We start from the raw sequence: 144,179 nt of genomic DNA on the forward strand, positions 1-144,179 counted from the left end.
CTCCAATTATTTCCACACATCTCAATTTTTACTGTGACCTTGTTAAGGTAAGTCTCTATCATTTCTCACTTTGAGAGCCTCCTGCATCGTCTTTGTGTTTCTACTCTTGTTTTACTCTCTTATCCATTTGCCACAGGCTGTGTGTGTGTGTGTGTGTGTGTGTTTTGTGGTTCTGAGAATAGAACCCAGGACCTCAACTGAGCCTGGCAAGTGCTCTACCACTGAGCTACATCCCCAGCCCACCAGTGTGATTTTTAAATATCAAATTGATTATATACCTTTCCTCCTTATGATTCTTACATGCAATATTATTGCATTTAGAATAAAATGCAAATTCCATACCATGGTCTTGGATCCTATGTGGTTATATATTTTTGTTTTTGCCACTTCAATTTCTCTCTCATTAATGCTTTATAGTATTGACTTGGGGGCATTTAGGAGAGGCTCAGTTGTTTTCACCACAAAGGAACTTTTTAACTTACAATTCTTGAACTTTCTTTCCTCCCTTGCTCTTTGCATACCTGGTTCCTTTGTATTTTTCAGGTATTTGATTAAAAGCCTCATAATCCACCATTACTCACTTTTTACTATTTTTATCTTATTTATGTACTTGTTCATTTGTTTATTGTCTGACTACTAGAATGTAGGCTTCATGATGAGGGTACTGGTCTGTCTTCCTTCCCTGGAAGCTGATAGCCACTCAGCACACTTTTAATGAATATATCAATAAATCATTTTAGTAAATAATTGGCAGCATATGTAGGAGGGTTCAGGATAATAGACAAGCATACACACCTGCCCTGCACTTCTTGCCTTCATAGAGGAGGAGGTGACTAAGTAGGCAGATATTAGAGTTGGTGTCTAGTATTTGAGGATTAATGTAGAAAATAGTGTGAGACATAGGTTTGTTATCTATAAAACAGAGGGAGAGTTTGGGTGGAAATTAAATTTGGAACAAAATTTTGGAATTGTAGCTGCTTGAGAGATGGTGAGCTGCCTCACTGAGGATGTTCCACTAGAGTCTGGATGACAACCTATCCAGAAAATGGCAGTGGGATTTTCTGATTTATATTGGCTCTTGGTCCAGAGACATCTAAGGACCCTTTCCCTCTTTGAGATGTTGAAATTTCAAGGTTGAAAAAGAGTTCTGATCTGTATCTCCCAGCATTAATCTGTTATTGTCATTCTATGGATTGTTCTTGAAGTAACACCTTATTGGATATCCTTTAAAACCACCATTTGTCAGTAATAACAGAAACTAAAGATGCCATTTTGGGAGGTAAAAATGTTAATAAAGAAGAATTGCCCAGGAAATATCTTCTTGATAGCTCCATCTTTCAACGTGTGTGTGTGTGTGTGTGTGTGTGTTTGTGTATGTGTGTGTGTATATGTGTGTAAACAAATAACAAACTTATTTAAAATGGAATGGATAGGAACACATCTTCATTTATTCCATGTCCTTAAAGTTACCTTCATGACTGGTGCTGGAGAGGTCAGTTCTAAAACTTCACATATTACATTTTGAACTTTATTTTTTAACAGCACCATAAACCTGCCATCATAGCCTTAATATTTCCTCTGGAATTTCTTGTTGTTTTTTCCCAGCTATCAACTAATGCATTTGATGTGAGAAATAAAGAGAAATAATGCCCCAAACTCTCCAAACATTAATTGACTAACTTTTGGAGATCATAAAACATCCAGGCAAGGTCTTTTCATTGGTCACTGCATTAAAAAAAGTTCAGAGTCCATATTCAGCTGATGAAAAGTCACCTTCCCAAAGATTGTTTTAATTTTCTCATCAAAAATTACTCACACAGTATACTATGTATACAGCCAGAGATATGGAAAATTGAGCTCTATATATGTATAAGAATTGTGATGCATTCCACTTTTATAAATAAAAATAAACAAAAAAAAAGAAAAAAAAGAATACCATTGTGATACAACACCCTTAAAAAATGACTCACACGAATTTTTCATTATGTCTTATGTGACTCTTCAAAGTACAAGAAAACATATATTTAATCATCTGACCTTTGAAAACTGTGTTTTTTTTGTTGAGGACATTTTCAGAAGGTATGTAATGTATAATATCTCTTCTTTTAAATAACATAGAATTTCATGCTAATTTAACCATCACTGGGTAACTTACCCATACTTTTCAGTCCTTTTTTGATTCTGGCCATTTTTTTTAACCTACTGTCCCAGACAATCTCCTTTTATTTTGCTTTCCATTTTAAAAAATGTTACTCATTTCTAGTTCTCACTTTTTACCTACTCTTAGCTTTACTGTTGTTCAAGAGTAGTGTATCAAGAAACATTTGCCAAAGTTTGCCATTGGAGGATATTACATTCTATTTCCTCCTTCACTTCCTTATACTGTAGAATTGACTTTATGCTCATATTAGTCAGATTTCTGTTAAGGTAACAAAATATTTGAGGCAATTAACTTATAAAGACCAAATACTTATTTTGACTCACTGTATTAAGGTGTCAGTCTAAGTCTGAGTGGCCATGTCTTGGGCCTCTGGTGAAGGTGGCACATTGTGGCAAGAGCCTGTGACAGAGTGCACCACACTCACTTCATGAACCATGAGAAGAGAGGACAGGCAGGGGTTTCACAGTCTGTTTTGGAGCTCCATGCTCCAATGACCCAAGGGCCTTTCACAAGGTTCCACCTTCTAAAGGTCTTACTACCTTCCAACACTGCCATCTTGGGGGCCAAACTTTTAACTCATGGACCTTTGGGGGGTGTTCATCCAAACCATAGCAGAACTGTAGCCTGAACTCCCTTTAAGTGTTATTATTTCTATTGCAGATGAAAATTCATTTGTTGTTCATGAATTCCTTTACTTTTGCCTTCTTCACATCATTTTCTAAACTTCTTATTTCTATTCTTATTTTCTATCATGACATTTTGAATTTTTCCCTCGTCTTTTGGGGACCCTCCTCATCCAGTTCCTGCTGTGAAGTACTGAAGTACTCATTTTCTTACCTTTTCTAGCTTCTTTAGATCTTCATGTTCTTTGGCTCCTAGACCCCTTTTGTTGTCTTTGAAACTAGCAAATGTGGGCTAAATTGTTTTCATATCACTCAAAATGGAAAAGTTTTCTTCCTCCCTCTTGCACATTTAAGAATTTTTAAGATAACATTGAGCTCACTTAGATAATCCAGGATAATCTCCTTATTGGGGGGGGGTGTACTGGGGAATTAAAACAAAAGCACTCAACCACTGAGCCAAATCTTTAGCTCTTTTTATATTTTATTTAGAGACAGTGTCTCATTAAGTGGCTGAGGTTCTCACTAAATTGCTGAGGCTGGCTTTAACTCTTGATCTCCCTGCCTCAACCTCCTAAACAACTGGGATTACAGGCAAGCGCCAACACACCGGAGCTGATCTCCCTATTTTGAAGTCATCTGATTAGTAACCTTAATTTCACCTACAATTTTAATTATCCTTGGCCAAACAACAGGCAGTATATTCACAGGCCCTGGGGGATAGGATGTAGATGTCTTTGGGGGACCATTATTCTGCTTACCAGAAATACCTACCTCTCAGTCTTGGATGTCTGAAATCTCTCCTGCAATCAAGCCTCTCCTCACTCAAAAGCAGGTGACCCTCCCATTCCACGTGGCCACTCTTGCAGCCTCCATGCTCTTCTCTATCTGCCTAGTCTCTGCTGACTCTGAATGATTATACATAAAATGATTTTGCCTTTTGCATTTAAAGCATATTTAAAACCATTAAATTGATTTGATGTCTACGTAATTTAGGAAAAATAGGTAAATGTTACTAGACACTTTTCTTTTTTATTTAAATTATTTATATTGGATCTGTTTTCTTCCTTTTTTTCAGTATATAACTATTTTATGCTGTTTAATAATAAAAAGCAATAGAAAAACCAAAACCACTATTAAAAAATGCTAGTTACTAATGGGCTTTTTTTTTAAAATCACAACTTTAGACCATTCTTTTATTTGCTCTGAGTTGTACAAATGATTCAGGCCTGTTCCCTTCTCATTTTAGGTTCGGTATGAATCTATATAGTTCTGCTAAAGCCTTTCTGTGTTTTAATATATGTTGCCCTCCCACTTTTTTTCTTTCTGTTACTTAATAACTAGGCATTTAATCCTAGCACCATCTTTTTGAGAGAGAAACTTTTTGTCTGAAAGCAAACAGGTGGTCTTTAGTAATTAAAACTGTGTAGCTGCCAAGGTCTTGATCTCATTTCCAGTATTTACAGCATATCTATAGGTAGAAAGCTTGTTACTTAAGTTTTGTTATTAATAATTACCTGACTTCTTTTGACACATTGTCGTGGGCCTAATCATACACATTTTTTTGATATTTGGGAGGATCATTATTAAGTAAGAAGAAGAGAATATTTCCTTGGTCCTCTGAAATAAATCAAGGCCAAACCTACCTACATGGAATTTTGAACCATGATAAGGAGCAAAAATCTCGGGAATTTGAGGGAAGAAAGTAATTTTCTTACAATTTAAATTTACTTTTTCCTAGAGGAAAGATATTCCTGTATTTCTGGACTATTTCAATTCATTGAGCTCCACCTGCTCAGGATAAAAAAGTCCTTCCTATAATCAATGAAGCCAAGCAGAACATTACAGTTTCTAAGTTCAGTGCAAATTAAGTATTTCCCTATTATAAGGGATTCTATCATTGAGAAATAGCTTTTATATTCACAGCAATGATAGAAAAATGACATTCCTCTTTTTTTCAGTTATATGAATACATTCTCTTTAAGATCTATCATATTAGCATTGCTGACTCTTTGGGCTGGCCTCTCAAATGAGGGTCATATCAGGGAAATGGAATGCATATATGTATCCTCTGAGGAAAAAAAATTGAGATTCATTGAGAAATGAGTCAGGACATTTCTTTGTTCTCTGTGCATAACACAAGCTTGGAATTTTACATAAATCAAATAGAAATATTTACATGTTTTCATGGATTTTTAACTTGTTTTGAAATGATTTCATAAAATTAATGAAAAGTTTGAAAATAACCTGACCAACATAACTTCTAAGTGATAATATTGTACAAAGATCACTATAGAGAAAGGAAAGAGTTTGATATAATAGATTTTGGAGGCTTTGCCTGGAAATGCCAAAAAGATACCATTAGTTGGTAATTTGTAACTGGTTCATTGTTCAAACATTTTAGGGTTGAGGGACTAGATGGAATGTGAACATCAGAATCTTCATTTTTAGTTTTTGATACTTCTATCACATGCAGGCAAGAGCTGGTAGGCTGAGGTTTTATCTTGAAATAATGAGAGAAGTTTTCCCATTCTGAATCAGTTAGAAAGTCAGTACTAAGACTGCCCCACGGCATGGACTGTGAATCCAAGTGTATCCAACATCAAGCCGTCTTTCATTTAAGTCTGTTTAATAAATCATCTTCTTAACTGGAACTGGGGTTATGAAAGTTCACGCCTCTGGCACAACTGGAAAGGAGAAGATCAGGAGCATAGAGGTCTTAAGAAATGTAATATTATTTTCAACTGGGGTTTCATGACACACAAGGAAAATGCTATTTACAAAATATTCTTGCTTGGATCAGAGCAGATGCTCCTGGATGGTTAAAAATAATAACATTTGGAAAGTTGGAGATGGCTCAGATTTTGTCCAGGATTCAAGGCACTTCATGAGAGCAGGCTTAGGAGACTGTTAATTGTTGAATGAATAATAAAAGAATGAAAATTTCAGTTTCTTTTGACTGTTTCAGATCTCAGGTAAGTTATTTTGATATGCGTAAAGCTATTTACTTTGATATTATTGTTAGAGAAATTGGGCATGGCATTTTTTCCACATCAAGCTAGTGGGCTAACTTTGGCCAACAGTTTCATAGGAACTTGGTAAAAACATTATATTTTGTCCCTAAGTAGGTTTATAAGACTTAACAATGATATCTTTTGGAAGCAAAGTTTTGGTAGTTTTATGTATTCACGCAGTAAATATATGTTTATTAAATGATATGTTTTTTCCCTACTGTATAATGACTAGTGCCATGGGTACTGATGACACAATAAAGAATTGATTCACACATGTGTCCTCTGATCTTGGGGCTGTGGACAAAAGCCAGGAAAAAATTAACATAGATTAAGTGCGATACTTGACTGACTTGGAACAACACATCACAGAAATAAATACAATTCAACCCAGATTTTAGGGGTTAGCAAAACCTTTCTAGAGGAAGTAACACTTCAGCTGAGACCTTGATGTTAAATAGGAGGGAGCTGGAACACATAGGCAGAGAGAGTATTCAAGGCTGTTGAGCTTTGTGAGTCTTGGGAACCTGAAAGGACTTCAGAAACAGAGTAAGGAGGCGGAGGCTAAAGCTGATAGGATGAGCAGGGATGAAGTTTGGAAGGGTCTTGAAAGCCATGCCAAGGAGTTTAGGATTTATCCTTAGTGTATAATTAAAATAGTAATTGTATAAATGAGCAATAAGGCTCAGGGTGATGGGAAGTCATTGAAAACTTTTAAGAAATGGAGCTACATAATCAGATTTGTTATTTGGAACACTTTATCTGGTTTTACTATGAAAAACAGATGGAGAAGATTCCAATTGGAGACAGACTGATTGTGGTAGCCTAGTGAGAGGTAAGACTCTCTGAAGCAGAGAGGTGGCTATGGGGATTGAGAGACATGGATTGAGAAATAATGTGCAGAACATGGCAATTAGGTATATGAGAAGGGCATGAAGACCAAGGAATTCAGGGTGACTCCCAGGTTTCAGTCTCAATGGATTGTATGGTACCACTTACAGAGGAAGGAGGACTAGAGTAAGATAGAAGTATAATTTCAGCTTTAGGTATGCTAAGTTTTAGGTACCCATGGGATAATCAAAAAGACTGTTTGAGACAGTTAAATATGTAAGATTAACAGGGAGGAGTGGGGGTAAGGGGGGACAGGAATGAGAAAGACAGTAGAATGGATCAGACATAACTTCCTAGGTTCATGTGTGAATACACAACCAGTATAACTCCACATTGTGTATAATCACAAAAATGAGAAATTATACCCCATATATGTATGATATGTCAAAATACATTCCACTATTGTGTATAACTAAAAAGAACAAATAAAAAATAAAAGAATATGTAAGATTAAAGCTTGCATAAAGATCTGAATGAAAGGTGCATGTTTGAGAGTTGTCAGCCTATGGGTGGAAATATAAATAATGGAGACTGATTGATCCAGTTGCCCAGGTGAACATGGTCTTTAGAGACACTGTTTTTTTTTTTTTTTTTTTTTTAACAGAGAAAAAGGAACTGGTCAGGGAGACAGAAGAGGGTGATCAGATAGCCAAGAAGTATGTGACATACGTATGAGATAATAATGTGCTTTTGGGAAACTGGGAGACAGAAACGGGCAGGGAGGAGAAAGAGAGAGAGAGAGAGAGAGAGAGAGAGAGAGAGAGAGAGAGAGAGAGAAAGAGAGAAGGCAGGACAGGGCAAGGAAGCTGAGGAAGAAAATGTTCTGAGAAGGGAATGTTTATCAGAAGTCACATTGTATTGAGTTGAATAAAAGGCTTAGCAGTAAGGTGGTGTGGTTAGTAACCTTGGTGAGAGCAGCTTCTTTGGGATGGTCAGAGAAGCAACCACATTGCAAAGAGTGAGGAGACCCTAGAAGGCATGAGTATTTACACCACTATAAGAAAGTTGGAGTGTGAGGAGGGTGGAGCAGACTGATATCTGCAGACCTATAAGGTGTCTGCAGAAAGGTGGATGTGTTTTCTATCTTTGTTTCCTGTTTTTTTGTTTTGTTTTGTTTTCATGAATGAGACCAGAGTGTGTTCAACTGCAGACAGAAAGAAGAGTTTAAAGATGGAAACGTGAAAGGAAAAAGATCCCTGAGGAGGAAGGAGAGGTTAGGTTCCCAAGAACATCTGTATTGCTGCAGGGTAGGACTCAATTGAGGCAAGAAAAAGCATGTTGGCAGGCTGAAACCCATGGGTGGAGGAGGTGGGAAGTGGAGGTTTGAGAGGCTTGAAAAATGTTTGAGGTGGCAGCCGTGGGAAATAGAAGAAGGCTAAAAAACAGATGAATAGCAAACAGCACTAAAGACCCCCGTACAAGTTGATATCATGAAATTGTCATGGCACCAGTAAGAGCATGTGATTTGGTTTTTCATCTGGCAGAGCTCAAGACCTGAGCGAGGCAGACCAGGTGGGTATTTTCTAGCTGGGTATGGGTGAAATGCAATGGGACAAGATAGACTGGACATTTACAAAGAAATAGCTGAAGTGATGAACTCAGTGCTTGTCCCACCTTTATTGTTCTCACATTCTCAAGAGAATTTTGAAAAATTATCTTCTTCTCATATCTTTTAAAGTTGAAATTAAAAAATCTTAACACATAAAGTGGTTGCAAAAGATGTATTTTATTGCTAATTTTATATACCAGTAATACTAAGTCAAATAAACTTTTATCCAAATCTTGCAGCTGTAGATTTGGCTCATTCAATTTATAGATCATGCCCTTCAGATAATCAGGCCTCTTGTGAAACTAATCAGCCAAATCAGGATTACTTTTCATCAAAAAGGTGTGATTTAATTTAAAAATTCATAGTCACATATTTTCCTAATAAATCCATATTCTAAGATGGTTTAGTTGATGGATAGCTGGGTGATTGGTAAATAGCTAGGTAGCGGGATAGAGAAATAACACAGGAGATGGATGGACAGACAGATTCTTGCCTTGAATTTTCCTCTGGTTGAAACAAGGCTCCCTTGAATATTTATTTGTGAAGGTATTTTGGCTTTCAAGAAACCTTCGCTCAGGAAAGTGGCATTCTTGATTTTTTTCCCTCTTTTTGATGCCCCAAAGGTTTTTACATCCTGGAACAATTCACCAAAATACGATTTATGTCAGAAGAGAGTAGCCTTTTCTTTTGTAAAGATAAAGGCAATGTGAAAGGCGAGAAGAAAAGATTGTCAGACATCAGAGTTTGTAGGCAGGTCAGCTGTAGGAATGAGCATGTACAAGTTGAGATCTGGAAATTTTTACCCTGTAGCCATTTAGCCCTTTTATACTTTGGAAAGGCTTTGTGCACATACCTAAGTTTGAAGATCACTCGACTATTGGGTTAAAGCTAGATTAGGATAAAGAAAGAGGGTAGGGGAAGATGAGAAACAAGAGCTGACCAGGAGCCTGAGATCTCCTAGTCTCAAGACCTATAATTGCAATGCTATATATTGAAGTAACATATATAAATTTTTGGTTTGTTTTGACATCCAGAGATTGCATTATTATTATTATTATTATTATTTTTAGAAATATTTATTTTAGTTTTTGGCGGACACAACATCTTTGTATGTGGTGCTGAGGATCGAACCCGGGCCACACGCATGCCAGGCGAGCGCACTACCTCTTGAGCCACATCCCCAGCCCCTGCATTATTATTTATTGAAAACATAGTGTTAGGGTTTATTTGGGTTTTGTATATAAGCATGGTATAGTGCAAAAAGAGTGGGCTTTGGAGCTGGCACACTTGGATTTGAATCCTTGCTCTATCATTTACTGTGGATACAAGCAAGCCAGTTATCTCTTCTATCCCCCAGTTTTCTCATTTGCAAAATTAAACTAATTGTATTGACCTTGCAGATTGTTATAAGACTTTGAGGTAACTGGTTCTTTTGTATGACAAGTGTTTGTCAAATACCTACTCTGTGCCAGGCACAAAGGGTTAATAAATGCAAATACCTGGTACAGGATCATAACATAAGGATAAATGAATGAAGCCTACAAATAAACACTAACAGGAGTGTGCTTAGGAGTGGGATGACTTGTATTCTCTGACACAAGGATGGTAATTATTGGGTTCAAGCAGGACACTTGTAAAAATGTTCAGCATTCATTTTTCCTGAAGCTCAAAAAGCTCTTAGGTGTAAACTTACTTTCTTTCTCTTTTAGTTTTACCAAAATACAATTTCCAACAGGTTAAGTATATGACCCTGATGCAAATATGAATGATTCTTATCAAGGATTTTATCCCGCTCATTATTTTAAGATCTAATATGAGGGTAGAACTAGTTCCAAGAGCATGTGAGGAACAAGGATATAAATACATATTCCACCGGGAAAGACATTTAAATAATGTTACAATAAACAAACTTGGTTAGATGTTACATTGGTGAGTGGCCCGCAGAACAACAAAAGAACAACCTTTAGGGTTATCTTTTCTACTTGACAGAAATCTATGCCTTAACATAAATTTCACAGTGTCTATTCTCCAACCAAATAGGAAACAGAAAAGTCAAATACAGGTAATTGGATAAGTAGTCCTGAGTGGGTTTCTAAAATAATATGCTAGTAAAGTATTGAAAGGGATTGCTGCACCCTTTTTGCCCTTTCTTTCAAGTTTTTTGGACGTTTTAAAGAAACTCTGACCTTACCCACTTATTGTGCTTAATGTAGTAGAAATTATTTTTTTTTATGTTTTTTAAACAAAATTCTAAGATTTTCTAAAATGTATACATGTACATATGCATTACCATACACTCAATTAACTCTCCTAAATTTAGACAGGTTTTAGGTAATGCCAATACTCTAAAAATAATATGTAGGTTAAGAGAGACAAAGGAACATTTTTCGTTGAGAAAAAAAATCAGGAAAGGAAGTAAAAAGAAGCTGATTGTAATAGTTTGGGGGAAATCCTATTAGTCTTAGGAAATACATCCTGATAACCAATTACATGAATATTATGAATTCCATAATATATAATATGGTATAATAGTAAACATACAAGTACTGTCAATTTTGTAAGATATTTGCTCAGAAATACCTATGCTTATTATCTCAACAACCTTGTAGTTGGAGCAGACATATTATGCCTCTCATTTTAAGGATAAAGAATGTGAATTAGGAAATGGTTCAGCAACAGGGCCAAGGCTGTAAATCAATGCTGCTGTCTTGGCTCTAATCTATTGGATCTGACAAGTTGGAGATGGTTGTAAAAGCAGCCCCCGGTTTCCAGACGAGTTATGCTCCCAAGGATCATTTGTAGGTCAGTTGTTTTGAACTCAACACATTTTTTTTCCCATAGAAATTGCATGATGAATAAAGGTTATGTCTCCAGCTCAGCCTGTCAAAGCCTTTAACCCACTGCGTATCCATACTTCAGCAATGCAGAGCCTTACCACCACTGGTTTCTACTGGAGCATTACTGCAGGGCTCTCATTTGGAATACAGGGAAAGTGATTCCCTGTGTCCCATGCTATTCCTTTTGAGCATCAGCTTCGAGATGAGAGCTGTGCCAGCTTTGTACAGTGAGTGGAGGTGCAAGAGGTGGTTGGGTGAAAAGAGGCTCTCACCACAGTGGTGGAAGGCACTCAGTGCAGAAGCACTGGAGGGAGCCCTGAGCAGGTGTCTGCACAGGACAGAGGCTGTACTTGAAGGGGATGAGATTGAGGAGGGGATGCCATAGGATTGGGTCACAGCCTTCTTGTGGATTGATAGCAGCAGACAGTTCTATAAAAGTGGTAGAACTTGGTCCTGGGAGGAGAGTCCTTATCTTACTTTGTGTAACAACTTATTTAATGAAACCCACAGAAAAGGTTTGCAGGCACAGTGAGACAGAATACAGATGCCTTTTGCTTCTTTCCCTCTGCAGTTCAGCTGATTCAATAAACCAGTTGCATTTGTTTAAATCTCCTTGTTGATTTTATAAAATGCATTGTCACTGAAATGGAAAATTAAACAATATTGAAAAGTACAAAGAAAAATGTAAAAAACCACACAAATCCTTCCATCCACAGATAAGCATTATTAGCTTAAAGATTTCAATCAGATTTGGGAAACTATTATAGAAATGATTCCAGAAACTTTGTAATAAAGGAGATTGGGGTCCAAGTCTCATTGGTTGATAATTTCAATATTCCTACTTTTTCTCCGTAGAAGGTAATGTTGTAGACTTTCTCTAGTCTTCACTTTTTTATGCAATTACATATTGGATTTTGTATTTTTTCTCTTTGCCTCTGTCATTTCCCCCAAATTAATATGTAAGAACTATGGAAAAGTAGAGGAGGATTCAATGTCAAAAACTCTGAGCTAAAAGTCAAAAAAATGTTGAAACAAATCTTAGAATTTGTTTTAAAAACATAAAAAATTAATTTCTACTACATTAAGCACAATAAGTGGGTAAGTGTGTTCACTTCATTTATGTACATGCCAAATGCTAGGATTTGCCAACTTTTTCAATATTGGTTCATCTGATACAGGGAAGTTCTTTCTCATTGTTATTTCTATTGCAATTGTTTACTGAAGTTCTATATGTTTTTCACATGTGAGTGACAAGTTAAACAAGAGTTGGGATTTCAAACCACGAGGAGGGAGTGTTTTTGAATTCATGCAAGTACTAAAGGTGCTTATCCTGTGGCTCTTAGGTATGTTTACTGATGTAAAATGGGGATAATGACATTACTCATTTCATTGGGTTATCAGGAAAATTAATTGAGATTATACTGGTGAAATCCTTAGCCCAGTGCCTAGAACATGGTAAACTGTCAATGAATGTTAACTGTCATTCTTTTTTTGTGTGTATGTAAAACAGGGGGTGAACTAGGTCATCTCCAAGGCCCCTTAAAGAGATTAAAATCTGGATCCATGATACTGAAAATGTATAGCTGTCCTTAATTGATCCATAATCTAGAGAAAGATTGAGGACACAGCAGGTTTAAAATGAGAAAAATGAGCTGGGTAATTGCTCTCAATTTAAGCAATATCTTCAGTAAAATGAATCAGGAGACTAATATAAATAGCATAACCTGTAAGCAGTGGCTTTTACATAGAGAAAGACACAATCAAGCCATAAAATACAGCTGACAACATTTAAGGCCACCTGTTTAATAAGCTTATACTTGTACTCAGAAAGGTGGAAAAATAGCTCAAAACCTTGTAAGCACATTCTATAGAACATGAAGAACAGTTATTAACTTCCATTCATCTCAGCCTCTACTGAAAATCAACAACTCTTATGTAGAAGTCAAATGTAAATATTTGAAGCAATGTTTGAAAAATAAAATGGAACATAGCAAGCTTATCGAACAGAGTTAGAGCTGTAGACCTGTCAATATTTTGCTCTTCCAAGCCAATTCTTTGTAAGCTCAGCTCAGTACATTCAAATATTGAATGTAGTGATTTTTCTATGGGGGATTTTAGAACTCCAGAGTCAGTTACTGGACTCTGGGAAGGAAAATTCCTGATCTTAAAGAAACGATTTGACATAAATTTGGAATTCTAGAATCTTAGATTTAAAAGGCTTAGAGATTTAACCATTCTACAGTATTCCTAGTGATAATTTGTTCTCTGCTTAAATCTTAGGGGAGTTACGATAGATATTATAAGTGCTCATTGAAATTTCTCACATTCTTTTCCTTCTAGGCATCTGGAGGTATTATGTGTCCCTTTCTCATTAAAATGAGGCATGGCCATGACTGCTTTGATCAATGAGATTTAGGGGGAAATGATGTTCTAAGTGTGAATTTTTGATTCAAGTTCCAGTTCCTTGCCAGGATGGCCCCTGGGAACCTGTGTTTGAATGACAGTGTCATAGGATTGAGGACCCTCTGTTATCTTGGGTCTCTGAGTACTATAATGAACATGGCCTTTTGTGATTTCTGTTGAACAAATACTGTAAATAAAAAGCAAACGTGTGAAAAACCATTGAGATTTGGATGTTCTTTGTTGCTATTACATAAACTAGACTAACTTGATCGATACTTTACAAAACTTTACTTTTATGTAAACCTCTTTTATAGCTGGATAAAAACATTATTTTAATGTTACATCTCAGATTGAGCTAAGATGTAACTCCATATAAAAGTAAAATTGAATCTTTTTAAGCCATCTGGAGCAGAAGAGAATTGTCACGAATGTTCTTCCAACTGAAAATCCTTCAAATATCAAAACATAAATATTATGTTTCCCACAAGTCCTCTCTTTGTAAAGAAACCCTTGGTTTTTCATCATCCTGACCATTCTTTGGGGCAACTTTAATTTTGTCAGTGTCCTATCAAAATATGATGTCGACCTGAATACAATTCCCATAAAATTATGTACTTCGGGGGAGGGGATCATTACTTGGCATTTTTTGAGATTTGTAATGATGGATTATAGTTATTTATTTGAGGTACATTATTTTACCACATGTTTGGGGCTGACATTTTTTATGGTGCTAGGAATTGAACTCAGGGCCTTGTGCATGCTAAGTAGCTCTTATCACTGAGCTACATCTCCAGCCCAAGGACTGACATGGGAAGATGGGTTCCAACATTGGTTTAGGTTCAGGAAGGGCTTTCCCCTGTTATTTGATTCTGAAATGTCCCCCAAAGGCTCATGTGTTAATTGCTTGGTCTCCCAGTACAGTAATGTGCAGAAAGGGCCTTGGGAGGTGATTGTATCATGAGGGCTCTGACCTCAGCAGAGGATTAATCTGTCAAGGGATTCTTGCTCTGATGGCACAATTGAGTGTTGGTAGAAACTGTAGGCAGTGAGGCTTACTTGGAGGAAGTGGGTCACTAGGAGTGTGCCCTAGGGTATATCTTGTTTCTGGTTCCATGTCTTTCTCTCTCTGGTTCCTGACTGTTCTGAGGGAATGAGTTTTCCTCAATGACTTTCTGCCCTGCTGTTCTGCATCTCCTCAGGCTCTAAGCAATGGAGTTAACCAATCATGGAAGTCTCTGAAACCATAAACCAAAATAAGTCTTTTTTATTTATCCAGAAGTAGACAAATACCTGATTTTCTCAGGTATTTGTCATGGTGACGAAAAGCTAAGACAGCTACCCTTTCAATACCCACTGCAAGATGATAACCTTTCGGGAGCAATGACGTCAGGACACAGTGTGGACCATACTGAGGTCCATATAAGGGTAAAATAGGAGTTACTAAAGATTTTTAGTGGGAGCATGGTGAAGATACATTTATGTTATAGAAAAATAGCTCTGGAAAAATTAAAAAGAAAAATCTCTAAGTGAAACAAATTTGGAAGGTGTAAGACTAAAGACAGGGATATCAATCAACTAATCAATCAATATAATTTATTGATTGGCTACTAAGTGTAAGGCACTGAACTTGGTGAATAAACCATATATCTGAAGACATGAAGGAATAGATGATCAATGGATATGATGCCCTGATCAGGTATAATAAGTAGGCATGAAAGAACAAATTGCAATCATAGGAGGTTGACATCTAAGGAGAGGATTTCTAAGAGATTTGAGAAGGAGCGGTTTCCAATGATGACAAAGTCAATCAATATAACAGAAAACTCATCTCAAATAGTTTAAAGACAAAGTCCAGAAGTAGAGTTGCTTCAGGAACTATTCCAGTAGGGGTTGGTTTCACTTTGTTTTTCTCCCTCATTTCTTTATTTCTTCTTTTCTTTATATATTAGCTTTTTCTTTGATTGCCCTCAGGGTGACTAGAAAACTATCAGCAGTGAAGAAGATCCATACTTCCTAATTGACATCTATTTCACACCTCTTGGGAGAAAAAAATACCCATTTCCTATAACCACTGAACAAAAGTGCTGAGCTAAACTCTGATGGGATTGTTCCTGAGTCCATCATTGTAGCTAGAAAAGTACCTGCACTAATTCAGGAGGTAGTGTTGATGTCAGTTTATCAAAAAGCATATAGAATAAGTAGGGGATGGACTCCTGTTGAAAAAAAATGGAGTATAATTAGCAAGAGTGGAGGGCAGAATGAATGACGTGTGGGTAACTTACCAATGCTCATTATGGAATGTACATGGGACCAAATTCAGAAAGGCAGAGATTTTTAGAAGTGAATGTTTGTTACTAGTGATTGTGGTGGTAATAGTTGGATTTGGGAGACTGAAGACACTGACATTAGCTCCTTACCTTTAAATATATGAGATTGGAGAGAATGAGCAACCTTCCCTGGGGAGTACAGGAGAAATAGTTTAGGGGACAGAGAGCATTTTCTTTGGGAGTACTGGGGATTGAGCCCACAGGCACTTTATCACTGAGCTATATCCCTAATTCCTTTTTATTCTGAAACAGGGTCTTGCTAAGTAGCTTACAGCCTTGCTAAGTTGCTGAGGCTAGTCTTGAATTTGCAATCCTCCTGCCTCAACTTCCTGAGCTGCTGGGATTACAGGTGTGTGTCACTGTGCCCAGCCTGGAGTGTTTGGTTTGTGAGACCCTGGGAGAGCCCTGTGGTTTAGAAATGGCAGCAGAGAAGTGAGGATGCCATCAATTCATTGGAATGAAGTAGTGTGGGTCTTGCTAGATCTTTCAACAGTGCCACCTGCAAATAAAGGTTTCAAGACATCCTACCAGCAGCTCAAAAGAGAGTGGGTGTTTACGTTTTGAAAGAAAATGATAAAGGATCAGAGCAATGTAGTGGAAGGGAACAAATAGAAGTGTCCTCTATTGAGTCTTTTCTGTTTTTCTTCAGTTGGTGATGTTCTTTCTGTTACACAGGTAGTTATTTTCCAACTGATAAAACACTTAGTGAAATGGTAACTAAAAGCAGGTGTGTGTTATCATTTTGTAACTTTCGGGTGAAGAGCCAGTTTCTGGGACTCCAGATTCCAATGATCCACACTTTGTTAGCATTCATAATTGCCGCAATCTGGCTGGGCACAAAATAACCGAGCCGCCACACAGCCTTGTAGGTTCAAAACAGGAACTCCTTTATTTTCCACACTCCCTCCAACGCCACTCACGTGGCCTTCTCTCGGGACACACCACACACCAACCGGAAATCCCTCCTCTGGCACTTCCCCAACCAATGGGAACTCTCCAGGAATCCCCGCGAGAACTCCAAAATAGCAGGCTGAGGTGGACAGCAGGGGTCTAATATACACAGCTTAACATAACCATTATCATCTCAATGGCTTGCTGGCGTCACCTCTCAACCACTCTGTTCTGGCAAAAATGCCATGCGTCATTCCGACTTGGCTCTCAGCACATAATCATTTATCATTCACATACTTGCATATTGTGTAGTGCTCATTTTTCCTTAAATGAAACACTATAGGTACTGGATGCCTTTGGTCCTCTAGCCACAAGATCACTTGGTCTTGTTCATCTTCATGTTGGGGACCTGTAGATCTTTCATTTCAGCTAAGAAATACCATTAGGTTTGGATCTGGAAATCTATCTTACGAGCCAGACACCCATCTCCATGTGGTTCTTTTTCATGAAATATCAGTGAGAGTGAAAGTGGATGTATCCTTTGCTGCCTTCTTCTAGAAATTCTTTCTCCTTCCCCTTCTTTAAGATGCCCTGATTAGGCATCTCTCAGCTCTAGGAAGGGATGCTTCTCTCCCTCATTCTCCAGGTCATGATGTTTATTGGTCTCCTGGGCTAAGACTTGCCTCCATACTCCTGTGCACAACATGATTGACATGTTTCTTCTTTGGCTTTCTATAGTCCTCCACAATGTAACCTGTCTCACTCGAATTCTATGTTAGGTGAATTCATTTATTTTAATCATTATATCTGAATATTTTATTCAATGACCTTCTATATTTCTGTCTCTGAATTCTTACAGTAATTTATTTTTCTTTTAGCATTCATTGGTTTCTGCCTTACATGATTGTCTTTATGTACTTGATGCTCATCATTGATGCCATGTTTACACAACACAATAAATGTTCTGTCTATACTTGAATGCAAGGTTGTTTCCACTGCCTAATATTCTCTACCACACCAGTACAGTGCCTTGGGGATAATTTTCACTCAAGTGTTTGATGGAATAAATTTATTCATGGACAAATAAATACATATCTACTATATTGTCAGAAGACAAGGATAAAAGAATTTAATTTTTAATGAAACATTTTAAAATTAATGTCAACATTAATCCAAGTATCTTACATTCTGTTACTATTAGGAATGAGGTAACATTTTATACTTTGGTGTTGATTTCTGTAGCAAGAACAAATTTGTGGCAGGGACCCTCTTGGTTGTTTTCCTGCAATCATGCCAAAAATTATGAAGTATGAAACACACATCTGTTAAAGCTTGATTTTTTTTCTTAGAATCTGTCTCAACACCATACCATTGACAGCAACCACAAATGATGATCAGACACAATATTGAACATGTTAATTCTTGACAGGATCAAGTAAGCATATGATAGAGAAGGTATCTTGTGATTTTGAAAACTTCGTGATTCAAGTGGTAGAGTTCTTGGGGAAGGAATGAGTGTAGTGTTTTCTGTGATGTTCATGAGAAAATAGGGAAAGGTAAGATAATTTTTAAAAAGTTATAAGTTGGTTAAATCCTGAAATATTATAAATATTATATAAATATTCTTCAACTCCAGACATGGAATACTCCTAGGTTTAGAGAAATGCTGAAGTTATTTTATGCATAACTATTGCATAAAAGATGATTCTTCTGGTATGGTGGTTTCCCTAGTAGGTTCTTCCAGAAATATGCTATAAACAATAGTGTTGAAAGTTTTACTGTCTGATGCAGTTGAATTCTTTGCCTTTTTTTTTAAAAGACAGAGCCACTAACTTTCTTCTCAGCTATAATATAATATTCCTAAATCTATATTTTATTATCCTTCATATTAAAAGAAAGGATAATGGTACTATTAACACAATGGTTGTTGATCTAATGGAACATTTTTTAGTTTTACAAGGCTGTCTATGTAAACAACCATTAATCTTTGGAATATTGAGATAAAAGCCTTAGAAATACTCAGTTATTAATTTTTAAAGATATTGTAAAACTGAGTTCCAATGGCAGAAATCCCATAAACAAAGTTTTGAAATCTTTGTCATGTTAAGTATTTGAAGAAATGAGAACTTGGTTTAAATATGTGTGCATTCTTTAGTTGTTTGTTCAAATTCTCATTGCTGACCTAAATTTATAGATGTCTTCAGAATAATAAATCTCCTTAACTAGGAAACATTTCCTAGGTAAACAAAGAGTAAATATTTTATTGGAGGAAAATTTTATCCCAACTTTTACCACTCTAGAAATATAGTATTATTAAGGATGCATTTAAACAGATCTATTAGAAGTGCAGATTTTTAGAAAGGTCTTTCCAAAGATTTCCTAAAAGAATAATTTTAAGGTTAATGTAGTTATAATATAGATTTTTTTTCCTTTAGAGAAAATACAAGAATGTGCCCAAGATTAAGACTTTAAAGAAATTTAATCCCAGAAATAGTGAAGCATAAAATTGAAGATGTGAGAATAAGAACTGATTTGTTAAAATGGCCAAATCGATGAAGGTTAATGTCAAAGAACAAAACTACACATTCCGATGAATTCCCATGACCGAGCACATTGATTTGGTGTTTCATTTCTTTATCATTTCATTTATTTTCAAGGTTTTGAAATTGACCTGTGTGCTTCAATTGGTGAAAATTATATTAACTTTGTAAGGTATGAAATTTGCAGCCTTTTTACTTGGAGTGTTAAGAAAGAAATTTTATGGTTTAAAAACAAATCTACTTTATTTGGCCTTCTTGAAGTATTAAAATCAAATTAATAGCTAAACAAAGTAAAAATATCTTAAACTATATGACTTATTTTTTAATTTTTAAAAATATGCTATATTTTTAGTACAAAATTAAAACTATTGACATTTGTTTATTTAACAATTTACTTTTAAATATATTCTTAACCAAAATATTAACCCTTATTAGACCAATATGTTGAAACAGGATTGATATCATTTGGTTTAATACAATCAGAAGACATAGTAGAATATATGTCTCTGTTACCTTCTTACATCTTATTTTCCAAGGGAAGAAAGTTAATGAAGAAAAATTTGTGCTATTCAGAGATCAAAATCATTCAAGAACCATTTAATTTTCTATAGGATGATATTTACACATATTTTATACAAGAGGAAACCATGAACTATCCTTGGAAGGTTAAAATTGAGTATCACTATTGTGATATGCAGAACAATGGCTTCTCAAAGTTGTCCATGCCCTGATCCCCAGAATTTGTGAACATGTTTTATTATATGACAAAGGATAATCAACATTACAGAGGGAATTAGTTTTTGAACAGGGAGATTCTTCTAGATTATCCACACAAATCCAATGTAATCACAAGCATCCTTAAATGTGCAAAGATGAGAGTTGGGGTGAATTCACTGTGAGAAAGACTTGAGTGTCATTTTCTGCCGCAGTCTGGCTGGGCACAAATGCCGCAGTCTGGCTGGGCACACAATCACGAGCCACCACACAGCTTGTAGATTCAAACAGCAACTCTTTATTCCCGAACTCACACCAGCCGTCTACAATCACGTTCTGGGGAAATCCACGTTCTCTGCCCAAATCCACGTTCTCTGCCCAAATCCACCTCCACTGGGCTTCTATCTCCAAAATATACTGTCTGAATCCCGTGAGAACTCAAGGGGAACTCAGGCAGCAGGATACGCCCTATTCCCAGCAGGAATAATCTTAAACCTTAAACCTGGAACCTAAACTGGGAACGCCCTAAACAAGATTATCTTAAAACCGGGAACACCCTAATCTGCCTTGGTCCTTGAGCAAGGTTAAGTACATTCAATGTCACTGCAACATGGGGTACGCTGGCAAGGAAATTGTCATACCTACTTGGCTAATGGCTCCCAGCAATTTTCTGCTTTGAAGATGGAATGGGGCCAGGAGTCAAGAAATTTAAGCAATTTTTAAAAGCTGAAAAAGGAAAAGGAAATAATTTCTCTTCTGGACCTTCCACAAAGGAATGCAAACCTAGAGAAATCTTGACTTCAGGTCAGTGAGACCCATTTCAGACATCAGCTCCAGAATAGCAAGATTATAGAATTGTGTTGTTTAGGACTATTAAGTTCATAGTCATTTTTTTAGAACAATGATAGGAAACAAATGCACTTATAGTAATAGTTTTCTAGAGTTTTTAAGATTAAAATTTGAGACCAATGGAAGGAAAGCTACCTTGCCCTGATAATAGCCAGAGTCTCGCAGTTGCATCAGTTATATGTTACAGTTTATAAAATTCATCTATATTGACATTTACTGCAACTCAGCCAGACAGAAATGGCCATGTTGATGTACATTTACAGCTGAAAAGCTAAGTGGAAGGGAGGTGGTATGGCAAAGAAGAGATGGAGTCCTGGGCTCTTTGGCCTATGTGCTAGTTCCCAGCAGTGGTAAGCACAGAGAAGACTTACAAACATGAAGCTGTTTTCTATTTCCAAGGGTTCAATTGCAGTTTAGAAATTTGACAGCTATTTGAGCTTCAAACCAACCTTAAGATCCATGAATGTCTTTGAATCTGCTCTCAATAAATCTTCTAGGGTTTTGTTTGTGTTGTAGGTGAATACAAAGAAATTAGTTTTTTGTGACTTTGAGAAAAGTCTTTTATGACTTTGAGAAAATGATGAACAACTTCATTTGTTTTCTGAGCTAAGAAAATCCAGTACTTTTTCAGCTCCAGGAAAAATTGAGAGAATAAATGACTGTTCTTGCTGTGGTTTAATCTTTTCAAGTTTTCATTTCTTTGTACAATTCATTTTATTTTAAATTTAATATTACTGAACCAAGTCCATTGTAACTTATAATTTATATTGGCCACAGAGCCAAGAGTTCTAAGCCATTATTAAAGATTGATGATGGATAAGGATGGGTTCTGCCATGGGTCAGCTATGGGGCTAGTGTTTCATGGTGATGGCAAATGCAGGATGCTTGAGAGTCAATTTAGGTTCTTCCATCTTAGCTGTGTAACTTTGGGCAAGCTATTTATTGTTTTCTGGTACAGATTCTTCATATGTAAAACTGAAGTTATGATTTATCAGTTTTACATGACAATTAGTTGAGATCAAATATGGAAAGGAACTGTGCTATATAAGTGTTAGTCCTACTCTTCATGTTTGAATTAATTGCTATCAAAACAGAAGAAACAACTCTTCCAAAAATAGCACTTTGTAACCTTGATATACTTATCTATTATACCCCAGTTACTAGTAAATCCAAGGTAAATGTTTTACATCTACAAGAAAACTAATGCTTATCTGATATTTCTAAGAGTTTGTTTCTTAAGAAATCCAAGAAGATTCTGTCTTCAAATTGGTACTATTTAACCTTACAGTAAGGGAGGCAAAAGCCATGTGATAATTTAAAAATGTGATATGTAGAGAAATTTTTTTCTTTGACTTTTCCAGTAACATTTTTTCTATTTATCTATTTTATATAGCATGAGGAAGAATAAAAAATTTTCCAAAAGTTGCCAAAATCTTGGCATTTTTATTGACATTTTTCTCATCATTGTTAACTTGTATCTAAAGTTATTTTTAAAACTGGTGACGGTGTTCAGTACAAAGAATTACATTCTGTGGTGTCTGGAATTCCATAGAAACAACCATTCAGCAACAATGGAACAAATCTGCAATGCAAAAAGGCACATAAAATTATCTTATTAGAATCAAAATAAGTCGTGCTTTTAGGTAGATGTTCAAATAATAAGCAAAAAATAAAAATAAAAAGTTGTTATTTGGCTAAAAATGTGTTTAGCTCTCAGGAAGGTAATAGTGGTTCTAAGTCAATGGGATAAATGTCAATAACAAAAAAGGCAATGACTATAGAGCATTTCTTGGTTGCATAAAGGATTAATCACTGGAGGTACTAGAATTCTTAATCCTAGCATTATTAATTACTTTTTGGAAATTGGAAACATTTTATTTCAACACTTGGAGAGAGTCACATTTTAAAGACATTTTATTCCCTGAAATGAATATTCACATCACATAAACTGCAAAAAGCCAATGGAATCTCAATTGTAAACAATTTGTAGCATGATGATTGCTGGTTTGTTAAAATAAACAAGCATCAATAACAAAGAATGATCACTACCTCCATTTTACTATGACTACTTTTGAACGGTAATTTTTAACAGGGTATAAATTTCTTGATTGTCAGTTATTTGCCCTAAGCGAAATAGTGGTTAGTGTTCTTGTCTCAGGAGAAAAGGTGTCTCTGGAGAAGGGGCTCAAGAGTTCCTGGAGGGAAGGGAAACTTGTGTGGTCCTTGTCTTATGAGATGGAAAAGAATTTCTGCATGTGCCAGTCAGAAGCATAGAAAGATTTATTTAGGAAAGTAGATACCTATTAAAGGGAGAATGCCAGCAATTTCTGGAGAGATGCTTTTAGGGGTAAAGCATGAGATATACATTCACAAAGTAGCCAATCTCAAGAGTGAAAGGTACGTCTTTGGGGTTCCCAGATATGCTTTTAAAGGAAACTTGGTGAGTGGCGAGTATGGGAAAATATATAGGAATGACATTAGTGTGGGGATTTCAAGATGGTTTATGGTGTCTGGTCAATCTCAGGATCTCTAAATTGACATGATCTTCATCATCAGATTAGTAGATAACGCTAGAAAGTCCCTTAAATGAAAGTTTTCTCAAAATGTTGTCTCTCTTTACTTAACAATTTACTTAACAATAGTGAAATTTAACATTTCACTTCTCAATATTCCCACATTAGCATAGAAGTTTTGGAGGTCTATATTAAACTATAACATTTCACCCTTGGATCCCCAAATCTCATGTCTATCTCACAATGCAAAATGCATTTAATCCATCTCCATCTAGGGGGGATGTGTGACTAAGTAAGAGTCAGCACAGGTCGATTATAGATTTTACAGGACTTTGGGAGTGCAGGCCCGGGAGAGACTGGCTTAGGGAATGATAGGCCTTTGAAAGTTATGCCGAACTGTAAAATTTTATTTCCATCTCCATCCTTTATGTCTCCTCTGTACCCATGTTATTTCAGCTTTTTGTTGCTGTGATCCAAATACCTGACAAGAGCAAATTAGAGGAGGGAAAGTTTATTTTGGCTTATGGTTCCAGAGGATCAGTTCATTGTGGGCCAATTCCATTTCTCTAGGTCCAGTTTGAGGAAGCATATCATGGCAGAAAGGCATGGCAGAGGCAAGCTTCTTACTTTATGGAAGTTGGGAAATAGAAAGTAAAAGGGACTACACGGAAGATGAACCCTCCTGAAGCCATGACCTTTATGCAACTTAGTGGTTCTAAGTCAATGGGATAAATGTCAATAACAAAAAAGGCAATGACTATAGAGCATTTCTTGGTTGCATAAATTGTAAACAATTTGTAGCATGATGATTGCTGGTTTGTTAAAATAAACAAGCATCAATAACAAAGAATGATCACTACCTCCATTTTACTATGACTACTTTTGAACGGTAATTTTTAACAGGGTATAAATTTCTTGATTGTCAGTTATTTGCCCTAAGCGAAATAGTGGTTAGTGTTCTTGTCTCAGGAGAAAAGGTGTCTCTGGAGAAGGGGCTCAAGAGTCATGATCTTGTTATTTTTTAGTGCTGAGTATTATTCCATTGTGTTTAAATGCCACATTTTTTAAAATCCATTCATCTATTGAAGGGCATCTAGGTTGGTTCCACAGTCTGGCTATTGTGAATTGTGCTGCCATGAACATTGACGTAGCTGTTTCCCTGTAGTATGCTCTTTTTAGGTCTTTTCCTATCTTTATGCCTTTAATTTATTTCATCTGTCTAATTGCTCTGGCCAGTGTTTCGAGAACTATGTTGAATAGAAGTGGTGAGAGAGGGTAGCCCTGTCTTGTTCCAGATTTTAGAGGGAATGCCTTCAATTTTTCTCCATTTAGAATGATGCTGGCCTGAGGGTTAGCATAAATAGCTTTTACAATGTTGAGGTAAGTTCCTGTTATCCCTAGGTTTTCTTGTGTTTTGAACATAAAGGGATGCTGTATTTTGTCGAATGCTTTTTCTGTGTCTATTGAGATGATCATATGGTTCTTATCTTTAAGTCTATTGATGTGGTGAATTACATTTATTGATTTCCGTATATTGAACCAGCCTTGCATCCCAGGGATGAATCCTACTTGATCATGGGGCATGATCTTTTTGATATATTTTTGTATCTGATTTGCCAGAATTTTATTGAGGATTTTTGCATCTAGATTCATTAGAGATATTGGTCTGTAGTTTTCTTTCTTTGAAGTGTCTTTGTCTGGTTTAGGAATCAGGGTGATGTTGGTCTCATAGAATGAATTTGGAAGTTCTCCCTCTTTTTCTATTTCCTGGAATAGCTTGAAAAGTATTGGTATTAGTTCTTCTTTAAAGGTTTTGTAAAACTCTGCTGTATACCCATCCGGTCCTGGGCTTTTCTTAGTTGGTAGTCTTTTGATGGTTTCTTCTATTTCCTCAATTGATATTGGTCTGTTTAGGTTGTCTATATCCTCCTGACTCAATCTGGGTAGATCATATAACTTAAGAAATTTATCGATGCCTTCACTATCTTCTATTTTATTGGAGTATAAGGATTCAAAATAATTTCTAATTATCTTCTGTATTTCTGAAGTGTCTGTTGTGATATTGCCTTTTTCATCCCGTATGCTAGTAATTTGAGTTCTCGCTCTTCTTCTCTTCGTTAGCATGGCTAAGGGTCTGTCGATCTTATTTATTTTTTCAAAGAACCAACTGTTAGTTTTGTCAATTTTTTCAATTGTTTCTTTTGTTTCGATTTCATTAATTTCAGCTCTGATTTTAATTATTTCTTGCCTTCTACTTCTTTTGCTGTTGTTTTGCTCTTCTTTTTCTAGGATTTTGAGATGAAGTGTGAGATCATTTATTTGTTGGTTTTTCCTTTTTTTAAGGAATGAACTCCAGGCAATGAATTTTCCTCTTAGAACTGCTTTCATTGTGTCCCATAGATTCCGATAAGTTGTGTCTGTGTTTTCATTTATCTCTAAGAATTTTTTAATTTCCTCCTTGATGTCTTCTATAACCCATTGATCATTCAGTAACCTATTGTTCATTCTCCAAGTGATGCATGATTTTTCCTTCCTTCTTTTATCGTTGATTTCCAGTTTCATTCCATTATGATCAGATAAGATGCATGGTATTATCTCCATTATAATGTCTAAGAGTTGCCCTGTGACATAATATATGATCTATTTTTGAGAAGGATCCATGTGCTGCTGAGAAAAAAAGTGTAACTGCTTGCTGTTGGGTGGTATATTCTATGTATGTCAATTAAGTCTAGGTTATTAATTGTATTATTGAGTTCTATAGTTTCCTTATTCAACTTTTGTTTGGAAGATCTGTCCAGTGGTGAGAGAGGTGTGTTAATGTCACCCATAATTATTGTGTTGTGGTCTATTTGTTTCTTGAACTTGAGGAGAGTTTGTTTTATGAACATAGCAGTATCATTATTTGGGGCATATATATTAATGATTGTTATGTCTTGTTGGTGAATAGTTCCCTTTAACAGTATATAGTGTCCTTCTTTATCCGTTTTGATTAACTTTGGCTTGAAGTCAATTTTATTTGATATGAGTATGGCCACCCCTGCTTGCTTCCGAGGTCCATGTGAGTGGTATGAGTTTTCCCAACTTTTCACCTTCAGCCTTGTATGTCTATTCCTATTAGGTGAGTCTCCTGTAGGCAGCATATTGTTGGATCTGTTTTTAAAATCCAGGTTACTAGCCTATGTCGCTTAATTGGTGAGTTTAAGCCATTAACATTTAGGGTTACTATTGATATATGGTTTGAACTTCCAGTCATGTTTGTTTATTTTTGTTATTTAATTTGATTTGTTTTTCCTCTTTGATTAGTTTTTCCCTTTACTGAGCTACTTCCCACTGTTGATTTTCATTGTTGTTTTTCATTTCCTCTTTGTGTAGTGTTTTGCCCAAAATGCTTTGCAGTGCTGGTTTTCTGGCTGTGAATTCTTTTAGCTTTTTTTTTTATCATGAAGATTTTTATTTCGTTGTCAAACCTGAAGCTTAATTTTGCTGGATACAATATTCTTGGTTGGCACCCATTATCTTTCAGTGTTTGAAATATGTTGTTCCAGGAGCTTCTAGCTTTCAGTGTCTGTGATGAAAAAATCAGCCATTAACCTAATTGGTTTACCCCTAAATGTAGTCTATTTCCTTTCTCTTGTAGCTTTTAATATTCTCTCCTTGTTCTGTATGTTGGATATCTTCATTATAATGTGTCTTGGTGTGGGTCTCTTGTGGTTTTGTACATTTGGTGTCCTGTAGGCTTCTAGGATTTGGACTTCCATTTCATTCTTCATGTCTGGAAAGTTTTCTAAAATTATTTCATTTAACAGATTGCTCATTCCTTTGGTTTGGACCTCTATATCTTCCTCTATCCCGATGACTCTTAAGTTTGGTTTTTTATGATATCCCATATCTCTTGGATGTTTTGTTCATGGTTTCTTACCAGCCGTTCTGAGTTGACTAGACTCTTTTTGAGATGATATATTTTGTCTTCTTTGTCTGATGTACTGACTTCTACTTGGTCTACTCTACTGGTGATACTCTCATTTGAGTTTTTAATTTGGCTTATAATTTCCTTCATTTCTAGGATTTCTGTTTGATTTGTTTGTATAACCTCTATCTCCCTGTAGAGTTGTTCTTTTGCCTCTTGGATTTGTTTATGTAATTCATTGTTGAAGTGATCTTTCATTGTTTGCATTTGATGTCTAATGTCCTCCTTAAGACTCCATAAGAACTGAAGCAAATATGTCTTGAAATCTTTATCTGATCATCTCTCTGCTGCCTCTAGCATCTCCTGTAAACTTAAGCTGTCCTGAATTGTTTGTGTTCCTTTTCTTCCTTGTTTTTCATGATGCTTGTGTTTCTTTCCAGCTCTGTGTGACTGCTGTGTTATTATTTTCTCCTATAAATTTGTTTTGATTTTGTATAGCTCCGGGATCTCTCCTTTGTGATGGCAGACAATGTCTAGAGATGTTCGGTTTAATTGTAATTTAAAGTAAATTCATTAGTTTCATAAAAGGCATACAGATTCTGATGGTATATAGGGAACTGAGGTTTGGTCTTAGGGCTTTATGTTTAGGTTGAAAGATGTGATGGTATGGGGGTTACTATATCTTAGCTAATTTGGAGGATTGCTCTAATGTAGGGGGATATTAATAGGAGAATAGACAGGAGTATTTGGGGGTAGCTAAGTACTTAGGAGCACTATAGACAGCCTCGAAACATTCACCTATTTGCATTTAGTAAATTACATGTAATAGAAGTAATAATGCTTGAGAGGAAAGGTAGGGGAAAGGGAAGGAAGGAAACAAGAAATAGAAAGAAAGAGAAAAAAAGAAAAAGAAAAGAAAAAAAAAATTTAAAAAATGCACTCTTAGAGTTCTATTTTCTTCTCTTCCAGTAGGTGGAGCTGTGCTTTCCGGGCTAAGTCTCTGTCCTCAGGATGTAGGAAGCAATCCTTGTGAGGTGGCTCTCCCTCCCCAGCCGTGTGTCTCTCTAATCCCGGTTGCTTAGGGTTGCTCCTGGTTTCTAGCCCCCTCGCTTCTCCTGCCTGCCAGGCCCCACTTACTGGGGCACTTCTCCACAGTTCTAGCTACACTCTGGGCATGCAGTTTCCTGGATTCTCCTCTTGAGTGACTGGATGCTCTCTTTGTTATGCACCCAGCCCTCATGGCTGTGGAGCGTGGGAGTTGGAAACCGATAGCCATGCCCCCAGAGCTGGCGAAAAAGGTTTCGGTTTTCGTTGCTGTTGGGAGGGGGGGTGGAGTTGGAGGTCAGGTGCCTTTTCTGTTTCCCTTGGCTCTGATATTCACACCCACGGAGAGCTGGGGAGAGATTCTTTGAGTTATCCCAGCTGCATGGAGGGGGAGGCTGAGGGTCACACACCTGTTCTGTCGCCAAATTTGATTTGGTGCGATCCCATCTGCCCAATGCTGATGACGTCAGTTCTCCAGTATGGTGGCCTCCGGTTTCCTTGCTGGGGTGTCTGGCGAGGAGGATGGATCTGGGCTGTTTCTCTCCTAAGTCCCAACTTCAGATCTGGGTCTGGTGCCCTGTGGAGGTGCGGTTGGCAGATCTTCACAGGATCTGAAGTTCCGTTTCTCTGAGCTGCTGGAAGGTCTCCGCAGCGCTCAATCGCCTCCTGCTGCGGCGGGTTACTGTTCAGCTAGCCAGTACCTCCATGCAGGGGGTGGCTTGGGTTCACGTCTGAGCCATGTCGCTGCCCCTCAGATGTTCAAACTCTTCCCTTAAGTTTCATTGTAGACCAATTTCCCTGAATATTCCTGACAAGACAGCATCCGGCCGTTCTAAACTCACTGCTGGTGCAGTGGTGCAGGTCATGGGGGAGCTACCTTCCTACCCACCGCCATCTTCATTCTCTCAATTCTTGGGTTTTCCATTCTAACTTTGGTTTCACCTTCAGAGCTTCATGCATCATCCTCTCAGGGGCAGCATGCAGGGATTTTGACCTTACTATACTTTTCCTGGACTTCCAGGCCTGCGTTTGAAATGGTAGAAACCCCAGCATTGTGTGTTCCTGCAGAACCAGCACCACATATCTGCAATAGCTGGTTCCTCTGATATTGTCTGTAGCAGCGTCTGAGTACATGGGTGGCAGAGCCCTGTGAAACAAATTCTGGAGGTCCCCTGTGCAAGCAGGGCATCCCTATAATCTCTTCTCAAAGCAAGTTTTCCTTCTAGACCCTTTAACCTGCATTGGGTGTAGTCTTGCCAATTCCTGAGAGGCTCTCAAGCCATCTTTTCTATCATCTCTGTGCCAAGTTCATAGTTTCTTTGTAGTGGCTGTAATTGCCTTAACAGGTGCAAGTTCCTTGGTCTCAGTTTTACACACACTTTTCTGGCCAAGTTGCAAGTTTTAAAAATCCTGCTGCTCTGCTTTCTACTTCCTATTCTCACAGAAAACCTGGCTAACAGCTGCCAGCAATATCCATGCCACTGACAGAATTCTGTGCTGTTGTGAAGTTTTCTCTGCTAGATTAATTATTCCATCTCCTTTAAATTCAGTCTCACACAAAGTCTCAGGACATGGGCAAAAAGTAGACAAGTTCTTTGCCAGATTATAAGATGAGCTGCCATTTCCCTCTGAAACCTCATGAGCATAGTCTGCATTCTTATTGGCATTCTGATCTTCTGTGCTTCCACCAGAATTGCCCATTAAGCTCTTCTCATAACATTCTAAAGCTTTTCCAGCCCACATCTTGAAACTCTTCCAAACTCCTTCCACAAAACAGCTCCAAAGGCTTCTGAACCACATGGTCAGGCTATTCACAGCAATGACCCCACTTCTTGGTACTGATTTCTGTGTCAGTCAGCATTTGTTACTGTGACCAAAATCAAAGAACATCTCAGTGGAGGGAAAATTTATTTTGGCTCATGGTTACAGAGGTTCGGTTTTGTGGTGGGCCAATTCCATTGCTCTTTGCCCAAAATGAGGCAGCACATCATGATGGAAGGGTGTGACAGAGGGAAGCTGATCACCTTATGGCAACCAGGGAACAGAGAAGGAGAGGGGGAAGGGGCCACAGGAAAAATGAACCCTTCTGGGGCACACCCCCAGTGACTCACCCTTCTGGCCACACCCCACCTGTCTGTAATTATCACCCAGGAGCTTTTGGAAAACACCTCCTATCTAAACCATAACCTACCAATTTCTTATTTCTTCTGTCCTAAGTCAGTCTTATGTGGCTGCTACCTAAATTTTATGACCCATAGTACTGAAAAAGGTCTTAGTAGTTTGGAATTCATATGGAGGGATCGTATTGAGAATATGACAGGTTCAGTCATTAAGCTAGGATAGATTAGATTGTATTTGAGACAAATAGCTGTCAAGGATTAGTAAACAGGATAAATAAAGAACTACAAATCAATAAACAAAAGCAACAACATATAAAATGGGTCCAACATATACAGGGAGTTTACAGAGGAAAAACTGAACTTGAAATAAACATTTAAAAAGATACTAGTAGTTTATTGGTAAATCAGTAATATTGAAATAAGATACCATTTCATGCATATAAAATTGGCAAAAATTTTTAAATCTTATGATTTATCAATAATCATGTGAAATAGGAACTCTTTTTTTAAACATTACATTTACTTTTTTAATCTAAGGAAATAAAAAACCAGTAATTACCATTCTAACTGAGGTGAGATGAAATCTCAGTGTAGTTTTGATTTGCATCTCCTTGATTGTGGAGGAAATCAAACATTTTTTCATATATTTGTTGGCCACTTATAGTAAAATAGAAACTCCTGAATACTGCTAATGGTGACGAAAATGGATATTAACTAATTAGGTTATATTTGTCAAGGGAAAATTGCACCAGACAATTTCAACAGAAAATGAAAAATATATTTAGAATGATTGCAATTTGGGGGAGAGGGTGAATATAACTCCCATGAGACAAAAGGCTAGAGGAGTTTGAAGCTCTATGGTGAATTTATTGATGTAAAGTTGGTCAATGTTATTAGATCATCAGTGTTTGCTGATTGTCACTTATTGGATTTAGGCACTTAACCTCCCACAGAAACTGGAAGATAGGGGTTCTGTCTTTCTTGATGATTAAATTTTAAAAATAACGGATCTCAGTTCTTTGAAAAAGACATACTTGGTGTGTAAAACTGGCACTCTTGCATGGTAAAACAAAGATTTTAAGAAGACGTACTTCTCTAAAGAAAGAAAAAAAATTTTGCAAATCTAAATTTCTAAAGAGGATGCTTTAGGAAGGAGAAAATTAGGGGGCTACAGTCAGGAAGAAAGCTGTCTAAAGTTTAGTCGAGCTGAAGGGAATATGATAGCCATCATGCTTTGAAGACTAGTTTGGCAATACCTATGAGGTTGCAGAGGCACACGATCTAGGACCCAGGCATTCCACTTCCAGATATACACAATAGGAAAATCTTGCACAACAGGAGATGTGTGCCACAGTACTCACTATAACCATACTAACTAACTTTCTCTCTCCTTCAATTCCATTGCTATGGAGAATTCATGGGATGGGCATTTCAGTTCCTGAATTAATGAGCAACGTCTTTATTTTTCTACTATTATAGACACATGGCAATGATCGTTGAAGAGTGACTCGTACTGACTGATGACTTGTTATATCTCAATGGTGAGTATGAGGCTTGAGTATGAGGCTTGCAGTGGTGGTCAAAGGGAACTTAGTTCTATCTATATTGTTCCAATTTTTCTTTTTTAAAATGTGTTCTAATTAGTTGCACACGAGAGTACAATGCACTTTGACACATCATATATAAATGGAGTATAATTTCTCATTCTTCTGGTTGTGCATGATGTAGAATCACACTAGTAGTTATATATGTATTTAGGGTAATAATGTCTGATTCATTCTACTACCCTTCCTACTGCCATACCCCTCCCCTCCTTTCACTCCCTGCTGCCTAATCCAAAGTAACACAATTTATGCACTTAAAAATAGTGAAACAAATTATTAAATGTAGCTAGGTTTTGGGTGCTACTACCCATTTGAGATTTTAAATTCAATGTTTGTATTCTGTTACCCTTAAACTTGGAGTAGGTTTTTTTTTTTAAGGAAGATCAAAAAATAAAAACAAAAACAAAAAAGCAAATAATGACAATAAGAGCTTACCTAAATTTCTGAAATTGTTAAAAAGCACAGTTGTCCCAGTTCTAGCAAGGTGCTACCTACACTGAGCTCAATGAATTCCAGCTGTAATAATAGAGCATTATGGAATTCTTTTGTTAAGCTATTATGATCTCTATGCTGCTGGGACTAATATCTTAAATTAGACTATAGTACTTACAATAAAAATGTGAGGAATGACTGGCTGCTTTGAGAGGAACTAGTTAAATGAAATGTAAATTCAACCAGAGACTGGTTATCATTGCTGGAAGTGTTTAATTCATAATTACCCCTTTATACTTTATGTTACTGTCTACTTTTCATCAAACTAGATTATAAATAGCTCAAGTGCAAAATCTAAGATTAAGTCATGTTTGTTTACTTAAACTAAATGTATATTTTAACTGAATGAGTGAACAAACAGAAAATTAACATCTAAGGCTAAGACATGAACACCATCTGAAGCTGTGTTTATACTAATTGTTCATTAACCAGATGAGAGCTTTTGTAGCAAGAAACTCCCAGAGCATAAACTGTTTTTTTCCTCCTCTCAGTAATACTATTTAACAATAAGCAGGCATGACAAGTACAGAAGTTGAGAGCAGGCTTACAAGTAAGCCATACAAATACTTCGCAATCACATAAATGCATTGTATTTTCCAGGCTAATGAAGATGTTTGCCCCTTCCGGGTAAATGAACTTATCTCAAATCAATTTTAGAATTCAGATCCTATGTCTGGGATATTCTCTTTCTGCCCTTGTAAGGAAGCTCTCCTACTAATTTGTATTTGATTATGTTTTAGCATTTCAGTAGTAAATCAAGGCAGTTAGTTGCCTTTGATGTGCGTGGTGTCTAATCTCTCCCTTTTTACATCCTACTTGTATTTATATTAGTGTCCCTTAAGGATATAGTAGAATTAAATTAAAAAAGAACATAATGTTGAAACCTAATTAAAAATACAAAATATTTTAGAGTTGTAAATTGCATTTCAATTTTAAAATTATATATGAATAATATATAGATTTTATGAAGAGCTGGGAATGTAGCTGAGTGGTCGAGCACTTGCCTAATAAGTGTAAGGCCCTGAGTTTGATCCCCCGCACATAAATAAATAAATTAATTAATTGTTGAGTTTCTGTAGCATAAGAAAAAAAAACATTTGAAGAGACTATTATATTTTTCACTGTAACTACTTAATCTAGATTTCCTACCAAAAGTGGATCTTTTTTCTTTTCAGCTAGAAAACACACAAACCAGAGTTATTTTGAGTTTATTTTTATACTGTTGAGATTATTTACTCTGACTGTAAGATCAAGGATATGCCACTGAATCATTTTATTTCCTTCTTTTGAAGAGAGATGAAGCTTCAATTCCTTAGCAAGTTTCACTAATTAATAATGATTTGTTCCACTCAAGAGAATTTATTGTGCACTCACTTTATTTAAGAGGAAAGAATTGGGTGACAGAAGAGAGGACCAAGTGAAGACTGTATGCTACCCACAAGGGTTTATAGCCTAGTTATGAAGATGATATAGATGCCAATTGAGGAGAAGGCTGGCTATGGGGCAGAGCATGGGATTTGATGAAGCAAGAGCTTCGGATCCTCTGATGTTGAATGTGTGTAATGAATAAGTTGTTTAGTGTGTAGAGAAGACCAAGACTTCTTAGGGAGTGACCATCTCTTCATAAAGGGTGCTTCAAGGTTCTTGCTTCAAACTCTGATTCTGGAGTATACAAAAGACTAAATTGAAAAGAATTTCAGTTTATATTTTCCCTTAGGAGAAGAGGATTTGTACGGATCCAGATTATCACAAAACCAGGGAATTTTAACCCTTGCCCCCAGCACATGCATTATATAACTGGTCTGAGATTAGAAAATTTGCTTTCTCTGAAAGCTGATATCTTTAGGTGGAATTAAAAAAAATGCACAGTAACTTAATTTAGTGCTTACTTTACAGAGAAATCTGCATAATATTTTAGTAATATAATTTGTTCAATTCAAACCATCCTTGACATCAATCAAAAATCAGATTAGGAAACAATTCACAAATTCTTGACTCTTATTTTTTTACTCCTCTCATTTACTAATTTTAATTTAGGGTCTCCAGTTTCCAGAAAGTTCTCTTTTAAGTAGGATAGCTATCATGGTTACTGTGAAATGTAGTCAAAGTTTATGGTTGTTATATTAGTGTCTATCTTGTTCAGCATTTCCTGTAGATTTCCTATTTTTTAAAAAACAAAGTATTATCAATATTTGCATTAGAATATGCCTGTATGAATTTGGCAGACACCGTCTTCATATACCTACTTTCTGAGTTGATCTTTTCTAATTATGTAGGAGATCCACATGCTATGACCAGAGGTCACACTTAAATACATGTTTATATCTGAAAGCAGAGTCAGTGATAATTCTCTTTTCTCAACCTTTCTAGACTCAATGTAACTATTGCCTTTCTTTCAAAGACAGCATGCAGAGCTGATAAAATCAAATGTATGTGGACAGGAATGGAGAATTTTTTTTCTCTTTGGGATGGTGGTGGGAAAAATATTTGACACTGTTGATTACTTTTTGAATCAGCCAGTTCTCTCCTGGCCTGTACAGTTGCCTTTTTTCCCCCTCAATCAGGAAGACTCCAAAATTTATCTTACATGAGCAATGAACAAGCTGAACAAACTAAACAAGATATCAAATGGTGTACATAATTTAATTCTGAAATTTTATAATTGTGCTTTTGACAATCTTGACTGGTGGGAAGAATATTTTGACTGAATTATGATTTTTAAAAAATTGAATTAATTTATATTCTTTATTGAAATTAAGTAAATTTATGGGTGCTGTGATTTTACAGCACCAATAACGTATGAAATGTTCACAATAAACAGAGAAAAGCTTTTCTTGTAAAATATTTTTGAAGAAGGGATTCAAAATGGAGGTAAAGAATCATACTGTGTGTGAACAAACATGAAGATGTAACAACAAATCCCACCATTATGTACAACTATGATGCATCAAAAAAATAGTGTGAACAAAAGAGTAGAAATGATTGGGATGATATATTTAAACACTGAAATACAAAAGCCCAAATTATAATGTAGAATATTCTGTATCTAGAGAATTTTTTCTCCTGAGTTTTCTAGATCCCTCAGTGCCTATCTAAAGAGTATCTTCTCAGTCAAAATATTGCTAACAGTGCTTTTAGATCTCACCTGTTCCAAATTTACTAGTCATAAAATGCAATATTGAAATGAGTGCAGACAATTGCATATAAAAAACTTAAGAGGACCATTCTGAAAATATACATTCTTTAAAAAAACTATTGACATGATATTAGAAATACATAAAGAGCTGATTAAAAGATTTTGAATATATTCAAGGATAATTGTTTTGTTTACATTATTTTTTAATGTTATTCTTTTTTAGAAAAAAGTTTTTCTTTTGAGAGTGGCTTTTAAAAAGAACTACAAGAGCAGCATTATGTCAAAATGCACTTATTAATAAACTAAAGTTTAAAATTATATTATTTTGGTTGTTTTGAATAAACCCTTGCATTTTCAACTTGTCCCTATTCAGATGATAAATACCCTTCCTTTTCGAGCATATTTAGGAATTCCCTGGATGTGTCTTATGATGCTGCTATAAATTGACACACCTTGGCCCCTCCTGAAACTCTGTTTACTGTTAGCCTACCACTGCTAGCTGCTACGACTGCTTACTAGAGATCACCGTGTCTTGGGTTTGAGCAGTCTGTGTTGCACTGTAGTACAGACTAGGGTGTTGCTGGTGTATAATGATTTTGTCTGCCATGACCAGGCCAGTGGAGATTGCACTTCAGAAAAGTGGCGGGGAGACATGCTCTCTCCCGCTTGCCTTACACTCTCTCTTAGAGGGTCTTAGAGCACTGTAGCTGTTCTATGGTTTACAGTATTTTGGGTGAACATGCTTGCTCTCTGTCTGTTTACAGGGTGTTCTAAGGATTTTACTGGGAATGGAGTGAACGATAGTACACCCATAATCACCACTTCCTTCTGGAATTTCAAGTCAATCTTCCTTTTAATTAGTCCCCTTCAGGAGACACTTCTGATCCACTGCAAACAGATACTTGTCAGATCATCCCTCAGGTTTACCAGACTTTTCCAGATAAGCCTTAGACTAAGCACTGGCATAATTTGAGTAGATTCCTAGGAGGCTTCTGAATTTTCCCTTGTGCATAGGCTTTTTTCAAATCTATCCTACCAGCTAGGAGTCTGGATTCCCACAGTGAATACAGCCTAGACTCAAGTTGAGAGTGCCACTGGATTTAACAAGTAGCAAAACGTTTAGAGCTTTTCTCTCTTGAAGAAGGCGTTCAACAAATAACTATCAGGTATTTACAATGAACAGGTATGATGTTAACATCCAGGTGTACAAAGATATCTAAGTTTAGTTTTCATTTTCAAGGAAATCAGTCTACAGATAGATACTTATAATTTTAGTTATTGTACTTATATACAATTATAATACGTTGTGATAAATTGCATAATACTGGTATATGTAAAGCAAAGCAGTAATATTGTAATGCCGTGGAGGGAGGGATATGCATATGCATGGCAAAGAGATGGAGGTATGTAAAGGAAACAGACTTCAGATTCCTAGAGTGTAGAGGTATGCCTGTGATTGGGGAGGGTGGAACACTGGGAGGAGTTGAATGTCATGGGCATAGATATTGCTGGGATACAGTTTGTACTGAATTCCATGAAAATGAAAGTGGAAAATTTGGAAGAACTGGAAGATTTTAAACATGGCAGAAACTTGACTTATAAATGATTTAATAAATGGCTTCCTCAGAAAACTTGGAATGGAACCATCATTTGACCCAGCTATCCCACTCCTCAGTTTATACCTAAAGGACTTAAAATCAGCACACTACAGTGATGCAGCCACATCAATGTTTATAGCAGCTCAAATTCACAATAGCCAAACTATGGAACCAACCTAGATGCCCTTCAACAGATGAATGGATAAATAAATTGTGGTATATATACACAACAGAGTATTACTCAGCCTTAAAGAAAAATGAAATTATGGCATTTGCAGGTAAATAACATGCTAAGTGAAATAAGCCAATTCCCCAAACAAAAGACTAAAGTTTTCTCTGATATGTGGATGCTAATCCACAATAAGTGGGGGAACTAGGGAAAAATAGAGGTATTTGGATTAGGCAGAGGGGAATGAAGGGGGGGAGGGGTTATGGGGTATACAAAGGATAGTAGAATGAATCAGACATTATTACCCCATGTACATATATGATTACTGGTGTGATTCTACATCATGTACAACCAGAGAATGAGAAGTTATACTCCATGTATGTATGATGTGTAAAAACACATTCTACTGTCATGTATAACTAATTAGATCAAATAAAAAATAAAATAAAACAAAAAAGAAATGGCTTGTTGCAGAGGGGCAGGTCTGGATTAGATTTCATTTGTTATCTAATAGAAAGAAAGCAGAAATATGAATTAAGACTGCGTTGCAGTTGCCTAGGCAGGAAAGAGTTGGCAGTGCAAAGGGGGAAGTGGGGCTATTTCAGATTTAAACAGATTTAGGAGGCAGAAGGAACATGGCTGTGTGACTGTGTCTGAGCCCTGTGTGAGAAAGCAGCAGGAGCCTGGAGACGTGTGGATTTTTCATCTGGAAATTTTATGACCTACTTGAAACTAGTTGGAAAGGGAACACAGAATAAGAAAAAATATTAGGGAGAAGGAATAATGAGTTATAATAATATTATTGATGACTAGTTAAAGGAGAGGAGTGGGAAAAGGATATTAAAAGAGAAGAAAAATAGAAACAACAGGAAAAATAATTATGGAACTAAGACAGGAATGAACAGAATAAGTAAGAGAAAATCAGAGACACAGAGTGACGCCTGAGGTGATAGTTGAGGCAACTCCACTCATAGTTCTTGGTAGAAGAGTATCGAAAAGCAAAGTCTGTTTTAATATTGCAACTATGGACTCTCCTGTAGTTTCTTATTCATACAACTCCAATAAGATAAAGATTTGATCTCTAACTCGGAGAAAAGTGAAGCAGTGTACGGAAAAGGGAGGGAAAAGCAGAGGCCAATGGTTGTCCTGCATTAAACCTGTTTTGTGAAGTTCTTGCAAAGGAATTTTCATCTTTAAGATCAGTATTCCAGAAAAACCAACTTAACCTTTTCAGTGGATTCAGATTCAAAAAGGTATGGGAAACTGAGGACCTGGAAAAAAAAAACAACAAAGTGGCTGTGTTTCAGTTTCATTCCTGAAACAGGTGGGCAACCATATCTACTGGTAAAGTCATAATGAGGACAATGAATCCTGGGATTGGAAAAAAATTGGTATTGATTGATTTCTAATCACTCTTCATAAATGCTTCCACACACACACATACACACACAAATTCGTACAAGCTTGCCTGACATTTCTCACATTCACAGAACTGTTTAGGTGGGATGTAAGGTTGATTTTAGAGTGAATGTAATATACTTAAATAAAAAAACTTATAAGAATCAGCTCTTATTTTGTTCAGTGAATATAAGGGCTGTTGAAACTATGAATCTTACAACAATCAACATTTTTAAATTCTTGAAGAAGGATAAAAATTTGTTTGAATTTTCACCTCATAAGATCACTGGGTACCAAAATTATCCTCTATGAATTTTGTTCTCAAAGCATCAGATATATTTTGAAATATGATTTATATTAGAATGTCTAATCAATATCCAATTGATTTTTCAGTTCCTGAAAAAGTGTGGCTTCAAATTTGATCAATACAGAGTAGAGGATCAGTAATTAAGCAGTAATGATTTTTTTTTTCAAGTGGAGGTAGTTAATATTATTGTAAATTGCTTTGCTAAGAGTAGGTTAGGGCCATTAATGTTTTTGTAAATGATTTTTGGGATTAAAACTAAGCTTTCAATTATGTTATTATTTCAGGCCTCAGCATGTGGAATTTAAACAGAAGTACATAAATCTGTCAGCAAAGGTGTATGACAACCTGAGAATTACTTTACTAATTTGAAAGACAGAGCCTTCTGATAGGTAAGGACCCTCTGATTATTTTGATCACTTGACAGAAGATGAGTGCATGGAGTGCAAACAGTTGGCACTGGGCAGAAGAACAAAAACAGACCAGAAATGAGCAAGGCTTTAACTAAATCGTTCTTCAAAGAAGGCTGCAGTAATCTCTTTAACATCTCTGTGGCAGATGCAGGGATTAAAATTACTCTCAAACTCCATTAACATAGGAACCCATTGCTCATTTAGCCAATACTGTGCATTTCTTCTTCTAGTGGCTCTGAAATACTAGGTGACCACATGGAAATGCAGTCACTGAAGGATAGTGATTGCTTTCTTCATTCTGAGGCTATCTTTAGATGTTTGTCTAAATTTTCTTTAATTATATAGAGAGGCTGTGGTGCCCTGAGGGTGCTCTGGAGGGCAGATTGAATTAATCTGGTTGTGACACATTGGTCCTTATGCTCTCTGAACCCGGTGTGAGGAAATGTAAGCAAGTCTTAGCAATTCAGCATGATTGAATTCTGTTGACCACAAGGAGTAATGTGGTGCATAATGGGAAAAATCAGCCAGAGGGTTTGTTCCAAAATCCCCAAGAATATCCCTAGTGATCTGCATCATCTTTTCATTCTACCTGGAAAGGATGGGGTGCATTGGATATAATTCAGATAGTTTTGTGTACAAGTTCAGAAATACTAGTGCCTGACCGGACATGTATTATACGTGTCTAGTACAGAACAAGCTACTGCCAGCTGAAATTTGGTGTGAAACATGGAATGTTATGAGGTACTTATTTACCAAGATCAAAAAGTTCTTTCTTTTGGGTAGTGCTACAAAATCAATATGGAGTGTCAAATTTTATTTACTTTTTAATGTATTTTAATGCATAAATAATGCCTGAATACATCTAGAGGATTTTATAGCAAATCCGAGATATCAAATAATTTCATACATAAATACTTAAACGGTGGGGTCGGGCTCCAAATTCCTCAGTAGGACACCCATAGCACAAAAGTTAATAACTAGAATCTTACTCAAACTAAAAAGTTTTTTCTCAGCAAAAGAAACAATAAGAGAGGTAAATAGGGAGCCTACACCCTGGGAACAAATCTTTACTCCTCACACTTCAGATAGAGCCCTAATATCCAGAGTATACAAAGAACTCAAAAAATTAGACAATAAGAAAACAAACAACCCAATCAACAAATGGGCCAAGGACCTGAACAGACACTTCTCAGAGGAGGACATACAGTCAATCAACAAGTACATGAAAAAATGCTCACTATCTCTAGCTGTCAGAGAAATGCAAATCAAAACCACCCTAAGATACCATCTCACTCCAGTAAGATTGGCAGCCATTATGAAGTCAAACAACAACAAGTGCTGGCGAGGATGTGGGGAAAAGGGTACACTTGTACATTGCTGGTGGGACTGCAAATTGGTGCAGCCAATTTGGAAAGCAGTATGGAGATTTCTTGGAAAGCTGGGAATGGAGCCACCATTTGACCCAGCTATTCCCCTTCTTGGTCTATTCCCTAAAGACCTAAAAAGAGCATGCTACAGGGACACTGCTACATCGATGTTCATAGCAGCACAATTCACAATAGCAAGACTGTGGAACCAACCTAGATGCCCTTCAATAGACGAATGGATAAAAAAAATGTGGCATTTATACACAATGGAGTATTACTCTGCATTAAAAAATGACAAAATCATAGAATTTGCAGGGAAATGGATGGCATTAGAGCAGATTATGCTAAGTGAAGCTAGCCAATCCCTAAAAAACAAATGCCAAATGTCTTCTTTGATATAAGGAGAGTAACTAAGAACAGAGTAGGGATGAAGAGCATGAGAAGAAGATTAACATTAAACAAGGATGAGAGGTGGGAGGGAAAGGGAGGGAGAAGGGAAATTGCATGGAAATGGAAGGAGACCCTCAGGGTTATACAAAAGTACATACAAGAGGAAGTGAGGGGAAAGGGAAAAATAATACAAGGGGGAGAAATGAATGACAGTAGAGGGGGTAGAGAGAGAAGAGGGGAGGGGAGGGGAGGGGAGGGGAGGGGGGATAGTAGAGGATAGGAAAGGCAGCAGAACACAACAGACACTAGTATGGCAATATGTAAATCAATGGATGTGTAACTGATGTGATTCTGCAATCTGTATATGGGGTAAAAATGGGAGTTCATAACCCACTTGAATCAAAGTGTGAAATATGATATATCAAGAAATTTGTAATGTTTTGAACAACCAACAATAAAAAATTAAAAAAATACTTAAATATGTTTCTCTAATACATAAGAAAAATTTAAAAACAAAACCACGAGAACATTAACATGCCTAACATATTTAGCGTTTATTCTTCCATATCATTTAATACCCAGTCTATGTTCTGTTGTTGCCCATTGTTTAAAAAATATCTTTTTACTTTGTTGGAATTAGGATCTTAAAAAGACTCATGTGTTGCTTTTTTTTATTGTGTTTCCTAAGTTTCCTCTTCTTTTCATTTCTTTTCCCACTTTTCTTCCTTCTGTTTATTTGTTGAACACATTGGGTCATTTGTCATATATAATTCTCCTCAAGTTCTGGATTTGCCGATTGCTTCTCCTGGTATCATTTTACCTATTCCTACTCCTATATTCCATGGATTTTCTGTTGATGAAGTTTTATAGGGACTCTTGATTGAATTCTCCTCTTCAGCTGGTTGCTGTGGCGCTTTGTAATCGCACTGGCTCAGGAGGCTGAGGCAGGAGGATTGCAAATTCAAAGCCAGCCTCAGCAACTCAAGTTAGGAGACCCTTTCTTAAAATAAAAAATAATTAAAAAGGGCTGGGGATGTGGTTCAGTGGTTAAGTGCCCCCTGGTTTCAATCCCTGATACCAAAAACAAAACAAAATCTTATTTTTCCCTTTGAAATTAACATTTCATCAATAGTGCTTTATACTTATTGCACCACACAAGGAGGCACATGTATCTTGTTATCTCTAATGATAAGATTGATGAAGTTGTTTCAGATGGTTTTTATTTAATCCCTGCTTTGTAGTTCCAACAAATGTGTTGTACCTAGTGGTTTGTCAGCCATTGGTGACTGTTTCTCAAATTCAGTATCTCTTTGGGAATTGAATTCTAACATTGCTGTTTCTCTTGCAACTATTAACTGAATCTTCTATAAAGAAGATCTTTCCTTAGTTATCTATTTAATCAAACCTGCAACATGACCCCTCTGGGAAGATGGGAATAATGCCGGATTCTTTCCATTTCTTTATCAATTGTCAGTATAATTAGTTAATATATACATACTTCTGGTGTGCTTTGATTTATTGAAGTAATTTTTCATTTTTGGCTGATCAAATTTTTCCATTTTTGGCCCCTTCAAGTTGTTAACCTATGTTCTTTTAATACGTTACCAGTCATTTCTCATGGTCTCCTAATTTTCAGGCACAAGGAACACATTAAGCTTTTTTTTTGAACAGCAGTCTAGAACTGAAATCAGCTATTACTTCAGATTGTCTGATGTTTTAATTGGGCAGTGATATTTAGAGACTATAATCTGAAACACTGAGAATTTTTATTGCCTCTGAGTTATCTTTTCTTTTAGAAAGAGGTATGAAAAGAACTTCTTTCTTTTAGAAGAGCTAGATATATTTTGTAGGAAGAAAAACAAATTATATGCTTATGCCAGCCAATATTTTATATTCAAAATCATTTGACTGTTTTTGGTACTCCATTTTAATATACCTATTGTGATTTTGACTAATCTATGCTAATAGTATGGGTGTTGGTATCTATTGATTGCTTTTTTTTTTGGTGTGACTTTAATTTTCTATGTCTTTATGTGCTGAGTAATTTTGGATTGTAACTTAAACATTTTTAGCATTACATTACCTTTAAGAGTTGAGTGTCTTCTTTGAATTCCATGAGAATATTTATTTTTAAGCAAGCAAAGACCTGGTTAGGTTCAGGATGCAAATTTGAATTTGACTTTTGTGGGCTATAATTCCAATAAGTGCAATTCCAATCAGCTTGCATAATCTTTATAGTGCTTTTTGGATATGCTGGTGGGTATGTGCCATTCAGTGGTCAGTCTGTAGCCTGGATATTGTTTATCTGTTAGGTCAGTTTTTGAGGTCTTTGGTATGCTAGTTAGGAGTGGATCCATGTGTGTGTGGCTTGAGGGTGAGACCTGTCATTCATAAAAATGATTTTATGAGTTTGTTTTTTTTGAGTCCTTACTTTCTTTTTCTAGTACTTTTTGGTTTCTAGGACTTCTTTTTTTTTTTTTTTGGTTCTCTGGCTAGGGATGTGAGGCTCTAGTACCTTGCTTGGTTATATTCTGCCAGGACTTCTGTGATTTAGTCCGTGTTCTGCTGCAAGAAGAGGAGAAGAAAGACAAAAGCAACCTGCCTTTATTGGTGCTTTTAGAACTGCAGCTCCACCTATGGTGGAGGAAGGGTCCCTTTAACAACTGAGTTCACTTAGCTGCTGCAGACTTCCCACCACAGTGATTGGAACCAGAGAAGGAAGTGGAAGGGGGGGACACTTCAGATTTGCATTTTCCTTTGAGCTTCAAGCAGAACTCTTTTCAGACCCTCAAACCAGAGTTAGCAGACATCTCCTGGCTTCCTGTCTGTGTTACAGTGGCTGTGGTGAGTTCAAGTGGGGGATACTGCAGGGAAAGATGGCAAATTGTCTTCAACTCAGGGGTGCTTACAATTCTCATAATACTAGCTGTTAATTACAAGAGCTTTCAAATAAGTGCCCATTCACTCTGTCTAGGTTTTATAGTTGTATCCAGTGTGGGAAAAGGTTGAAGCATGCATATTTTACCTCGCCTGGGAAATCAATCTTTTTTAAATTTAATTTTGTTTTTTGATTATATAAAACATTATATAGTTCCAAAGTCAAAATTATGAACAAGACACATGTCTGAGAAATCAAGCCTCTACCCCTGCTTTCTCTTTCCTCCAGAGGTAATCATATTAAGTTTTTGGATAATTTCATTAATATTAAAAATAAGCATTAATATTTGTATTCTTCCCACCCCCAATTCTTACAGAAAAAGTAGCGTACTTTAAATAACTTACACTCCTTTGTATCTTGCTTTTCTTCTCTTAATAATATGCTTTGGAAATCATTCCACAGCAGTGTATATAAAGATTTTCCTTATTCCTTTTGAAGACTGCATAGTGTTCCATTGTATGAAATTACCAGGGCTTTTAAACTAATTTCTTAGCAGTAAAAACATGTATTATCTCTGAGATTTGAGTGTTACCGATCAACATGTATTTTTTCCCCCTCTCAGGAATGCAATAAAGCAGGGTAATATTTTATTTATTTATTTATTTTATTTTATTTCTTAAAACACTTTATTTTTTTTTATTGGTTATTCACAACATTACAAAACTCTTGACATATCATATTTCATACATATGATTCAAGTGGGTTATGAACTCCCATTTTTACCCTAAATACAGATTGCAGAATCACATCAATTACACATCCACATTTTTACATAATGCCATATTAGTAACTTTTGTATTCTGCTACCTTTCTATCCTCTACTATCCCCCCTCCCCTCCCCTCCCATCTTCTCTCTCTACCCCATCTGTTGTAATTTAATTCTTTCTCTTGTTTTTTTCCCTTCCCCCTCAAATTCTCTTATATGTAATTTTGTATATCAATGAGGGTCTCCTTCCATATCCATGCAATTTCCCTTTTCTCTCCCTTTCCCTCCCACCTCATGTCTCTGTTTAAAGTTGATCTTTTCCTCCTGCTCTTCCTCCCTGCTCTGTTCTTAGTTGTTCTCATTATATCAAAGAAGACATTTTGCATTTGTTTTTTAGGGATTGGCTAGCTTCACTTAGCATAATCTGCTCTAATGCCATCCATTTCCCTGCAAATTCCATGATTTTGTCATTTTTTAGTGCTGCGTAATACTGCATTGTGTATAAATGCCACATTTTTTTTATCCATTCATCTATTGAAGGGCATCTAGGTTGGTTCCATAGTCTAGCTATTGTGAATTGTGCTGCTATGAACATTGATGTTCAACATGTATTTTAAACCAAATTTTCTTATTTATTTGTGAAAAAGCAATAGTAAAAAAAAATCATAGTCTTTTTATAGTCAAAATCATTTAGCATCTAGATATAGTTTATAGCCAATTCTGTAAGTCTGTTAGTAATTAATTCTTAGATTTGTTACACATGCAATAAGATATTTGAAGGCTGGAATTTGCTCATTAAAGACTATCTTTAGTGCTTGCTTCGGCAGCACATATACTAAAATTGGAACGATACAGAGAAGATTAGCATGGCCCCTGCGCAAGGATGACACTCAAATTCATGAAGCGTTCCATATTTTTAGCAGAAAGAAACGTGATCAGTATGAAAAGACAAGGAAAGAAAGGACCACAAGCAATGCAGGTCAATTCAACTTTAGAAGAGATAATAGCTGCACCAGATGGAATGTCAGATAAAGAGTTCAGGATTTACATGCTTCAGATGATCTGGAGTCTCAAGGAAGACATTAGACAGCAAAATCAGACAATGAAAGATCACTTCAACAATGAATTACATAAACAAATCCAAGAAGCAAAGGATCAACTATACATGGAGGTAGAGTTATAAAAAACAAACAAACAGAAATCCTAGAAATGCAGGAAGCAATAAACCAATTTAAAAACTCAAATGAGAATACTACCAGCAGAGTAGAACACTTAGAAGATAGAACATCAGACAATGAAGACAAAGTATTTCAACTTGAAAAAAGCATAGACAGCTCAGCGAGACTCTTAAGAAACCATGAGCAGAACATCCAAGAAATATGGGATAACATAAAGAGACCAAACTTAAGAGTCATTGGGATACAGGAAGGTATAGAGGTCCAAACCAAAGGAATGAGCAATATGTTCAACGAAATAATATGAGAAAACTTCCCAGACTTGAAGAATGAGACAGAATCCCAAATCCTAGAAGCCTACAGGATGCCAACGTGCAAAATCATAAGAGATCCACACCTAGACACATTATAATGAAGATGCCCAACATACAGAATAAGGAGAGAATTTTAAAAGCTACAAGAGAAAGGAAGCAGATTACATTTAGGGGTAAACCAATCAGGATAACAGCTGATCTTTCAACACAGACTCTGAAAGCTAGAAGTTCCCGGAACAACATATTTCAAATGCTGAAAGAAAATGGGTTCCAACCATGAATTCTGTATCCAGTGAAATTAAGCTTCAGGATGGAAGATGAAATTAAAACCTTCCATGATAAACAAAAGCTAAAAGAATTTGCAGCTAGAAAACCATCTCTTCAAAACATCCTCGGCAAAACATTACAGGAAGAGGAAATGGAAAATAACAATGAAAACCAACAGTGGGAGGTAGGACAGTAAAGGGGGGAAAAATAATCAAAGAGGAAAACAAACCATGTTTAGTAACAGAAATAAACAAATATGGCTGGAAGAACAACCCATATCTCAACAATAACCCTAAATGTTAATGGCTTAAACTCACCAATTAAGAGACACAGGCTAGTAGAATGGATCACAAAACAAGACCCAACAATATGCTGCCTACAGGAGACGCATTTGATAGGAAAAGACATACATAGGCCGAAGGTGAAAGGTTGGGAAAAATCATATCACTCATATGGACTTCGGAAACAAGCAGGAGTGTCCATACTCATATCAAATAAAATAGATTTCAAGCCAAAGTTAATCAAAAGGGATAAAGAGGGACACTACATACTGCTCAAGGGAACCATACACCAACAAGACATAACAATCATAAATATATATGCTCCAAACAATGGTGCAGCTATGTTCATCAAACAAACTCTTCTCAAGTTCCAGAGTCTAATAGACAATCATACAATAATTATGGGAGACTTCTACACACCTGTCTCACCACTGGACAGATCTTCCAAACAAAAATTGAATAAAGAAACTATAGAACTCAATAATACAATTAATAACCTAGACTTAATTGACATATATAGAATATACCACCCAACAGCAAGCAGTTACACTTTTTTTCTCAGCAGCACATGGATCCTTCTCAAAAATAGATCATATATTATGTCACAGGGCAACTCTTAGACATTATAATGGAGATAATACCATGCATCTTATCTGATCATAATGGAATGAAACTGGAAATCAACGATAAAAGAAGGAAGGAAAAATCATGCATCACTTGGAGAATGAACAATAGGTTACTGAATGATCAATGGGTTATAGAAGACATCAAGGAGGAAATTAAAAAATTCTTAGAGATAAATGAAAACACAGACACAACATATCGGAATCTATGGGACACAATGAAAGCAGTTCTAAGAGGAAAATTCATTGCCTGGAGTTCATTCCTTAAAAAAAGGAAAAACCAACAAATAAATGATCTCACACTTCATCTCAAAATCCTAGAAAAAGAAGAGCAAAACAACAGCAAAAGAAGAAGAAGGCAAGAAATAATTAAAATCAGAGCTGAAATTAATGAAATCGAAACAAAAGAAACAATTGAAAAAATTGACAAAACTAAAAGTTGGTTCTTTGAAAAAATAAATAAGATCGACAGACCCTTAGCCATGCTAATGAAGAGAAGAAGAGAGAGAACTCAAATTACTAGCAAACGGGATGAAAAAGGCAATATCACAACAGACACTTCAGAAATACAGAATATAATTAGAAATTATTTTGAATCCTTATACTCCAATAAAATAGAAGATAGTGAAGGCATCGATAAATTTCTTAAGTCATATGATCTGCCCAGATTGAGTCAGGAGGATATAGACAACCTAAACAGACCAATATCAATTGAGGATATAGAAGAAGCCATCAAAAGACTACCAACTAAGAAAAGCCCAGGACCGGATGGGTATACAGCAGAGTTTTACAAAACCTTTAAAGAAGAACTAATACCAATACTTTTAAAGCTATTGCAGGAAATAGGAAAAGAGGGAGAACTTCAAAATTCATTCTACAAGGCCAACATCACCCTGATTCCTAAACCAGAAAAAGACACTTCAAAGAAAGAAAACTACAGACCAATATCTCTAATGAACCTAGATGCAAAAATCCTCAATAAAATTCTGGCAAATCAGATACAAAAACATATCAAAAAAATTGTGCACCATGATCAAGTAGGATTCATCCCTGCGATGCAAGGCTGGTTCAATATACGGAAATCAATAAATGTTATTCACCACATCAATAGACTTAAAAATAAGAACCATATGATCATCTCGATAGATGCAGAAAAAGCATTCGACAAAGTACAGCATCCCTTTATGTTCAAAACACTAGAAAAACTAGGGATAACAGGAACATACCTCAATATTGTAAAAGCTATCTATGCTAAGCCTCAGGCTAGCATCATTCTGAACGGAGAAAAATTGAAGGCATTCCCTCTAAAATCTGGAACAAGACAGGGATGCCCTCTCTCACCACTTCTGTTCAACATAGTTCTCGAAACACTGGCCAGAGCAATTAGACAGATGAAAGAAATTAAAGGCATAAAAATAGGAAAAGAAGAACTTAAATTATCACTATTTGCAGGTGACATGATTCTATACCTAGTAGACCCAAAAGGGTCTACAAAGAAACTATTAGAGCTAATAAATGTATTCAGTAAAGTGGCAGGATATAAAATCAACACGCATAAATCAAAGGCATTCCTGTATATCAGTGACAAATCCTCTGAAATGGAAATGAGGACAACCACTCCATTCACAATATCCTCAAAAAAAAAAATACTTGGGAATCAACCTAACAAAAGAGGTGAAAGACTTACACAATGAAAACTACAGAACCCTAAAGAGAGAAATAGAAGAAGATCTTAGAAGATGGAAAAATATACCCTGTTCATGGATAGGCAGAACTAACGTCATCAAAATGGCGATATTACCAAAAATTCTCTATAGGTTTAATGCAATGCCAATCAAAATCCCAACGGCATTTTTTGTAGAAATAGATAAAGCAATCATGAAATTCATATGGAAAAATAAAAGACCCAGAATAGCAAAAACAACTCTAAGCAGGAAGTGTGAATCAGGCGGTATAGCGATACCAGACTTCAAACTATACTACAGAGCAATAGTAACAAAAACAGCATGGTACTGGTACCAAAACAGGCAGGTGGACCAATGGTACAGAATAGAGGACACAGAAACCAATCCACAATATTACAACTATCTTATATTTGATAAAGTGGCTAAAAGTGTGCAATGGAGGAAGGATAGCATCTTCAACAAATGGTGCTGGGAAAACTGGAAATCCATATGCAACAAAATGAAACTGAATCCCTTTCTCTCACCCTGCACAAAAGTTAACTCAAAATGGATCAAGGAGCTTGATATCAAATCAGAGACACGGCATCTGATAGAAGAAAAAGTTGGCTACGATCTACATACTGTGGGGTCGGGCTCCAAATTCCTCAATAGGACACCCATAGCACAAGAGTTAATAACTAGAATCAACAAATGGGACTTACTCAAACTAAAAAGTTTTTTCTCAGCAAAAGAAACAATGAGAGAGGTAAATAGGGAGCCTACATCCTGGGAACAAATCTTTACTCCTCACACTTCAGATAGAGCCCTAATATCCAGAGTATACAAAGAACTCAAAAAATTAAGCAATAAGATAACAAATAACCCAATCAACAAATGGGCCAAGGACCTGAACAGACACTTCTCAGAGGAGGACATACAATCAATCAACAAGTACATGAAAAAATGCTCACCATCTCTAGCAGTCAGAGAAATGCAAATCAAAACCACCCTAAGATACCATCTCACTCCAGTAAGATTGGCGGCCATTATGAAGTCAAACAACAAGTGCTGGCGAGGATGTGGGGAAAAGGGTACACTTGTACATTGCTGGTGGGACTGCAAATTGGTGCAGCCAATTTGGAAAGCAGTATGGAGATTTCTTGGAAAGCTGGGAATGGAGCCACCATTTGACCCAGCTATTCCCCTTCTCGGTCTATTCCCTAAAGACCTAAAAAGAGCATGCTACAGGGACACTGCTACATCGATGTTCATAGCAGCACAATTCACAATAGCAAGACTGTGGAACCAACCTAGATGCCCTTCAATAGACTAATGGATAAAAAAATGTGGCATTTATACACAATGCAGTATTACTCTGCACTAAAAAATGACAAAATCATAGAATTTGCAGGGAAATGGATGGCATTAGAGCAGATTATGCTAAGTGAAGCTAGTCAATCCCTAAAAAACAAATGCCAAATGTCTTCTTTGATATAAGGAAAGTAACTAAGAACAGAGTAGGGAAGAAGAGCATGAGAAGAAGATTAACATTAAACAGGGATGAGAGGTGGGAGGGAAAGGGAGAGAGAAGGGAAATTGCATGGAAATGGAAGGAGACCCTCAGGGTTATACAAAATTACATACAAGAGGAAGTGAGGGGAAAGGGAAAAAAACAAGGGGGAGAAATGAATGACAGTAGATGGGGTAGAGAGAGAAGAGGGGAGGGGAGGGGAGTGGGGATAGTAGAGGATAGGAAAGGCAGCAGAATACAATAGACACTAGTATGGCAATATGTAAATCAGTGGATATGTAACCAATTTGATTTTGCAATCTGTATACGGGGTAAAAATGGGAGTTCAAAACCCACTTGAATCAAAATGTGAAATATGATATATCAAGAACTATGTAATGGGGGCTGGGGATGTGGCTCAAGAGGTAGCACCCTCGCCTGGCATGCGTGTGGCCTGGGTTCGGTCCTCAGCACCACATACAAACAAAGATGTTGTGTCCGCCGAAAACTAAAAAATAAATATTAAAATTCTCTCTCTCAAAAAAAAAGAACTATGTAATGTTTTGAACAACCAACAATAAAAAGTATATAAAAAAATAAAGACTATCTTTACTGGCAGGCCACTCCAATCACCATCCTGATGCTGATTTGCAAGTAGCTTGTGAGCGTGTTAAACAGTTTCCCTGGTATTTTTGGGGAGGCAAAAAAGCTGCCAGTACTTCATTGCATTGAATTGATAATTGAAAATAGGAGATAGGGCTCATTAGAGATAAAATAGCAAAGGTAATGATATTGACACGCAGCAGCGAGGTTGTTCCACAAATTGGAGTACAGTAATGTAATCAATAGGTTGGAAGTAAACTGATATCCAGTGAGCAAGTCCTTACACCCAACAGGAATGCCCAGCAGAGTATGGACACTAGAATACATGAGGTCTGGGGAAAGTTGACTGCAGCCCTCTGCTGTCCTGGTGTCTTTTCAAAAGTCTTTGATCTCTCCCTGTGGGCATATTTCAGAGGTCTTAAAAGGGAGAGCCCAATGTTTGGTGTTTGCTTTTCCATCTCTAGTTTAAATGCACCTTGATTTGAGACATGGTAAGCTTACGTTTTCCTCTCTCATATTCCTGAAGATGTGGATCCGAAACTTTCTCTTCCCACCTTTTCTTTCCTAACATCAATGCTTTTAGTATAGAAAATGACATGATCTTGGATTTTTCAAGGGTATGAAGTTCAAGGTTTTTTACATGTACTATTGCTCTATTAGGGATTTAGACAAACATGTAAGAACAATTTTTGAGCAAAATACTTCAGCATAGCATACATAATGACATAAGAATGTCATAGATGTCATAAGAAGGAAGGCCCCAAAGAGGCTATAAACAACAAAAATTTTAATCACTCAGCAACAGAGGTAGCTATTTCTTAGCATGAAATAAGTCAACCATATCTGTCTTTGAATAAAAGAAAATGGTAAAAATTTAGAAAGTCTAAGGAAAGCACGTAGTTTTTGCTTTGCTGGTAGAGTAGAAAATATCACAGCTGCCATGTGGGGTATCTTATTTGACTAAATACTGGTATACTAAGATGGCACTGAATTTTCAATTTGGTATTTTGGTTTTTACTGAATATTACTTTTTGAAATATCTGGAAGTCATTTTCAAGATCATCATGTATTGGTCCTATGTGCCACATTTGTACTCCTAGAAATCCAGGTTATTGTAGAATATTGAGAATTTCAGAGTTACATAGACGTTTCAAGCTGAAATTGGTTGCATAACTATTATGATGTGGATGACCCTTTGGTAACATCCTAATGCGTCTGAGATTGGTGGATGGACTGAAAAAAGGAAATGAATGTTGAACATTTGCTAATGTGACAGGTAATCTCTTAAGTGCTTCATGGATATAACTCATGTAAGCATCATAACAAAACTTCAGGGGTAAGTGTTGTTGTATATTAATTTTTAAATAAGTAAAGTAAGGTTCCAAAAATCTAAGTAATTTGCTTAGTAGCAATATATGGTGGGACAAATGTTTAAATTCAGATCTGTCTGCTTGGGCTCCTTCCACAGCGCCTCACTGAATCCTTCAAGACAAGGCTAGTTTTTAAAGGACTCCAGCTCCCTGTAGGAGTGGTAAGATGTTGGTTAACAGTGGCTGGATAAGGGTGTTGTGTAAGGACCTTATTAATATACTCACGGTGTACTTGTAAGCTCCATAAACTTCACCTCAACCAGCACATTTGGTATAATTTACTTAGAATACATGGCAGATCAAAAGACACTTTTTGTTAAAATACTAGGTCTTTCTTAAACTACATATACTTAATTTTTCCAGCAAATTGTTATAGTAGCTAAGTGTATACAGAACAACATGAATTTCATAAATTGAAATACTAAGACTTTTTTAATATAAGCAAAAATTGAGGTTTTGGCAATCATGGAATCCTTATGACTTTGATTATCCTATGACATGAGAATGTGTCCCAAGGGTCCCTGGCTAATCAGACATCAGGAGAATAGTGTGTGGGGTGTTGGGGGAAGAAGCCTTATGTTAGATGATGAAAGCTCTCAGATCCTTTACTATCATTGAAATAAAAAAGACTTGAATTCCTGGGTCATATGGTTTATGCATAAGTATGCTCTTCATCTTTGGCACTCTGCCATATTTGATAACCAGAGTAGAACTTCAGAGTTTAGAGTCCTGTAGGAAGTGAATTGGATAGGAGATCTTTTAATTGGCCTCAACTGAGTAAATTAACTAAGAACATCCACAAGTTCAGGATACCTAGGATGGTCAGGCATTAACCCTTGTGTTAAAATAACTCCTTCTATTAGACCCTTTGATTCTCAATAGAGGATGAAGCACCAAAAATTCATACGATAGAATGTCAGGAAAGGTAAGAAAAGAGGGTTTTATATTTTTCCCATTGCATTAAAGTAAATACTATCTATCTTCCTTTAAGCACTTGGATGTTGAAAGCTTAATGTAATTGACCTCATGCAGCTTGTACAGAAAATTACATACCCTGTTTCATGTTGAGAGCTATAAGTTTTCATCAACAACCTGGACTTAGCCTGGGGGCCAGCTCTTACTACCTGAAAACATAATGTCTGTTTATTTCCCAGAGTGTGTTACTTAGAACACTTGTTCTACAAGATAGTTAATGGAAAAAAATATTCCATAGTTAAATTTAAGTTTGGGTATCATCATATCTGTATTTTAGATAATTGTAACACTTTTTAGCATATTAAATAAAATTTATGATAATTAATAAATAAAAAAGAAAAAAACTAATTGATATCTTAATGGGGTCTCTTTCTCCCACATGTACACCTACACTCATCTTGCCTATTAAAATTTCATAAAAACTTGTAATAAAGGTAGTGTGTTTTCTGCATAAAGATAAGCAATTAGACTTATGGAGTAGGAGAGAGAGGTCACAGGAACATGACAAAGATAGCCCTATGTGCAGTGGATAAGGTACTGGGCCATCTGGAAATCAATAGGAAAAAATGATCCTTACTTAATGTATAAAGGGAAAGATAAAAGAACATGATTTTTAGAAGAAAATATAGAAGAATTTCTTTGTGACATGGAAAACAGAATATCTTCATGACATGAAGGATTAAGTTTTCTTTAACAGGATATAAGAAGGGGGAAGAATAGTAAATTGGCCCACTTATAAATTAAAAACTTGTCTTATCAAAGGATACCATTAAAAGAATAAAGAAACAAGCCACAGATTTGAACAAGACACATTCACTATATATATCTGACAAGAGACTTCTCAAAAATATATTTTAAAATGCAACAAATCAATGTCAAAATGGCAGAAAATCTAATAGAAAATGTGAATAAAAGATGTGAACAGTGATGTGACAGAAGAGGCTATTTAAACATCTAGTAGAGAGACAAAAAGGTACTCAAACTCATTAAGCATCAGGAAAATGCAAGTTAAAAACAGTGTGATTAAAATGTATAACTAATTAAAAAAAAACAAGAATATTTCAAGTATTGCCGGGTGTCATAGTGTAAACCTATAATCCCAGCTGATTGGGAGGCTGAGGCGGGGAGGATCACTTGAGCCTAGAGATTCCCAGCTAGCTGGGGCACATAGCCAGATCCTGTCTCAAAAAGAAAATTTCAAATACTGTGATGAATGTATTATAGGGGCAACTTTGATTCTCTGTTGGTGGGAGTGTCAGCATGGCCACTGGAGAAAACTGGCAGTAGTGACTAGAGATGGACATACATTTGTTCTGTGACTCAACATAAGTCACAGAATTCCTAGTTAATACACTCAATGAAAATGTGTTTACATATTCACCAAGAAGCAAGAACCCCCATCTGGAAACAATCCAAATGTTTGTCAACAGTAGAAAGCATGGAAAAAGTGTGATAAATCCACACAATGGAATTTCAGACACAGGTGAGAAAGAACAAAATACAACTGTATACAATAACATGGATAAATCTCACAAATATAATTTGGAGCTATGACATCCAAACACAGAGTCCATACTGGCTGATTGTAGTTATATAAAGTTTATAAATAGAAGACATTAACTTGTGGTGTTCAGTAATAGGACAGTGGGACACAAAGGGATTTCTAGAATGCTGGTAATCTTTGTTTTTTAATTTGTGTTGATTTCACTTGCAAAAACTCATCTGTGTGTTTTCCTGAACATTCTATATACTTAAATAAAAGGTATATTAAGAAAGGCAGAAAAGTATAACAAAGATTTATTTGAAGAAAAGAAGCCTAGATTTTGGGAAATGCTGACCTATTCTCAACTGCTTATGTGTTGTATGCTAATTTTGTGCATGTGTGTACACATACACATGCATTAAAGACAATTCAGTGCCAAATGGACAATTACGAAGAAAATGATGGACATTTAAAAGCAATAAAAGAAATAGATGCTTTTAAATCATACTAAAGCTGGATCAAGATTTCTCTTTTTAGTTTGGAGGAACAAAAGACACAAACTTTTAAAAATTTCATAAAAAGCATAAAAAAATTTTTAGCAAACAACAATTTTGTGGATTTAATAATGTAATTAAATAGCATTTTTGATACTTCAGGTTTTCATTTATCATTGAAATGTAAGAGTTAATTTGACTCATACAAGTTTATACCATTATTCCCTTTCCCACTTCTTTAATTTGTTTCACCACTGGAGAGAATTGCTGAGGACAGAGTGTAGGCCTGGATCTTTGTGTAGATGCCTTTCTCTTACACTAATTAAATAATTAAATCACATGTTCCAGAATGTTGAAATGCCAAATGTCCACTTCCTCTGTTTCCACAGACTTTTTACTTTGACAGCCAACAATTGCTATAAGTGTTTGACATTCAGAAATTGGAGAGAAGAGGTCAAGATTGCCCTGAGTTGGTTTGCATGTTAAGTAGCTGTGAGTGGAAACGGAGGAAAGAGATGTATCCAGCAGTAATTTCTGTTATTTTCTGTTTCTCTTAAGATTTTTTGTTTCTCAAGAGAAAACAAAAACTAGATTGGTTGTTTTTACCCCAACTTCTTTTGTGATAATCTCTATGGAAATTACAGGAATTTGAAAATATGACTATTAGATATTATATACTTATAATATAGTCAAGTGAGATTAATTATTACCATGATGCACATTTTGAAGGAAGTCAGAAACTTTGAGCACAAAACTGAATGTTTTTGTGACAAAGACTTAATGTCCCTGCTTATGTTATTTTTTTTTAATGTAGCAAATTTACACTTTGAAAATTCACAGAAAAGTGTGATATTTATAATTACTCCTTTTCACTCAGGTTTGCAAGGTACTATTCATACTATTAATTCAATCACAAATCTTATGTCAACTAGTGGTTTAATTTTCTCTTCAGTAGAAGCATTTGCCATATATATATATATATATATATATATATATATATATATAATTTTTTTGTAGTTGTAGATGGGTTTAATACTTTTATTTTATTTATTTATCTTTACTTTAAGTGGTGTTGAGGATTGAAACTAGGACCTCACACATGCTAGGCAATTGCTGTTCCACTGAGCTACAACCCTTGCCTTATATTTTGAAGGATGTATTCTTGTGAGCTTCATTACTTGTATTTTTTTTCTTCCTTGTTGTAAAAAATGCAAATGATACCAGTAGAATTACCAAAGGGGAGAGAAGGAAGCAGGAGTAGCCACAGTGACAGCAGCAAGAGATTTAGGCATAATTAGGGAATTTAATAATTCGTATGTAAATAAGCAAGTCACAGGTCAGATCTCACCTAGGTTTTTCCATAGGAAATTACACTCTTGTTGTTGCATGGAAATTTTATGGTAATAATGTCACTAAAGATAGGGAGTTCCCATCCCTTGTCATTGATTCCTGAGCCCCCAGCAGGTAATTGATGGAGTCTAATTCTGTGTGATGACAACTCCATGGAGACAAAACCATGGAGAATGGTTTTGAAGTGATTAACAAGTAATATATGTGAGCTGGCACCATCAAGAGATGCATAATGATGCAACCATCATGAAGTATCATAACAGTGTGCAGTGGAAGAGGGATGCATGTACAGGGTCTCTGGGAATGGATACAGTTTGGTCTCACTGGTCAAGATGCTTATCAATTCCTTAGTGCATTTATCAGAATGAACCTGTTATCAGAATCCTGTTGTGCAGTGTTAGTTATATTTATGAGTTTGTAACTCAGACTCGCTATATGAATGTTCATCTTGTCTAGAGAGTGTGTTCAATAGCTTGCAAGCAAGTGCATTTGTAATTTTCATAAAGTCCCTAGGTAAAAGGACCCTGTAATCATTGCTATGTATTTATGAATGATTCAAATAGACCCTATTTGAATACTACAATCAAATTTCTAGTGTATAGAATAAGAAATATCAGTTAACTAACTTTTCTTTAAAAGCCTCATTAGTGGGGATTTCCTTCCTATTTAAATATTTGTCCTATCACTTTATTAGATAATCTCAAAAACACAGCTTCAAGAACCTGAATTGGGTTGGGGCTTTAGCTCAGTGACAGAGCACTTGCCTAGCATGTGTTAGGCATTGGGTTCAATCCGCAGCACCACATTAAACAAACAAACAAACAAACAAACAAATAAAGGCATTCTGTTTATAACTACAAAAAGAAAAAAATATAAAAGAACCCAAATCAGTGTGAACAACTTTTTGAATAAATACTTTATTATTTATTATTTTTTAAAAAAGCTGTCTTAAAAGTTTTCATATTTTAAACTGGGGTTTTCAAGTATTTTGGTGCATATTCCATGTGGACAGTCTGTCTGGCTAACATATAGTATTAATTGGCTCATTGTCAACATTATCTCATTGACAGAAATTAATTTGATGTTACAGCCAACATTGTCTGTTAGAATTAAGTTTTCAATGTGTTTTTGCAAACATTGTTGCAATATGTTAAAAATGACTGACTCTCAATAAACTATACACACAAAGTGAGCAACTGTGAGAATTATAAAGACTGTTTACAGGTTCAGAAGTTGTAATGGTTAAATTAACTGTTGTTGTTAAATTACGTGTAGTTAATTGAGGTGTATTTATAGGTAGCGGATTCCAATGAGAAGCATATTTTTGGGTAATCAGAGTAAACCTAGACACTGTCAAATAGTGATGAGATAGATTACCTTTTATTCCTCAGAAGTGTCTTTGGATTCAGTTAATGCCTTATCAAGTGCTAATAAACTCTTTCTTTGGCAAGTAAATGAGTAAGCCCTAAGATTTGTTCAGTGTTTTCTGAATTCTAGAAGTTTTTGAATCAAGTTGATTTCTAAATCATGAAATTTGAGCATACTGGTAATTTTATTTGGCATTTTGAAGTGTCATTTTAATTTGCAGTCTTTAAATATAGCTTGGAATCCACTTCCCCTTTGTTCTTTTCCTTATTCAGAAAAATGATTTGCCTTCAATTTCTGCAGCAATAATGAATGGATTGAATGCATATATTTAAATTTTTTCTTTTTGCAGGATGCTTAAAGTTAGGGAAATGGCTCACCCTGTGTTTAAATAGTTGTAGAAATTGCAGTTCCATTCAGTACTAAATATAGTGAACACTTTGTGTTCCACACCCTCAGGATAGAGGATGTAGAATGCTCATTGTACATTCAGCAAATACCAACAGATTAGGGAAATGGGGAAATTTAGGGTTACAGTGATGTTAGTCTTTCAAATGGGGAAAGTCAGAGTATTGATCCCTGTTGTTCTCATGGTCAGTGGGGGTAGGGACAACAGTAGCACAGTGACTGACCTCACCCTGTTGAGATGGAAATTGGCCTTTATTATTGATGTACCATAGAAACTTATATGCATTTTCATCTTTCAGACATACTCTTGGTTCTGTGTCATATGTTGGAGGTACCCTCTGAAATTTATTGTTTTTTTTTAAATGTTTTTAAGTTACACTTTTTTTTAAAGAGAGAGAGAGAATTTTAATATTTATTTTTTAGTTATTGGCGGACACAACATCTTTGTTTGTATGTGGTGCTGAGGATCGAACCTGGGCGGCACACATGCCAGGCAAGCACGCTACCGCTTGAGCCACATCCCAGCCCTGCAATTTATTGTTCACTGAAGCAGATAAAGGATAACTGGGAGGATTGGAAATCTGGAAGTAGACCTTCCCACAAAGTTTGGGAAAGTTCTTAGGAACAGACCTGTGAGTCTTGGAAGGAAAAATAGGGACAGTTTATGGTGATAGACAAGTAGTCCCTGGATAGCAGTGGGGAGATCCTGAACAGCTGTCACTCAGAAATCTACTGGATCAGGTGACTTTTGTCATCAGAGATATCTGTGCATAAGTAATCTGGCCTCTGGTATTGGGGTCCACACCCTGGCTAAGAACTAGCAAAGATAGTACATGAACCCAGGTTCATGTGGATGCCAGGAAAGCCAGTTAAGGACTATAGAGATTAGGAAGAAAATCCAGTTACATTCCTGGGGCTCAAAAGAGGATAGAGTGTTTGAACCTTTGGTGTAGTGAGTAGAACCGAGGGGAAGAATCTGAGGAGTTAGAAAACAGAGAATTGAGTATTGGGTATCAGCATGGAATGTCATTAGTGTGCTGGAGCAGGCTTGCACTGACTGGAAAGATTGTTAACATTTTTAGGACATTAATGAGCTGATTGATGTTGTGTTGGCAACTTGAGATTGATTATGGCGGGACTATTTATGCCATGGAAACACGTGTCACTAATCAGCTCCTGCAGCTCCTCCCTGACTCTCCTCCCCGACCTGCCTGTTAACCATTTGACAGAAGAGTGTTGAGTGTTGGGAGCAAAGAGGAATCAGAATTTGAGCACCAGGAAAGAAGTTTTGCATTATGAGTAGGCACACTCCAAATAGTTATACCAAGATCTTTCTGTGGGAAGTTAACAAAAAAATCCTCACGTAGAGAAGTCCCTATGTGACATCGTTCTACTCCCGAAAGTTAGGGATTGCCCAGGCCTTTCTGTTTTAGAGAGCTGGGCCCCATTGGGGTCATAAGGCCAAGCCTGAGCACTGGAAACCCATAGGTACTAGATCATCATCAGAGTGTGGATGATCAGGGATTTCACCTTGGCCCAGGTCAAGACAGCCCATCTTTGAGTACCATGATCTCAGGCAGGATAAAAACGGATAGAACCTCTAAGACCCACTGTTCAGATTTCATATAAGGGAAATCATAATAGTTCTCACTGTTTTTGCTATGTCAGAACAAACACATGGTCTGGAAGTAACTTAAGACATTTAGCACAATCAAAATCGAACACAAAAGAATTATAATTATAGCCAACAATGCAAATTAAACATACAAAAACCTATTTATACATACCAAGGGAAAAGAGAGAAGGAACTTCATACACCAGATACAGTCTAAAAACATTCTCAGAAGCATATGCCTTTTAATTTACTGTATAGAGAAACTTGCTGAAAACACAAATTTATTAAACCTAGGGCTCAAAGATAATTAAAGAGTGAAATGAGAGGGAAAGGGGGATTGCTGAAATAAGAGAACCTTTTTAGTACCAAGACATCATTACAGATGTAATAAATTAGAAGCAGCAAGGAATAGAAAAAACCTTTAGAGATGGAGTGATGTTTAAGGTAATTGCAATGAATACAGAAGAAAACAACTAAAGGAAAAAAGCAATTACAAAATTTCTCTAGGAAGAGTTCCCATTTTTTTTTGGTCTTATGTTTTTGTCTACAAAAAGGGGCCAATTCTACAGTCACATAATTGTTTTCATAAACCTTGAACTACATGGAAAAGATGAAGGTGTAGTCCTTCATTGAAGTTACTCTTAACTGCCAATGGCTTCTAGAACTGACTTGTTCAATGCAGTGATGAAATGGTTTCACAAATCTCTGTGGTTTTATAAGGGAAAATAGTAATTCTGGGATTACTACTGCCAAAAAAAAAATCTTATCTTTTTCCAAATTTTGGTTAATAGTGTCACAGGATGAACGAGCCTTTTCTCATTTTGGAATTTTTGCCAATACTTCAAAACTGAAAACTAATGAGAACCTTTGCCTTGTACAGAGAACCATCAGGAGTCTTGAGATGCTCCCCTTTATATCTTATTTGTATGATAGCACAGGACAAAATTTATAAAATGTATAAAGTACAAAAAAAGTCAAAACAAATGAAAAGTGGGGGTTGAATTGGGCCTGCTACCCTGACTACAACCCCATGAAGACAGAAATAAAAGTCAAGGATATTCAATGTAGTTTGGAGTTTCTGGCCTGGAAGAAGTGTTGTGGCTTTGCCTTCATCAGTCATGCACCCAAAAACCAAAAGAAATGGGGTTCCAGAGACTGCCTCTCAGCACTTGGGAGTGCCTCGAAGAGGCTGACCTTGGTTTCTTAAGCCTGGATGATTAGACTTCAATCCCACAGCAGCCTTGCTGATTTGCTGCATGACGTAAGTAGTGCTAGGTAAACGCAGCAACTGAACAACAGAGAGGGAGCAGCAAGTGAGGAGCTCATGCATCTGTCATTTAGGGAACCAAGAGGTGGAATTTTATATTGGGCTACCAGTGCAAGGGAACCAGGTGTGCTTGATCAGTGACAATGGTATTTGAGGTAAGTCCTGAGCCAGAGCAGGACTTACTTATTTATTTGTTTGTTTGTTTTAATTTAATTTATTTATTCTTATTAGTTATATATGACAGTAGAATGTATTTTGACATACATATATGAAGTATAACTTCTCATTCTTCTGGTTGTACATGATGTAGAATTACATTGGTCATGTGATCACATATGCACATGGGATAGTAATGTCAGATTCATTCTACTGTCTTTCCTATTCCCATTCTCCCTTTCTTCCCATCATTCTCCTTTATCTAATCCAAAGTACTTCTATTCCCCACCCCCCCACACCCATTGTGAGTTAGCATCTACATATCAGAGAAAACATTTGGCCTTTTGTTTTGGGGGATTGGCTTATTTCACTTAGCATGATATTCTTCAGTTCCCTCTACTGACCAGCAAATGTCATAATTTTATTCTTCAATAAGGCTGAGTAATATTCCATTGTGTATATATACCACAGTTTCTTTATCCATGCATCAGTTGAAGGGCACCTAGGTTTGTTCCATAGTTTAGCTATTGTGAATTGAGCTGCTATAAACATTGATGTGGCTGTGCCACAGTAGTATGCTGATTTTAAGTCCTTTGGGTAGAGACCGAGGAGTGGCATAGCTAGGTGAAATGGTGGTTCCATTCCAAGTTTTCTGAGGAATCTACATACTGCTTTCCAGAGTGGTTGCAGTCCTACCAGCAATGTTTTGCACATTGGAAGGCTGTGCCCTTGAGAGACAACCTTGATGAGACACCCAGTGGAGCTCACCTGTGCTCTGGAAAAGGATGCCTTCAGGGCTCTTACCATGCAGAATGTCTGGCTAACTGTACAGTAAAGGTTAAAAATATTTTTGACACTTTCAGTATAAGCCATACTTTCTGCTTTAGAAGAGGAAAATCTACAAGAAGAAAAGGGAGGCAGGAAAGAGAAACACAAGGAGCCTGAGTTAGAAGAAAGGAGTATTTATTGGATATGAAATTACATTTTTACATTTGAGTAGGATTGGAAATTTTAATGGCTCAACAAGTTTAATAGCTCAAAAAGCATTATAGACTCTGGAGTATATATTTTTTTAAGGAGGTGGAAGGGGTATTTAAATGGTGGTTATTGAAGATAATAAAACCATTCCATGTTTGGACTCTACTGAATTCAGATTGTTCCATTAATCTGTCAACACTTGGAGGCCAAAAAATGTTACTATAGGCATTGTATAGGCAGCTAATTTTATTTACCCTTGGGCATGATTGACACATTTATGGTTAGAAACCAGATGAGATTTTTTAGTAGTTTAAACGGAGTTAAACCTCAGGACACAGATGATTGACTATATAATACTTATTACACAAGGAAGCTTTTAACAACTTCTTTAATACTAATGATCATCTTTGAAATGAGGTCTATAAATTGTATTCATAATTCTTTTAGAATTAGTACTCCAATGTTTCTAATGTTAAGATGTTAAGCCCCCATTTTTCAAGAATGTAAAAAGTAAATATAAGTCATGTTTTAGAAATTTGGTCCATATCCCTAGAGTTTCCAGAAAATCTTATAAGGTATAGAACACTTGAGAAGAATATCTAGGCTTTGGTTCCTGCTAGTCACTTTATTTTTCAGTTTTAGAAATTTATATGATTATAAATATATTATAAAATACCAGTCAAGAGTATATGTACTTGCATCACACATCATACTTCCAAAATATAAAAACATTAGATGGTGAGAATTAAATTAAAAATAGAAAACAACACTTTAATACTAAGAAACACCAATCCCCACTTACTATCAAGAAAAATAAAGTGATACAAAATAGTAATCTCAAAACAGAAGACTTTGAAAAATGTCTTAAACAAATTAGATTTATATACTCAATGATCCGAATAGCAAAGGGAATATTATACTGGATAGACCAACTTGTGGGGAATGAAACAAAGGTTAATAGCTATGAATATATTAAAAATATTTTAAGTTCTTTTTTATTTTATTAAATTATTTTATAAACATCATTGAGTAAAATTGTGTAAATCAAAAGTGTAACAGAAGTTCAAAAATCCATAAATATGTGGGAATTGATTAGACATTCTTGAAAATAGTGTTTTTCAAGAATTGAAAGAAAATTAAAAGATGTTTGGATTTTGTTTGTTTCAATTTCATTGATTTTTAGCTCTGATTTTAATTATTTCCTGTCTTCTACTGATTTTGGTGTTGGTTTGTTCTTCTTTTTCTAGGGCTCTGAGATGTAAGATAATTTGGTGACTTTATATTCTTTTAATGAATGAGCTCAATGCAATGAATTTTCCTCTTTGAACTACCTTCATAGTGTTCTAGAGATTTTGATATATTGTATTGTGTTGAGAGCCACAGCCGAAGGGGCCCCAGCAAACTTTCAGACTGCCAGCTGATGATTGGCTCACAGCGCCCCAGCAACATCTAGCTGATTGGCTCCTCTGCGGTGATGCTCATTGGGCTGTTTCCCTGCTCTTTCAGACCATGGAGCTGCTCATTGGGGGACTTTTTTGGCTCTGCCCACAGGACCCAGCCAATCGGCCTCAAGAGCAGGAGGATTGTGGGAGGTGGAGAGGCTTGTGGTTGGGAGAGAGGCTTGTGGGAAGCCGGTGGTGGCAGTTGGGCTCTGAGAGTTTTTCCTGAGGAGAGGTTTTGTTTAGCATGTGTGGTTCTAAAAATAAAGTTCATTTCTTTTGACAAGTGGCTCCTGAATTGTGCCCAGCCAGACTGCGGCAGTATTGGTATTCTCATTTACCTCTAAGTATTGTTTTATTTCATCCCTGATTTCTCCTCTCCATTGGTCATTCAGTAGCATATTATTTAGTCTCCAGGTGTTAGAGTAGCTTCTATTCACTTTATCATTGATTTCTAACTTAATTACATTAAGATTTGATAGAATACAAGGTATTATCTCTGTTTTGTATTTGCTAAGAGGTGCTTTGTGGCCTAAGATAGTCTATTTTAGAGAAGGATCCATATGCTGCTGAGAAGAAAGTCCTTGACGGATGAAATATTCTATATATGTCTGTTAAGTCTAAATTATTAATTTTATTTTTTAGTTATATAGCCCCTGTAGGTTTTTTACATAAGTTTAAATTTATTTTTATATAATTTAAAACAGTTTGCATGCTATTTATCTGTGCTCCAAATTTTTCATTTAGTAAACTCAATTTCACCTTTTCATTTTTAAAAAGTTTGTTCTAGTTGTTCTCCACACAATGCTGGGAGAGATGTGGTTTCTTTCCCGTATGAGGATATTGTGCAGCGTGCCTTTCTGTTTAGTCAGGCAATGTCTTTTTTTAACACATTTTTTAATAATTTTAAGTTGTTGATGGACCTTTTTTTTATTTATTTGTATGTGGTGCTGAGAATCGAACCCAGTGCCTCATGCATGCCAGGCAAGCACGCTACCACTGAGCCACAACCCCAGCCCTCAGGCAATTCTTTTATCTTTAAACTTTCCATACTCAGACATGCCTCAGTCCTCCTAAAAATGCAGTTCCTTTAATTCCCTTATTCCTCCAGTTTGCTTGGCTGTGGCAGTGGCTGTGGCACTGGGGATTTCTTCCTTATTTTATTATATACAACCCCTTGAGTCCCAAATCCGTTTTGAGTGTCCAGTATTAAATTCCAGTGAAGTCCCACCCCTTTGTTTTTTTCTGTTCACTCACCTTGGTGAGAAGCCAGGAAAGTGACCTTTTCTATTCTGAAATGACTACTTGAAATGTTTTACATTTCTAGTATCTTGAAATGACTACTGGTGGTCACTTTTAATATTTTTAAGTTCTTTTTTCTTTTATTAAATTATTTATTTATTCTAATTTGTTATACATGATGGAAGAATGCAATTATTTTCATATTATACATATAGAGTACAATTTTTCAAGTCTCTGATTGTACACAAGTGTTTTCACACCATTCGTGTCTTCATACATGTACTTAGGTAATGATGCTTAACTCATTCCACCATCATTCCTACCACCTTGCCCCCTCCTTTTCTATCCCTTTGCGTATCTAAAGTTCCTCCATTTCTCCTATGCTCCCCGCCCACCATTGCCATTATGAGTCAGCATCCTCATATCAAAGAAAATATTCAGCCTTTGGTTTTTTTGGATTGGCTTGCTTTACTTAGCATTATATTATCCAACTCCATTTATTTACCTGTAAATGCCATGATTTTACTCTCTTTTAATGCTGAGTAATATTCCATTGTGTATATATACCAAAGTTTCCCTATCCATTCATCTAATGAAGGACATCTGAGTTGCTTCCACAATTTAGCTATTGTGAATTGTGTTGCTATAAACATTGATGTGGCTATGTCCCTGTAGTATGCTATTTTTAAGTCCATTGGGTATAGACCCAGGAGTGGCATAGCTGGGTCAAATGGTGGTTCCATTCCAAGTGTTCCAAGGAATCTCCATACTGCTTTCCAGATTGGCTGCTCCAATTTGCAGTCCCACCACCAATGTATGAGTGTACCTTTCCCCCACATCCTTGCTAACACTTATTGTTTGTATTCTTGATAGCTGCCATTCTGACTGGATGAGATGAAATCTTAGAGTAGTTTTGATTTGCATTTCTCTAATTGCTAGAGATGTAAAACATTTTTTCATATATTTGTTGATTGATTGTATATCCTCTTTTGAGATGTATCTGTTCAGTTCCTTGGCCCATTTATTGATTGGGTTGTTTTTTTTTTTTTGGTGTTAAGGTTTTTGAGTACGTTAGATATCCTAGAGATTAGTGCTCTATCTGATGTGCTTGTGGTAAAGATTTGCTCCCATTCTGTAAGCTCTTTAGTCACTTCACTGATTGTTACTTTTGCTGAGAAGAAGCTTTTTAGTTTGAATCCATCCCATTTATTGATTCTTGGTTTTAATTCTTGTGCTATAGGATTCTTATTAAGAAAGTTGGAGCCTAATCCAACATGATAGAGATTTGAGCCTACTTTTTCTTCCATTAGTTGCAAAATCTCTGGTTTAATTCTTAGGTCCTTGATCCACTTTGAGTTGAGTTTTGTGCATGCTGAGAGAGAGAGAGAGGTTTAATTTCATTTTGTTACAGTGGATTTCCAGTTTTCCCAGCACCGTTTGTTGAAGAGGCTATCTTTTCTCCAATATACGTTTTTGGCACCTTTGTCTAATATGAGATAACTGTAATTAAGTGGGTTTGTCTCTGTGTCCGCTATTCTGTACCGTTGGTCTACAGGTCTATTTTGGTGCCAAACCATGCTATTTTTGTTACTATTGCTCTGAAGTATAGTTTAAGGTCTGGAATAGTAATGCCACCAGTTTCACTCTTTGTAGATGATAGGATTCTATACCTAGAAGACCCAAAACATTCCACCAGAAATCTTCTAAAACTAATAAATGAATTCAGCAAAGTAACTGGATATAAAATCAACACCCATAAATCAAAGGCATTTCTGTATATCAGTGACAAATCCTCAGAAAGAGAAACTAGGAAAACCACCCCATTTACAATAGACTAAAACAAAACAAAACAAAACTTGGGAATAAACTCAATGAAAGAGGTGAAATACCTCTACAATGAAAACTACAGCATGCTAAAGAAAGAAATTAAAGAAGACGTTAGAAGATGGAAAGATCTGCCATACTACCATACTACCAAAAGCACTCTACAGATTCAATGCAATCCCAATCAAAATCCCAATGACATTCCTCATAGAAATAGAAAAAGCAATCATGAAATTCATCTGGAAAAATAAGAGACCCAGAATAGCCAAAGCAATCCTTAGCAAGAAGAGTAAAGCTAGTGATATTTTTAAGTTCTAAGATTGAATGTCCTTAAAAAAAGGTCAATTTTCAAGCCTTTGTCCTGAACTTAGGAAATATCTGCACAGTCTGGGAATGACCTAGCATCTGCTATACAATCATTCTGATATAAATGAAAAACAGAAGCTCAGGGGAAAAGCAAGCTTTAAAGAATGAATTTTTCCAAGAGCACTGTGTAGTTTTTAAGTAGTATAGTATAAAATGAAGATTTCCAAAAAGATAGAGGGCAAAACTTATTTTTTTTTATTTTTATCAGATGCTAAAATCAGTGTTTATATAGCTGCTGACATGCATACAAAGATAGAAATTATTGAAGTGCAAATAAATTTGATATTTTTATGTCATTGTTAAAGCCACTTTTGCCCCATTAGTTGTTCTAGGAACATTTGAAACATTGTTAGGTAATGACATAAATCACAAATTAATGGTTAGAATGGAAATGACAATAAAATTTATGTATCTAAATAATTTAACAGTAGTCTTACTAAGCTTTTTAAAAAGATGAACTGAATCTGAAACCTTACTTTAAGTCCCAATTTGTCTATAATGTTGTATAAAAACCACAGTGACTCTGAACATTTTCCTGAGGTTTGAATATAGTGTAAAATCTTGGTTGGTGACTGACATTGACACCAGGCATATAGTGTTACTGTTTTCTCCTTGTAGCATCTCCCTAGAGCAGAGCTAGTCAGAACCACGAGCCCTCCTGCGTGTGTGTGTGAGAGAGTAGCATGGCAGTGTGCTAAAAAATGTTTATGTAATTTTGTTTGGACATGCAGCAGGGTTGGGTGCCCTTTATGTTTTAAAAGGCCTGGTAATGTTTGTTTCCCCCACTGTCTTTAGCTCTGTGGTAGAAGTGAAGCACGGGACCTATTCATGCATCCACTATTGTCCTGTACCTTCTGAAGTTCTCCTTTTTCACCCTGTTTTTGTAGTTCCTCGTACTATCTCCTACTGGGATCTTCTTTCATATTCTAGTGAAGGGGATGTTGAGACTGTTAGTTTTTTCTTATGTTACATAAGCAATGACTCTGGAATCCTTGATGGTGGAAGAAAAAGGATGGCAGTAGATGTATGATGAATGAGAAAAGGGGAAAAAAGGGAAATGCAAAAACAGGAAATCAAAGGCGACAGAACAACATCAGAAATTGCTTTTAATTTCTCTCTGAGGAACTGGCTTTTCTGGGCCACCCTGCTCTGTGGTTTTCTGGTTTTCCTAATTGAATAGATGTAATTAAGTGGATATATGAATGGCATTACTTATGATTATATAACAGAGCCTAAGCAGCTCACTGTTGTGTGAAAGTGAATGAGCCCTACGTGTTACTAAACTATGAGCCTGTTTCGGCAGCTGTTACACTGTGATAAATGATTGGAGAATTAATTAATTGAGGTCATTATACTATTAAATGTATTTTCCACTGGACAGCAATAATGAGAATTCATTGTTAGCCAATGAGTATTCACCATTAATGGGAAATTTCTCTTCTAGTATTACATATATTGTTTTTGGAACACATCTCTATTAAAACACATATTATAAATTTATTTATGTCACTAGGTACCAGTTGTTTATCTTTCATGAAAGACTACACTTTTATGAAGGGGTCAAGATCTCCCTATTTCAAACTTACTCGCTTTTTCTCTCATATGGTCTCATCCCTCCCTGTTCCCCCAATAAAATTATAAGCCTATTCAGTTAGAGCTGAGTTGAACCTGTTATTTCATTACTCTTGAGCTTCTTTGTGTATATAGAACAATTAATTGTAAATTATGAAATCAATTTCTATTATAAGAAAGCATTTTCTTTTCTGTTTTTTTTTTGTTGTTGTTTTAGGAGTAAGTGTTCCTATTAAACGCTATTCCATCAAGTATGTTTTAAATGTTCCAAATATCTAGACATTATAATAGCAAGAAAACTTGGTAACTTTTTCTCTTTTACATAATCCCTAAAACAGGAATTCATGATAAGAGAAATGAGTTCACTTTGGGTAGTTTGGACTTTTAGGTAAAACCAGTAAAACCAGTGGTTCCCCCATCATCCAGCAGGCGAGGGAGGCGTACCCACATTTAGTATCCTAAGGGACTGGTAGATTCCTTAGTTTTGTCAGTAGGGTCTGTACCTGGAGACATGATCTCCAAGTTGTGGTGACTCCTGTAAATAGCTGGTATACTCAGAGTTGTTCTACTATTTGTCCTATAAGAATAGAAGTGTGGTGGGGTGGGGGTTTTTCCCCTGGAAGGACAATGCTGGGAGCATGTACAGCAGAGGACCATGGTCCTGTTTGCTTCTCTGTGTACTGATGGAATATGGGAGCCTGGGGTCTCTTTTCTGACCCATGTCTTGCAAATTTTCCCGGTAATTCCAAAGTGGTGCTGGAGAATCCACCGCATTTTGGTTCTTGTGAATTGTGGTATGAGGTCCTTGTTCACTCTTCTGGTTTCTCTGAGGAGGGATTTCCTCTAAAATGCCTGGTCATTTTCCCTACCCACTCAGGACTGGTTGAGCTCTCTGGCTGGCAGGTAGCAGTATTGATCACAATTTATCAATGCTGGGAGCTAACCTATCAGCAGTCCTAAATGAAAGAAGATTTCCCCTTCTCTTTCCACTCTGGACCAGAGGAAATGGTGACTTGGGTGCATATTTTGTTCTGTAGGTTGTCTGTCCTTGAGGACAGATTTGGAGGGAGGGAGTGTTCAGGCCTCAGGCTATCATACAAAGCTATATCTTTTGGTTATGATAAGGAATTTTGGACTCCCATGTTTCTCATGCATTTATTTATTTATTTTACTTTTTAGTTGGTTCAGAATGCAGGGAAAGGATGGCTTGGATTTGGCCTCCTTGTATTCCAATACCTTCTCCAGCAGATTTAAACATTACATATAGCACTGCTTCACTGCATAAGTGCTCTTTCCACTGATTTATTAATGCATTCTTGGTTAAAAGGTGGTATTGCAGGGATAGGGAGATGTTGAAAATTCCAATTGTTTGAAATGAGAATTTGGATATGGTGAATTTCAAAATAGTACCTCACTAGAGAAATTTTCCTTCCAGGCTCAATGAACAAGTTAATATATCTTTCTCTGTAGCCCAAATGCTTTGCTTAGTCCCATTCTCTCTGTGGCAATGGTAGTCTACTTAGCAATAGAACAGTACAGGTTGTGTATGCAGTCATAGGTATTTCATGGTCTGTTACCTTACCTTTATCCTGGCTGTTGAGTGCTTAAATGGCTGTAGAAATCTCTATGGAGATAGAGCATATTTTAAAGAAGAAATCAAGCATGTAAATTCTAGCAGTTAAAAGTCTAAGTCAAAATTTTATGACATTATAAGCATGATATAAATAAGTAATATAATTACCAAATCCATTTGTTGGCCACACAATTCAGGGAGAAAAATCTTCATAGTTTGCTGAAAAAGTGAATTCTAGTTAAAGCAACAATGTTGAAAACAGCTGCTTTAGCATTAAGACCCTCATGAGGTTAAGTCTATAGTAGTCTGGACACAGTTTCTTTGTGTTAAGCCTATATGGTTCTGTTTACTCTATATTGTGAATTTTGGGAAATGTAGTTGGCTGATAGAAATGGAGCAAACAGGAAAACCTCTTTAAAAATTAGAGCAAAAATATACAATTTTTTGAATTTAAGCTCAAGAGAATCCAACTATTTTCTTTGTGGCCAAGGGTTCTCACTCAGTTCATTTTACTGTAATGCTTTACAGGTAAAAGCAAAATCTCTTTATGACAAACTGATGGTTTTCCTTGTAGGTGAATTTGTGATTATATTTGACTATACTGCTAGAAATCATATTGCCTGTCTAAAGGAAATGTGGATGGATTAAATTTTTCCAGGTTCTCTGTAGAAAATTAACAAATGCAAGAATGTGACATGAGAATAGTAAGTGGAAATGATCCCTCTCTCTCTCTTTCTCCTTTTCTCTCTGCCTGTCATTTCAGTGCCCTGGGAATTTAATTCTGAGCTTTGAGACTTCCTAAGTTTCCAATTAAATAATATTATTTATGTTCTTTCTTCCATTTTACTTTCACTCTTTTTTCCCCTGCTACTCTCATTTCCTTTCTTTCTAATATTAATAATTTTTGTCTATAGCTCTCCTGTGCCACATTACATTTTTCTAGACTGTGACTTCTGAAAGGAGGATTTACAGTATAATTTTGTGTCCTTTGATCAAGTCCTGCACAGGATAGCACCCAATAAGTGTTCGTTAACTAAATAAATACACTGTTAGTATGTGAATACATGGTTATTTTTTTTAATGTGGAAACCTTCTTAGTAACATCTACATTTTTTAATTACAGAAGGCTATTTTGTATATATTCTAAAACAGAACAACTTTGTTTCGATATTCTTTCTACTCCAACAGAATACGTTTAATTACAAAATATGCTTCTTTGCAAACTTCCAGGGCTGATTCATTGTTTTTCATTATTTCATTGGCTTCTAACTGTGTATACTCTATTGCCCGTGCTATCACGGTTAATGAAGAAACACTTTCAAACTGTGTACTCTATTTTGTTGCCCTAACTGAAAAAATGTGACTGTTTTCTAAATGTTTACTTGCATTATGTTTCTTTTTCTTTGCTTGACCTGGCTGTAGTATGGCTGTACCTACTTATTTATAGTCCTTTTAAGTATCTTCTACGTAGAATATACTTTCTAGGTTTTAGAAATGACTAGCCTAGTATTTATTTAAAGGCTTTAGATACATTTGTTGAATGAATGAATGAAACAGAAAGCATAGGATTGGTTCCAAACACATAGGTGGTTTGTCATTCCTGAGAACTATGGAATTCCAGTCATGCAACATGAGTGCAATAGACATGCAAAATGAACAGGGACAGAAGTACAATTTGGAGAGAGGGACATACCCACATAATATGCAACCTCCTCTCCCTGTCTTGTTAAGCATCCTCTAGGAATTAGTCTGTGCCTGCTATTTTCTTTGAAAATTCTGTCTTCCCGAATTTCTTTTCCATAACTTTGCAAATGAGAAGCCTCAATGATAGAAGAAAGGCTAAGCAGCACGTTTGTCATTTGAGTTAAGAGAAAGCTAGTTCCTAGTCTTTTCATACGAATAAGTGATGGGCTTTTGTGCCTTGCTTCCTTTTCTGGGTCTCCTCATCCAGAATTTTAGGAGTATCACTTCCTAATTTAATATATGTGGGAAGATAATAGTAAACTTATATTCTATTTTATAAAAAAAACTTGGGCTTCCAAATATTTAATTTTTAACTGAAAAATACTGTATTGAGTTTTCTGTTAGGAAAACACATTGAAAAATGCTAGATGCATAAAAGTCTGGTGTTTCCCCATTAAGAATGTTTTATTGTTACTGTGTTATGCACTGACCTGCATGTAAGTGTTTCTGCTCATTCCTAATGTTCGAAAAATATGCCACAAAGGGGCTACCACTGGGCTCAGAACCTATGAATCTTAAAGATTCCTCTATGGAACAAGGCATAGGAAGTAGGTGAGCCATGCAATCATATAGAAATGCTGAGTAGTTTCCTTCTATTTATGCACAACTTGCTGTTCTTTGCTTATGTTTTTTATTTCTGCTGTATCAAAATGATCTTGTAGGTAAGGGATATTTGGAAACTTTATCAAAAAAGCTTGGCCACTTAAATCAATAATTTAAAGAATTAATTTAGCACTAAAATTCCTTAGAGAAAAAAGTGTGTGATAAATTTTTCAACATAAAATTTACATTCCTTTTGTGGTAGAGCTGTTTTCCAGTAAATGCAGTCAATAAATTTATCTCTGAAGGCACAAATGTGTACATGAGAACCCTCAAACATCTGGTGAAGTAGTTTCTTTGACAAAACTTAAAATATAGTGCTTTTGAGGTTGGTAAACCATGAGAAATCTCCTTTTGAAATGGAATTAAATGGTTTTTGTTGTTACAGAAAAAAATGACATTCAAATTTTGTTCTTTGACTGTTAAATGGCTCTTATAAAGAAAACAAATTGCAAGTTTGTTAAAAACTAGTTAACATAATTTGCATATAGGTTAGGATAACTTTAAGTCATTCTTCTGGGTTTTAGATACAGGTGGTGGTGTATGGAAGGTCAGTCTGTATAGGTAGGTGGGGATATATTATAGCAGGTCTTTTTTTCCCCTGGTAAGGGAGTTAGACTTTGTTTCTTCTATAGCATAAGAGACGGTACATCTTTTCTGCAATAAGCCAGGCAGTAGATACATTAGGAATTATGGGCCATTCATTTTGGTATCCCCTATTCATAGTAAACTGTTCTTTTGGTATATAAATAAACCAGAACTGAGTCTCCATCACAGTGACTCAACTCTGTCATTGTAATATGAAAGAAACCATGGGCAATTTGAACCAGTATGGAAGTATGGCTATATTCCAATGAAACTTTATTTATAGGCACTGAAATTTGAATTTTATATAAATTTCCACACATCATGAACCAATATCATTCTTTTTATTTTTTATTTTATTTGTGGTGATGCATGTGAGGCAAGTACTCTACCAACTGAGCTCTATTCAGCCCATTCTTTTGATTTTTAAAAAAAAAGTTAAATAAATGTAAAAACAATTCTTTGCTCACAGATTATACAAAACAGTGCAGGTGAATTTAGCCCATAGGCCACAGTTTGTAGATTTGCTATTATTATCGATGAACTAATATTGGTGACTGAAAAGTTTACAGAGGAAGTGAAATGATTTTATTTTCACTCAAGAAAGGTCTCTTCAGTGCAGCATTTTATAAACCATATTCCAAGGAATCATAAAGGAAAGTGCTCTGGGCAAAAAGTTCCCACAAGCAGAGCAGATAATCCTAGGAAATGTCCTGGGTTGCGTGTTTCTCTGAGAGGTTCACAAAGCACATTAGTGTACTGAGCATTCTGAGAAGGGCTTTAGAGACAAACTGCTTACCTTTTTTGTTGTTTTGTTAAGTTAATGTTTACTATACTTATTTTTGGGAACTTCTATGGAGTATGACTTGGGAAATGCTTTTTTTTTTTTTTTAACTGACCAGTTATATTAAATGATAAAGTGAGGTAAAGATCATAAAGGTCACTTAAATAGATAATCCACTGCCATCTTCATGAAAAATGAGGGACTACACTAGGGAGTAAGTGCAGAATGTGGAAACTATTATTAGGGAAACATAATTTATAGAGGAGAGAGGGGAGAATCTTAAGGTTTTTTTCCTATTGAATACATTTAAAATATGGAAAATGCACATAATTACTTCTCATATATGAGAAATCCACATTTTAGAAAAACTAAATAAATAAAACAAAGACTGGAGGGATATTTGAGTACTTAAAATAGAAAATCCAGAGATCAAATCTTGTGCTACCAAGGCCAATGGGGTAGAATCTCAAGCAAACTAAGATTGAAAATATTACTTCAACATACAAAAAAGGAAATAATATGAAAGATTAAAAAATACAGACTTATTTTCCAAGACTGTGCCTATCAGAGCTTGTTGTTGTCAGTAACAGAAACTGACTGTATAGCTAAGCTAAAAAGAAACTTATTAGAAATAGGTAGCTCACAGAATCACTAGGAAGGCAGAGAGTCTGACTCAGAAAACAGACACTAGAAGCCACACCTGGATCACCTCATGCACTGGAAATGTCTCCTTAGAAAGCTACATCTGGAAGTTCCATTCACTTCTGATGTTGCTCTGACTGGGCTCCACTTCTCATGACCTCTTAACCACTGCCAGTTCTGCAGCGACTGATTCTGAACTTGTCCTGTGTTATCACATTCTTCTCTTAAAATTCAGAGTCTAGGGAAACGACACTGTATGTCTGATTGACTGAGCTACTTCCTATTCCTATGTCTTAGATCTGAGAGGGGGGGGCACTTCCTTCCCCTTAAGCTTCCATGGTAGGAGATGAACTACTTTACCTGCCAGTATGTGATAAATTCAGAATCCTCAATTCTTCCTGAATAATAAATATCCACCTCACAGAAGAAGGGGAATTATCTCTGACATTATATCAGAAAATCTGAAGGATGTTGTCCTTGTCATTGAATGGTCTAATTGCACTACTGGATTGCAGTGCTTACTTAGAAGATAAATAGGCTAACATAAAACTTAGACATGCAAATATAAATGTGATTCAGTAAACTAGAGCCTTTGGGATGCTGTAGAATTAGGGCAGTTTTAGTTTTAATGAATAGAGTTCGGTGATCCTCAAAACCCCAGAGAATCAGAACAGTGGTTACCTAAAGTTCTTCTGATTTCAACACATTCTCTTGAAAAGAACATAAGAGTTTAATTTAGTGCACTTACATTTCCTTGGATTGAAAAATCTAGCAAGACAAAACAAAGACATTTTTGTATTATGTTCTGGGGATTAAAGGACTTTGACAAAATATTGATGTTTACTGAGATACAAAATTGAAATCACTTGTGTACCTCTTTCATTTGGTTCTGATATTGTAGAAAAATAGACAATTAAGAAAATTTTCACTTCCTTCACTAGTATTTTCATTGCATTGAGGTGTTTTTTTTAAAAAATCTGGGAATCAATTTGAATATAAACAGAGGAAGTTATTAATATAAGGAAATGGTGAAGAAATCAAAACAGTTGATGAGGTGATGAAACTGTTTCCTAGAGTCTTAATTTCAAAATGTAGTGATTCAAAATTTCATAATTTTATTTTTTCCTTTAACTTTGGATGGCAATAACCTAATTTCTGTTTGTTCCAAAAAAAAGTTACAGAACTGAGAACTGACATTCTATACTAGAGATAAAACAAAATTGCTTCAGAGAAGAGCTCTACGGTCATGCTTGTGTCTCTTTGCCCACTTGTTCAACATAGCAAGTTAGAAATGCATGAAGCGGCTAATTTAGCATCTGTAACATTTAGTTGCACTTCAGTACAGGACCATTATCCTGGCTCATCACACCTCTGGTGAACATGCACATCTGTTCCCCACCTCATCAGTAATGCACAACTCTTTTAATACCTAGAAACTCTGTGGAACAGGAGTTATAAGTAATTTTTATGAGGGTACATTGGCTATGCCTAAGTTACTTTTAGGATCTGTTACAACCAAATGCTCAGTTGACTCCCTAACTCATCTACTGAGAGATTTGCTACAGCACTGAAAAAAAAAAGCACATAAGTTTGATTCAACTTCCAAGGGGGTTTCATGGCATTATCTAAAAAAAATGAGTTAAGATAAAAATCACAGAAATTGGTGAGAAATGTGTTCCAATTAAGACATCCTACTTTAGCAACACAGATGATAAATTTATATAGTTTTAGAGAGAGTAAATACATATTTCTAGGGTGAAATTTTAAGCCACACAAAAACATTTATCATGTTCAGTACTTGCAGAGTATGCTTTTGAGTACAGATAGAATATCACTGTGAATTAGAAGACATAGACTTTGTTTTCAAATGTTTTAATTAAATGAGGAGAGAAGGTGCTCAAGAGATAAGTGATCTGGTGTCACCTTTAGGTTGGAGGAGCCTAAATAATGGCTGATTGCCCCCCTTTCCTCCAGTCCTCCCTCCTTTCTTCTCACACCCTTATCTCCTGCTTTGTACCAGGCTCTGGGATGAAACCAGTTGGTCCATTTTGGGGTTGCTACTAGCATTCAGTCTAATCCCTCAGGGTTCTCTCTTTCCACAAATCCTGCTTCTTTCTGCTGTTTTACTGCAACTCCCATAGTTTACGAAAGCAAGCAGAAAATGATAAATGGGGGTCAGTGACAAGTGTTACAGGATTGTGCACAATCCTTACAGATTCCCTCATAAAGAATTTTCTGGAACTCTTATCATCTGGTTTTTTTTTTTAATATATCTGAGTGTAATGAGGGAACTAAACAAGTGTTACTCCCTTTCCCCTAATTTATAGTAAATACCATTCAGGGTTCACGGAGGGAAGAGATGAGCTTTCCTTTGAACACAGAATTTATGCAGACTTTTGGATCTCTCTGTACTCAAGAGACAGTCTTCCTCTCTAAAGACTATGTGATTTCTGTCTTTATGCTTCATACAGAATTGGCAATTTTGAAAATAACCTACAGGATCTTCTTGCCACATTACAAAAAAATTTTGTCTAAGACCTGCACAGGAGCCCAGGTCCAGGGTAGGCCCTGTCCAATTGGCAGACCCACACTGAAGCTCAGGCCCTGGCCCTGGCCCAGTACCATCCCCAAGGACCTGCACAGCAATTCATGTGAGTCCAGGTCTAGCCACCTCCATCTTGGGAAACTGCAGCCATTGCCATAACCCTCCCCATACAGGAGCCTCTACCTTGCAACAACAGACAGGGTCTAGAAACAGCTGCATCTTGGAACTCAAAGGCAGCTCAAAGCCATTGTAAGGCCCACCCTTTCAGCCCCATCTCTGAAAGAGGTTGCATCTATCTTGGGCACCCCCACTGCTATCTTGAGTTACCTCTGCTGTTGCTGCCACTACCTGTAGTTCCAGTAGCATCCATCCTGGGTCACTGGCAGAATCTGGAAGCCCAACACCCAGGTAAGGTACAGATAATTTGCATGGATAGTCTAAGATTATAGGGTAGAAACTGTAATACCTCATATCCACACTGCAAGAAAGGAAGACACATAGACAACATGAAAAAACAAGGGGAAAAAGTGCCACAAACAAACCAGGATACTACAATAACAGAACCCATGGACAGTGAAGTTGATGAAATGTCAGAGAAGGAGTTCAGAATATACATAATTAAAATGATCTGTGAATTAATGAATGACCTAAATGAGCAAATACAGGCAAAAATTGTTCACTTCAACAAAGAGATAAGGGAGCAAATACAAGTAGCAAAAGATTAATTCAAGAAAGAGTTAGAGTCTGAAAAAAAAAGAATTAGAAATTTTTTGAAATGAAGGAAACAATAAGCCAAATAAAAAACTCAATAGAAAGCACCACCAACAGACTAGATCACTTGGAAGACAGAACATCAGATAATGAAGACAAAGTATACAATCTGGAGAAAACATAACATCTAAGAATTATGGGATAGCATCCAAAGACCAAATCTAAGAGTTATGGGGATAGAGGAAGGCACAGAGATTCAAATCAAAGGAATGCACAATCAATGAGATGATTTCAGAAAACTTTCCAAACATGAAGAATGCATTGGAAAATCAAACACAAGAGGCTTACAGGACACCAAATGTACAAAATTACAACAGATCTACACTAAGGCAAATTATAATGAAAATTCCTAGTGCACAGAATAGGGATAGAATCTTGAAGCCTGCAAGAGAGAGGAATCAGATCACATATAGGGGGAGACCAATTTGTATCTCAGCAGATTTTTCCACCCAAACCCTCAAAGCTAGGAGATCCTGGAACAACATATACCAAGCTCTGAAAGAAAATGGATGCCAACCAAGAATCTTATATCCAGAAAAATTAAGCTTTGATGATGAAATAAAAACCTTTCATTATAAACAAATGTTAAAAGAATTTATAGTGAGAAACCTGCACTACAGAGCATTCTCAGAAAATATTCCATGAGGAGGAAATGAAAAGCAACAATGAAAATTAGCAAAGGGAGGAATTACACTAAAGGAAAAGCCATCAAAGGAGAAACCAAGTGAAGTTAAAAACCAAAAAATAAACCAAAATGTCCGGGAAGACCAATCTTATTTCAATAATTAATTAAAAGACACAGACTGACAGATTGTATTAAAAAAAAGAACTGACTATGTTGCCTTCAAGAGATTCATTTCACAGGAAAAGACATCCACAAACTGAAGGTGAAAGGGTAGGAAAAAACATACCACACACAGACCACATAAACAAGCAGGGGTTTCCATCTTCATATCAGGTAAAGTGGACTTCAAACCAAAGCTAGTGAAAAGAGATAAAGAAGGGCATTTCATACTGCTAAAGGGATTCATACATCAACAGGACATACCAATCATAAATATCTATGTCCCAAACAATGGGGCATCTATATATGTCAAACAAATCCTTCTCAAGTACAAGAACCAAATAGACCACAACACAATAATTCTGGGTGACTTTAATACACCTCTCTCACCACTGGATAGATCTTCCAAACAAAAACTAAACAAAGCAACTATAGAACTCAATAATACAGTCAATAATTTGGACTTAACAGACATATATACAGTATTCCATCCATCAATTAGTGAATACACTATCTTCTCAGCAGCACATGGATCCTTCTCCAAAATAGACCATACGTTATGTTACAAAGCTAGACTTAGCAAATGCCAAAAAAATAGAGATACTACCCTGCATTCTGTCAGATCATAATGGAATTAAATTAGAAATCAATGATAAAATTAAAAAAAGAAACTACTCCAATACCTGGAGACTAAACAATATGCTATTGAATGATGCATGGATAACAGAAGACCTCAGGAAGGAGATGAAAAAAAAATTCTTTGAGGTAAATGAGAACTCCAATACAACTTATCAAAATCTTTGGGACACTATGAAGGCAATAACAGGAAAGTCATTGTGTGGAATGAACACATGAAAATGAATGCATTAAAAGAAGAAAAAGTCAACAAGTACATGACCTGACATTATAGCTCAAAGTCCTAAAAAAAAGAAGAACTAACCAAAACCAAAAGTAATAGAAGCCAGGAAATACTTAAAATCAGGGCAGAAATCAATGAAATTGAAACTAAAGAAACAATTAAAAAATTAACAAAACAAAAAGCTGATTCTTTGAAAAACTAAATAAAATTGACAAACCCTTAGCCACTCTAACAAAAAGGAGGAAGAAAATTCAAATTACTAAAATTTGTAATGAAAAAATATCATGACAGACACTATTGAAATACAGAAGACAATTAGAAGCTATTTTGAAAATTTATATTCCAGTAAAATAGAAAACCTGAAAGATACCTATAATTTCTAGAGGCATATGGTCAACCCAAACTGAGTCAAGAGGACATACACACTTTAAACAGATCAATTTCAAGCAAGGAAATAGAAGATGCCATCAAAAGCCTTCCTATCAAGAAAAGCCCGGGACCAGACAGATTCACAGTTGAGCTCTATAAAATCTACAAAGAAGAATTAATACCAATACTTTTCAAATTATTTCATAAAATATAAAAGGGAGTAACCCTCTCAAACTCATTCTACAAAGCTAGTATCATCCTGATACCCTAACAGGCAGAGACACATCAAGAAAAAAAAATTCAGACCAATATCCCTGATGAACATTGATGCAAAAATTCTCAATAAAATTCTGGAAAATTGCATACAAAAACATATTAAAAAAATAGTGCACCATGATCAAGTGGGATTCATCCCAGGGATGCAAGGTTGGTTCAACATATGGAAATCAATGAATATAATTCATTACAGCAATAGACTTAAAGATAAGAATCAAATGATTATATCAATCGATGAAGAGAAAGCATTTGACAAAATACAGCACCCTTTCACGTTCAAAACACTAGAAAACTAGGGATAGTAGGAACATACCTGAACATTGTAAAAGCTATCTATGCTAAACCCAAGGCCAAAATCATTCTAAATGGAGAAAAATTTGAAGCATTCCCTCTAAAAACTGAATCAAGACAGGGACACCCTCTTTCACCACTTCTATTTAACATAGTCTTTGAAACTCTAGCCAGAGCAATTAGACAGATGAAAGAAAGGGATATGGTTAGGAAAAGAAGAACTCAAACTATCATTATTTGCTGATGACATGATTCTATACTTAGAGTATACAAAAAAAAATCCACCAGAAACTTCTATAATTAATGAATTCAGCAAAGTAGCAAGATATAAAAATAAATACCCATAAATCAAATGCATTTCTATACATCAGTGATGAATCCTCTGAAAGAAAAATTAGGAAAACTACCCTATTCACAAAAGCCTCAAAAAAAAAAAAGAAAGAAAAAGAAAAATACTTGGGAATCAACAAAAGAGATGAAAGACCTCTACAATGAAAGCGACAGAACACTAAAGAAAGAAACCGAAGACCGAAGACCATAGAAGATGGAAAAATCTCCCATGCTCTTGGATAGGAAGAATTAACATTGTCAAAATGGCTATACTACCCAAAGTCAGCCTATACAGATTCAATGCAATTCCAATTAAAATCCCAAAGTCATTCCTTATAGAAATAGAAAATTCAATCATGAAATTTATTTGGAAAAATAAGAGACCCAGAAGCGTCAAAACAATCCTTAGCAAGAAGAATGAAGCAGGAGGTATATGATATCAGAACTTAAACTATACTGCAAAGCTATAATAACAAAAATGGCATGGTATTGGCACCAAAATAGACATGTTGACTAATGGTACAGAATAGAAGACATAGAGACAAACCCACATAAATACAGTCATCTCATATTAGATAAAGGCACCAAAAACATACAGTGGAGAAAAGATAGCCTATTCAACAAATGGTGCTGGGAGAACTGGAAATCCATATGCAGCAAAATAAAACTGAGCTCAAAGTGGATCAAGGACCTAGGAATTAATCAAGAGACCCTGCGCATAACAGAGGAAAAAGTAGGCCCAAATCTTCATCACGTCAGATTACGCCCTGACATCCTTACAAGACTCCTAACGTGCAAGAAATAAAATCAAGAATTAATAAGTGGGATGGACTCAAACTTAAAAGCTTCTTATCAGCAAAAGAAACATTCAATGAGGTGATCGGAAAGCCTATATTTTGGGAGCAAAATTTTGCCACACACACACATCAGATAGAGCACCAGTCTCCAAGATATATAAAGAACCCCAAAACCTTAAGACCAAAAAACCAAACAATCCAATCAATAAATGGGCTAAGGAGCTGAACAGATACTTCCCAGAAGAAGATATACAATTGATCAACAACTATATGAAAAAATGTTCAACATCTACAGTAATTAGAGAAATGCAAATCAAAATTACACTGATTTCATCTCACGCCAATCAGAATGGCAGTTATCAAGAATATAGACAACAATAAATGCTGGCTGTCATGAGCTGTCCATGGGCTGTGTGGATTGTCTTGAGGGGACAGGCCTAGCTCTGTGAACTCCTGTCAGGGACTGAACACATGGTGCAGGTGTACCTCCCCCTCTAGCTCTGCCTAAGATCCCACACAGCACCTGAGATGGGTGTGACTTTCCAAGGTGCCAATCAATCTGCTGGCCATCAGGAAGCAAGACTCCACCCTTGAAACCTTATCCCCCTCTGTTGTCTCTGCTTTAAAATAAAGGAAATGTGGGCTCATGCTCTTTTCCACTGCTTTTCCAGTTTGGAAGCTGATCCTTAAGGTCACAGTGCCATCCTACCCTTGGTTTGAAAACGATTCTCTGTGTTGCATGATTTTTCGCTGCTTTCTTACTTTCATGTTTCAGCCAGCTCTTTTAAACCCAGTTCTTCTTGTCTGCGTGGGTATAGGTGAGAGCTGGCAAGGATATGGGGGAAAAAGTCACTCTCATACATTGCTGGTGGGACTGAAAATTGATGTAGCCAATCAGGAAAGCAGTATGGAGATTCCTTAGAAAACTTGGAATGGAATCGCCATTTGACCCAGCTATCCCACTCCTCAGTCTATACCCAAAGGACTTAAAAACAGCATACTACAGGGACACAGCCACATCAATGTTTATAGCAGCTCAATTCACAATAGCTAAACTGTGAAAGAAACCTAGATGCCCTTCAATAGATGAATGGATAAAGAAACTGTGGTATACATACACAATGGAATATTACTCAGAAATAAAAGAGAATAAAATCATGGCATTTGCAGGTAAATGGATAGAGTTGGAGAATATCATGCTAAGCGAAGTAAGCCAATCCCAAAAAACAAAGGCTGAATATTCTCTGTGATAAGTGGATGCTGATTCATAAAGGGGAGTGGGGTGGCATGGGAAAAATGGAAGAATTTTGATTGGGTGAAGTGGATAGAAGTAGGAATTGACATTGGGGGAAGGAAAGATGGTGGAATGAGATGGACATCATTACCCTAAGTACATGTATGACTGTACATAAGGTGTGATGCTATCTTGTGTACAACCATAGAAATGTAAAATTGTGCTGCAATTGTGTACAATGAATCAACATGTACTCTGCTGTCATATATACCTCATGAAAATAAATAAATTAATTAAAAAACCATTTTTTTGTCTATTCAACAGGTTTGGCTCAAATATCTTTTGTCTGTTTTCAAAAATCAAATCTGCATTTAAGGAATAGAGATTCATTACAAAAATATAAATTAAAAAGATGCTATGACTTTAATAAAACATACCTTGGGTTCTGAGGCATTCCAGGAGACTGCTTCCATACCAGCTTTTGCTATAGCAGAGCTCCTGGAAAGAATCCAGACTTCTAACTAATTAGAGTAGATAGATAGATAGATAGATAGATCGATCGATCGATAGATCGATAGAAAGAATCTAGCCTTCTAAACTGAAGAGTGAGGTGATAGCACTCCTGCAAGAATACCTTCCCTGTGCTTGTCATGCCAAAAAGTGACTCTTGCAATGCAGAACCCAGAAGTTCTCTTTTAAGGGTGACATCTTAATAAATTAAAAGTATCAGGCTGGGTATAGTGGCACAATCCCATAATCCCAGCTGCTGGGGAGGCTGAGAGAGGAGGATCAAAGCCAGCCTCCGTAAAAGCAAGGTACTATGCAACTTGGTGAGACCCTGTCTCTAAATAAAATACAAAATAGGGCTGGAGATGTGGCTCAGTGGTCTAGTGACCCTGAGTTTAATCCCCGATACAAAAACAAACAAACAAAAAAACTCTTTCACTTCATTTTATAAAGATAACGAAGACTTAAAAAAAAAAACAACTACATTTAGATTTCAAGCTTGAAATGATCTGACTTAAAATAATGAAGAGTCATACTAGCCAACACTGGGGCAGGGGTACCTCCAAGAAAGGGCAGGCATTGTCCAGGTGGATGATGGTCTTCCAACCTCTCATATGTGAATGCAATGTTGGGCTTTGTGGTGCTTTATGTGTTTAAGGATGTTTAAAGCTTCCTAGATCAGCATGAAGAAGCTGGTTTTGAATAAGATTCTCAACTGTAATGCAGTGCTAGCTCATTTTAATTTATCTGCTCCTTTTGAAAATTGGATTAATAATTGTAAGTGACTTTGCCTTTGGTTATTATGTAATTTTTTGGAATGAATCACTTAACCATATAAGTAAAATGGCCAATTCTGTCATGTAAGTCATACTGTTATCATTGTTATTTTTTGGAGCACTGAAGTAGAAATCAGAATACTTGCATTTAAAAGACTACAAGCTCTAACTATTCTTCCACAAATCTGGGCCACTTTCATATTTTTCTGAAATGAGATGGAATATAAATAACTAATTAATAAGTTTTTTTCCTGTGTGCCTGGGGAATTAATTCAGTTCCCTTGAAACTGAGTTTTATCATTTATGAAGTAGGAATAATAATAACTATTCCATCTCTTGGGATTGTGATGGGAATGTAATGAGGTAACAAATGCTGTGGGAACTGTGAGATACAAACTGTGAAGTTGTAGACATCAACCTTTTGTCTTTGTTGGGTTTTCTCCCAAGAAAATCTTGAAATAAATAGTTGTGTGCAGAGTTTGTTATGGGATGCTCTTAGCAACAGGTTTTGGGAGAGAATGAAGAGACCAAGATTGAGCAAAGGAAGAAATTGAGCAGTGGTGTGGTTGCAGCTCAGGTCTCAGCTAATTACAGGTGGACGCTGAATGGTGTTTTCCAGAATTGTCTTGAAGTAAGAGGCCAGACATTTGTACACCCGAATCAACCCATCATTAGCCCATGGGGAAGAAGGGTAATCTGAGATGAGGAAGTTTCTATGAGAACATAAAAATTCCCAGAGAAGGACTCAGCTGTGAACTCTCCGTGGGATATACTGCCTGAATGAATGGCTGGGTCCTGAAGGGAGGATCTTGTGGGTGTACCAGTGCATCCATCTCAGAGCACCACTTAAGTCCATTTGATCTGATAGTAAGTTCACTTCATCTGAACAGGTCCTCCAAAATTCTAGTTTATCTCTTTTACTGTGGAAATTGCCAAAAAGAAATTTATGGGATGTACTATAATCCTTGTCCCTGTTCCTGTAGCTGACTTTGGGGCAATGAGAAAAAAATTCATGCTTCTCATTACTTATTCTGGATTCTCTATATCTTCAGCTAACACCTCTATTGGCTTATGGGTAGAGTAACGAAATGACCCTTGGGGGGTGCTTTTCTTGGTGTGTGTCTACTTCATTTGCCCATTTTCTGTCAAATGGGGTAAGAGAATGCCAGTGGGCATAATTGCATTACCTATATACCATATATATTTTTTTCTTGACTCTATTTTGATGATCAGAGTAAATTACATCTCCAGGATGGTGACTTCTTTCCTTGCCTGTTGATGTTTTGGTACAAGAAACCCCAAGTAACACAGAATCAGATATAACTTAGAATTTCATGGAACTCTTGCTGTGTTTTGTGGTGGGCACAGGGGTATATAGATCCACAGAAACTAAAGTTGCAGTCTTGCGAAGCACAAATTTCCCAAGGCAATTTTCTTATTGCTTTGGTGAATGGAATGTCTTTGAAAGCTTCTTCTAGGAATCTAGTCAGCTAGTCAGGGTTTTCGACCTGCTGTAGCATGCCCACTCTGAACTTCCATACTTTGTCTTAAGTTGGTCATGAATCATTCTCAGTCTATTCTTTCCTCTACCACAGAACTTCTAGGGTTTTTTTGTTAGGTAGCATGAACCATAGGTTTTTCTTCTGTCTTCTAGAATGTTAGCACCATCAACCAGGGTCTTTTTCAAGATGTTAAATAATGCATCATGGGAGAGTACTCTGTGTAGAACCTCCTTATTTAATTTTATGTTCTGTTTCTTTCCATCTGGCATCCTTAATATTCATCCCCATACATGTGATTTGGTTCCTGTTGCTACATTTTGGCTAGATCCTGCAACTCCTTCCACATTTAGTCCTTTTTCTTTTTTAGGAGAACTATTTAGCATAGATTGCTTTATTATCTTCAAGCAAGAGGGAGCATTAGCCTTTAACAGGTAAGAGTGGGGCTATTTTGTAAGTTTAGTGGTTTCAGAGAAATCCAGGTTTTAAAGATTTTTGAGTATATCAATCCTGATGTGCTGACCTCATATCTGAGCATATTCATCTAAACAGGGCCTTGATCTTGGCATAGGAGACTTGCTGACACAGAAATCTGAACTGTTTCTACAGTTGCACTACCTTTAAAATTATTCCTGGCCTGGTCCCCAGTGCATTCTGTTCTGTGGCTGCAGGAGAGGTGAATCTATATTAAATACTACCAAGGAGGCTCTCTCAGCTTCATACTCTTCCCTAAATTGGTGATGAATTATCCTTAGCCTTCGTCTTTCCCTAGTGCATCAGTGGCAATATCAAAAAGCCATGAGATGTCATTATCCACATAGTTGCTAGCATCCCATTGCAGTTCACATGGTGGAGGTTGAACAGCTGCACCACCCTGGCATGCCACGGGCTATCCACATTCCTCCCACTACCAGACATGGGATCCTCATGGCCAGTTGCTGGTAGGTGATTCAGATTTGAAATCCTAATTTTAGATTCTGCTTCCTCAGATCATTAGAGGCACCACCTATTTTTGGTTAGGTTTCCCAGGAAACAAGCTCTGAGAAGAAGATTTGTGTATAGGAAATTTTCTAAATAATGCTCTCCTGTAGGCAGAAGTTATGCTAAAAGCTCTGGATGGTCCTTCAGAGATGTCTTAAATTAAGGCAAGGTGATGGGGCCCCAGTACCCCTCATTTAGTCATTGATGCAAATTTGCGTCAGGGAGATTATATGACCTAGGCAAGAAAGAGCCTTTTAGATGAGGGCAGTGAATCCCAGGGAAAGAGTGAGCTGCAAGTTGTCTGTAGTCAACAGGTGACACTCCCAGCATTTGGAAAAATAGATACCAGTTTTTTTCTTTTCATTTTTTTTTTGTGTGTGTGTGAAAGGAGCACATCTTAGCATCTGCTTCAGTCTTCAAAACCACAGGGGCAATTCCTCTTACTTACCAATTATTTTTAGAAGTAAAATTTAATAATGGTTTATTTAGTTCAGAGAGAACATAGGATACTTGTGGAGGTTGGCACTTGTGTTGCCTGTTAGAACTCAAACCCTTAAACTAACTGTTTTGTGTATAGTTTAAGTCAGAAAATACAATAATTTTAAATAACGGGAAATTACTTTAAAGATATAACCATTGACCTGCAAATTTACCTGTCCACCATGATGCATAAGCCTTGAGTTGAAATGAGTTTAAACCAACTGCCTTCATTACAGAGTATAATTTGGTAAGGTGTCTGTAGAAAAGCCAGGTGAAAAAAATCATGTCAGTCGTCCAAGGAAGTGTATAGATTACTCTTTAAATCAGTGAAGTACAAATCAAAGCAATCCATGCTTTGTTTCTTTCTTCCAGGAATTTGAGAAGGAGTAGGAAAAGTTGAGAATAGATAATATATTGCTTGCAGAATATTTGGTGAGGTGACATTTGATTCTTAAAAAGCAAATTATTTTTCATTATTATGCATATTGTGTGGCTGTTAATTGAATGTTTTCTGCCTGCAATATTTCTATTTTGTTTCTGTGCCTAGCATGTCCTCCAACTAGAAATGTGTCTTCTGAATATTCCTGTTTGCCAATTTTTCGCTGCCACTAAGAAAGGATTATTATTCTCGCTGCTCTGGGGCTTGTAAAATTAGTCTTTGTTGCCTGCAGTTGATTGGCAAAATAACATGAGAAAAATGTAGTCTCAAAACAAGGCACTGGTATCAACTTGAAAAGTGATTCTATTCTAAATACTTAGGAGTGTCTTGCATCTGAGGACATACCATTCTGACTCAGGTATAACTCTTTTTGTCATATTTGAATCAATTTCTGTTGATTTATTTTTTCAACAAATATTGAAATGTTAACAGCTGGAGATGCGCCTGATAAAGATTTTCTTCTTAATATTCCCATCTGACCTAAAATGAACAAAATTTGAAAATCTTGGCAAGATGATTCTATATTACGACTTCAGATGTGCAGCTATTCCTCCCAATATTCTAGTATTCACTCAGGGAGCCAACTTTTGATAGTCTTTCTTGTTCTAATTTGATGTCTCTTTGGTGAGGGATCTGACATTTTTTCATAGCTCTTGTTTAATACTGATAGTGTGCTTTTAATTATTGGAGAAGCCACAGGCAATGAGATGTAAGTATAATGAGATGAATTATAGAACCTTAGACCATTTCACCTTTTGCCTCCTGGTGAAGATTGTATGGTCTCAGCATCAAAGTATCTGATGCTTGTTTCTAATCTCCCTATTTGTATGAGGTGAGGAGAAAATCTGGCTGAGAAATTACCTGTTGTGCTATCACAAGATGAATCTTTGAGACTGACATTCTGTATATGAGATTTGGTGTGAAGTGTTATCCTGCTTACGTCAAGATACAGCTACCTGCAGAGAAAAAACTGCCTGGCTTTTAAAGAAGTAAAGTCTTTCCTTTTTCTTTTTTAAAGAAAGTTTCACTTAGGAAGAAAAATACAAATGCCTATATTCTTGGGCATAGTTTTAAGTAAATCTCTTTATTATCCCAGGAAATAAATAGTTTAGAAATCAACAGATGAATTAATGTTAATGATAATTATATTGTAGCAGCCAAAAGTTTAAAGTGTGGATTCCACTGAAGAGATCACTGAAGGTCTAATGTTTTTTGATTTTTTACTATAGAGGGCATTTACGAATTGTGAAGTGTGGTTGCCTCTTGGGTGAGTGAGTTCTGGAAATCATGCATCTTCTTACCTTCTTTAGAATTCTCATTTGGCAGGCTTTGGTGAGTGGAATTAAATAGATACTGAAGCTAATTAACTGCCAAGTTATTTAATAGACTAACTCATCTCTCCTGATTATTCTACAGTCACTAATCCATTCTTGGAGGATTAAACTTCATTATCTCATATTTTCTGGAGAAGGTGTTGAAAAGATTTTGACTTTACAAGGACATTAAATTGTTCACATACTTGTTGAAGCATTTTACTTTCTTGTCTTGGGACACATTCACTTATGGACTTATAATGTATCAATGGCAAGGTCGAAAGCTTTGGTCTGAGAGGAGACTTCAAGGAAATAGGTTATGTGACTTAATAGAGTTTCTCAACTGATGAGATGACAAATTATACTCACTGAATAGACTCACAATCTGGAGAAAAAATAAGGGAAGTAGGCAAAGTACACTAGACCATTTTTCCGTGGGGCACATGTTCCAGTGCCCCCAGTGAAAATCTGGAACATCAGATGGTATAAGCCCTATATATAATATTTTTTCTATACATACATACTTATGGTTAAGTTTAATTAATAAATTAGGCACAGTGCTTTCTCGTGCATCATCTTGCCATCGATTGAAATGTGTTTTCTGTTCATATCTTCAAGCTGCACATTTAATGCCTTTTCCATTTTAATTTGGTACATATCAGGTGACATGTGACAGCAAACTAGCTTGAATTTCTTTCTCCATTTTCACAATTTCATGGATAAAAGTTTCATTCTTACCAAAGAGTTTCGTAACCTCCACATATGATTTTTGTTTTTCCTTATTAGGTTAAGACCTTTCACCTCTTCACTTAAAGGGAGCATTTCATAGTATTCTTCAGCATATCTAAATTGTCAGCATCACTATTCTTGCACTTTAGGAACATTATTAAATATAAAAGTGTAGCTTGAACACAAGCACTTTGATAACCATGGACCATTGATCTGATAACCAAGTCAGCTGTTTGGTCACTAAATGATGGTTAATGAATACACATCGAATACCCTGGATAAAGGGATGTTTATGTCCCAGGAGGGACCTGGCAGTGTGAGATCTCATTACACTGCTTAGAATAGTGTACCATTTAAAAATTATAAAATGTTTACTTCTGAAACTTATCATTTAATATTTTCAAACCTCAGTTGATTGTGGGGAACCTATACCATGGAAAGTGAAGTCATAGATTGGTGATACTATTATCAAAGTTTATATCTAATATGATATAATATTATGCCTGGGAAGCATTCATTGGTTACTTCTTCCTATTTTTCTGTGAACAAAATATGTATATATAACTTGAAATTAAACTCTAGTGTCAATAAGGCCCAAATGATAAATCTTAGTTTTTTAAAGTCATGATTAAATCATTTTTATTTTGCAATTGAGCAAAGCACCTATTGGTAAATAATTATTAAAATTTTTATATTAGAAACATCTCTTAGTGAGATATTTCCTCTAATAAGTTCATATATGTGTGAATGAAAAGTCATTAGACTGAGAAATAACTCAATACTAACTTCTGTTTTAAATTTCTGTAAAATTGACAGCTGAAACCTCATTCAGATTAAAAAGTAGATTGGCAGCTTATTGGGTAACTCAATGATAGAGCACTTGCCTAGCATATATAAGGCCTGGGTTTGATTCCTGCCCCCCGCCCACATACATACACAAAGAGCTTTTATACCAGTATGTGTATTTGCTATTGTTTGCTGCTTCTAAACTCACCCCTCTCTATTCTGTAGGATGCAGACGCTGGCATCCTACAAAGTGCATTTCTTAGACCCCCTGCCCATTGGCTTCTCAGGAAGACTAACAGGCAGGAGAGCAAAAGGGCTGTAGGTCAGGTTTTTGGTGTACTAGCATCTTCTGGTACCATTAGAACCAGTCTTGACCCCAGGTTCTGGGTACCAGCTCTCCTCAGTTGCTCTTCTGATACCCTGGATCAGTTGCTCTTCTGAGCCTCTAAGTATTGGTAAGCCCACCTTTGCCTGTAAGCCCACCTCCAGCCCTTGAGGTTGTGGCTGCATCCTGCAGTTATCTGTGCACACCCTTGCTTTTTAACTGCACTCTGTACAGTGATCCATCATGATAAACTATCCTGAAAACTTGATTAGATTCTGCTTTAGTATTTTTTTCTCTTTGAAATTCAAGAATTGAGAGAGAAAGGAAAATGCAACTTGTAAAATTTTTTGTTACTCAGTAATAGGTATTCTACAAACCCCTCCCAGAAAATAAGATTTTAAGACTATTTAAATGGCTATGAATTATAGTCATTAATAGTGGTATCTACTTTCATTGTACATATACAGAAAGCATTAGGAATAATGTTAATTTTATATCTTTGTCATTATCATATTTTCCATAAAGTGCATTTAATTATATCATATACTTTACATATGTTTTATCCTCACAGGAGCAGAATTAAATATTAAATTTGTGGAAAGTTTTTTACATTAATCTAATGGAGAAAGATATTTCTGTCACTAACCAATTCAGACCTATTTTATTTTTCAGTTTTTGTTGGTCAAAAATCTGTTTTCAGATTCTCTAGCTTTTTTTTTAACAGAAAATGCTTGTTTCCTAATATATAGGTTATCTACTATGTTTTGCTGGAAAATGTTTACCAAGATCTGTAACAAAAAATAAAATTGGCATATGTTCTATTTTCTTATATCTGTAATTCTCATGTTGACCACTTCAGTGTCAAGAGGGTGAGGAAAAGGAAAAATAAGGAGACCACTTCAAAATTTTCAAAGGGAGAAGGAAAACTACTTTTGTCTTCATTTTCTGCTTCTTAGATACTTTTTAGGTAAGGATTTCTCCCCTTTGATTGAAAGAATATTTCTTTAAAATTTCAAAACATGAACAAGATTTTCATATTGCAGTGGTGTCCTTAAGATGTCACAACTACTTTATTCAAGAGGAGAAATACTCCCAGTGTCTCAGGAGGCCAAGGTAAGAGCACCACAAGTTCAAAGTCAGCCTCAGCAACTTAGAAAAGCCCTAAGCAACTTAGCAATCCCTATCTCAAAATTAAAAAAAATAGAAAGGGCTGGGATGTGGCTTAGTTGTTGAGCACCCCTGGGTTCAACATCTTGTACAGAAAAAGAGTGGGGGCGGGTAAATATGCTTAATAAATTTTAAAATGCGGAAATGTACCGTGTAACTATAGGCATCAGTGTTGCAATAGTGCTTATCTCTGAAAAATAACATGCTATTGTCAAAGAATATAGGGTGTTGAATTCAGTTAGAATCATTGGCTGTAAATGGTGGTGCCATTACTTGGCAGAAAATTGCTGAAGTACTTCAAGTCTCAGTGTCTTCATCTATAAGATGAGCTAATAATGTTTACACTGAAGGATAGATCTGAGGATCAAGCGAAGAAATGTGCATAAAGCACTTAGGGTGGTTGTCTGGCAAAAGGTGGGAATTCAATAGTCACATGGTATCTCCTATTGAAGGTTGTTTCTTACCTGATCTTTCATATGGATGTAGCATAAGGGTCTTAGTAGCCTGGTAGAGTGCACCCCATTCATTTCTATCTTCTGCTGATCATCTTCCTGATGTCCTTCCTATTTTTGCCCTGTGCCATTTTACTTTGGGATACATTTCACCTACATTGATCAGGACAGTCTTTTTACGATTGTCTTCTGATAGAAATTTTGCCTTAAGCTGTGTGTCTTTCCCCTGCATGCCTCTTCTGGCACAGGGTATGACTGATACAACAGTGTCCTTCCCTTCCTAAAATAAGTGGTTCGTTCATGCCCTCCTATGCACTAAAATATCAGGATGTTCTTATATTTGTATATCTTTATCTGCTATATGATCAGCCTTTTCAAGTAAGCAGAAGAGAAAATACATTCTTAAATATGGTAACTTGAATATTTGGTATCCAAAGATGATTAGTTTAAGATACAGTTGAAAAAACAATTACAATGATTTTTCAATTCTGCTTGCTTTTTACTGTCTTAGATTATAGAGTGGCTTTTAGCTTTCTTTTTAATTGTGTCTCAAAGATTGGTATTTGGGGAATTCTAAAAATAAAATTATACTTCTGATTTAGGAAAATGTCAATACTTTCTATCTTGGTGATGTTAGAATCACAGAATAAATTTTCTTTCTCTCACCTCACAAATCCTCTATCTTTATTATCATTCTTATTCTTATTTTGGATGAAGGATTTCTTCATGTCTCCTCTCTTCCAAATGATAGACTGCTTCAAAAATGGACTGGCAAAAAGGAAATTTGAAAAGTTAATGCGTCTCCTCTTTAAGTTAAAGGAGCAACCAACCATGCCAAGAGTGACCCTGGCTTTGCCCTGTGACTGTAGTACCTCAGTGGTGTCAATTGATTTTTTTAAGGGAAAAATGAGAATCACTAAGGAAGAAAATCTTGGAAGAATTTATGTAAGCATCTATGTTTATTATGAACACAGGATCATTAAAAGTTTAAAGTGAAATGGACTCTTTAGAATTCATTTTCATGGACATCAAAGAAAGCACATCATCAGTTACTGAAATAGCCCACATGATTTTCTGTATCATCTTTCAAACTTCCATAGAGGTGTTGTTCTCTTGGATTTGGTGGGTGTATGGATAATGTTTTCCCTTCAAAATGCAGTACATTAAAAATGAAAATAATTACTATGAAAAGCCCTTCTTCTGTTTCAGTAGCATTATAAGGTTTCTATCTCCTTGGTTTCTATTTCAATTTATCTTTTGAAATCAAATTAAATCTTTTTCTTTCTTTGAAATGCCGGGCTCCATTTGTGGTAATAGTTTCTGACAGTCCTTAGCTTTTACCAAAACCTCTCAGTGAAAATGTGTTAGATGATTTCTTTGTTCCTCATATTGTTATTTAAAAATGGAAAACAAAGACAAGTCTGCTTTTTCTTTTTTACATGAAAGTCTAGCAGAGCATTGGCACTTCCCAGTAATGAGAATACAGTACCTTGCTTATCAATTTAATTAAGTTTATAAGATCTAAGTCTAAATATGTTTTTGGTTATGTTGCAAAAGAGAAAATTCAATTATCCCTACACTCTCACTGAAAACTGAAAATGAATACTTAAATGTGAATGATCATAGCCTCACATATATTAGGATCAAAGTGCTTTTTTTTAACCTAGCAGATTTTTATAGGTGTTTTATTGGTGAAAACATATACATATCTGTTAATCTTCAGAGTGAATAATATGAATATACACATATATATGCATGCGTATGTGCACATTTAGTTGAATCTACATGTAGAAGTTAAATGTTGTGTTTAATGAGTGTTACCCATGTTAATTGAGGAAAGAAAATGGTAAATTTATAAAATACTTTGACTTTGTGATGTAGCCAGAGCTATTTAAATAATGTGTAGTTAATTTTGTTCTTATCCAGTGCAGATTTAGAGATCACAAACATTTTGAAGCTTGTTGGAAAATTTTAACTGTATTAAGGTAGCCAAAATATTTTACCAATTTTTCTTTTTTCTCTGGCTTATATTTTTCGTCTTGCTGCTAAATTGGCATATAGGGACTACTAGTAGTTATGACACAACTAGCCAGTCTCTTGGTAAAGGGAGCTGAAACCTTCATAAATACAGAGCTTTGTTTAATCATTAAGACTTTAGTACTCAGAATTCTCTTTGGGTTCCTATATCTTTCAATTTAAGAAAGTGGGACAACTGCCTATCATTCTTTCAGTTACTTCTGAAAACATTTTAGACTCTAAAATGAATGCTAAATGTACTTGATGAAAAATGTTCCTTTAATCAATGGCTTTCTCAGAGACATTCAGAGAAAAATACAGAAGGGAGTGATTCTATAACATGCCAGGAAAATTGCAAATTAATGTCCAAAAATGTTAAGTCTTGAAGGAATTAAAGGAATTTTGACTCTTGCCCATATGAGTCAAAAATTCTAAAGAATTAGAATTTCATGCTCTCCATTTTTTTATTTGATGAGTCTGAGCTGGGATGCTTGTGAGAGTTGGAAGGACTTAAAGTTCTTTTAGCAGCCCACCTTCCTTTTGATTATCTGTAGCTTTTCAGAACCTCAGAAGAGGAATCATTCTTGCCTGTGTGTCACTTTTAAAGAAATCAAAAATTCAATGGAGCTATAAGATTATCATATCATCAGTGTCATGCAATGAATAGAATCGCTGGCATCATGAGTTAGCTGAGGCTAGGCCCCCTGCATTCTGTGGGAAGAATCACACCCAACTTAGCTTCCCTGGGGCCCAAATTGTTTTTTCTCTGACTGGGGAGAGTAACGTATGCCCGATGCTGCTGCTAGTTTCTAGGTGTTTGGTATTCCCAGTGTACTTCTATAAACAGCTGGGACCCCAAATCCAGGCTGTTTGCTACCAGTCAGGCTTTGTGTTCCCTCATGGTTAATGGGGATGTCTCATGAGGTGCTGGGGAAGGAAGAGGAGCCCCTGTGCTGGAATTTAGAGCTACACCGTGAGCCCAGATTGCAACTCACCTCTTCTTGATGATGGGAGGTTTGTGGGCTCAAGCCTCTTGATTTTTGGCCTATGTTTTCCCCTCCTTTCTCCATTACTATTCTTATTTCTCAATCCATATGCCAGAAAAGTTGTTTGCAACTTTGGCTGATAACAAGTGGAAAGCCAGAGTTGCCACCTTATATGATGATACTCCTTCCACAAAATAGAGAAAACCAAATGACTAGTCTCAGAAACACCCAGCTCCTACTACAGTGTACATTTGTTTTACTATTGAAGTGATTGAGCAGGCAGAGAAAACTTTGATTTTACCTGCATCAGGTACCAATTTATTATGCCAGTTTTTAAGACTGTATGATCTGTGAATTTAAACCCAAACTCAGGTTGGGGGAATCTCTGTTTGATATGGTCTCTGGGGAGTAGCGAGATCTATGTTGGGATGTTTTCATCTGTCTATTAGAGATTTTCTTATTGCTAAGTTTAGAAATTTAGAATGATCAGAGCTGATTGTCTTATTAGTTAAAATTTACAGCTTACAGCATATTGAAAACTTCTTAATTTCTGGTTTGCCTGTTAGGACTGAGATTCTGGTGTCTTAGTTCTAGACTTTCTCCTGGGCATAATCATTTTTTAAATTTTTTAAAAATTTTTTGCCACTTGCTTGAGGCCACTGCTGCTTGTAGAATTGCTTAGGTTCGGGCAACCTGATTTCTGGGGCCAATTTTCCCCTTATCCTCGCACTTTTTTCAGCTGGAGGATCACTCTCAGTGGTTATCTCTGATTGCTGAACTGAAGCTCAGTTGATTCCTCTAAAGCCTGTGCCCATAAGACCCTGGTGATGGCTGGGGCCTGTGCCATGTTCTGTGCCTTTCCTCAATTTTTGAAAGTCACAGATTTGAGTAGCTTTTCTTTCTACATCTTTCTCTCAAGTAGCAAGTCAAGTCATCTTTTGTTCCTTTCAGTTCCTCCCATACTCTTCCCTGTCATTCTTCTTAGATTGGCCTCTTTTCTTTAATAAATGCAGTATAAATATTGCTTGTTGCATCTCTGTATCACATTTTCTTTTGTGTTCTGGCCTAGGAATTTGTTTTTTTTCTAAAAATTTTAAATTATGATTTCTGGGATCTTCCATAGCAAGAGAGGTGATATGAAGGTTCTGTGTCTGCTAAATGCACCTCTGGTTCAGGCAAACTTGCCCACCCCATCATCCCGAGTTGGGTAGTCCCACCTGAAAGAAGGTTTCCCATCAGTTCAATATCTGTGTCAGGTTTGTACTCAATCTATTGTCCTGTCTTGCTCTCATTTAACAAATATCTTCTCTTTTTGGTGCCTTTAATTAAATTTCTAATTCCTGAGCGCTCTCATGCATGTTCTCCAAGATAAAGGCTCACACAAAAATTCTTTAGAATTTTTACGTTGATTTTTTTCTGCTGTTTTCCTTTTAAATCTACTTTATGTAACTTATATTTTTTTAGCTCTCATTAACTTTAAAGTGTGCATAACCAGTTATCTATTTGCTGAGATCCTACTGTTAATCCCTTGATGTATGTCTTTGGCCCTGGTCACCATTTTTAATCTGGAATAACGGAAATGTCTTTTCCTTTCTGAAAGCCTTTCTCTCAAAAGACTTTGGGCGGGTGCATCTTCTTTGCCCTTTGTGTCTGTGGTCTTCTTTCAGCATGCCATTCTTTCTTTAGCTTTGGTCTAGACTGTCTTTCCTTTATCCCAAGAAAGTCTTTTTTCAAGTTTAACCAACTAACCTTTCCCTCTCCTTCCTCCTTTTTTTCTTTTTATTCTACTGCCATTCCTGTTATGATAGACTAAAACTCATTTTTATATAGCTCCAGATCCACCTTGGTTTCTTAGTTGATATGACTCCAGAGAGACAGAGTTGTTGAGGTCCAGCAGCTGTCCTTTTTAATTACAGTTTTGGGCCCTTGGATTTATAGAAATTTTGTCTTCACCTCCCAAAGGTGATATATTCTTTTTAGAACCTTCATTTTTTATTATTTATCAATATAATCATCCCAGAGTGAAGGGACAGATTGAATCTCTAACCTGTAAAGCCAGAATAAAATTATGCAGTTAATAAATCCAGGGAAATGTGAGAATTATGTAGTTGTTTTAATAACCTTTAAGAGCCTGTAATTAGCGGATGAATCTGGAAGGCTAGCATACCTTAGCTTTCTCTGTTAGTCCTGGGGGGAAAAAAAAACATTAAAGTGAAAAGAGGAATGATACTTGGGAAATCTAATATGGCCTACTAAGATACAATATTAACAGTTAAACTTTTTTTGGTAGTAAAACGGACATAATGGGAAACATATTATTTTAACCATTTTTACTGACACAGAGTTTCATGTCATGAAGCCTCTTCACTTGATTGTGCCTGTTACAATTATCTACCTCCAGACATTTCCATCATACCAAATTGAAACTCTGTCCATGAAATAGTTACTCTTCATTTTCCCTCACCCCTGCTAACCTTGGTTTGCTTTCTGTCTTTATGATTTTTACTATTCTAGAATCTCTCATGTAAATAGGGTCACAGAATATTTGTCCTTTTGTATTTGGCTTATTTTACATAGCATGATGTCTCATGTTATTGGATTGTAGCACGCATTAGAATTTCTTTCCTTTCTAAAGCTGAATGATAATGCATTGTAAGTATATGCTACTTTGTTCATTAATTCATCTACCCATAAACATTAGATTATTTTACCTTTTTGGATATTGTGAATAATATTTACATGAATATCAGTGTATCAATATCTATTTGAGACCTTGGCTTTCATTCTTTGGAGTATATAAACAGAAGTAGAACTGCTAGGTCATATGATAACTCTGTTTATTTCTTAGGAAACCCCTTCTCCCAAACTCTGCTCCATAGTGGCTTCACCATTTTATCTTCCTACCAGCCTTGTATAAGGATTCCAACTTTTCCATATTCTTGTTATGTGGTATGTGAAGTTGTATCTTATTGTTAGTTTTGATTTGCATTGTCCTAATGATTAGTGATGTTTAGCATCTTTTCATGTGCTGTTGATTATTTGTATATCTTCTTTGGTGAACTGTCTACTCATGTCCTTTGACCATTTTCAAATTGGTTGTTGTTTTGTTGTTGAATTGCAGGATTTTAGAAGTATATTCTGGATATTAATCCCATATCAGATAATGACCTAGAAATATTTTCTCTCACTCTGTGGGTTGCCTTTCCACTCTGTTGATGGTGCCTTTTGCACAAATTGTTTAATTTTGATAGTCAATGATGCCAGAAAGATTTCAGATGTGTTGCTCAGAGTAACTGGCATGAGTTTACTTACCTAAAAAAATTTTTTTGTAGTTGTAGATGGACAGCATGCCTTTATTTTATTTGTTTATTTTTATGTGGTGCTGAGGATCAAACCCAGTGCCTCACACACGCTAGGCAAGCACTCTATCACTGAGCCAGAACTCTAGCCATGGCATGAGTTTATTAAAATGGATAATAAGAAAGGGGAGAAGGAGATGCGCTCAATGAAGTCAGTGGGTCCTCTTAGAGAGAATAGAATACCTTTCTTGCTCTCTAGTTTTATTAGGGATCCCACAGAGGTTACCAGAGAGTCCTACCCAGGCCCATCTCTTGACTTTTGATTGATAGCAGGATGATAGCAGACTTCCAAGTCCCCAATGCTATGACAACTCTAGGTCACTTTGGCCCAAGCTGATTGGTTCTAGTTGCAACTTGTCCTCACAGATTTTATGGTCAGGAGGAATTATCCTTACCTTTCTGAGTTCCTGGATGTGGTCTGTGTAAGGGCCACAAAAGTGCCCCTCTTCAGGGTAACTTGTGTTGTTCTTATCACTATTTCAGGCCTGCATTTCTCTTGAAGATAACAGGTAGTTTGCTGAAGAATGTAACATATCACAGGTGGGAGTCAGCACAGTGGACCCAGTGTATAGAATTATTCCCTAACCTCATCTTCCCACAGCTCACATCTCTCTGTTCCCTGTCAATTACCAAAGCCAATGTTAGAAGCTTTTCCCTGGTATTTTCTTAGCACCCAAAACATGAAGAACAGAAATCTCACCCATGTTCTGTGGTATGTGCCAGTTCAAAGATCTTAGGGCTGAGTCCAATGAAGTCACAGAATATATTTCAGGACACAGAAGAAATAATTAAGAAGGAATGGGGAGAATCTCTGTCAGGCAAGCAAGAATTTTCCAGAAATCCACAGTAGGCTCTGCTTCAGTCTGTTGACTAGAATGGTAACTGTTGTAGTAACAGAAGGTGGCTGGGAAATATATAAGTTGTGGTTTATTTTCAAAATGGGAACATCCCTTCAAGGGTCTGTTGGTGAGAATGAAGAAAAAACTTTATAGTGGGTAGAAAACATAGTGTCTGCAATGAGTTTTAATTTTCAGTTGATGCATCTAAAACTTTTTCATCATAACAGTTTAAACTCATGGGTATATAAGCATTTCTCTCCAGAGTCTGGTGTTGACATAGGATTTTCCCTATTTCTCTTTTTGTCTGTTCCTGGGGGTGGGAAATTGGTGGTGGTGGGGGAGAAGCCAGTGAGAACTGGTTCAGGATGGGTATGCATGACAATATCATGTTCTTTCTGGGAGTCTATAAAGTATACATTTGAACTACATCTCTGAATGATGATTTTTTTTTCTAAGAAGAATGTAAATATTCTATCAAGTTTTACATACTTGATTTTCACTATTACAATGAAGGCACTCTACAGAGCACCAAGCAATGATCAATGCAGTACCCAAAACATAGTTATGGTTCTTTGCATGTTAGGGTTTCCTGTCAGCGGCCTCCATATTGAACAGGGTGCCCCTATCAGCCTAAGGGTAGAGCTCTCTTCCTGCAGCAAACTGCACACCTTGCTCCCAACTGTCTTCTCTTGGAAAGCTATTCAGTTCCTTCTTAATCTGGTCTGTATGCTTGGGCATCAAATAGTGCTGCTCATTTGGAAATCAATTTTGCTTGGCTCTACTTAATTCCTACAGAACCTCTGGTTTTGAATTTCCTTTCTGAATTTCAGAGCTTGTATATTTACTTCTTTAAATATATAAAATACTGCAGGCATTGTGATTTTTTTTAACATTTTGTCTTTGTATATCAAAGAGACAGTTATAAAGAAGGGAAGTAGAAAAAAATTCGATTCAAAGGGTAAACCATAAGTAGAGAAAAGTAACCAATGTTTCTTGATGCTTTCAGGGAATTTGTTAGTTGAAAAGCCTCAAGAATAATTTGTTATATTGGTTTTTGTATTTTCCTAATGTTGGTCTTACAGTAAAATATTACCTCTGTGTATAAGGAATATAGCCTCTAATTTTGTTCCATTTAATTTTCTCTTAAAGATCGTTTGGACCTTTTGAACTATTTTAAGTTACTCTGAAGTTGCAGAAATGATCGTATGTTGTGTAGCCGCTTGTTCCTGGATGGCCCTCACACTGTGACCACTTACCTTTAAATGGAAATTTAAATCTACATCCTCCAGCCATGGGAACAATAGAACCCTTAATAAAGAGAAATTTGAGAAATTCAAGTGTAGTAGGCTCAGCATTTTTATCCTTTTGGCTTATTTTACTCTGATTCTGTACCTTAATCCTCAGACCTGGAAGTTGGCTGTATTTTCTTATGCACAATGCCCCATTTTAAACTCTATTTCGAGAAAATGAGTCCCTGTTTCTCATTTCTCTTTCCATGGTGCTGATTTTGCTGGGATTAACTTCCTGTGTCTAATTTCTGGGCCTCAACAGCTGATTCCCTATATTTGGGCAGGCTTTATTTCCACAAGTATTATGGGAAAGTGGAGTCAGCCTAAAAGTTAACCCCTAGCTGATCCACACATTGAATGGAACACTCTTTGAGAAACTGATTTGGGAGGGAGTTCTTTTAATTCAATGTCCTGCATTCTGCAGTGGTTTGACCAGAGAATATATGGAGTGATGTTAGGGCAGAGAAGTGTGACAGTAACAAATGTCTCTCTTAAGCCTGTCCCTTGTCCACTTTATTTTATTTTGATTGCAAGCCCAACAAAAATGGAGAGGTAGTTTTTTGATACAATACAACAAAAAGTTAATGTTGCAGTAATTTTCTGTTTTGAGATTTGGTGTAAATCTCAACATTTTGCTATATATTAGCTTACTACATGCTTACAACTACTGGTGAATATTTTGCTGTGGGGTTTTCACATTATATATATACTTTTTTTAGTGACTTTTAATTAGAGAGGGAAACATATACTGTATCACCTATGCTGGTCTAGCATTATATCCTCTGACAACGTAGTTATTCAAAGCTTCAGTCCTAAGCTTTTGTTTCTATCTCCTTCAATCCTATCTACAATCTGCCAACTTCATGCTTGCTTTATTTTTCATTACATTTAATAGCTATGTTTAGTTTGGGTCTCTGTTTTTTTCCTTTTTTAATCGGCTAACTTGGAGTCTGTGATTTGTGGCTTCAGCATCTTGCCGTGATGATGAGTGGTATTTCAAATATGTTTTGGTGGGAAGGGTCATGCCTACATTGTGCTTAGAGCTGAAAGCATTTCCCGTTGGAGGGAATGATGACAAATCTGATATATCCTCTGTAATACCATCAAACAAACTGCTTTTAGAGTAACTCAAAGGTTTGTTTTGCTGCTTGTCCTTTCATTTATTCATTCATTCAGCAAATATTTATGGGATGTCAGCTACTGCTAGACCTTTTTCTAGACACCCGGGATTCAGCAATGACCAAATTCCTTCTTGTGTGGAGCTTACATTCTAGGTCAGTGGTTCTCAAACTTTGTTGCATATTAGAACAGCATTTGAAACTCCCAATATCTTGGTTTTGCTGAATGTTAATTAAATCAGAATTTGTGGGGATGGACACAGAAATCAGGTTTTTTTTTTTTAAATGTCTCAGATAATCCCAGTGTGCATCTAAATTTGAGAACCATTCATCTACAGCAGGGTTTATCACATTTTAACAAAAGTCACAATGACCAAGAGGGCTTGTTAAAACTCATAATGGTTTCTGATTCAGTAGTCTGGAGCTTAGCCTTGGAATGTGCATTTTTAGCAAGTTTCCTGGTGATGCTGCTCATTTGGGGACTAAATTTTGAAATTAACTGATACAGAGGCTTGATGCTCCATGTGTGGCAGTAAACATCATGGAGTTTGCCTAAGAGCTTTTTCGAAATGCAGAATCTCAGGCCCACCCCAGACCAAATGAGTCAGAATCTGCATGTGAATATGATCTTCAGGGGAATCAAAAGCTCCTTGAAGTTTGCCAAAGTGGGCTCTAGTGGACCTTTTCATGTGCATATAGACAGACTACAGATTTGTTCTGGACCCCCGATACATTCCCTTTAAATAAACCGATATCACTGTATTTGGAAACAATGCTATACTAGTGATTTATAATGAGAAAAACCTGTTTTTGTACCTTCTTCTACCACAAAGAGCTGGCAAATACAAAATGACAAATAAGAGGCTTAATTTGCTGTGCTGAAAACGCTGGAAGAGACCCTTGTCGGCTTTTCTTTGAAAACTTGTAATTTCTTTCTCTCTTTGAAATGTATGTAAAACTTTTAAAAAGTGAAACAATCCTCTAGCCAGCTTTGTGAAGCAGGACTATCTTTCTCAAGGACTTGAGAACCACCTTGTTGAAATTTAAGATAGTGCCTCTGTTGCCGTGCTTCAGGGGTAAGGAGGTTATGAACCTCGATTTGGTAGGTTCCTCTCTCCAAGTTTCAAAACTGCCTCTTGTCATAAGGATGTGAAAAGTTTATTTTTCTTTTGAATTCAAGCCAATTAACGAACACAGTGGCCACCTCATCTATCTAGTGGATTTAAGATGAATTCTATGTGACAAACGGTGCCCTTAAGTCCTCCTTGAGGATTGGTTATTGTTTACTTGAGAACACATGTGTAATGGGTGGATCTGCTTGGCTCTGTAAGAGGGTGAGGTTTCTTTGTAGTCTCAGCAGATTGCCTATGACACTGCCCAGCACATACTGTTGAATGATTACTCAGTGATGAAATTGTTTTCTTTCTCTTCTGCCTTTGTGGAGAAGGTAGGGGATAAATTTTATTTTTAATTGTAGTTTCCCAACAAGATCTAGGCAGTATTTTTATTAACTTTCTAGTCTACTCATCTCCCCCTAACTAGTTGTGTGGTTCACATTCTGTATACATGACATTTTTCTTTTTTTTTTTTTTTGAGGGAGATACATTATATACTAGTAGAATATATTAGTTAGTCTTATGAAAACAAAATGGTCTAATTCAAACCTTCTGTTTCTAAAGACTTAACAAAACTTAACAAAAACTCTTCTTGTCAGATGTGGTGGCACATGCCTGTGATCCCAGTGACTCAGGAGGCTGAGGCAGGAGGATTGCAAGTTTGAGGCCAGGGCAACTTAATTCGACCCTGACTCAAAATAAAGTTAAAAACAAAGTCAAAAAATTCCTCTTAATTATGGAGTTTTTCAATCATATGTAAAAGTAGGGAGAAAAGTACAATGAACTCCACTCCTCCATATACATTTCCTAATTTCAATAATTATCAAGATTTTTTTGATCTTACTTTGTATTCACTTTTGTTGTTTTGCTAAGGTGTTTAAGGCAAATTTTGGGTATCATACTTACCCTGGAATACTTAAATATGTGTTACTAGCATAGTACTTTAAAAAATAAATGTAACTGCAATTATTCAGAATGACCCCAAAGTGGAAATAGCACCAGTTTCCACCAATGGGTGAATGAATTCATAAGCTGTGGTGGATACATACAATGGAATGTTATTTAGCCACAAAATGATGCTACAATGTGAACAAACCTCTAAAACACTATGCTAATTGAAAGAAGTTACACTTAATAAACCACACATTGTTTGACTCCATTAATATGTAATGCCCAGAAATTATAAATACTTAGAGAAGCAGATTGATGATTGCCAGGGCCTAGGTGAAATTAGAAATGAAGAAAATTCTTTAGCTGGTAAGGGTATCATCAGGGTGAGGGAACTGTTTTGAAAATAGATAGAGGTTGTAAGACATTTTGATGGAAGTTCTTAGTTCTTAAGGATCTCTTCTAGCGCACTAAGAAATGAAGTGACAATTATCAGAGGCATTATAAATTATTAAAGGTTATACTAAGAACATTGGGCTGAGAGAGAAAATAATTGGGAAATTCTTTAGATGGCAAGGTACTATAGTTTCAATCTGGAATGTTTCCCAAAGGTCTATGTGTTAAAGGCTTGTTCCCCAGTGTAGTGCCTTGGTAGGGAAGTCATCAGATTATTGACGGTTTGCCCTTGAAGGAGATTGTGGGACCCTGCCCACTTCCTCTTCCTGTCTGTTTTGCTTCCTAGCCATGAGCTGAGCAGTTTTGCTCCTCTGTGTGCTTCTGCCATGATGTGCTGCCTCATCACAGGCCTAAACCAATGGGGCCAATCAATCATAGACTGACACCTCCAAAACTGTAAGTCAAAATACATGTTTTCTCTTTAAAAGTTGACTTATTTCAGGTCTTTGTTATAGTGATAGAAAGTTGGCCATAGAAGATCTTTCTTGAGGTTATAATGTTTAAACTAAGTCTTAGGGATTGGAGAGAGAGGCTACTAGCAGAGTCCAGGGGCTTGGAAAAGAAGAGGTTGCTTGGTTGAGGGACTAAGTGCAGGTGTGGGTAATTGATGTGTCTCTGCAGGGTTTCTCCACAATCTGAGTAGGACTTTATCTGGCTTGTAGTGGACCAGGATAAATGGAACTCCGTGAATGAATGATGGGTTGTTACATACTCTTCTCTCAATTCACAATATTATGTGGATATCTATGTAGAGTGGGTCAAGAACAAGTTTATTTTTATTTTCTTGCGTTTTTCTTGAGTGAGAACAAGAAGTTTGAGAAACACTGATAATATTCAACTAGAATGTAGTAATAAAATAATTTTTGAAGACTAGGATGAAAAAACTGCAAATCCTATTATCTTAGGAACCTAGATTTGGAGAAAGAAGTGGAAGACTGAAAAAAATGGCATGCAGAGGAGATATCCAAGCAGACAGAGGAAAACCATCATCTTTCCTGTGTGGTGGATAGAAGTGGCTGGCCTACTGTGTCCCCCTACCTGTGTGCCCATCAGCAAGTCACTTTACCTCCAGATACATCAGCTGTGGAACGGGAACCCTAATAATAGTAACAACACAAATCTGCAAGGAATATGTGAGACCTGATTCAGATCATGATTGAACCTGGCTCAGCAGGGTACCTGGTAAAAAGAAAACTCTTAAGTATTTACTTCCTGTGGATATTGCTTTTTGTTTGTTTCTCTACTTTCTAGACCCTCTCAAAGCCATGTTTTGTTCTTATGTTTTCATACCCTGAATTCATATTTGGGCATTCTTCTTTCTGAGATTTTAAAAAATGCTCTCACAGAGAAAATTGTTAAAATTGCTAATGGATCAGGTTTTCTCTCCACTTCTTAAGTACAGGCTAAATAAATGAGATGCTTTTCTTTTCTTTTTTTTTTTTTGAGATTTGAAATAGATGAGAAGTCAGAACTTACATTACTCATGCATTCAAACAGCAAAATATTAAGCGAAATTAACCATTATTCAAAATATGTAGTTGTCAGAATTAAATTGCTTACCTATTTTGTGATGGAAACTCAGGCTTGCTTAGAAGTTTGAGTGCCAATTGTCAACAATTTGTTGAGTACCAATTATAAAGCATGGTACTAGATGTTTTTAAGGAGATAGAGATGAATTGGGTACAAATAAGGTAGGTTTAATATTTTCAGCACCTTGCCACAATTATTAGCATATTATATCATTTGGCTCACAGCAAATTTTATGAGCTTGTTACATCTTATAGACTTTTCTTAAATATGTAGAACCAGAAATTTGTTAAGGCAAACTAAGTTGCCTATGAGTAGCAAATTGTGGTAACTGAATCTGAATTCGTGTATTTCAAAGCCCAGTGCTCTTTTTACTGCATAGGAACCCAAAGGGTAATAAATACTCATTTAGCAGCTGAGGTCAAGTGAAACTTCTCAAGCAACAAAGTTTTGTGATCTAAATGATAACAGATACTGAATGTAGTGCAAAACCCTCCAAAGATATATTGCTCTAGTCTCAGCTCTGTCATGTCTGATTTTTGGAGCCTTGGCCAAAGTCACTTAACCTCATGGGATTTAATTCCATCATCATCTTGTGAAAATAAGATTACGTGACATAGAAAAACCACTCTAACTAAAACGCTCTCCAAATATGAAATATTCATTGAATGTAAGATGTTAATTTGATATTTTTAAAATGACCTCTTAATTTTTGAGAATTTTCATCTTTTTGTTTATATCATAATTAAAAGTATTTACAGAATGCTTTAAACCAGCTGATATAGGATGGATTAAACACGTCCATATAGGATGGCTTTGCCATGAAACATTTTAACAGTGTGAAGCTGACTTATTTGAAAGAACATTATTTATTCTGTTGTATTTCTGCATCCATGTAATCAGAAGGAGTTCTTCTATACCCCATATATTATTCTTGAAAACACCTAACTATTCTTTTTCTTCATCTCCTCTGGATTCTAGAAGTTAATAGTTAAGTTCTTCAATTTTCCAAGTACTTAAAAAGTACATCTTTCTTGTTAGGTTCTCAAATACTTGGAATAAAGTTTTATTCCTGTTTACCACTTGCATACTTTAGCTACCAGAAACAGTCACACTTCTAAAGCCTCCAATTAAGGAATATTCTGATAATTGTTTTTGATTACCTGAAAGAGTGCAGTTAACAACAACTCAAATTTTATCTTTGGAGAAATGAACATTCTTATGACTAAACTTGAGTTTGGGGTATTGAAAGATTATCATATTGAATATAATGCTTTTAATCCCATGGAACTATTTGAAGAGTTAGGGTGAAACATCTTTTGCCACATCTTTTTCCACCGAGACACCTTCCTTCTTGAGGGGTTCGTTTTCCTATGTACCTAAATATGTAGTACCTGTGGGAGTTGAACTGTTGATTAATAGTTAAGCATCATTTTAAAAAATGTATGGCTGAAGGCGGAAAATAAAGTGTTGATTGGTTCATTAAGCAATTCAATCCCAAATCATAAAAGTTTAAGTTTAATCCTGCCTGAAGCCTGACTGATCCTGTCATAAACACTTTTCATAAACTTTCAGCTTAAACCTGGTCTTGCAGTTTTATTAATCTAACAATAATTCAAAGTGACACCCCATGTAGTAGTATAAATCTGTAAGATGGATATCATAAAGCTTAAACCATTTCAAAACCATGGATAATTATGTCAAAATGCAACTTTTCAGTTAGATGTGGCTTTCTGAATTGCTTCTTCTCCCTTGGTTAACAGATGTGTTGACCATAACACTATCTCAGTGTGTTGATATGCCTGAAGGAAAATAAAAAAAAAATTAGAGTTACTGATAAACACTTATGAAGTTTTAGAGAAACTTATTTGCAAAACTTGGAACAGTTTAACGAATATTTACATTTGTGGGTATCATTCCTTTACTGTGTTGCTATGTGGAATTTTTAGCTTTTGGATTTGATGGCTCATTGATATTCTATAGATGGACTTAGGGATTGTAGGCAAGAGGCATACTTTGAGGAACTCAAATAAAGTCCCAGTTATCATACCTTTTTTTTTTCCTCCCAGTTCTCAGTCTAGGGGTTAGATGAATTCTCAGACTAGATTATAACAGGCTTACCCTTAGAAATATCATATTACTCCAATCCTGTTATTTGGAACAGAAGACCACATATCTGTTTCATATGGGCAGAGAGGGACATTTCCAAGAATAAGCTTACAAGGAGCCTGTAAAAGCTGGAGGGTTTGTTCTCATCTGCCTGCCATGGTAGTCACTCAATTGCAGCAGTCTGCTCTCAAATAAAAGTGAGCCTTGAGGGAATGTTCAAATACCTATTATTGAGCCCATGGGACATTTAGGCTTTTATAAGACAGGTGTTAGGGAACTGTCTGAAGCCATGAGATCTTTTTTTTTTCCTCCCATCATGTGATCTATGACTTTAGATTGACTATACGTGAGAAAAAAGGACCACTTTGATGTGATAGGGGTTAAAAACCATGGTTGAATTATACACTACGCATTAGTATGGTGACAATTCTCGCTCAGTAAGATGTGTGATTGTCTGGGATCTTCTCCCCTGTGAGACTGTGAACTCCTTTCTCATGCTTCATGTGGTACTTGACACATGGTGGGAGCTCATTTAGCATTTGTTGAATGATTTAATCACTAAGGTCCTATCCATACAATGGAAAGAAAAGTACTATATTTGGAATGTTAGCCATTTCAGTGGCCAATGATTGGCATTCGAACTTCACTCTTTAATTGTTACTATTTAATGGGTACATAGTATGGGTGTATGGGTGTGTTTGAGGGATACTTGTGTAGTGTTTGTAAGGAATGATTGCTGGAAGATGTTAAACAATCACATTTTATTTAATAACTTGTTAAAAATGTCAGTTTGCCGCAGTCCGGCTGCAGCAAAATAACTGGGGGTTGACAAGCAACTTGTGTACATTGATACAGCAGGAGTGGGAGCCGTTTATTGTAGGACAGGAGGGGTATATATACATTACACACAGCTTATCTTAATTAACATAAACTAGATACAGCAGTCAACCAATAAGGAATCTCCACACTTAATGGCTCGCTGGCGTTACTTCACAAAACACTCCCTCTGCAAAATGCCAGGCACCATCCTGACTTGTTTACAGACTCTAACATTTTTAAATAAAATTTAGTGTTGTCACATGGGAGTTTAAGACATCCACATTAAGGGCCTGTGCTTTATTCCACATCATATTTGTCCACAAAAATTTATATTCCTTCAGTCTTCCAAATGTAGGAAAACACAATAATAGTCTAAATTCCAATATCATAAACAATTTATAATTGTCTCTCCTCTGCCTCACGCCTGGTCTCCAACAAGTCAAGACAGTGGGAGTGGGTGGTGGTCTAAAGTTCCTTTGGTGGTGGTAAAAATGGTGGCGGGGTGAACAGAGGGAAACTGTGGAAAGAAGAGTGAGACCCTCGGAGGAAGCACTGAGAATCAGACAGCCCCCTTCCTTAAAAGTAAGAAGATAGAAATTAGGGACCCTTGTTCCCAATATCATCCCAGTAGTTTCTTGACCCATTCCTCTTGAAGTAGGCTGATGGGATCAACTACCTCCCTGTTTACCCTGCTGTGACCTGCCCCCCACAATAAAAACAAAACCCCCAAAACAAATCGACCATATTCCTGGAAGTTTTACTGTTTTGAAGTTTCCTTGATATTTAAAGCAGAACAGAATACTGCCACCAGGGGTGTCAAACTGTAGCCAGACCAGATGGATTTGGATCAATATTTTACTTAGTTTTGCAAAAATGGGAGCCTACATTTTACCTGTTTGTTTTTTGTTGTGGGTTAGATTTTTTTTTTTTTTAAGTGCTGGGAATCAAACACAAGCATTGTACCACTGAGCTAGACCTCTAGCTCCCTGACTTGCCCCAACCCTCTTCCCGGTTTGTTTTTTTCCTCCCCTTACAGCTAATGTACAGCTGGCTCTATTCATACATCAGCCATAAACATTTTGTTTAAACAATGAAAATGTAAGTTTCAGTAACTATTGTTGTTGAATTATGTGGTCTATTACCATCAATGAGCAATTTTATAGTAAGTAAAAATATAAGCTATGCATAGCACAGAATTCCTATTGCTATGTGATATTAAAACAAATAGGTATTTCTATCTTCTTCCATCTTCAATGGGATAGAATGATCTTTTTTTTTTTTTGTATTTCATCTTCCACGTAGTGCAAGTAATTCTCTTATTTACATTCACTCGTCATATTTAAAGCTTGTCAGATCAATATTGGACTACTATAGAAGCAGCACACTTCAGAGCCAGAATCACAACTGCATTTATTATCCTAATTAATTTTGCTATCCCAATAGAGATACTTTTTAATTATCTTATTCAAATGAGGGGACAATCATAATTCACATTGGTAAACATTTCTACTGTAGTAAACACTGGCAGCAACTATTTACAGAACTCATTGAGTTGAATGCAAACACCTGAATGTTTTGAAAATTGATTAGCAATAGGCCATTTTCCTTTAACCTTTAAGGTACTATGATTTTTGTGTTTCTGTACATGGGGCCTACAAATCTGTCAATATCCATTTTGTCCTTTCCATGGTAAGGGGTTAGGACAGAAGGTGGACTTGTTTTCAGGGAAAGCAGAAATCACCATTTCTCTTTTTAGTGTTTTTATCAATTACCATGAAAGAAAATTAACAGTGGAACAATTCTTTAGAGTTTTTGAATGAATAGGGACAAGCAGAAAGAATTTCCATTCAGAAACAGAGGAGAATTTTAATAGTTCTGTCCTTCATTTATGCCTTTGAATAAGAACGTGAGAGTTTTGCAACTTTAAAAATTGGCCAGCTGCCTTTCCAAATGGTGTCAGGGTAGAAAAGAACAATATTTAGCAGCAAAAATTAAATGGGTTTGGTGTCAAAATTTAAAACAGACAAACCTATTTAAATTATTAAGAAAAATCTCTAAGGATCTTCATATACTGTCCCTTTCTTATGTCATAAACAATTGCGAAGATTACTTGCTGTTGGTTTCCTGATTGTTCCATCTGTCGCCCATCTTCTGAGAGCAAGAGAAAATTCTGAAAATTTAATTAAAAAAAATTCATATCTACTTTCTAATCACATACAGCCAACTTCACTCTTTGCATTCAAATTTTGGTGTGAGCAGAGCTTTCATTTCTTTTGGATAAATACAGCAGTGTGATCACGGTGCTATATGGTAATGCATTTTTAAAAATATTAGAGCTTTTTGTTTATACATAGTAGTTGGGTTCGCCTCGACAAACTCATACAGGAATGGAAATCAATTTCAGTTCATGATCACTCCTTTTCCCTCCCGCCCCCACCTCCACTTCTCTTTACTAGACTCCCTTTTGCTCTTATGTTAATTTGTATTTGATTGGTTCTTTATGTAATCTTATCCTTCCCTCCCCGTTTCCTTTATTTTACTCTGGCTTGCACATATGAGAAAAGATTCAACCTTTTTAACTTTATAGGAAATTGACAGGTTGTTTCCCAAGGTGTATTATTTGATTAGGGGGTGTTGATTTTATATCCTGCTACTTTGCTGAATTTATTTATTAGTTCTAGAAGTTTTCTGGTGGATTTTTTTTGCATCCTCTAAATATAGAATCATGTTGTAGGCAAATAGTGATAGTTTGAGTTCTTCTTTTCCTATTCATATCCCTTTAAAAAAAAAAAAAAAATATATATATATATATATATATATATAAATTTTTTTTTTGGTCTAATTGTGCTGGCTGGAGTTTCCAGGACTATGTTGAATAGAAGTGGTGAAAGAGGGCATCCTTGTCTTGCTCCATTTCTTAGAGGGAAGGCTTTTAAGTTTTCTTCATTTAGAATGATATTTTGCCTTGGGCTTAGTTAGCATAGATAGCTTTTACAATGTTGAGGTATGGTCCTACTACCCCTAGTTTTTCTAGTGTTTTGAACATGAAGGGATGCTATAGTTTGTCAAATGCTTTTCTACATCGATTGAGATGATCATATGATTCTTATCTTTAAGTCTATTGATATGAATGAATTATATTTATTGATTTCCATATGTTGAAAAATCCTTGCATCTTTTGGATGAACCCCACTTGATCATGACACACTATCTTTTTAATATGTTTTGTATGCAGTTTAATTTTATTGAGAATTTTTGCATCTACATTCATCAGGGATGTTGGTCTGAAGTTTTCTTTCCTTGCTGTGACTTTGTGCGATTTTGGTTCATGGTGATACCAGCCTCATAGAATGAAGAAGGGTTCCCTCCTTTTCTATTTAATGGAATACTTTGAGGAGTATTGGTGTTAATTCTTCTTTGAAGGTCTTGTAGAAATCAGCTGAGAATCCATCTGGTTCTGGGCTTTCCTTGGTTCGTAGGCTTTTGATTGCATCTTTTATTTTATTGCTTGAAACTGATCTGTGAATGTTCTTCTGATTCAGTTTGGGTAGATCCTATGTCTCTAGAAATTTTTCAATGTCTTTGAGATTTTCTATTTTATTTGAGTATAAATTTTCAAATTAGTTTCTAATTATCTTCTGTATTTCAATAGTGTCCCTAGTGATATTTCATTTTTTATCACAAATTTTAGTAATTTGAATTTCTCTCTCCTTCTCCTTGTTAACGTGGCTAAGGGTTCATTGATCTTATTTATTTTTTCATAGAACCAACTTTTTATTTTGTCAATTTTTTGAATTGTTTATTTTGTTTCAATTTCATTGATTTCAGCTCTGATTTTAATTATTTCCTGTCTTCTACTACTTTTAACATTGATTTGTTCTTCTTTTTCATTTGCAATGTAATGTGAGGTCATTTATTTGTTGACTTAATTTTTTTAACTAATGAGTTCAATGCAATGAACTTTTAATTTAGCACTGCCTTCATAGTGTCCCAGAGATTTTGATATGTTGTATCAGAGTTTCATTTACCTCTAAGAATTTTTTCATCTCCTCCCTGATGTCTTTTGCTATCCATTCATCATTTAATATCATATTATTTAATCTCCAGGTGTAGCTTCAATTTTTTATTTTATCATTTCCAATTTCATTCCATTATGATTTGATAGAATGCAGGGTAGTTTTTTATTTGCTAAGTGTTGCTTTGTGACCTAAGATATGGTATATTTTAGAGAAGGATCCATGTGCTGCTGGTAAGAGAGTGTATTCACTTGTTGATGGATAAATATTCTACATATGTCTGTTAAGTCTAAATCATTGATTGTATTATTGAGTTCTAATGTTTCTTTGTTTAGTTTTTGTTTGGAAGGTCTACCCAGTGGAGAAAGAAGTGTGTTAACATTACCCAATCTTATTATTATTTGATTCTCGAAATTGAGAAGGGTTTGTTTGATATATGTAGATGCTCCATTGTTTGGGGCATAAGTATTTATGATTATTATGTCTTGTTAATGTATGATTCTTTTAAACAGAATGAAATGTCCTTCTTTATCTCTTTTTTTAAAATCCATTCTGCCAGTCTATGTCTTTTGATTGATGAGTTTAAGCCATTAACATTTAGGATTATTATTGAGATATGATATCTATTCTTGATCATTTTGGTTTATTTTTGTTTTTTAACTTGACTTGGTTTCTCCTTTGATTGGCTTTTCCTTTAGTGTAGTTTCTCCCTTTGCTGATTTTCATTTTTGTATTGCATTTCCTTCTCATGGAATATTTTTCTGAGAGTGTTCTGTAGTGCAGGCTTTCTAGTTGTAAATTTTTAACTTTTGTTTATAATGGAAAGTTTTTATTTCGTCATCAAAGATGAAGCTTAATTTTGTTGGATATAAAATTCTTGATTGGCATCCATTTTCTCTCAGAGCTTGGTATATGTTGTTCCAAGACCTCCTAGCTTTGAGGGTCTTGGTTGAGAAATCTACTGAAATCTGTATTGGTTTCCCCTATATGTAATCTGTTATTTTTCTATTGTGGTCTTTAAAATTCTATTCTTATTCTGTATGCTAGTTATTTCCGTTATAATATGCATTGGTGTGGATCTGTTGTAACTTTGTACATTTGGTGTCTTGTGAGCCTCTTATATTCGATTTTCCATTTCATTCTTCAGGTTTGGGAAATTTTCTGAAATTATCTCATTGAAGAGATTGTGCATTCCTTTGGTTTGTATCTCTGTGTCTTTCTCTGTCACAATAAACCTTAAATTTGATCTTTTCATGTTATACCACAATTCTTGGAAGTTCTGTTTTTGGTTTTTACCATCTTCACTGTGTGGTCAACCTTATTTTCAAGACCATATATTTTGTCTTCATTTCCTGAGGTTCTGCCTTCCAAGTGATTTAGTCTGTTGGTGAGTGTTTATATTGAATTTTTAATTTGGTTTATTGTTTCCTTCATTTCAAGGATTTCTATTTGTTTTTTCCCCCACAGAATCTCTATCTCTTTATTGAAGTAATATTTTGCTACCTGCAAAGTGATCTTTTGCTGCCTGCCTTTGCTCTCTTATACCATTCTTTACTTTGCAGATCATTACTCCTTCTCTGACATTTGTTCTACTGTGCTGTCAATGAATTCTCTTATTGTAGCATCTTGGTTTGTTTGGGGTGCTTTCTTCCCTTGTATTTTCATGTTGTTCATGTGCCTTCCCCTCTAGCAGTGCAGATCCGAGGTGTTACAGTTTCTGCCCTACAGACTTATAGTGTCCCTGCAGGTTTCCAATACCTCACCTTTAAGGGGGAGATCAATATTAACAGTACCCAGTTCAAACAATTATTAACCCTTAAACTAAATAGATGTTTAGTTAGATGTTTACAGTTTTGTCACAATAAACAAAATGTGATGTGTTTTATTATTATCTACAGTATAGACAGTAGGTTGGTTTGCAAAAGGGTCTAAATGTTTAATGGTGGACAAAAAAGAGAATTGGGGGTATAGGATGTGATGTTTATGAGGTAGGAGTTGAGAATATAGAGGTATTAGGTCACAGGAAGTTTAATAAAGGAATCAAAAAAAAAGTTGGCTGTTAGCAAGAGAAGAGAAAGAGAGTGTGAAGAAACAGATAAGTGAGAGGAAAATATATAGAGAGATATTAAAAATTAATAACAAAAGAAAGGAAGGAAGAAAAATAAAATTGAAAAAATTATAAAGAAAAAAATGCAAAATAAGAGAATATACAACAAAATTGTAATATACTATTTCGACATCCCAGTACTCAGCAGTCTGATGCATAAAAATTACTTGGTTTCAAAAATCTTGGGGATGTGGAAGTGGTAAAGAAAGGAAAAAATATCTTGAAGATTGGAACTATACATTTTTATTATTTGTTTTAGTCAGCTTTTTCACTACGGTGACTAAAAGACCTGACCAGAACAATTGTAGAAGATAAAAAGTTTATTTGGGGTCTCACAGTTTCAGAGGTCTCAATCCATAGACAGCAGATGCCATTTCTCGGGGCTTGAGGTGAGAGGCAGGACTTCAGGATGGAAGAGTGTGGTAGAGGGAAGTGGCTCCCATGATAATGAGAGAGAGAGAGAGAGAGAGAGAGAGAGAGACCACACTAGATACAAAAAATATACCCCAGGGCTAGGGTTGTGGCTCAGTGATATCAGTGATAGAGCACTTGCCTAGCATGTGTGAGGCACTGGGTTCAATTCTCAGCACACATATAAATAAATGAATAAAATAAAGGTTCATCAACATCTAAAAAAAAAAATACCTCAAAGGCATGTCTCCAATGACCCACCTTCTCCAGCCACTTTCTACCTGCCTTCATTAGCACTCAATTAATCCTGCTAGGGAATTAATTCACTGATTGGATTAAGGCTCTCATGACCTAATCAGTTTACCCAATGATCTTGCATTGTCTCACATATGAGCTTTTGGGGGATATCTCCCATAAAAACCATAATATTATTGATTTCTATTTTAACTCTATTTTGATTAGAGAATATACTTTGTATAACTTGAATTCTTCAAATTTACGATTTTTTTAATGGCTCAGAATATGATCAATGTTGGTGAATGTTTCATATCCCTTGAAAAGAATGTGCATTTGGCTATTATTTGGTAAAGCATTGTATAAATGTCAATTAAGTCATGTTGGTTAACCTTATTACTGAGGTCTCCTATATTTCTTTTATTTTTCTGATTTTTATTTTTTATCAAATCGGGTGAGTAATATTTTCATTTATTTTTTTCACTTTCCACATTTGTTTTGTTGGTGCATTATAATTGTACATAATGATATGATTTGTTCTTATATATTTACATATGTATACAATATAACAATATAATTTGGCTGGTCAGTATCACTTCCTGACACTTCTTCCTTACCGTTTCTCAGTGTTTGGAGGCTTTGAATTAGTCTCTTCTAGTTATTCATAAGCTACATAATGGGTTATTGTGGATTATAGTCACCCCATTGTACTGTGGAAAACTAGAACTTATTCCTTCTGTCTTTTAATATCAACCTCCCTGTGTGTCCCCTACCCCCTCCCGACCTATATAAATCACTATTCTACATTTGGATAAACATTTTTTTTGGTTTCCACATATGAGAGAAAATAAGTGGTATTTATTCTGTGTCTGACTTATCTTATTTAACATAATATTCCCCAGTTCCATCTATTTTGCTGCAAATGACAGAATTTCATTTCTTTTCATGGATGAATACTACTTATACACAAACACACATACATACAGACCTTTATTAACCATTCATGTTTTAATAGGAAACAACTTGATTTCATATCTTGACTAATGGGAATATTTAAAAAATTGATTATTGAGAGATGATTGTTGGATTTTCCAAGTATATTTGTGGGTTCATTTCATTTATCAATTCTATCCAGTTTTTCTTTATTTATTTTGAAACGAATTTTTAAGGTAATATACATTTAAAATTATGGCTTCTTTGTGAATTGACTTTTTCTAATTAAGTAAAATCTTTCTTTATTCTTGTAATATATTTTGTTCTGAGGAATACTTTGTTATGAATCCTGACAGTTTTCTTCTATTTAGTGTTTCATTTCCACACAAGGCTGACTTTCCTCACTACCTTTTTTATTTTATTTTATTTTTTAAAATATTTAATTTATTTATTTTTTTAGTTGTACACAATACCTTTATTTTGTTTATTTTTTTTATGTGGTGCTGAGGATCGAACCCAGGGCCTTGCATGTGAGGTGAGCGCTCTCCCGCTGAGCCACAACCCCAGCCTCCTTTTTTATTTTTATAGGCAATCGGCCTACAAACAGGTTAGGTTCAGATGATCAGTTTTGTCTTTCCTTCTGTAGATGGTATTTCCAATATCAGTTCAGGTTTCAAAAGCTTTGCTCTGCTGTTTTGTGCATGTTCTGTGCATGTACTACTCAGGGGCTTATTTTGACAAATGGGTCCTGTATTGTACTTTAGTTCAGCCCTCATAAACTTTGCTGTGCTAACTTGGGTTTGTGTTGGATATGCAACAGGGGTGAGCTTGGCACTTGTAATAAATCAAAGACAGAATTAGCAATTTCTCTACACTCCACTCCTAGGCTTCTCTTGTTCTGGTTCTCAGTCCAGAAGGAGAGCACTTCTCTTTGAGATTTTTGCTGGCCATGCCCATTGCACATGCCAAAACTGGGGCCACTCTCAGGACAATTCTAGGAAAGAAAAGATGATGTATTAGTTCCCTAGGGCAATCATAACAAAGTACCACAAAGTGAGTAGCTTAAGCAATACAAATTGATTGTCTCAGAGTTCTTGAAGCTGGCAGTCCCAGATCAAGGTATTGGCAGGGCTCTGCTCTTCTGCTGCTGCTGGGGAAAGAAGCCAAATCCTCTCGTGGCTTCTGGAAGCTCCATGGTGGTAGTCGCAGACTCCAGTCTTCACCTAGCACTTTTTGGAGTATGTGTCTATCTTTATATCCAAATCCCCTCTCCCCTTTTAAGAATGCTAGTCATTTGGATTAGGGCCCACTCTAATGATCTTCCAAACAAGGTCACATTCTTAGGTTGTATTGGGGGTTAGAGCCCAGATAAATCTTTTAAGGAGTTACTGAACTCATAACCCATTGAAGGGGGAAACCCAGGATACTTGCCTTTGAACTGGTCACTTTTTCAAGTTTTGGCTCCTCTTTTCTTTTTTTCTTCTTTTTTTGTGGTGCCAGGGCTTTGTGTATGTGAGGCAAGCACTCTACCAACTGAGCTGGATCCCCAGCCCTTGGCTCCTGTTTTCAATCTACCCATTATTTACCTTTCAGAGCTTCCAGGTAGTTGCTTCATATTTTGACCAGAGTTTATTTGTAATCAGTACAAGAGAGAGTCTAGAGTGCACTTATTCTACTTTGGTCAGCATTAGAAATTGTAACTTGAAAATAAGCAAAGATCCTTTAATTTTAGTGTTGTACTAGTACTTCTAAGATTTGAGTAGGTGTGGCAATCAGAATGAAAAGTTGTGATGTGCAACAGGCCCAAAGTCCATCTCAAGGAAAGATTTGAGTCTGGTATTCAGGGCCACTAACTAGACTGGGATAGAGGTGAAATTTATTCCAATATCTGCAACATTCATGACTTAGAACAGGCCAGTTTCATATTCTAGCTCTCTTTCAGTGGTGCTACTCTTGATTGATTTCTTAGGGATAAGAAGTGGCAGTGGGATTAGGACTAGAAAAATAAGTTTTACATTACTTTAAGTAGTTACCATTAATAATAAATGCTGCTTTAATTCATTGTATATTCACTTACTGCTTTCTGGGACTACAGATACATACTGGAGATGTTTCCTGAGATTAAAAGTCACAGTCTAGTAGGAGAGTCAGAATGTAGAGAAAGATTGTATTCTTGAGATGTTCCATGCTCTAACAGAGGGAAATACCAAGGCACACAGGATGAAGGGAGATGGGTGGGAGAATAAGTAATACCTAAACCAAGAACTGGAGAAAAAGATCTCCAGTGGAAAAACTGGGCAGACAAGAAGGGCTGTCTAGACAAAAAACAATTTTTGCTATATAAACAAAGCTACAATGCAAACAGCTTTAAGAGTTTAAAGGGTGTTCTGATGTTCTTTCTTTAAAATATCATTTATTGAAAAGAAGTATGTATTGATACTCTAAGACTTCATGGATTTGGTGATAAAATGAGAGATGAACAGCGTCTTAAATAAACAAAAAATGTTAATTGGAGGAAATATATTTCAGGCAAAGCACTTGCTACTGTTTTTGAAATTTTCTTTTAAGAATTGATCTTGAGAAAGATCACTCAGGATAAAATATAGAGGACCCCAGGAGAATGACCTGTTATCCCCACAGGCATATTTTTATTGCTTTGGTTCATTACATTCAATAATCCCAAATGGTTCTTTCACAGCTTGATCTGATCATAATCAGGCAGAGAAGAGGATATAATTTATAAATTCCACCCAACGTTAGGTTGTGCCCCGAAGTCTTTTTACTGGAAATCTTGTTTTGAAGATAATTGGAGAGAGTGTTGGACAAGGCCGTGGATAAAGAATTAAGTTTCTATGAAAATTGGTACTCAAGTCTTATGTGAACCATTTAGGACAAAAATCTATTTTAGTTTGCTTCTGCCACTTATCATCTAATAGAACCAAAGTGATACCTCTTTATTATGTAGTAGGCCTGCTAGTGAAACTGTTTGGGATGCCTTATGGTCTCCTTCCTAGCAGTTTCTTTGATACTGCCTGAATAGCCACACTTTCAAATTGCACATACAAAAATTATATTGAATTGATCATGTTGCAATTTTCTTGATTTAAAACAAAAAACTGTTGTTCTCAGTAGCATCAGAGGAATCCATAGCCTGAGAATAGTTGGCTGGAATAAATAAAATAGCTTGGGCTTGGGATGCAGAACCATGATAATCCTCTACAGTTCTCATAGCCACTAACTATGAAAACTTATAAAATTTATTTAAAATCACTTTATTTTATAACCCAATCAATAAATGGGCCAAGGGCATGAACAGACACTTCTCAGAAGAGGATATTCAATCAATCAACAAATATATGAAAAAATGTTCATCATCTCTAGCAATTAGAGAAATGCAAATCAAAACTACTTTAAGATACCATCTTACTCCAGTCAGAATGGCAGCTATTATGAAGACAAACAACAGTAAGTGTTGGCGAGGATGCGGGAAAAAGGCACACTCATACATTGCTGGTGGGACTGCAAATTGGTGCAGCCAATATGGAAAGCAGTATGGAGATTCCTTGGAAATCTGGGAATGGAACCACCATTTGACCCAGCTATCTGTCTCCTTGATCTATACCCAAAGGATTTAAAAACAGCATACTACAGGGACACAGCCACATTAATGATTATAGCAGCTGAATTCACAATAGCTAAACTGTGAACTAACCTACATGCCCTTCAGAGGATGAATTGATTAAAAAAAATGTGGCATATATACACGATGGAATATTACTCAGCAATAAAAGAGAATAAAATCATGGCATTTGCACGTAAATGAATGGAGTTGAAGAAGATAATGCTAAGTGAAGTTAGCCAATCCCCTCCCCCCAAAAAAACAAATGGCAATGTTTTCTCTGAAATAAGGTGGCTGAATCATAGTGGGGTAGGGAGAGTGGGCGCATGGGAGGAATAGATGAACTCTAGATAGGGCAGAGAGGTGGGAGGGGAAGGGAAGGGGCAGGGGGTTAGAATGATGGTGGAATGTGATGGACATCATTATCCAAAGTACATGTATGAAGACATGAATTGGTGTGAACATACTTTATATACAAACAGAGATATGAAAATTGTGTTCTATATATGTAGTAAGAATTGTGATGCATTCCACTGTCATGTATTTAAAAAATAAAAGCAATTAAATAAATAAAATCACATTATTTTAAAAATTTCTTATAGAACAAACTTCAGAAGTCTAGAATCATAAGTTTCTAATGATCTCTTTTATTTTTAACTCCATAACATGCCCTGCATAATTAGTAATTCAGAGTGATTCCTACACCAACATACACTTTCTTTTTCACATATTTCCTTAGCTTGAAATGCATTCCCTGCACTTTACCAACCACCCTGACCAAAGAACCTTCAATTCATAATGACTCGGTCCAAACATCACTTCTTCTTTAGTGCCTTTTTGCAGTTACTTTTCCCTCCCCATATATTCGTAATTTAATCACACATAGTTTTAAACTAAATTGCACTCAGCTTATAACTTCATCTTTCTGTCATTTCTTCTTGATATGATCTTTTAGGATCTCATGGCTTTGATTTCCCAGTGTGTAGTAGAAGGCCTAGTAAATACTATATGTAGAATAATCCTTGTTGAATAAACGAATGAAGAAATACATATTACATCTATAAATTTTAGAAATTCCTATTGAATAGACCTCAAATGTAATGCTACTGTTCCTGGTGTTTGCCCTTCCAGATCCACTGTATCCCTCTTATATCTGGTCTGTGCCCCATGAGGCCTAACTTCACAGACTGATCAGTGAGCTCCCTTGCTCTTTGGCTTCCATTGAGTTTGACCAGTGAGACGATGACAGGAGATCAACGGATGAAAGAGTGTGGGTCAGGATATTGATTGCCCCAACTTCTTCTTTGCTGTATCATTTTGAATAGCTTAGGTTGCTCTAGGAAAGGCCACGTGACTTTTTGCAGTTCTAGTCTGCTTTCCTGAGTTTGGTCTCCTTTCCTTCCCTTTGTCTCCTCAGGCCTAGGGTTGGGTGGCAGCAGTTCCTGGTGTTGCTAGACCCTGGTAACTGCAGCATCTCTTATCTCCTTAACCCCCTTTGTGAATAACCCCTTTACTAAGCTTTCCTCAGGGATCCAGTTTGAGCATGCTGGTTAGTATAATTTTTAGGTCAGGTTTTTGAAAACAAATGTTTTATAAAATGTTTTTCCTGAGGATATTTCTAAGTATGTGACAAGACAAAGTGTTCTGTGCTTAAATGTTTAGGAAATAGAGTTCAACAAGTTTTGCTTTCTTGTTTGATATTACAGTACTTTTTAAGTGTTTAATCATCTAGTATTTCTGAGCATTAGATAAAGCATATAGTATTTCTTAAATGTTTTTTTTTCCCATCCTAAAATTTAATTTGCTTGTTTTGTCTTGTAATTTATCAATTAATATATCTCAAGACTAGGTATTTTTGATTTTTTGCATCACGAAGGTCCAAAAATTCTTTCTTGGCTTACTGAGAACATTCTAGTCCTTATTTTATTACCATTGGTTTTTCAAGTTGGGAAGAATATTTATTTTAATATACTCAAAATCTAGGACCTTGATTTACCTTTTGGATATTGAATTGATCATTTGCTTTTGTCTTGAGCTCTGAAGAATATATTGAACTACTTATTACTACACACCTCTGAGAGCCAGAGAAAATGATCACAACTAAGAGTTATAGGGATGTAAATATAGTGTCTCATGAGTTATTCCTTTTTGAAAGCAAAATAAATTGAGGACTATAAACTCCTTGTTAACAGATGTGAACTGAGAGACTTTGCTAATTTGTTTTACTGCCAAGCTTGTAACTATATATATCAAGACTGACAATATTTGCAAAGACATTTATTACTTAGATTTTCTCAGAAGAAATTAAAATTCACCTAAAAATAAATTGCTCCCTCTTTGACTGATAAAATAATTTATTCTATAATAAAATATATTTCTTAAACTTGGCTAGATCCTAAATTACAGATTTTTGATCAAAGTATCAAATTATTCTCTGTTGATAACTTAAGTGGCTATTAATAGTGTCAGTGATGTTAGGACATTTAATATAGAAATGTTAACATACTCAGAAGTAAGTCTCATTTTATATATATTATTTAAATAAATTCCTAATAAAATTGCTTTATATGGTCAAAAATTGCAGGTTCAAATTTTTCAATTACTTTAGTAGCTCTTAAAATATTTAGACTTATGTTACAACATTTCTAAAATTCAAACCCTGGATTTATAAAAGAAATGAGTATACATTCGGGAATGTATACTCATCGGCTATAGTAGAGCTGAAAGATTTTATACATGTATTTTTCATATTTTTTCTTTATCTATTCTGACCTCAGTCACACAAAGGCTCAGAAAACATATTACCTAAGTAATTTTCTTAGGAATCTTTCTTAAATAAGTTTTTCAGTCAAGCGAGAGATGACTCAAAATTAAGAATAAAAGGCTGAGGCAGGATAACTGTAGGTTCCAGACTAGCCAGGGCAACTTAGCTCGATTCTGTCTCAAAAAAAAAAAAAAAAAAAAAAAGCCAGTTGGGGATGGAATCTATTTCAGTAGTAGAGTGCTTGCTTAGTTTGAGTGAAGTCTCTGGAAATGGTTGCAAACCATTTCTAATTTCTAGAAGAAAATAATAAAATAGACAGCTACATTCACTAGATAAAATTAGAGAACATAGGAGAAAATTGATCTTGGAATTGTTTTGGAAGTTGAGATCTTTTGGAAAACTTTATAATTAAAACTCTACTAGAAGGATTGCAGCACCATTTTACCACTTTGTAAGTATCTCAGGCAGAAACAGTAAAGTAGTTCATTTCTCCACACTGGGAAGCTTTATTTGAGGTCTTGTTAACCTATTCATATTTACTCTAATGCCGCATATATAGTTCAAAGCAAATGACTAAAAAAATGAATAATATGAATGTATGCCTTTGGTTAAATGAGACAATCTAGTACTTGTTAGGAAGAAGCAGTGATGCTCATGTTACAACAGAGCTAAAAAACCACTTGGAGTGCTGATAATAGCTTTATGCTGTGGTTTCTGTATTTGTAAAGTCAGGGTGACAATTACCTTAAGTTTTATAAGATTAGGATAATAATATAACTACCTTAAAAGGTATCTATAGTGCTTAAATGAAATTATTGTGAGTCTGAGCACAGAACCTGGCACACTATCAATACATAATATATTTTATTTTAATAGTTATGCTCAAAATGGGGTACTACTTAAGCTGTAATTTTAAATAAAAATTATGAGGCTGGATATATAGCTCAATCATGTAAATGTATTTATCAAAAAAATGAATAGAAAAAATAGTAACATGTTACTGGTTGTCATTAGCCTTTTAGATACTTTTTCCTAAAGTTTTCTTTGTACTGTGAACATATAACCATAAATATATATTATTTTCACAATAAAAGTAAGCTTTAAAAACAAACACAGGGAATAACTACATGATAGCTCAAATTTTTTATATTATAGATCCTTGCCTTTTTCTATCATTTTCATGTCAGGTAGCTGAATAAGGTTGATTATTGTATTACTAACAAACAACTTTTTTTTTAAGTCTTAGAAATATTGAACACTTAATTCTTTAATGTCAGGAGAACAAGGATTTAGAAGAGGTAGCACATCAAAAGCAATGGAATCTGGAGTTCTCTATAAATTTCATTTTTATTCCTTTTATTGAAAGAAAAACCCACCCTTTAGATGAATTCATCAGAACTTTTACACAAGGAAGGCCATTCCCCATGAGAGAAGCATGTGCTATGTCATCTGTATAGCTTGTATCCCTTACTACCATCAGAGATGCAGGTATTTGGAAAGGGGATGAGCAGTAAATTATCCAGGACTTTTAAGGTAATAAAAGAAAGCATAGTCTGAAAAAGATGTTCTGGACATGATTTACAGATTTATTGTAATCATTTTAGATGCACTGAAACAAACCAAATGTGTAGAGAAATTATTTCTGATTGCATCCCATAATTTTAAAGGCATTCAGATGGCTGAGGTTTGTGTTCCATGCAGAAACTCACTTCGAATGGTAGGCTTGGGATGTGAATAGAAAAAGGAGGAGATACATATTTTGAGTAAGCTTAAGAGACACAAAGGCAGGAGAAACTTAGCAGGAAAAGTAGAAATCTGAGATCAGAGTGCAAATTGGCCTGGGTTGCCCAGTGAAATAGAGATGGAATGAAAAAGATCCATCTGAGAACTGAAAGGACTGAAAAAAACAAAAAACAAAAAACAAAAATTCATGGCAATGTAGGTAAGGGCTAAGTGATCATATCCTAAAACTAAAAGAATATCATAACTTAGGGTAGAGTAGTGAAAGAGGAGGTGAGGCATAGATATTTGGTGGAGAAAAATCATGCTGAAAACCTGAGCTCTCTGTTCCCTCTTTTGATGTGTTTACTAGGAACCTTAGGAGTCACATTTTCCCTGACCTTTTTGTAAAAGGTGGACAACAGGACCTTACCTGTGTATCATCTGAAGTTGTTCTGTATGGGTTTGTGTGAGTTTTTTTTTTATTGGTTTCTGTAATTCATGTTTCAGAGAACAAAACTAATTTAGGTTTGATGACAACAGCAGAGGTAGGCTATTAAAAACAAGCAAGTGCGCTGCACTCTCCAATACTCTAGCCCCTTCTCAACAGAACCACAGAAAAGGATGGTTGTAATGGAATTTTCCCATTCACTGGAATTTTCCCATACCATTGCCAAAAGGTGACCATCCAACCTCAGCTTGAAATAAGATATACTGCACCGATGTCATTGACTTGCATTTTGCCATTTTATAAATCCTTTTCAAAGAGAATGAAAGTTTAATTGAATATGAAATGACCTTAGAGAATTTAGTAATCTTCTGGAATTTCAGGGGGAGGATATCAATATCAAGCTTTTAGATCATAATTACTAAAATTTATTTTTTTCCCATTTTAAAGTTAGGGATATTTTTATAGCTTCTAATGCTCTGTTATTTGGCAGATGCCAGTAGCAACTCTCACATTAAATTATTTTCACCTTTACAATTGCAACTCCAGGCTTGCCCTTCTCTGATCCCTCTATCACATTGCTATCAGAATAATTAAAAAAAAACTGTTAATAAATGTCTCCTGCTTAGTCATTCAATGACTTCTCATTAGCTTCCACATAAAACTTCCAACTCTGCAGCATGTTATATAATAGATTCTATAACCTGCATATTTCCATATCAGTTATATATTGCTACAAGAATGCTGTCTAACAACAACAAAAAAAACCCCAAATTTAGTGGCTTAAAATAGCAAACATTTTTTCTTTGCAAGTCTGTAGGAGAGCTGGGGAGATTTTCCTGATCTCACTCAGGGTGGCTGACCTTACTGGGCCCTCAGATATGTCTTTGGTTATCTGGCTCTTAGCTGTGGTGATGAACTGAGAATCCCACACATTTTCTTATTCAACTTCCTCCTCTGCCTTGACAGCTTGTTCTTTGGTGGCTTGTTAAGTTTCTAGGAGGAGTGGAAGCCCACACACCTCTTGGGATGTATGTTTAATATTGGTACATTATTGCTTCTGCTGGATTCCACTAGCCAGAGTAAGTCATAGTTAGCCAAATTGAAGGGTAGGAAGTGGAGTTTTGATGAGAGGAACTACAGAGCCAGGTAGCAAAGGGCTGGTATTCATGGAGGGGTGGAAACTGGGGAGTTTTTGCTGCCAATCTGCTATACTTTCCTACGTCTTCATCTTTGATTCTTGCTAAGCCCCAACTTATTTGTTATGTCCAGCACCAGCGAATTCTGTGTAGTTCTCCCAAAATGGTATGCTATTGCTTCCTTTTATTTTTGTAGCTGCTGTTCATTTTGTTTGGAATTACTTTCTGTGCTTGACTAGCTCCTCCTTTAATAAAAACAGAATAACCACAATAATAACAAAATACTAAGTACTATATTGTGTTTAATGTATGAATATGTGACCATGAATCCCACTATTCATTAAAATGTACCAATAATTAAAAAACTAAAAAAAATTAAAAACTAATGGAAATGAAAGAAATGTTAAGTACTCACTGTATACTGGGCACTATTCTAAGTCTTTTACATGTAGTAAACCCATTAAATTCCCATTTTTAGATAAGTACTGTTATCATCTGGATTTTACAGATGAGAAAACCGAGGCACACTAGGTTGTGTATTGTGTCCAAAGGCACAACGCTTCTGCATGGACAAGTCAGGTTTGAACCCAGAAAGTCTGAGTCCTAAGTCACTCCCACAGCCACTGCCGATAGCTGAGGCCAGTGTACCTTCCTGGGAAGCTTTTTTTACCTTCCTGACCGGCAGAGGCCTGCCTTTGCTGGTTTACATATTTTCCTGTGATCAGCCCTATCCTTGTTCTAACCATATAGTGTGTCCCTTTGTGGTTCACTTTCTTGTCCTTGCTTGTGGATAGTAATTCTGGAGGACAGAGTCTATGTCCTTTATTTCTGTGTTCTCAGCAGTAGTGTCTGGCACAGAGTCCAACAGTTTGGCTAATATTTCTTGGGTGCATGAATCAGGGATTTTCAAGGTTGGCACTGTTCACATTTTTGGTCTGATAATTCTTTGTTGTGGGGACTGTTCTGTGTGTTATAACATGTTCACCAGCATTTATGGCCCCTATGCAATGTGATGCTAATATCACTCCTTATTGTAACAAAAGCATTTTCAGTCATTCAATGTCCCTGGGGAGCAAATATCACCCTCAGTTCAGAATCCCTGACATAAATGAGGGGCCTAGAGTAATTTTAGAAGTTTCCCATCTCTCTAGACCAATTAACTGGGATTTCTGGGCATAGGGCCCTGGCCTCAGGATTTTTTTTGTTTGAGTGCCGCAGGTAGTCCCAATGTGTGCCATATTTGAGAATCCCTGGCCCATAAGCGTAAACTCTTGAGGAAAATTCAACTAGTTCCTCATCTGTAAGCCCTGCCCCAAAGTCCCAGCTATGCTTGAAGTTGCTTTCCACTGTGAACTTTTTGGTCAAGGACTATATTTGATATTTCTTTGGATTTTCCTAAGAGGTTAGCATAGTGTTTATATAGTAGTTAATTTTTCTTAACCTCCCAGACGACATCAAATTTGTATTAGATAAAAAACAAAGTTAGCCATCCCCAAAGTCAAGGAAAGCCATCAAAGCAGGCTGATTTTTGTCTTTGGCAGTTGTTTGGGTAATAGTGCTTACATAGGTTCCAGAATTTATCTGTTGAACTAATGGAATGCTCTGTGCACAGTGCCTCTGCCCCACATAAGGTTTGCCTGGAACATGGTAGAAGAGCACTGTGCTGCCTCCTCCTACATTGCTCAGCTCTCTTGGGTGAAAAGGGATCATGCTACAGATGACACTTGTAGGTAGTTGTGAAAATTTTCTGCTTCTCAAATGAACCCAGGCACAAAAGTCTGCACAGGAGTCATTACTGTATTTGTCTGTGTGCTGGCATGTTTTTAGCTCTTTTCACTTTGCTAAAAATTATTTTATTTTTAAATAGCTTTCCAAATGGATGTATTGTTAAGTTTGCTATTTGATAAGCCAAATAACCACATCCTGAAAATGGGATTTTATACTATATTTTTATGCAGCGGGATATTGATCAGGACCAGCTTTAAAGTAAACCACATCATACAAGGAATGCAATTTCATTTGATTTTATTCCAATGATCTGATGACTCCCACTCTTTTTTTTTCTATTTGTTTATTCATTTATGGCACTGGGAATTGAACTCAGGTTGTACTCTACTGCTGAGCTACAATCCTAGCCCTTTTTATTTTTTATGTTGAGACAGGTTCTCACTAAGTTGCCCAGGCTGGCCTTGAATTTGTGATCTTCCTGTGTTAGCCTCCTGAGTCTGTGGGGTTATAGGCATGTGCCACTGTGCCAGACACAGGACTCCCACTCTTAAAAGGAACATAAAGTAAGTGTAATTGAAGTGAGTCTTTTTGTTGAGTGGAAAGCAAGTGGTGTACATATTGACCATCTATGACATTACATAAAGGCTACAAAGTAAACAGAACACCCAAGTATGCTTAAGATTACTTCATTCTCAAACACTATCTCAGGTTTGGCTTAATTAAAAATCTTGACTGTTGGATGAAATCTCATCTTAAAAGTGCTGAAATATTACTGCCTCGATGTAATAAAACTGATGCTTCATTCTTAATATTTGTGTCTCAGAATGAGGGATTTGACATGCCTTGGCATGCTGTCTTGCTTATGTTACAGCACTTTGGACTTTTCTACCTATTAAGTTATGTTTCTGACTTTATACAACTCAGTGATAAGAGATTCCTAGCTATATGTCTTACTGTTTGGGCTGCTATAACAGAATAGCATAGACTGGGTGCTTTATAAATCATAACCTTTTATTTTGTTTGTGATTATGGAGACTGGGAAATCCAAGATCAAGGTGCTCATAGATTCCGTGTCTGGCGAGAGCCCATTCCCATAGGTGGGAGCTTCAAGCTATACATTCCTAAAGTGGAAGGGGCAAGGCAGCTTTCTGGAACCTCTTTTATAGGGTCATTAGTCACAGAGGCCTGGTGATCTAGTCACTTTCCAAGAGATGGCCCATTTTAATACCCTCATATTGAGAGGTAGGATTTCAACATATGAATTTTGTGAGGACACACGCATTCAGCCCACAGTACTGGATAAATTTAAAATTTATGTCTTGAGCAGGAAGACACACCTGTAATCATGGTGGTTCAGTCTTCACCTATCCTTCTTTTATTGTAAATGGCTATCTATTAGGCTACATAGTTGCAGTTCTCTATTCAATGGTGACTGTTCTACGTTGCTTATTTATGTTTGATAACTGCATTAACTGTCTTGGCCTGTGATTTCTTTGGAAAAGGCACAATTTTATGTCCCCAGTTTTCAGTGAAATCTATTATAGAAAGTTATTTATCTAGAAAACGGCCCCTGTTTTTATTACTAAAGGTATATGTATTACACAAATCAGATTTTATTTTTGTCATGCTTGTGTGACATTTGCAAGTAGTGTGGCTCCTCAGCCTAATGGGAAGCTAATGAAAAGATGAATAAATGATCAGAAATAGAGATTGTTTTTTATAAAATTATTTTATGCTCAGGGGATTAGAGTATATTCACCTGGATGACATAGCTCTGGAAATGGTTAGAGGTTGTTTATAAATCAACCAATGGCAGAAAGGTGACTTAATGTATGGAAGGCTGGGTCTCAAGCTTTAGATACCCACTGAGCAGTCACTACTGGAATCATTTTAGGGCTGAGTTAGAAATCCCTACCAACTTAAAAAGAAAGGCTTCTCTGTATTTTGACAAAATGTTCTCCAATCTAGGAATAGTGTGTAATAATTGTACAATTGCAAAGTGGCAAATCAATTTCTAAAGCAATCACTGTCCACAAAAATATATAAATAGAACTGTCTGACTCTTAAATGGTCAGCAACACTTTTGTTATGTTGTTTTGACTATTCACCAATGGTTATCTCTGACTGGATAGTACAAATCAGGGCAGAGTGAGTCACAGACGATGCCTCACTACATCCCAAGCACTTTAGAAAATGTTAAAAAAAAAAGTTTTATGGAACTAGTTATGCACAAGGGAAATAATTATTATTTTTTGTAAACAGCAGAAAGTGTTTAGAGGAAGTTTGTTCTTTTAAGGCTTCCAATAAAAATTTCAGAATAATTGTATAATCAGGGCAACCACCACGGATGATTTCCAAAGTAATCATTACCCACGACCATTTTTAAACTTTAAAAATGATACAAATAATTTATTTTAATTTTTATTAATGAAAGGACAGAAGTAGTTAAATAGAAATGTTTACAGAAAGATCCAGATTCCTCTTTATTTCTGCCATCGAACAGGGCATCACAAATACTTCTGCACCTGAACAAATTGCCTGCATCCTTGTCTTGTGTTTCAATAGTTGAACAATCACCAAATAATTGGGCAGGTGCAGACTTGTTTTTTCAGCATAGACCTGCACTCAAATTGATTTAAAATTGCTCTGAAAGTTCTGGTGAAATTTTGAAGGTGTCAAGATTTGGATTAAAATGAGGTATAAGTTAGCTTCAATTTTTTTTTAGTCCAACAGAACCAATGAATAGGGTGATTAAAAAGAAAAACAAATAGTGGGGCTGGGGTTGTGGCTCAGCAGTAGAGCACTCTCCTAGCACATGCAGGACACTGGGTTCTATCCTCAGCACCATATAAAAATAAATAAAATGAAGGTATTGTGTACAACTACAACTAAAAAACAAAAATAACAAATAGGGTGCAGCAACATTCTGAGTTCATCAGCCACTTTGATGAATTGCTAAAAGGCTATGCACTTACACAGTGCAGAGAACTGTAAGAAGTAAGAGAGCACCAGAAAACATTTTCTAAGCCTTATCATTTTAGGAGAAATGCAGATAACCTCGCTGAGATGATGCTCAGTTTATGATGTAAATTTAAGAGCACTCAACATAATTCTTTCACATTGTGTCATTAAGTATCAAATAGTAACTTCCCAAGGAGAGTCCTTTTTTCCCCAAAAGATACTTTCCCTGTGGGAAAGATATGAATGTAAGATATTCGAAAGATAAGAATAGAAATGAAATAGTTTGCAATTGTTTGAGTTGTCTAGTATGCTTCCTTTACTACAGAAGAATGTATTTTTCTTCAGATAATCATTTTAAATTATATATTCATTTACCAGTTTTCCAAGGTTGAATTATCCCTTGCTGTGGACTGAATTGTATCTTCCTAAAATTCCTAAAAGCCCTGGCCCTCAATGTGACTTTATCTGGAAGTAGAACTCTCTCTCTCTTTTTTTCCTCTCAGTACTGGGGATTGAACTCAGGGTCTTCCACCAAGCTACATCCCCAGTGCCGTGGAGATAGAGGTTTTTTTTTTAATATTTATTTTTTAGTTTTCAGTGGACACAACATCTTTATTTTATTTTTATGTGGTGCTGAGGATCGAACCCAGCGCCCCACGCATGCCAGGCGAGCGCGCTACCGCTTGAGCCACATCCCCAGCTCCGAGATAGAATTTTTTGAAGTAATTAAGGTTAAATGAATTCAGAAGGGTAGGGCCCTAATCTTGGTTTTATTTAAAAAAATATAAGGAAGATCTTTAGAGGGATTTCTTTCTCACATTAGCATGTGAGGACAGAAAGGTCAACTGTCTGCCAGCCAGGAAGAGAGCCCTCACTAGAAATGGACCATGCTGGCACCTGATCTTTAGACTTCAAGCCTCCACAACTGTGAGAAAAAAAAATATATTTCTGTTGTTAAAGCCTCCCAGTCTGTGCTATTTTGTTATGGTAGCTCAAGCAAACTAAGATACTTATTAATGATTAAAAATAATGCTTTTAAAAGTTTTCCCTTACTGTCACCATCAGTTATAGAAACTATGTTCCCATCTCTCTCTGAGAGTGGGACAGTGCAGGAATATAAGATGGTAGACAATTTATCTAACGGTGAATAGGTCAACTGTGTCTGGATGAAATAATCCATTCTACCACACTGTTTATTAAATGCTTAATCTTTACCAGGCATCATGATAGATAGTGTACATCTGTTCGCTAATTCTTACAAACATCCTTGAGTGAGAGGGCATGGGAGCTGTGCCATTTAGAAGTCCCCCCAGGAATACATATTGTTGGGAATGGGATGTCTGATAGCCACAACTCTGGTATCTTTGGATCCAGCAAATATCTGATCACTGTGATAATGTTAGAGCCAGACTATTCCTGCCCAATGTGGGACTCTTTAATGAACAATTTTTATTATTTGATTTGACTTAATCTACTTATTTATTTATTGCATGTGCTTTACCCAGTAGCTATGGGCATTTTTTGCACAAATATTTCCTATTGGCCTGGCCAAGACTTTTACACTGCTCTGCAGTATAGACTCATCTTCACTGATTCTTTCTCCATCTTCTCCTTTCACAGGCCATATTATGGTCAGACCCATATTATGGTCTGAAGGATCTCATTGGCTACTCCATCTTCCTCCCCTTTCATCCTCAATGGGAATCTCTCCTCAAAATCTTTTGCAACTTTAATCCCAATGTGTGGAGGATGCAATCATTATATATATATATATATATATATATATATATATATATATATATATATATAACAGAGAGAGAGAGAGAGAGAGAGAGAGAGAGAGAGTGTTTTGACATGGGGTTGGATCAAAGGGATGAAATCCAAGGAAATCAGTTATAGAAATAAGTTTCATGTGTTTGAGAGTCATTTGACTAGAAATGTCTTATACACAGTTGGATGAAGAAGTTTTAAAATCGAAATTTAAAAGGGGTTGGCATAGATTTGAGAATTTTCAGCATGTGGTAAATAATCAAAGCCATGAGCGTCAGTGGAATCACACAAGGAATAGATGCATACGCGAAAAAAAGCACAAATTTTTATATTTATGTGCTATGCTATGAATGTTTGTGTCCCCCAAATTCACGTTGAAATCTTAATTGCCAAGGTGATGCTATTGGGAGGTAGGGTCTTTGGGAATGGAATCAGTGTCTTTATAAAAGAAACCCTGGAGAGATCTTTGTTTCTTCTGCCATCTGAGGGCACAGAGAGAAGTTGGCAGTCTGTGTCTTGGAAGAGGGCCTCCACCAGAACCTGATCTTAGACTTCCATAAATAAATAAATTTCTATTGTTATAAGCCACTCAATCTCTGGTAGATTGTCGCAGCAGTCCAAACAGACTTCAGACACAGGCAAGTGAAGATGGATTGGAGCATACAGAAATCAGACCTGTGACATTTGCTCCCTGTTCTCTATGCCCGTCATCCTGTGGTCCCTCTTGCTGCCTCTTGTGCTGCCTGTGACAATGGGCTCCTGTGAGCATTTAGCATATCTAAGGCTCTTTGCTGCCAGGATTGACACTTACTGTTGTATTGGTTGTGCTTTATACCTCCATCTTTAACAGAAAAGTAGTAATTTTACTGTTCTGGGGTTTTTCTTCCAGGCTGTTTGTTAGAGGTTTGATGCCCTTAAACTCTCAGACATTTGAAGGCCCAATTCTCTGCGTTAGAGTAGCAAGTGCTTATTTTAGTTTTTACTGCTTGATTTGATTTGGTTAATTTTTGACACTTCCATCTTTCATCTAATATCGTAAGGATTTCCATTTGTTTGCTTCTGGCAATTTAGATTTATAATCAGCCCTGGTGGGGCAAGAGCCTCCTCTTTTACAGCTCTAACTTTAGTCTGAGTTTCTGATGGAGAGCTTATGTTTGAAATACAGCACTGTTTGATATGCTCCTAGTTTCCCAGGAAAAAGCCATACCTTCTCTTCCAGCCTTACATTGGGAGCCTTTTATAGTTGTTCTTTCAACCTTTGTGACTCTCCATATGTTCCTAAAACTTTGGCATTCTAAAACGTCTTGTATTGCCTAAGTAGCAGTATGTGTGAAACAATTCCTGCAAAGCAAATCCAGTCTTATTTGTGGAAGAATTATAGGCACACAGTAAGGCACATGTTTTTGTTTGGCCTCATGTTCTTTGCCTATTTTCCAGTGTAACTAAAGCCTGGCTAAAGATGCCCCAGTAATGGGTCCGGTAGGAACATACAGCATCACTCTGAACAACTTGCTTTTGAAACTTCACTGTGAACAAAGTAGATCCTTGCCTCCATTAAAGCAAAATAAGCAGAGCAGCAGAGCAGCAGAGCACCATTATCCTGAGAATGGCTTTGTACTTCGAGTTCCTGTGTAACTAACCACAACCTCAGTATGTAGACAAACCAAAACCTAGGAGTATATTTTGATAGAAACTGCTGAATTTCAGCCAATCACAGCCAATCACAGACTGATCAGACCATGCCCAATTAAGGCAATACCTCATCAAATAAGGCTGACACCTAGGTGTAGCCAATCATGTGGTTCCTTCTTGTCCCATGTTTAGCCTATAAAAGCTTACTGCTCATACTGCTGGGGGGAGCTTTGTCGATTCTGGCTCTGCATGCTGCCTGATTCATGAATCATTTTTTTGCTCAAATAAACTGTTAAATTTGTGCAATTCAGGGAATAAATAAACTAGAGATAACATTTGCACAATATTATTTTCATGGTGGCTGCCTTCCAAGGCTTGGACATAGCAGAACAATTACCTACTCCCTACTTAGCTGCTAAACATGTATTTTTGATGTGTAGGGACAGGAGGAATATGCATACAAATCCCAGAGATTTATCTTTTGTCATTCTCTTTGGGTAGGTGATTTACTTGGCAATACATTCAGTTGTACATAACTGGCACCGATTTCAATATTGTTTTCATATATCTAATTTCATTTTAGGCCAGTGGAATTTGTACCACACAAGTGTTTGTCAAAGTCACACCATATGCAGGGCTTCCAAACTGGCAAAGTTTTATGAACTCCCTCATGTAATCAATTTCATGGAGCATTGATAGGTCATTTATTTCTTATTACAAGGGTTTCTGACAATATTTGAAATAAACACTAAGCACTCACATTATAATATTAGATTGAGATATGACTAGTGAATATAGAAAACCATACCGTATCTATGTCAAGTATTAACAGGGTAGTTGGTGACCAGACTAGATTAGAGGTAGGATGAATTGGAGGATATAAAAGAAATGAAATCATTTTGAGTGAGAACTAACTGAAATAGTTTGAAGAGACTGAAGCTTTAACCAATGTGATATAAAGGTAGTTTGGAAACAAGTTACAGGCAAACAATTGACATTCTGCGAAAAGGAATGGTGTGACGCAGGAAGCCTCTGGCATAATACAGTTTCACAAGCAATGAAAGCCTGTAGCTTTTTAATGTCACATAATTAATGGTCATAATAAATAGTGTTATTTTTTTAAACCAATAAATATATGCAGGGCTTCTAAGCCTCTCTAGGCAAAAATCCACTACCATCAAGATTTAGCAGAATTTTTACCTGGGCTGATAGTCATGTTTTAGTCATATTTGTTTATTTATTTAACCAGTGGCTATAGCTCTTAAATCTCTGTTAGTGAATTAGAATACTCTGTCAACATGAGAAATTGCTCTTGTATTTACTTTCCATTTGACTGCTTCCCTCCCCTTTCCTGCTGCCTCTCCAGATAATTGCTAGGTTTTAAAATACCCCACTGATGGATTAATGTTAATCAATGGCAATAGTTAAACAGAACTTCAGTTTAAGAAAAGAAATGTTAACATGTGCATAATCCAATAATTTGCTCACTATTGATGGCCATTAGTCATACAATCAACTTTATATTATATGCTCTCAGAATATAATTATTTTAAAGTGATCTAAATGTTCACCCATTTTCAGATTTTTTTTTCTTTGTGAGAATGGGGCTCTGTGACTCATAATTAGATCACCTTCTTTTCAACCTGGATTAGTTAAATCGTCTCTTTGTCCCAAATCACCTTCTGGTAAATTAAACTAATGGAAAATAACCTAGAGAATTAGAAAGAATGTGAATTTATCCATGAGAGGTAAAAGGATTAAATCCAAATCTGTTCCAATGGTCCTTTTAAGCATTTTCTGTAGTTGTAATAGTTATACTGACATAAGAAACTTGGAAGCTTTCTGAAGCCACAGAATATGAAAAGTGGGACAACACAGGTTCCCTGGAATTTAGCTGTGACCTTGGGTTTAAATTTTTGGGTATCTGTTTCCTCATTAAAAAAAAAAAAAAAAAAAAAAATATATATATATATATATATATATATATATATATATATATATATATCTCACAATTGTGTAGGCATCTCCCTCCCAACCCTGAGAATCTATGGATTTAGGAATGAAAGTCTTTCATAAACATGTGGATTTAGTAATTTTATCCTCATCTCTTTCCCTAGGAAAAATAAAAGCCTCTGTTTAAAATTATTACCTCTTTTATTATGCCCAGTTCTGGAAACACAGATTGGAGACAAATCCTTTGGATAGAGATAATGCAGATATAATTTCTGATAAGAAACATGACATTTAGCTTATTTGACACTAGCTTTGCTGATGCAGTCTTGTTGATGAGGCTTTGTGCTTGTACTTTATACCTGCAAATTGTGTATTTTTTACTTAATGCACAACATATCTTGTTAAGTTCTACAGCCAGGTGCCATTTATCTCATGCATGAACAACTGAAATACATGATAAATCTAGAAATTACCACTTTCTATCATTACAAATTCGCTAAATGATCTAGAACATGGATTCTTATCAACATTCCCTAAAATTGTAAATTGTTAAACATTGTAATATGTGTTTGGTGTGTGTGTGTGTGTGTGTGTTTAAAGAGAGGGCCTTCCTCTAATTATTGAATGGCATTTGTGAATATTCCATATGTTTGGAATCACTGACATACAAACAAGAAATGCTAAGAGCAAGAATTAAAAGTAATGGAAGAGTAGAGTGGAATTTGGTTCTTTCTTTAAAAAGTAGTAGTATTAATAATAAATTCCAACATTTAGTCTGATTTTTATTTTACTTTGAATTCCTGTTGCCATTAATATTTTTAAAATTGAATGGCATACTATAAATTTATTGAATGGGATACTGTAAATTTATAAAGTTCTAAAACAAAAAAGGGTATTCACTGGTTACTGTATAAAAGATACCAATTTTACACCTTCAAGTTGAATAAGTAGCATTGTTTTGTTGAAATTCTTTGGGAAAAAATCATCAGGAGAAAATCAATGAATTGAATACTACCTTCCATATACAAATAATAAACACAAACTTTTTAACTGAACTTTAGTATCAGAATGATACTAAAAAACTCTTAAGTTTTATATGTGAATAATATAGTAAGATACTGACTTAGAGTTTTTTTTTTTTTTCGCACTTTACCACTGGGCTACATCTCTAACCATATTTATTTATTTACTGACATGATCTCCCTAAATTGCCAAGGGCCTCATTAAATTGGTGAGGCTGACCTAGAACTTGCGGTCCTCCTGCCTCAGCCTCCCAAGTTGCTGAGATTATAGGCATGAGCCATGATGCCTGGCTTGACTTACTTTTTAGTGATTCCAAACTAGATATACTTGGTCAAATTCTTTGAATATTGTCTTAATATAACAGAATGGTTAAAATTTGTTTTTCAGAATCATTTAGTCTACTTTCAAATCCCAGTTTCAGTAGTTATTGTCAGTATAACCCTTAGCCAAATAAGGTAAATTTTCTATCCACGACAAATGAGGCAATACACACAAAGTCTTTGTGCAGTGTCTGGTAATTGTAAATGTTTCATAAATAATGAAAGAATTAGTATTTTTTCTTACAGGGAGGACAAAGGGACTTAGCATACATAAGAGATTAGTTGTGGGAGGTTATAAAAAAATGCTAGAGAGCTTGAGTCACCAAGGAATATGATTCAGGTTTTAATTTAGCAAATTGTCTGGTAATAGCTCTAAGAATCACTCTGTTTAGAGGTAATCATATCAAAATGGGTTTCCATGTTTGATATATTCATAGGCCTGAATAAAAAACAAGGATTAAATATTGAAAACCAAATTGTGTCAGTTGATAGATAAATTTAAGTTAAACACAGATCATTAGGAAGCGTTATGAAGAGATCCTAGGTAAGGCAGAGAACCTGCTAGAGATGACTGTGGAAGAAAGACCTGAAGATAATGTAATTGATAATCCATGTAGGCACACAGTTTGTGAGATAATGCAAAGTTGCCAATGCTATATAACTACTGTTGTACAGGTTGTATTGTCTAAAGTTGTTTTCTATATATTGTATGAGAAAATTTCACTTATAAGTTCTTTATGCATGTACTCTAGGGAATAGTTGTTATATTTACATGCTGTATTACTTTTAGGTTTGGTTGTATATGTTGCAAAAACAGCCTTGTTTTAGTTGGAATTATAATTTCATAATTCCACAGACAAGGTATCTTTTCCTATGTCTGTATGTCCAAGTACCTAGAGGCCCCTATGGAATGCTTGGGTCCATTTAGTTTCCCTCCTGGTGAGTCAGTATTGATTAGAGCTGGTGTGTATTTAGTGCCTTCTATTTGTAGGCACTAAGAGTTATTTTAGTATTATTTTGTTTAATCCATGATAACTCTGTAAGACAGGAACTGCCATTATTTCTATATCACAAATGAGGAAATTGGATCTTAGGGTAATTTGCTTAGGCATGTATAGTGAGAAGTAAACCCAGAATTCAAACTCCTGTGTGATCCCAGAGTTCATATGCTACAAAACAATATTAACCTTGGGAGGGAATGCAGTATTCATTGAACATATCCATTGACTGCAGAACTTGCTACCAGTAAAAATCACCTGCACCTGTGTGCCCTGAAGCCACTATGATTTTTGCTAAAAGTTAATAAGAATACTCTCTGAGCTTCATAATATGCCATGTGCTTTCTCTCCAAACTCTTGGATATTTGTAAATTGCACTGATTTCCTCCCAAACACAGAATACATAGGGTTCATTCATTTATTTCACTTTCATAGAATATCCATAGAGCCAAGAATGTTCTCAGCATTTGGAATTCATTTATCCCTAAACAAAACACAAAACAAATACTCTCCCTTCTTGGAATAATTGTGGGTTTCAATGTAAGGAAATTCACAATACCTAGGCTCAAGGAGAACTTCTGACAAATAAACAAAACCAAGTAATCATTGAGAGGGTCCTTAATTATAGTTTATTTCTTAAATGTCAGGTTCTCTGAATTCAAATATAACTGGATTAGAATTTCTTCCTTTTTGTTTTCATGGATTAGACCGCTATTACTTTTTGTTTCATATCTCTCACCTACGAATAGGGCCATTAGCGAGAAACTATGTTTCTTTCTGTATTAAAATAGCTTATCTTTTCCATTTTCTGACATCTTATGTTGTTTTTTGGTAGTGGAAGTAGGGGAGATCAATAATCAACACTGTTAGTTCAAAGATGTTGAGTAAAGTTTTTATCCATGTGGACACCACTCTAAGTTCATGCATAGATAATAGAAAGTACACAAGAAAGCAAGCTCAAGGTTTTTCAAACCAGAATGGTGTGGAGGACTGGTTTCTTACAATTCCCTTGATAATTTCTGTTAATTATTATAGTATGTGAGTTTTGTGGTAATGAGATTGAAGGACTAAAACATGAAGATGGTTGGGAAACTGCGTAAATGGGAAGCTTCTTCTTCCAATAGAGCTTAGTCAAGATGTGTACCTTTTATAGATGGTTGGAGTCCTTTAGAACTTTGAAGAGGAAGGCACATGTGCATATTGAGTACAGTGTCCTAAATCTGGGTGAACTAGAATGGTTCTCTTTTTTGTGTTTTCTAGAACTTGTAGAGTTTTCTGTCTTAAAGTGAAGGTCTTGTCTATGATAATATATTGCAAGACAGTAATCTTTATGAGCATTGGGAGGAGAAAAATGAACAAGCAAACCTTCTAACTTGATATTTCCTTTTTTAGAGTTTCATTCTGGGGAGACTTTTACATCTGAACTCTTGAAGAACTTCCTATGCATTTATGAAATGACTAATTCTTTACTGAACCCTTAAATGCTTGTGCACAAAACCCAACGAAAGCCTATGACTACATTCAGTATTATTAGGTTATGTGGAACAGTGAGTCATTTCTCCACTTTCTGTTTAATGAAACTTCTTTGTTCTGATGAACTTATGTGAGCTATGGTTTTAAATGCAAAGCATTTAAACTAGAAAACTTAGAAGCGAGGGGAAAATTCAGGAAAGTAAGTTCCTGAGACACTGGAAAATGCTCAGAGTCCTAAAGTATAAGACAATATAATTTTGTGATGAATGAGATTTATAAACCAGAGGGCTTATGTTCCACTGAGAACATGTCTATATACATGCTTATTTTCTACAATATTGTTACACATTTAATTAATATTACTGGTTATTTGTTAGAGTCTGTAAACAAGTCAGGATGGCGCCTGGCATTTTGCCAGAGGGAGTGGTTTGTGAAGTAACGCCAGGGAGCCATTAAGTGTGGAGATTCCTTATTGGTTGACTGCTGTATCTAGTTTATGCTAATTAAGATAAGCTGTGTGGAATGTATAAATACCCCTCCGGTCCTAGAGTAAACGGCTCCCACTCCTGCTGTATCAATGTACACAAGTTGCTCGTCACCCCCCGGTTATTTTGCTGCAGCCGGACTGTGGCAGTTATTAACTCTTATTAATTCACATATTTGGTACTTACTGTTTATCAGGTAAAAGACTAAGCACCTTATGCATATTAACTGATTAATCAATTTAATAGTATGAGTTAGGTACTATCACTATTTCCAGTGTTCAGAGGAAGGCATTGAGGTACAGAGAGGTAGGGTAACTTGGCCATCAACATAGACATGATGGGTAGTATAGTCAGAGTGTGAATCCAGGTAGCATTGCTCTAGAGCTCTTATTCTTAACCTTGAATACACTGTCTCTTAGTGGGTTACCTATTTTTGTTTGTGCATTAGGCTGTTCATTAATAGCCTACATCAATATCTACACTGTTGTGTGTATTGTGTTGTTACATTGAAAATAACTGTTGTCCATTATTTGGTGAAGTAGTTCAAGAAGAATCTAGAAGCTTAAATGATTATTTATGTTCAAGTTTAGACTAGTAGGTAAAGGGATTGAGGAATAGTTGTGCTGTCAACTGGAAATCAAATATATAATTTTTTTTCTCTAAGAGAGTTGGCTACTTTCTGTGCCATCAGTCATTTTGGAAAATTGCTGAAATTAGTATTAGTTTATGCATTATTATTTTGGTAAATAGTTCAGCAGGAAATATATTATGGCTAAATTTGGAAACGTCAGGGACTATTTGTAATGGTGTAATGGAGACGGAAAAATTTGAGTAGTTTATCAGAACATGGCATTTAGAGAGGATATATAAAAAACAGTGGAAGTATTGATCCACTCAGCTACACATTGAAGATCTGCTGGCTAGAGATTCAAATATCATCACTTACTAGACACTTGATGGTATGCAGAGGAGGAGAGAACTTGCTTTATCAGGCAAAAGACTGATAATTCCAAGTATGAGCCTGTTATTCCAAGTATGGACTAGCAGTATTGACATTACCAGGGAGTTCACTAGAAATGCAGAAGCTCAGGCCCCACCTAGATGTACTATGTTAACCTGCTGATCATTATTATAATGAAATCCTAAGAAATCAAGAAGGAAAAGTTTCAGAGGTTCCAGTCAATAGTTGCTTGGTTGTTGCTTTGGGCCTGTGGCAGGACAGGATGTCATGGTAGAAGTACAGGTAGAGGAGGCTTGTTCACTTCATAGCCACCAGCCAGAAAGCAAGAGAAGGAGAAAGAGGAGGGTCGTGGGTCCCGATATCCCTTTCAAAGATATGACCTAAAGACCTCCTTCCACTAGGTCCTGCTTTCTACAGGTTCTGCTACCTCCCTATAGTGCCACCTGCTGGAGACCTAGTGTTCAATACTTGGGTTGTTGGGGGACATTTGAGATCCAAACAATAGCACCTACTCAATCAGAACCTGCATTTTAACAATATCCCCAGGTGATGTTTTTTGTACATTAAAGTTTGACAAACATTGTAATAAAGGGAAAATACAATAGATTCTGTCTTTTTGTTGTTCTTCTTCTAATTAGTTATATATGACAGCAGAGTGCATTTCGACTCATTGTACATGAATGGAGCACAACTTTTCATTTCTCTGGTTTTACATGATGCAGAGCCACACCATTCATGCGATCATACATATACATAGGGTAATGATGTTCTTCTCATTCTACCATCCTTCCCACAACCATATCCCCTCTCTAAGTCCCCTCTGCCCAATCCAAAGTTCTTCCATTCTTCTCTTGCCCCACTGCCCCTTATGGATCAGCATACACATATCAGAGAAAACATTTGGCCTTTGATTTTGGGGGATTGGCTTTTTTCACTTAGCATAATATTCTCCTACTCTATCCACTTACCTGCAAATGCCATAATTTCATTCTTCTTTAAGGCTGAGTAATATCCCATTGGGTTTATGAACCGCAGCTTCTTTATCCATTTATCTATTGAAGGGCATGTAGGTTGGTTCCATAGTTTAGCTACTGTGAGTTGAGCTGCTATAAACATTGATGTGGCTGCATCAATGTACTATGCTGATTTAAAGTCCTTTGGGTGTAATCTGAGGAGTGGGATAGTTGGGTCAAATGGTGATTCTATTCCAAGTTTTCTGATAAATATTTATACTGCTTTCTAGAGTGGTTGTACCAATTTGCAGTCCCACCAGCAATGCATGAGCATGATAGGTTCTGTCTTAAAGGATAAAAGATGGCCTCAAGAACCTTTTGGTATAAATCTCCTGTCTCTTTAAGACCTTGCCTCCCTCATCTGGACCCAGGGAATAGTAATAGTGCCTAACTCTTAGGGTTGTCACAAGGATTAATTCATTAATCTGTTAATGTGCATAAGGTGCACAGTCTTTTACCTGATAAACAGTAAGCACCAAATGTATGAATTAATATACAATAATATTAAACGTGTAACAATATGTTAGAAAATAGCAGATATATAGAAAGCTTCTCAGTAGAATATAAACCTAGTGGCTTACTTATCTCATCACAAAATTATTAACAATGGTGGTAACAGTGATTATCACTGAGATTTATTGTTTATATATGGTATACCAACTACTGATCTGTTTTAAGATTATAATCTCATATAATTTTCACTATTAACCAATGAAATCAATATTTTTACCTATATTCATTTTATAGATGAGGAAACCGAGGCACAAAGTTTAGATAGCTTGGCCAAGGTCATTTAGCTAGCAGAATCTAAACCCAAATCTGAGCCTAGGCCAGGTGATGTCTTTTGCAGCCTGAACTGTCCCTCAGCTAATGAATTCTTACCCACTTTCCCTAAGTGACTTAACTTCATATCTGATTTTGCCATTATGAAGAAAAATGTACAGAAAGTCTGTGTGACATCCTTCCCAGATACATTGGGGACAGCCTTTAGGGTTCTTCAAGTCTTCTGAAAAATATAAGAATGCTTACAACCAAACTCTTCAGAAAATCTCATTTGTAAGTAATTGGTATATTTGCTTAG

At 36.0% G+C, this 144,179-nt stretch overlaps 1 long non-coding RNA gene and 1 other non-coding gene across 2 annotated transcripts; both read left to right on the top strand.

The window, feature by feature from the left end:
• Window positions 1-31,847: 31,847 nt before the first annotated feature.
• LOC131424811 (uncharacterized) lies at window positions 31,848-106,106 on the top strand. The gene is made up of 4 exons (XR_009228342.1): window positions 31,848-31,918; window positions 39,366-39,470; window positions 105,223-105,332; window positions 105,842-106,106. It is a non-coding gene; the product is annotated as an uncharacterized LOC131424811 (long non-coding RNA).
• On the top strand, window positions 45,704-45,810 carry LOC124104853 (U6 spliceosomal RNA). The gene has a single exon (XR_006855538.1). It is a non-coding gene; the product is annotated as a U6 spliceosomal RNA (small nuclear RNA).
• Window positions 106,107-144,179: the final 38,073 nt, after the last annotated feature.

Source organism: Marmota monax, unplaced genomic scaffold, assembly GCF_021218885.2.
Source record: "Marmota monax isolate L192 unplaced genomic scaffold, Marmota_monax_Labrador192_F-V1.1 WCK01_AAM20220418_F8-fsc00001, whole genome shotgun sequence".
In the NCBI taxonomy this organism is placed as follows: domain Eukaryota; kingdom Metazoa; phylum Chordata; class Mammalia; order Rodentia; family Sciuridae; genus Marmota; species Marmota monax.